General features: G+C 43.3%; 5 protein-coding genes and 3 long non-coding RNA genes across 14 annotated transcripts; 3 read left to right on the top strand and 5 right to left on the bottom strand.

Annotated features, from left to right (window-relative positions):
* Positions 1 to 33,092: 33,092 nt before the first annotated feature.
* RHOU (ras homolog family member U) lies at positions 33,093 to 44,995 on the bottom strand. Its single transcript, XM_083433934.1, has 3 exons — positions 44,428 to 44,995; positions 41,664 to 41,722; positions 33,093 to 36,696 (listed from the first exon to the last, which is right to left on the bottom strand). Exons 1-3 carry the CDS (start codon positions 44,741 to 44,743, stop codon positions 36,241 to 36,243), a joined length of 831 nt encoding a protein of 276 aa, XP_083290060.1. The 5' UTR covers positions 44,744 to 44,995; the 3' UTR covers positions 33,093 to 36,240.
* Positions 44,996 to 59,896: 14,901 nt separating this feature from the next.
* LOC310674593 lies at positions 59,897 to 61,581 on the bottom strand. The gene is made up of 3 exons (XR_014509667.1): positions 61,388 to 61,581; positions 60,612 to 61,353; positions 59,897 to 60,527 (listed from the first exon to the last, which is right to left on the bottom strand). It is a non-coding gene; the product is annotated as an uncharacterized lncRNA (long non-coding RNA).
* Positions 61,582 to 63,664: 2,083 nt separating this feature from the next.
* On the bottom strand, positions 63,665 to 70,596 carry EXOC8 (exocyst complex component 8; the record flags this gene model as incomplete). Its single annotated transcript, XM_083433901.1, has 2 exons — positions 63,665 to 66,853; positions 69,049 to 70,596. 2 exons carry the CDS (start codon positions 70,594 to 70,596, stop codon positions 66,245 to 66,247), a joined length of 2,157 nt encoding a protein of 718 aa, XP_083290027.1. The 3' UTR covers positions 63,665 to 66,244.
* Positions 70,597 to 70,827: 231 nt separating this feature from the next.
* On the top strand, positions 70,828 to 77,794 carry SPRTN (SprT-like N-terminal domain). Of its 2 annotated transcripts, XR_014509651.1 has the most exons (6): positions 70,828 to 71,231; positions 72,219 to 72,318; positions 73,169 to 73,297; positions 75,256 to 75,514; positions 75,762 to 76,691; positions 76,838 to 77,794. XR_014509651.1 is itself a non-coding variant. In XM_083433915.1 (5 exons), exons 1-5 carry the CDS (start codon positions 70,966 to 70,968, stop codon positions 76,475 to 76,477), a joined length of 1,470 nt encoding a protein of 489 aa, XP_083290041.1. In that variant the 5' UTR covers positions 70,828 to 70,965; the 3' UTR covers positions 76,478 to 77,794. The 2 variants fall into 2 exon arrangements, 1 of the variants encoding a protein (XP_083290041.1); XM_083433915.1 differs by having other exon boundaries at positions 75,762 to 77,794.
* Positions 77,795 to 82,477: 4,683 nt separating this feature from the next.
* LOC310674591 lies at positions 82,478 to 102,192 on the top strand. 2 transcript variants are annotated; one of them, XR_014509663.1, is made up of 3 exons: positions 82,478 to 82,620; positions 82,993 to 83,227; positions 101,946 to 102,192. It is a non-coding gene; the product is annotated as an uncharacterized lncRNA (long non-coding RNA). The 2 variants fall into 2 exon arrangements; XR_014509664.1 differs by lacking the exon at positions 82,478 to 82,620 and having other exon boundaries at positions 82,834 to 83,227.
* On the bottom strand, positions 86,390 to 112,671 carry EGLN1 (egl-9 family hypoxia inducible factor 1). 2 transcript variants are annotated; one of them, XM_083433925.1, is made up of 5 exons: positions 111,166 to 112,671; positions 94,716 to 94,835; positions 93,379 to 93,515; positions 91,041 to 91,108; positions 86,390 to 89,006 (listed from the first exon to the last, which is right to left on the bottom strand). In XM_083433925.1, exons 1-5 carry the CDS (start codon positions 112,150 to 112,152, stop codon positions 88,942 to 88,944), a joined length of 1,377 nt encoding a protein of 458 aa, XP_083290051.1. In that variant the 5' UTR covers positions 112,153 to 112,671; the 3' UTR covers positions 86,390 to 88,941. The 2 variants fall into 2 exon arrangements, 1 of the variants encoding a protein (XP_083290051.1); XR_014509652.1 differs by lacking the exons at positions 86,390 to 89,006; positions 91,041 to 91,108; positions 93,379 to 93,515; positions 94,716 to 94,835 and adding an exon at positions 105,777 to 107,336 and having other exon boundaries at positions 107,753 to 112,628.
* LOC310674597 lies at positions 97,725 to 100,425 on the bottom strand. The gene is made up of 2 exons (XR_014509672.1): positions 99,791 to 100,425; positions 97,725 to 99,740 (listed from the first exon to the last, which is right to left on the bottom strand). It is a non-coding gene; the product is annotated as an uncharacterized lncRNA (long non-coding RNA).
* A 7,013-nt stretch (positions 112,672 to 119,684) lies between the features above and the next one.
* Positions 119,685 to 142,512, top strand: TSNAX (translin associated factor X). Of its 4 annotated transcripts, none has more exons than XM_083433930.1 (6): positions 119,685 to 120,681; positions 122,895 to 123,002; positions 123,581 to 123,695; positions 125,498 to 125,628; positions 136,709 to 136,833; positions 140,399 to 142,512. In XM_083433930.1, exons 1-6 carry the CDS (start codon positions 120,666 to 120,668, stop codon positions 140,774 to 140,776), a joined length of 873 nt encoding a protein of 290 aa, XP_083290056.1. In that variant the 5' UTR covers positions 119,685 to 120,665; the 3' UTR covers positions 140,777 to 142,512. The 4 variants fall into 4 exon arrangements, with proteins under 4 accessions (XP_083290056.1, XP_083290059.1, XP_083290057.1 ...); XM_083433933.1 differs by having other exon boundaries at positions 119,685 to 121,128; XM_083433931.1 differs by having other exon boundaries at positions 119,685 to 121,202.
* Positions 142,513 to 143,725: the final 1,213 nt, after the last annotated feature.

Here is a 143,725-nt window from a genome sequence, read left to right as displayed (position 1 = left end):
TTTTAATGTTGTGGCATTAATCTAACAATGGTAGTTGCAGAAAGCGCCAAATCCACTTTAACTGAGCAACTTGAAGTTGTCAATTTGTGATTCAGTTCTACCTACAGAATAGTAACAGTTTGGAAGTGGTTACTCCTGGCACAGCTACATGGGAGGCATTCGATTAAGAGTCTTTCCCTCTCATCAGAGAACCATGGGAAGTGTAGCTCTGTAGCCACGGCACTCACAGAGAATTCTTTGCATTCTCAGTAAACTACAGTTCCCAGGATTCTTCAGGGGAACCAAGGAAGATGGTTTTGTACAAAGAGGGATGTGTGACTTTACAGTGCAATCCTCTACATGTCTACTAAGTAGTAAGTCTTACTGAGGTCAATGGGACTTATTCCCAGTTAAGCGGGTAGAGATTGATAGGCTCTCTCCCTTTGGCTCTTTGAGCAAACGCTTTCATTTCATTGCCATTTTTTGGCATTCACAGTTTGAGAAAGAAATAGTGAAAAGAAAGTCTTGGGCCAAAATATGGTTAGGAATGGCAACCTGCAATTCTTCAGCAAATCAGTGGAGAACCTCAATCTTGTGGACTAACTCAGATCTTCTCCACATCTTCATCTGGGTTTTGGGATGATCTTTGTTTAGGATTGCCTGCCTGGCACTTCTCAGACGTCCTTTGACCACTTGGGAGAGCTGTGACCACCCAACCTCATCCCGATAAGACCTTTATCCAGTACTTATAATGCATACCTTTGGTGTATACAGTCGCTTTTCATGTATACATTTAGCCAGGGGAGATTTACGTCAAGAGCCCAAGTCTCTCCTCTCGCTTGACCTGCCCAAATCCAAAGGAATGGCAGCAGCGTCACTACATAGCTGACCTACAGCCATGTTAGTGTAGCCGTCTCCTGGCCGTAGTCCTGCTATCTGAAGTGACTGGTACCAAGCACCACTACATAAACAATCAGGGGCAAAGGAGAAGGTGGTGGGCGGAGGTTAAATATCTCCTTCCCTTTACAAGACCACCTACAAAATGTTGCGAAGGCTCTGCAACAAAAATAATCCGTCACAGTTCCAGTGTTAGGGAAAACATAAACAAGTTAAGTGCACTGTTAAAAAGAACATCTGGGAAGACGTCACGGGCTGCCCAGTTGTTTTCACAAGTTGCTTTTCAGGCAGGAGTCTCCCTGCTGAGCTTCCTGTCTCTTCTGTCTTGCCTGTCTTGGCTATGTTTATCAAGGGCTGACATAAACACATTTAAATGGCTTTAGAAGCCCTTCTCTGCGTATTGTTAATGCGGAAAATGAAAGAAGGCCCACAGCTGATTTCAGTTTGATGCACGCAGGCATATGTGCAATCATACACGTCATTGCTCTCCCGGTTCCCAGGAGGTTTGGCGCAGAAATTTGCATGGTTTTGATGTAGATTGACTTGTATTTGGGGGGAAAGAAGAATATTGACAGCATAATGCCCATGGAAGGATGGACAGAAGATGACAGTCAGGAAGGAGGGGTTTTTTATTTGCTGAGTCGAAGGGTAACCAGGGGGCAGAAGGGAGAGTGTGGAGGAAAGTGGCAACCTGATGAGTCACCGCCAAGCCAATTTGCACAGTCCAGCCTGCACTGAGGCAGCTCAAAATCACATGGAATAGTTTACCACACAGGGAAGTGTTTATGTCCAACAGCTCTTTGCATGGATGCGGCAATTTCACTGCACCACCACAAATGCCCCAAACAAAGTATTTCCAGTGGTGAGATTAAAACAAAAACAAAAATCAGCGAAATTACATCATCGCCCCATATGTTCTTAAAAGAAACGAGGCTATGGTTGCGCATAGTGGGGTTTGGATCCGGGCTGAAGACATTCTATTTTACTTAGAGTTGACAGGTTCAAGATGGTAGCTGTGGAAGTCTCTTGCATCAAAGCCAATGAGGAATCCTGTGGCATCTTAAAGACTATCAGATCTATTGTGGCGAGAGCTTTGGGTGCACTTGAAGCCACTTTGTCCAATGCATGGAACATTAGCCTCAGCCCACAGTTTCATGGCCTTTTGCATTTCATGGCCTTTTGTCCCCTCTGTTTACGATTTTTTCTCCATATAATGTATCGTGCCAAGTTGCCTCTAGTCCATGAAAGCTTATGCCACAGTAATAGTCTTTAGGGTCCCACGAGCTTCTTTATTTACTTAAATGACTTTTGATCCAACAAATAAGAGTTACTGGATAATTGGGTGGCAGAATTTGTAAGTAAACAGAAAATGTGAGTACGTTTCCTGCAAAAAGCCATGACCAGGAAGCTGCTTGTGATTCTTCCTTTTCTAGTCAATGTCTTGATTAGATGTGACCAAAGAAAGCAGTTGCAGGGAGGGGTGGGGATAAGAGAACTAGCTTCCCCCCCCCCCTGTAGCAAGGCTCTCGTTATCCCACCCTCCACAAATTATCTTATTGAATTAGATTTAAGATTTGTATGCCGCTTTCAAAACAATGAAGTTGACTTCAACATGGCCCAGAAAGATTTTTTTACAATCAATTTTAATGAAAGTAAATAAAGAAAGAAAAGGCTCTATGTTTGCTCTGCTCTTGCTCCAGCCCCCTGCTCTGGGAAAGCTAGTTTGCATTCATCTCTCAGGCATGTGGCGGCTGCTGGAATCCTGCCTGAGATTAGCACACCTCTTGCCAGCCAGCCCGTGTGGAGCACGCGCTGCCACGTACAGGCTCCAGCTTGGGCCACTAATCCAGATTTAGGCTGGTTTGTTGGGACAGTCGGGAGGCTGGCTGCTGTGCATAAGTGACACCTGCGGCATGTCAGACAATGGCGCTGGCCCGCTCTCGTAAGGACACGCACGTGAACCCCTGCTTTCTTTCCAACCTTAATGGGTACAACAGATCAAGCAAGCGTTCAGTTGGTGCAGAGATAAAAGGTCTAAAAATCTCGTGGCTTTCCAAATAATTTTTATTTATCTATCCAGAGATATTGGGATGCTCCAGCTGGAAAGAAGCTCTGTATTCTTTGTCCGCAGCTGGTAAGGACAACGGAGCAGATGGCCAATGCTGCTGCTGCTGCTGCTGGCTGCAGTGCTGGAGGAGGAGATTGCCTTGGGAGTATTGGAGCAACTTCAAGCCCCCCTCCCCACTCTTCCTTTCCCTCCCTCCCTCCCTCTCTCTCTCTCTCTCTCTCTCTCTCTCTTTCCCCACCCCCTGTTGCTGGCTGCAGGCAAGCAGCATTTGCAGGCATGGAGTTGTTGATCTGTAACTGCTCACGCACTTCCCTGCTGAGGCAAAGCCCTGGCAGCCAATATTAACACAGTGGCACTGATTTAACACCAGTCTGGATGGAAGGACAGGGATGGAACTCAGCTGGCTGCCACACAGCGCTAGCAAGAATTTGTCCGTCGGATGTTGAGCCGCCAGCAGGAGTCTTCCAAGACCCAGAGTGGTTAAACGCCATGAGGAGCAGACGTGGAGAATGGGCCACAGAAAGTGTCTTTTAAGGGAACGTCCCAATGGCCGATTCTCCCCATGGCTGTCTTATAACTGGAGGACTGGGTGGGGAAAGGTGGAAAGAAATCAGGTTTCTTGCAAGATGTGTTGCTTTGGGCTATGCTACCTCCATACTGATTCTGCTACTAGTCCCTAGTGTGCCTTTTTGTACCTGCTGCTTTTCCATTGGGCCAGTAGGTATCAGACACATTGAATTCTCTTCTGGACACTCACCTGAGGATGCAATTTTGTAATACTTAACAGGAAGTTTAGTCCCATTGAATGCTTAACTTTGATGTAAGCATCTTTTTTAAAAATTAAATCTTTGCAGCTCTGACAAATGATTGAACTTGTAAGTATTTACAGAATTAATATAATAACCAAAGATACTATTGTGAATACACACATTTGTTTTAATATGTCTTAGAAACATTAGAAGCAAATAATCCCAGCTTTTTAAAACATGGCTATCCAATACTGTAAGGGATGAAAACTCACCAGTGGCTGTTAATGATGATGCAGTAAGGAGCCTCTCAGAGAAGCAGCTCCTTTGGCCAACAAAGGCCATTATCTCCTGACCCTGAAGGTGCTTCCCTACTATGCATAAAATATAGTAAGGCTGATACAGAGCACAATATGCACTCCTGGAATTGCCCCAGGGCCTTCTGTTTGATGACTCTAGAGACCATTATCTACACCATAAATAACAAACTTGCACGTAATCATGTGTTTCTACAAAGATTGACTCTTGTATGCTGTATCATACTGACCTTCCTCAGTACTTCTGAAATTGGGATAGATCAAGTTGGATGGCCTGGGTGTGTTAGGGGAGAAAAGGACAGAACTTGAAGCCAGCAGTTGACATTGCCTTCTGCATTGCCTTTGGAATGGCGCATATACAAGGAATGTGACTCCTTTGCTATGTACCTTTGGAGCTGAGTTGTTGCTGTTGGTATCCATCTGTCTCAGGAGAAAACGGAAGAGTGTGCCTTTGGGCGGTGAGGTCAAGGTGTTGGGCAGGTTGCAAGCTCCTGCTGTGGCTGCAGAGTCCGATGTGGGAGATACCGGTACATGTTTTGTTGCAGCTGGGGCAGATGAAGGCGTCCGCTTGTGCTTCTGCAGTTGAACGCGGCATTTCTTCCCTCTGGGCTCCTCCTCCCAGCGGTCATTCCTCCTCTGGTCACTGCTATGGATACACATCTTGACTGCCTGTCTCCAGGCACTGTGGTTGTCTGCAAGGGATTCCCACACGGTGGGGTTGATTTGGCCAACCTTTATGTCACATTTGCAGACATCTTTGCAAAGCAGAGCTGGTCTGCCAACGGGCCTGATGTCAGAAGCCAGTTCTCTGTGGAGCAGGTCCTAGGGGATCCTGCCATCTTCCATTCTGTGGACGTGACCAAGCTAGCGTAGGCGTCGTTGAGACAGGAGTGTGAACACACTGGGACTGTGAGCTTTAGCTGAGTTGGCAACAGTAAAATGCTTCGTTTATCAGTGATAATATTTTCAGAGAGTATACACTTGGAAGAGTGTAATTAAAACACTTCAGCTTTTTTATTTTGCTTGGTTGGCCACACTGAACTGCTGTTGATTTAACTCTGATATATTCAATTTATTTACTTGGATTTTGTTTCATAGCACCTTGTCATAAACAGCCAGTCCAAGATACACAACCTCACACCATCCACTGCATTTTTTACTGTACTTTTGCTTTGAACACTAGGATAAGCTGTTAACTCAGGGTGCCTCCAGACTGTCAGTATTTTGTGGAAGGGAACCACCTGCATGCTGGGACTTTAGGTTTGTGAAATCAAAGAGAGTTAAGGTGCTCTGTTGCCCTGGTGTAACAAATCCACATAAAACCAAAACAACACAGACTTTTTGCCATTTGGAAAGTGACAGAGAAATGCGTTGAAATGTGTGGGATGAACAAATGATGAACAAGGAAGACATGTACCATCAGGATGAATGCTCACTGATGCATAATCATCGCACAAACACATCAGAATATATTCTCAGTAAATTTCTGATATAGTCTAACCTTTGTGCAAGCAAATCAGGATCAATGCAAGAGGAGCCCTTACTGTTGACTATTATTTTCTGATAAATCAGCTTTGCTGTGCCTGTGCTCATCCCAGAAGAAAGAAACACAAAGGCAGGAAGACCTCTTATTAGACAGACAGATATACATATGCAGAGACTTTTTACATATTCAATAATATTTACCCATGAGAAACATAGAAGCATATGTTTTCCTGATCCAAAGAAACAAACAGAGGCTGAATCTGGGACTGAGCCACACTCCCAGTGCTGATGTAAGAATTTCCATCAGCTACAAAATAGTGCTCAGGGGCTGTCACTGGAGAAATGGCAATTTTCTACAACAGGCTCGACATTGGCTGATGCCCACAACAGCTTACAATAAATTGTGCATTTATGGTGTACTGAAAAGATCATCTGGAAAAAGACCTTGACTGAACAATAGCAGTTAGCCAAGGAAGTGTAGGCTTTAAACTGCCAGTGCCCTTATCGTGGCTGCTCAGGCAAACACTGAATCGTGGGAGGCCTTGGGCCACTTGAAGAAGCTCTGTAGCCTGATTTACATAATGCTACGTGTCTCCCTTCTCTGACCAGATCCATTTATTGCTTAATTGGGTGTTGTAAAAAAAAAAATGGTGGCCAATTAGGTTGTGTCATTATCTCCCCAGCAAAAGTCTTCTCTCTGGGTGAGTCATTCTGAATACAGCTGCTCTGAGTGGTGTGCCTTTTCCCTCCGAGGTCAAAAGTTGGAAAACACTGACCATGTGTTAATCTACATTGCTGTTTATAATTTTGCAAGAGCAAAAGAAGGGCAGGCTGGATTATTTTATCTCCCCCTTGAAGCCTCCTGAGAAGACTAGACAGGCTTTCAGGGTAAAAGTACTTTGGTCACATCCACACAATACATTTCAAGAGCATTTATAAGGTAAAAGGTAAAGGATTCCTGGACGACTGATTTGTTCTAGTTTTCTCCTCATCCTCCTCCCTTGCAAAATTAGACATTTAAGCAATGGAGATGTAAAAATACTGGGAGGGCTCTGCCCCACCTTGCCTCCCACCTAAGAAGAGCAGGCAGCAAACTCCTTGAATCCTGAAATCACCAGGCACAAACTCCTGTCTCAATATAGCATCCCTCAGTGTTTCTTCTGAGGAGCACAAATAGCAAATCCCTTTCAATAACTAAAGTTGCAATCCTATACCCAATGAACACAATGGAGTTTACTTCTGAGTAAACCTGAGCTAAATTCAGATGACACTTTCTTCCATCTTCCTGAGGTTTCCTTATCTGCTAATTTTTGCATTTTATGTGACCATTCACATGGCATAAAATCCGTTTCTGGAAATCTAGAGGAATCCAGCAGAAGTTTAGTGATCATTTCCATGTTGTTTCGGGGGGGGGGATCATTTGCAAATCTGGAAACCTATAATATTGCGGGAGTTTTCTCACAAAATGTTGGGTGGTATTTTGGCATGCTGCACAGGGAAGCAAGAGGGAACAGAAGCACGCATGCCCAGAAAGGGTGGGGGAGGAGAAACATGTCCAATGATGTTCATTGCTGTGTCATGTCATGTCCACTGGTGTGAATGAAGTTTAGCATGACATGACGATCAAAAAGCCACTGTCCCATAACACAATAGGTGCTGTGGTGTAAAAGAAAGAAAGAAAAAGAATTAGAAATTGGAACAGACGCAATAGCATTAAAATCAGTAAAACAAACACAGTAAACCCCACATCTGAATGCAACCTTTTATGGGGCTGTGCTGTAAATTACTTCTTAACACATCTTAAAAGCACAAAGGAGCCTGGCTTCTAGATCAGACCAAACACTTTTCTAAACTAGCACCCTGTTCTCCACAGCAGCCAACCAGGTACCTATGGGAAACCAACAAGCAGGGAATGAGGAAAGTAATAGCACCATCTTGCTGCTGTTCCTCAGAGGCTGATATTCTGAAACCTGCTATGAAGCATATTATTTATTTATTTGTTATTGCATATCTATCCCAACTTTCTTCCAAGGTGCTCGAAGTGGCACATGTGTTTCTCTCCCCCTCTCAGCAACCCTGTAAGGTGTGTTAGACTAAGAGATTATTGACTGGGCCAAGGTCACCTAGTGAGCTTCATGGCTGAGTTGGGATTTGAACCCACAGATCCCAGGGTGTGGGTGGGTGTGGGGGAGAGAGAGAGAGAGAACACACTTGAGTGGGGAAGCGGGATTTGGCCGTCGGAAACAATGTCCAGGTGGAAATCACTGAAATGTCCAGGAAAATATGGACAAATGGCAACCCATGTCGGAAGTGTGAATTTCCTTAAAAATTACTCAAAAACTACTACTTATTCTTCTTTTTAGATTTGCAATGCTCAATAGGAAATGCTGCATTTCTAAAGTGGTGCTGCAGATCTATGCAAAATATTGATCCCGAGTCCTTTGCTTTTTGCTTCCGTGGTTTCCATTTCAGATCATAGCCCATGGCCTTCCATCCTCATTAGAAACGCCATCCCAAGAGATGGGAGACGCACCGGCTGGCCATTGATCTAGAAGGGAAACCCAAAGGCCTACAAATGCGGTTCGTTATAAAGTGAAAGCAGAGCCCTTCTGTGGAATTCTATTTGCCACACCAGGCCGCCCAAGCTGGGCCCTGCTCTGCCAGCTGAGACTACTAGCTGAACAAAGGGAAAGGGGAGAGGGGATCTGCGTCGCAACATGTTAGTTGCTAATGAGGTATTCGCGCTGAAGAAACAAGCAGGAATTACTCATTTAGAGAATGTCATTTCAGATTAATTGCCTCAACGTTTCTCCCTCTGCTGAGCTACGTTGGTCAATATGTCAACTGGCCAAAAATATTCATTAAAAGGATAGACTAACAATAGCCTTCAGGACTGCAGCAACTTTCCTCTTGAACGGCTGCCAGGTGCTTTTCGCCAGGAGAAAAAGTTAGCAACAGCACAAGGTACAATCCCAGAGCCGCAATCAGGAACGGATTATAAAAGAGTTGGCATGCCAATTCCCATGTCTTTCTCCACATATATAAGATGAAGCTGCTGGGTATGATGAGACAACTAATCCGAAGTGTTTGTAAGTCCCATTTATTTCAATGAGCAAATTCAATATAGTTCTCTGCACCCCAGGGTCACCCTGTGAGCTTTATGGCTGCAACAGGATTCGAATCCAAGGCTCCCTGTTCCTAATTTGACACTGCTAACTACTTGACCACATTGCAACCCCATCATATCTATGTTCACTCCCAGAATTGAACACAGTATTCCAAGTGTGGTCTGACTAACACAGACTAGAGTGGTACTATTACTTCCCTTGATTTGACACTATACAGAAGTTGATGCAACCTAGACTAGCATTAGCTTTTTTTGCTGCTGCATCACACTGTTGACTCATGTTCAGCTTGTGGCCCACCAAGACCCCTAGATCCTTTTCACATGTACTCCTAGTAAGCCAGGTGTCCCCCTTCCTATATTTGTGCATCTGGTTCTTCCTGCCTAAGTTCAGAACCTTACATTTGTCCCTATTGAAATTCATTTTGTTAGCTTGTGCCCAGTTCCCCAATTTGTTATGGTTATTTTGAATTCTGATTCTGTCTTCTGCGGCATTAGCTACCCATCCCAGTTTGGTGTCATCTGTAAATTTGATGAGCATCCACTCAATTCCTTCATCCAAGTCATTTATAAAGTCTTTGAACAACAACGGGCTCAGGACAGAACCCTGTGGCACCCCACTTGTCACTTTTTTCCAGGATGATGAGGAACAATTAATGAGTAGTCTTTGGGTTTAGTCAGCCAATCAGCTAAAAAACCACCTAACAGTTAACAGTTATCTTGTTCAACCCACATTTTACCAGCTTCCTCACAAGAACATCATGGGGGCTTTGTCAAAATCCTTTCTGAAATCAATATACACTATGTCCACAGCATCTCCCTGATCCACCAAGTTTGTAATTCCATCAAAAAAAGAAATCAGATTAGTCTGGCAAGACTTATTTTTGGGGAAATCCATACAGTACTGGGTCTTAGTAATCACAGCATCCTTTTCTAAATGTACACAGACTGACTGTTGAATTATCTGTTCTAGGACCTTCCCTGATATCGATATCAAGCACATCCGTCGGTAGTCATCTGGGTCTTCCTTTCCCCCCTTTTTGAAGATGGGGACAACATTTGCCCACCTCCAGTCAGTACGGGCCTCACCTATTCTCCAAGAATTCTCAAAGATACTGTAATAGACAAAGGCTCTGAAATTACCGTTACATCCACAATCTCCTTTAGTAATCTTGGATTCAGCTCATCAGGCCCTGGATATATGAATTCTTTTAAAGTAGCTAGGGTGTTCCATTACTACCTCTTTTCCTATCTTGGGCTGCCGCTCCCTCCTTACATAATTTATTCTGTTATCAGCAGGTTGGGCATCACTTTCCTTTTGGGTGAAGACAGTGGCAAGGTAGGTTTTGGGTAGTTCCATCTTTTCTCTGTCACCCAATAGCATTTCTTTGTCTTCCCCATGCAGAAGACCTATCACTTGTTTGTTCTTCCTCTTATTTTGGACTTAGCCAAAGAAACCTTTTATTATTATTTTTAACCTCTCTTGAAAGCCTGACCTCATTCTGATCATACCTACCTTTTATTGGGCCCATCTCTGTTGGCACAGATATAAGCAAGCATTTGAGTCACACAGAGCTCTGTTATCAGAGGAAAAAGAAAGGTAGCTATTTCTCATCAGCGTAGATAGCAAATCTGGCGAACATTTTAATCACAAGCCATTACACACTGTGTTCTCTGAAAACTAGGCCCTGATCACTGAAACTATAAAGCAGGACTAAAGCCACAGTACATCTGAAATGCAGTTTTGATTGTTTTGAATGGGCTCTGAAGTCAGCTGTGCAAACACCACTCCTTCATGGGACCAAAGCCAGATTAACATGCCGTTTGAATGGCTGCATTTTACAAATCCTTCAACATGTGGGAGGAATTATAAGAACAATAACACCGGATTAATTTTGCTTTTGGCTAGCAGCGTGCAAATAGCTTTCAGACAGGCCAGTTTGAAAATGACAATTCTGTAACAATTTTTGTCTGATGATCTCAAAACGCATCACAGAGCTCAGCACAGAGAGAGGGCTCAGAGCATCCCATGGGCTCATGGTAATGTTGAAATACAAGGATGTTTAGTGGCTTGATGAAGGCCACACAAGCAGTGCTTGTTCAGCCAAGAACTATGATTTACAGGTCAGCACTGGCCTTGTTCCATCATTGCGATGTTCGCACCCCACCTTTTTTTTAAAAAAAAAGTTTATGTTTTCAAAAGTTGAAATATATAACTGGAGAGAAATTTAAGCCATAGGTGACACCAAGTTATTTCTTCATCGCAAGGGCCTGTCCTGGACTGAGTGATTTCAGGGTACCACCATCTGTTGATCTGTTTCCTTATTTTCCTACATGGAAATTGAAATATTAAGAAAACTACACTTTCTGCAGGTCTTGATCTTGGATGCTGGGCCACCCCACATTTGGCTCCCCACCCCCACCCCCCAGCATGCAGCCGCTAACAAATTACCCTGAGGGAAAGTGATCTTCAAGGCAACAAAAGGTTTCTGCTGCCCCTGTGGGTCAATCCTATCCTACCCTACCAGTACTGCTGCTTCTTTCTGGTATTAAAAAAAAATAATGTTTAAAATGTCAGCATAACCTTCCTTAATCGTCTTTCCCCTTGGCTAAATACAGCAAGTTCCTTCAGGCTTTCCACCCACACAATATGCCTATAAGCTAGACCCCCTAGCTTTTCTATGAAACCTGTATATATATATATATAATTTTTAAAGGGGCTTCCTAGGAATTGGACCATTTAGAGGAGTGACATTCAAATCAGCTTTCCATTTCCAATATCAGTAATTACTGCATCAGTAAATGGCAATTAGCCTACTAATCCCAGCCTTTGAAAGTTGAGTAAACACTTAGGCAACAGTCTGGCAAAAGCGTTAAAAATATGTGAATTTACAAACCACTCAGTCATTCTACAAATCTGAATATTTGCTAACTTGCTATTTTGCCAGCCTGACAGCTGGAGAGAAAGTCTCATAGGCAAAGTTCCATTGTTGCAAAGGTTAAAAAGATCATCTTCATCACTGTAAAGATGCCTATATTGTATCACTTGCGCACACAGCAACAGCTGCCAATATTTACATACAGGATTAAATTTTACTGGCATTTGATGTCACAAACAAACATTAAATTCACAATAGCCATGTGTCTTCTTCACAGGATTTCAACTGAAGAAGTACAACTCTCTATTGTGGAAGGTTTGTGATGCGATTCCCCCCCCTCCCCCACACCTCATTGTATGGTAATGTGTGCAAATGCTTTAGCTAAATAAGAACAACTGTGTTTGCTTTTCACAGAGAATAGCTGGCTTTGTGTTGGAACAGACACAAAGTGGCAATTGGTTCCCCGGGTCTCTTTGTAAATTAATCTACTTAAACACCCCAAAACTGCAGTTCTACAGAGGTGCTAATCTGGAATGAATAGTTTCTTGATCATTGTCCGCTTGGTCTCACCAAAGCCAATAACCCAGCCCTTCTCCGAAGAAGAAGAAGGAGGAGGAGGAGGAGGAGGAGAAGAAGAAGAAGAAGAAGAAGAAGAAGAAGAAGAAGAAGAAGAAGAAGAAGAAGAGGAACAACAACAACAACAACAACAACAACAACAACAACAACAACAACAACAAGTTGCAGCATTTGGGACATTTTAGTTTAGAGAAAAGGCAAATCAGAGGTGACATGATAGAAGCTTACAAAGTCATGCATGGAATGCAGAACACAGAGAGAGAGAAAGCTTTTTCCCCTCTCATAACACTAGAACTCATAGATATCCAATGAAGCTGAATGTTGGAAGATTCAGGATGGATAAATTAAAGTCATTTTTTAGTTAAACATTGGAACTTGCTCCCACAGGAGGATCCCACCTTAGATGGCTTTCAAAGAGGATTGGGCAAATAATAGTGTCAAAAGCCATCAACAACTACTAGCAATGACAGCTATGCTCTGCCTCTATAGTTGGAGGTGTTTGTTGGCATCCATCTGTCTTGGGAGCCAATGGAGGAGTGTGCTTTTATGGGTGAAGTCAAACCATTAGGTAGGGACACGGGTGGTGCTGTGGTCTAAGCCACTGAGCCTCTTGGGCTTGCTGATCGGAAGGTTGGCAGTTCCAATCCCCGCGATGGGGTGAGCTCCCTTTGCTCTGTCCCAGCTCCTGCCAACCTAGCAGTTCAAAAGCACGTCAAAGTGCAAGTAGATACTGTAAATAGGTACCGCTCCATCGGGAAGGTAAACGGCGTTAATGTGCGCTCTGGTTTCCACCATGGTGTTCTGTTGCGCCAGAAGTGGTTTAGTCATGCTGGTCACATGATCCAGAAAGCTGGCTGTGGACAAACGCCGGCTCCCTTGGCCTGAAAGCGAGATGAGCGTCACACCCCATAGTTGCCTTTGACTGGACTCAACCATCCAGGTGTCCTTTACCTTTACCTTTTACCAAACCATTGGAGAGTTAGAGTGCAATGGTTTGAGTTCACCCCCAAAGTCACATTCCTCCAATGCTTCTGAATAGCAGTTGCTGGAAACTGCAAGAGTGCTCCTGTGCTCAGGTCCTGTTTAAGGGTTCCCCACAGGGATCTGATTGGCCACTGTGGAACGGGATGCTGAACTTGAGGGGCCATTGGCGTGGTCCAGCAGGGCTCATCTTATGTACTTACAAAGAGCAAGTAATAACTTTATTGAATGAATTCCTGTTCAAAAATCCGCAAGCCAGCTGTCAGTTAACACTGAACTCTTCTTCAGGCTTCGGTATTCAAACCAAAAACGGGGGAAAGATGGCACATGCTCAAGCAAATGTTCACCAGAGATAAATGAGTGGCTCTTTTTGAAAGCATTTATTTAAATCGTGGTTCAAATGTGGTATATGTGAAGACATACATACGGTACATAAGATGCATTTCCCTGTGTTACTGCACAAGTGGAACTTTTTGCTAGAAGCAGATGCGAGAGGATGTGGCTTTCCAGTGGTGTTGAATTCAAGCAACTCGTTTTCCAGAATGGCTTTATAAATCTGTAAACCTGCTGTAAGTAGCAGGGCTGATCAGACATATGTGCAAACGATAATGCGCCCATGCTGATTTGTGGGATGTGAGCATCACTGATAACAGAACTATAGCTATAGTAGTTAAAGCTGCTGGGCAGAAGGAAGAAGCAACAGAAGTAGTTTACAGAAAATAAACATATACCAAATAAGAGGAATCCCTAACTAGGCTTGTACTTGCTGTAAAAAAACAAAAACAGAAAATTAGTTGTAGTTGTAGTTTGGTATTGAAAACTGATGCCCCTTTGAGTGCGTGCCTTTAGATAGTGAGGTAGTTTGCACAAAAGACAATTAATTTTGCTTCTCTGTTGATTGTTTACATTAGGCATCTAGGCATGGACTCCTGAGCTTTTTCAAGTGCATTCCCTGAGGCTTATAATTGGAGCCCAGTGGCTCTTTCAGTACAAACAGCCAACCCCAGCCTGGCCCGGCCTGGCCAAACTGCACGTCACCCATGTCAAGAGCTATTTGTGTAAAAACAGCTCTTTGCAGCAACTTTGTTGACTGAACACAGTTCCTGCTCCCTCAGGCCAGATGAGTCAACAAGAGCCACCATATCCAAATCATTGCCCTCTTAGGTGTTTTGTCACAGTTTCTATATCCCTTGAGTTTCTCTCCTCATGTGGAAAAAAAGTTATCTTCTCTGCTGCAGAAGCAGGTCTAGGAAGTGGAGCGGTTTGTCCCTTGCCTTGTGTAAGGTCCTTTGCATTTGCCCAATCAAACAGAGGTGCTTGAAACAATTGCTTCAATAAGGGATAATACTACTAGTTTTATTACTTTGTTTGTTATCTACGAGGTAATGCAGACCTTGGGCCCCACCCCTGCTGAATATGAGTGCCGTCATGTGGTGGTGCACCCCTTCCTTAAGAAGACTTCCACAGACCCAGAATAGTTGAACAACTATTGCCAAGGGCCAAATATCCCCTTTGGGGTCAAGGAGTTCGAGAAGTTGGTGGCAGTCAGTGGTCCAGCTTCATACATGCTTGGAGGAAACTGACAACCTGACTCCATTCCAGTCTGGCTTTACACGTGGCCATGGCACTGAACTGCCTCTGTCACTTCAGTTGACGACATTTGCCAGGATATAGAGGAAGTGTCACCCTCTTTGTTCTCCTTGATCTCTCAGCAGCTTTCGCGACTAAGTCTGTTGACCATAGTACCCTTCTGGAACACACTGGTCTAATGGTGGAATCCTGCACAAGTCTATTCAGCAGTGGTCCCAATAAATTAAATGGGGCTTACATCCAGGTAAGTGGATATAGGATTGCAGATTGAATAGGAATTCTAGAGTAACTTCTGAGATTGCCTTTGATTTCAGCCGCAGACATTGTTCTAATAAAAATGTAGGAAACTCCTGTCTTATCTCAGGTCTGTGTATGTTTTCAGAAGATTTTATTCCCTGCCTCCTATTTTATATTCATGAACTCTGCAAAGAAAACTCAAAAGGCTCAGCCTTTCATAAAATCTATAGACGGAAACCTTTTACGATGAAAGCAACATTAGTGGAAATTAGATTAACCAGACACAGTTCTGTCATACAGGCTGATCTGGGGTCAACACAAGGGCTCTGTTTTCCCCTCTCCAACAGCTGACATAGATAGGTCTTAAATGGTCCCTTCATTTCTGTGGCCTGAACGATACATACAAAAGTTGCATTTCGCCCAGTGTAAGAACTGAATCACACAGTGAATTCATGGGAGTTACAAGAGGGTATCCTCAGTGGAAGAAGAGGACTCTTGTATTGTTAATATTTCATGTGGCCTCTAAAACTGAGGAAATTCATGCACACTGTTTTATTTGATTAGGTTTCCTAAGCTTGTTTTTCTCCCTTTCATCTATGCATGATCAGCAGAACCACACCTGCCACCAACTTTGTCACCTTTCCGGCACCAAGCAGAGGCTTTTTTGTTCTCTAACAAAATAATAATAATTTATTGATGCTTATTCAAAGATATACAGAAATACATAACCATTACAAAGTATATTTTTATAATGCACTGAGATAAAACAGCTACTTATTCTAAAAAAAGAGCAAATTCAGAAAGAAGAAAATACAAGAAAAGGCAAAATCTAAAGAAGGAGAAATATCATACAAATATCACCTGGCATGCTGGATTGCATTTGCCATGCAAGTTATGATACCCAATGCTCTAATAACAATGTGGTGAGTAAATTGTTCAGTTCTCGATAATTGCCATCAGATTATCACAATATTGTTATTCATACAAGCTTCAGTCAAACCAGCTATAAGGCAGACCAGCATCTTATCCATGTCCCAGTTTTATGAGTTTACTATGGAGTATTTATCTGCGTCATCTCTGAGGAAGAGCAAGAGCGGCAAATCTTACCACACACACATTGGGAAGAGACGAGGAATAAGATCTGAATGTGACAGATGTTTGTCATCTTGGCAAATGATCAGTGGGGGCTCTGGCATTCCACAGGGATGAGTTCAGAATTAGCATTTGCATAAAAGTTTTCCAAAATATTATGTTAGATTGATCATTGGCTCGCTAGCATTTTAAAATGGTTTGCTAGTAAAATAAGGGGGGGTTGTTTTTGCTTTGGGTGTTGTCTTTTCCTTGGGGGAATAAAGGGCTCCTCATCACTTCACTGAAATATGTCATCCAGTGTTGGCATATTTGAATGAAAATATTCAAATATGCAGTGTGGACACAGGTGGCGCTGTGGTCTAAACCACAGAGCCTAGGACTTGCCGATCAGAAGGTTGGCGGTTCAAATCCACGCAACGGGGTGAGCTCCCATTGCTCGGTCCCTGCTCCTGCCAACCTAGCAATTCGAAAGCACGTCAAAGTGCAAGTAGATAAATAGGTACCACTGCAGCGGGAAGGTAAACGGCATTTCCGTGCGCTGCTCTGGTTCGCCAGAAGCAGCTTAGTCATGCTGGCCATATGACCCAGAAGCTGTACGCCGGCTCCCTCAGCCAATAAAGCGAGATGAGCGCCACAACCCCAGAGTTGTCCGCGACTGGTCAGGGATACCTTTACCTTTACCTTTACCTTTATATCCCCCCCTCATCTAATGCTGGCTCCAATAAACAGAAGTCCAAATAAAGAGGTCCTTATTTTCTTCCAAAATATAGTCTGACTTTGGATCCAACCAGGGCAATTCTTTTATTAAATCTACACAAGACATCTGTTATTCAGCCATGCAGATGTGTGCCAGTGTTTTCAATCTGAGAGTGGGATTGTGCCCTGCCAACCTGCCTTGGAGAATTTTATGACATCTTCACCAGTGTGGGGTCAGGCCCCAAGGAGCTTGGCTAGAAGTAGCTGCCCTCCCCAGTGGCTGCAAAGTCATTTGTCTCTGCCATACATCATAAGGTAGAAGGAGCAGCAATGAAATCCATTCAAAACATGCCTCAAAGGACTGTTTGGAAAAGGTCTTGATGATTCTCCAAAAAGTCAGAGAGAGAGAGAGAGAGAGAGAGAGAGAGAGAGAGTACTTCCACCCACCTACTCACTATTACAAGTATGCAGTGCTACCATGCATAATTTTACCCAGAGGTAAAGCCCACTGAGTTCATTGGGGCTTACTCATAAGTAAGTGGCATACACAGTCATTTCTATTCTTGTCCTTTATGGCCTGGATCAGGCTTCCTCAACTTTGGCCCTCCAGATGTTTTGAGACTACAATTCCCATCATCCCTGACCACTGGTCCTGCTAGCTAGGGATCATGGGAGTTGTAGGCCAAAAACATCTGGAGGGCCGAGGTTGAGGAAGCCTGGCCTGGATGGACCTAGGAAAACTACAGTGATGTGCTGTTTTGCAATGAGAAGAATTTAATCCTGATGTACCACAATGCATGTGGTGGACGAGCCTTAATTTGAGATTGTATATGGGTTTGAAGGCACAGTCTTCACATTTTATTTTGCTTAGACATTATATAGCACCTTTAATAATACATGTCACACTAAAAAAAATTATAACACTAAAATTCAGTGAAACAACAAAACAGATGCTAAATGAACTGGAAATGACAAACTACAAATGGGGCATTTGGATTCCCCAAACCGAGTAGGGCTTTCCCTCTGGATCACAAAATGGGAGCAAAGGGGTGAATTCCTCTACCACACTTGCTCTAATTGCAAATAAATTGCATTATTATCATTTTGAACTTGCATACTAGGTGCAAAGATGTGTAGCTTGGCCCAACCCAAGAATAGGACAGGGATTGGGGTAGGTGTGATAAATACACCCTCAAGCCCATTTCCTTCTTCCATATCAGCAGAAAGGAATGCTGTGCTGACCACAGTTGCCTCCGGCTGACCTGGGAAGAATTTTCTCTGGCCAACAGCAGTAGAAGAGGGACACCAGGCTGTATACTTTCCCAGTGGGTCAGTAACACCGCGGATTGCAAAAGACATCGGAAGCACCTGTGAGAATGACTTCTGCTCTTCATCCTAGATGAGCAGTGGCAGAGAAGTTTCTACTCAAGCACAGCAGATATAGGCGCAGGAAAAGAAATAGTTAAAAGATGCCTAATTCCTCAACATCCTTATTGCTGATCTTCTTCTTTGGCAATCACTCGTAGCCAAGTAAGATTGTCTTCCATAAACACGGTTTTAACACTGAGTCCGTAAGTGACTGTGGAGGCCAATTCTGGATCCACGCGTCCTTCCACAGTGGGGACATTGGTTTCCAGGTGGGAGTTGATCACTGTGTGAAGCGTGCCAAGCGTGCCTTCCTCTTAGCACATTTCTCCCTTGCATCCTGAGTTCGAGTGTCTTCAAAGCCCATGACAGCTTTGGTAAAGGCTGTTCTCCAACTGGAATGCTCACAGGCCAGTGTTTCCCAGTTGTCAGCATTTATACTGCATTTTTTTAGATTTGCCTTGAGACGGTCTAAACTTCTTTTGTTGACCACCAGCATTACGCTTTCCATTTTTAAGTTCGGAATAGAGTAGTTGCTTTGGAAGACGATCATCAGGCATCTGCACAACATGTCCAGTCCAATGAAGTTGATGTTGAAGAATCATTGCTTCAACACTGGTGATCTTTGCTTCTTCCAGTACACTGAAATTAGTTTGTCTGTCTTCCCAAGTGATGTGTAAACTCCCCACCAGAGTAGAAATCAAATATCAAACAGATGAAAAGCTCTTCAATCTGAGCAGACTGAAAGCAAAGAGTAAAGTTACCGTAACTTCCCTCATAGAGCTTCAGTATGCTGATGACAACGTACTGTGTGCACACTCAGAGGATGACCTCCAAACCATCCTAAATATCTTTGCAGAAGCTTACGAAAAGCTTGGACTATCACTCAACATCCAAAAAACCAAAGTGCTGCACCAACAAGTACAAAATAACCCCTCTGCAGCGCCACAAATTGTTGATACACCCCATATACTGTAGTAAGACATATTCTAATAGCAAACTCTTGAGTGCCAAAACAGCACCAGCCACATGCAAGAGGGAAGTATCAACAGACTTGGGGGAACTAAAAGGTTTGCAGAAGAACAAAAAATAAAAATCTTGGGGGGATAATCTATTGTAGGAAGGGCTAAAAAACAGACCTATCAGGACAGAACAAGCTCAGTGGGTTCAGAATGCTGGCTGATGAGTGAGGGAACCAGAAAACTGGCAGCCAGCTGTGGGGCGGGAATGGAATGGAGTGGAGTGGCTGGATACCTAAACAGAAACACTCTATGCTGCAACATTTTGTTGCAGGTCCCACTTGTCAGCCTTGTATGTTGAACTCTTTTCATAGTGTAGCCATGCTCGATACATTTGTGCATCAGTGAATAGCGGGCTGATAACTCCTTTCCCAGATTTATATTCAGGAATCCGTTTCATTCTCCAGCCATGTTAACTCAAACCCTACTGAAGCCATTAAAAAGTTTAGGTGATTGTTTGGCGTGCACATGGGATGAATTCATCCCAAGTGCCATTTGCAAAAACCACCTCAGAATAGCTATATCCGGCCCCTTCTACAGTGTACAAGATTCCTTTAGATTGCCTCGGGGTTTCCTAGTACTGTCTCTGCATCTTCAGCATAGCCAAACTATCCAGGCAAGCAAAAGGCTAATTTTGTCCTGTATCTTCAATCAATTTCACCTCAACTTGCCTGATTGCATAAGTGAGCATCCCCCACTGATTGTTCAGCGGAGAAAGCAAATGGCAAATGACATCAGGGCCTTTGTTATCCAAACTGGCTACAGCACTTGCAGAACAACCTCATCTCTCCCAGCACAATTACAGAATGGCTAATAAATGAGGCTTTTACTTAGCTAATGAGGCTGCATGGGGCCAAGAATGACCCAGCACCAACTAATCTTTATCAGATGCAGTGAAGAGGGACTGCGGGAGAGGGAAGGATATCAAATCTCTCATGCAATGCTTCTAATGGAAGTATTAAAGAGCTGCAGCCAAAAACAGAACCAACCTGTGCAGGCCTAATCTCTACCCCCACCCCTCTGTAAATTGCATTATTTATATACCTTCCTTTGAATATTGCTAAATATTTGCTAATGGCATTACAAGACAACAGAATTCGAAAAGCTTACAGCAGAAGCAGCCAGTTTTGACTGCAGCTACTGTCACCACTGACCACTGGAGCTGATGGGGGTTGTTGCCCAACAACCTCTGGCTACACCTTGTTTAGAGCAATGGTGTGTGCACATCTCCAGGTGTGATGTTTTGCAACATTGAAAATATTTGCTGAAGAGAGCAGAAAAGTCCAGCCCGGCTGCAGTGAGTGGACCATAAAGTTGCTTTCGTGTACTTGAAACAAAATGGACGAGCTCACCTCCTTTTCCAAATGAGCAAGATCAATGTGGCAATGTTATTGACTTTCCTTTTCAAGCGTCAGCTCAGTAAGTCGGTGCTGATTGTCTACAAAGGCTTGTGAGTCAATTGGATATTCTTTCAGGCAGAAATGCCAATCTGATTATAGTACTTTGGGAAACTATAAGCCTAAACTGCTCCTGAGAACAATAATACTGCAATACACAGTGCACACACAGACCAAACCTCTTGCTGCCCTGGAGATCCCGAAAGCCTAAACATTTACAGCCGGATCTTAATCCATATGACAAAGTTCTCTCAGCAAAAGTTTTTCATCTCTAGCTGTTAAACTATGCAGAAAATAACTAGGAACACAAATGGGCGTAGCCAGGATTTTTGTTGGGAGGGGGTAAACTTCATGTTGGGGGGGCAGAACCTCAATTAACTAAGTATTTTTACTGATTTACTTGATTTAGGGGGGCTGCTGCCCCCCCCCCGTACCCTTAGCTACGCCCATGTGAACATACTGTGTGATGAGCATTGTCACATAATACCTGACTGCTCTCTTTTTAAAAAGCAAAACAAAACTAAGAAGAGTAAGGTTCTGGGCCAATGGCAAAGAACTGGTTTTAAAAATGAAATTGTGTTTAAAAAATTACATTTGAAGGAGCATGTTTATACTCATATATATCTTATGTACCTAAGGAGAAAAAACAAAGCAGAGAATCATGCCTGAGATATTATTTCATTCTTAACTTCCCTACATTTCTCTCCTGTCGTGGGAACAGGATATCAAAGAATCTGGCATTCAAAATATGATGATACTTACAACCTGGAGACATGCTGTACATACGTGTCTGGTGTACAGAAAGCATGGGAGGTCTCAATGCATGACATTACACTGATTGCTTTTTTTCCTTCTTCTAACATTTCCTTTGCCTCCTTTGTGGGTCGCACATCTGGGCCTCGTTTCTGTCTGGCAACTACAATTAAGCAGGCTAGATAAATGTATTACTATATTTTAAGAAAGAACCACTCCTTCCTCTCTTTGTCACCCATTATCTTCTAGAGAAGATAATCAGAAGGTACTTCAAAGTCCTTTGAAAATGGCTGGGATTCTATCTCAATTAGAGAAAGATGTCCTGCTCCTCTCCAAGATGTCAACAATAGTTCCTTCCTGGTTAGGATTTGGTGCCTTGTTATCAGGCATGCATTGCTGGTAAAAAATACCAGGCTTCACCTCTCTGCTATCTTTCCTGACTTTTAATCCTTTTCAGCAAGAAACACACATTTTTGTTTTAATTTTTCAGTCACTCCACCTGATTGCTGCAGATTGGTACGGGAATGAGTGAGTGTGTGTTTCGTTTTGAGGAAGAGGGAAAGGTAGCATGCTGGGACTATCATTATGGAGTAGTTAGGCAAAGCAAGAAATGCATGCAGACAACATGAAAGCCTGGCAATTGGGACAAAATGCCACTTCTAATTACAAATAAATTAAACATAAGCAGGCTTTGAAACTGCAAGATGAACTGGAGAGACTAAGACCAGGGAGTCCTTCTTATGGAAGTAGTTAGGGGCTCATATGCTCTAAAAATGCATTGATACTCTTTAAAAGCACCAGAATCCACCAAAGAGTTGAAAATAAATAAGATACCGTATGAAATTTCTACACTGCTGACATATTAACCAGAGGTGTTCTTTGGAATGGGTCCCTTTGTGTCTATTTTGATTCAGAGATTTGGGCACTTGTGTAGGAATGCAAAAGCCCTGTTGTCATCTACTGCATTTTGTGACCTTTAGTCCTCAGACACCTCATGGATCAGATGAAAGCTTCTGCCACAATAAAAATATTAGTCTTCAAGATGCCACAGAATACTTTGTTATTTTGACTAGGATGCTAGTGTGAGAGACACCAATGTGTTGCTCACTGACACAAGAGTACCCACCAGTATCACCTCCTATGCATCCTATGCAAGGTCTGACTAAAAATCCCCTCAAAAATCCATGAGGGACTCTTTGTTCTTCCTGCTCAGTTCCAGCTCTTTGTACCAGCTTGGCCTCTCCTGCATTGAACCCCCACCCTCTAAACATGCTCACATTTCTTTAGATGATAAGATTGGACACCCACCTTCCCTCCCTTCTCTTCAGAGCAGAGGAGAGGTGAAAAGAGTCTCCTTGTGAATGAGCATGGCAGCGGCTGGTATTGGTGCACTTTTTTCTTTTTGCATTGATGTGGAGGGGGGTCTGATGTCAGGGAACATGTCTGCACCATTGTGTGGTCCTTTTCTTGCCCTTTTAGACACGGCAACCATTTTGAGTTATATGACACCCTGCAACAGCCATTTTGTGTTATCTCATGGCCCATAGGCCGCCATTTTGTCACTACCACCTACGGAAATTTCTCAGCATTCTAAACATGCCCATTGGCTCAAAAGGGTTGCTGACCCCTGCAGAGGTGGATTTAGGGGAGCATGACTGCTTTGGTCACATTGGGTGCAGAGCTTCAGGGTGGGTGCCTCTGGGGATGTTGTAACTGATTTAGGAGAGGTGGAAGGATCCTGAACTTTGGTGTTGCACACGGTGCCATTGAAATTCGAGACCCCAAGATCCACCACTGATCCCTGTGTTAGCGCATAATTCCCAAATTAGAGAGATGTGGTTGAGTCTGCCTAGAAGCAATGAATCTCTGCTGGAAGCCCTTATCCCTAAATCCAGATCTGAGATCTAAGTACTAATCTATTCAGTAGTAAGGGGAAGCACTCTGTACATGCTCCAAAGCACCCTCTTCTTTCATACTAATTGGCACAAAGCTGTACAAAGCACAGCAAAATGGTGTTAATGGGAGATTGGAACCACCTTATGATAAAAATCATTGGGCCTACCCACCTCCTCCTTCAGCGAGCACATCTTTCTACAAGATGATCCAGCAGAATCTCTTATACTTCACGCCTGCAATGTTAGACTTATGCTAAGCAGCCCCAAAGATTCACCTGAACAGCAATTTAAAGACAGGAATTATTTTAATCATAAGAATGTAGGATAAATAGAAACTATTTTAATCTGATTTTTTCCAACTATCTCGATCTCCTGACAACATTCTTTCACATGCCAACCAGGCACATTTAAATTAATCCATTAAACTACAGGCAGGACACAAAAAGGCTTCGAGGAGAGATGTAATAACAGTTTCAGATTCTCATTACCCAGATAGTTCACATATATAGACCAAGAAACAAATAATGGTGTGATATGATAGGATTTGAGGCTTTTTCATCACTTGATGTAGCTGTCACTGTTGATGATTTATTGTGCTTATGTGATTTAATGGAAAAAATAAATCAGTGCTGCATATTGAAGGGTCACAGAGAAGTAACTCTGATTTTTCTTCACTTGGTTTCTGAAAGTGGAAAGGGAGATCGGAACAGCCAGTTCCTCCCATTTCTGGAAGGCAGCCTGCGTTCTCCTTAACCTTGCATTCTGCTTTGGAGATGAGCTCCAGATAATGAAAAACGAGTTCTGTTCTGTTGCAATAAGATATTGTTTCTTTTTTCTCCCATCCTACCAACCTTCGTTGCCTAAACTAGCAAAACAGCAATCTCAGGCCTCATTCAAATATAATTTTTCTCAAGGGTAAAGCATGTTAACCACAGTAACATAACTAAATTAAAATTGGGTTCCATGGGGAGGGTGGGTCTTGCCTTCTCCCTCTCCATGCCCCACAGCCCCATCATTGTTCATAGCTCCATAGAAAGGCCTGCCTCCCAGTTTGAGAAGCTTAATATAGGTTTATATATAGGCTTGTTATGGGCAGCTGGACTGAGCATAGGTTATTTGAGGGGGAGCCAACACAAAGCCCTCCCATCCTGTGTACATTCATTTTGATTCACCTTTTCATAGTCTGTTTTTCAGAGAATGAGTTTGCACCTATAACATGTTGCTAGCAATAGGTTTTTAAAAAACATTTTTTGTGTTCTCCAAGGCACTCAAAAATTATATGTAGCTACCATAATGGACCCATGGGAACCACAGTATGGAAACACCTTAATTAAGACTAACCAAAATGTCATAAAGTCATGAGCAAGCTGGAAAAGTCCAAAACTGGTTTGTGAGATTGTGAGATTTTGGTCAGTATTGCCAAACTGTGACTTGCATTTTGTTGACTGAGTGTTGATATGACAAATCTACCTCTCTGCCTCTTCCCCTCCACATACAGCACATTGCATTTCTTCTGCCCCTCTCTCAACAAAAGTCATCGACCAAGGTGGCCAAGACTGTTTTGGTGTTTTGTACTGGGACCTGAGTCTGGATTCAGAAGAACCCAGATAGTTAACCTTTTCCAGCTACTTCTTGCCACCACCATCTTGAGCACCTTGCCTAAGATGGAAATAATAGCCTCGGGGGGGGGGGGGGGCGTGTACAACTTCAACACTTCTAGGTCCAGGAAGGTCCTCTTAAGGGCAGGGCCCATCACTGCAGCTACTGAAGCTTTGCAACCCCTTTTTCTCATTTCAGCCCACATATGACATTAAAATAGGCCCAGGTGAGCATGCCAAACATTTTTGAGAGCCTGCATCTTTGATGGACTTATCTACAGAATCTCCATGTTCATTCCCCATCTCATAGTCCTTCCTAGGGTAGGAAGCTCACAGGCTAGATGGACCTTTAGTCTCATCCAGAAGGGCTGTTCTTATTTCAACTAGACACCCTTAACAATCTCATCACAATGGCATACTTTTTCCAAGTTCAGAGATTATTCACATAGCTGTTGTTTTCCGTTTTGACTTTTGGCAGGCAATTAATGTTGGATATCTTAGATGGACCATTTGTTGCGAAGGGTTTAGCAAGCATCTATCTGACCTTTTGCCATGCCATCAGCACTTAAAATCGGGGATGGGAAACCTGTGGCCCTCTAGATGTTGCTGGGCTCCCAGCTCCCATCATCGCTGACTGCTGGCCATGCTGGCTGGGGCTGATGGGAGTTGGAGTCCAACAATATTTGGAGGGTCACAGGTTCCCCCTCTCTGAGTTTGCCAGAAACTCAGTGTGGAACAGGGCAGAACAGCTCCATAGGCATTTAATTCTTTCACAAGAACAAATTCTCAGTGGATCTCCATTTTGAGGTGGCAACCAAAAAGTCACAACGTGTCAAAGACAACACTACTGTGTATCAAAACTTTGACCTGTCTCTTCCTCCTCCAAAGCTAAAACTTTACAAAGCATGTGACTTTAATATAAAATTCCCCCTCAGGAATGTCCGTTCATCCATCAGAAAATGACAAAGGCTTTGGTGTTCCTGGGAAACCTTATTTACAATGGACTTACATCAATGCATTCTTATCAGCTTCAGCTCCCACTTCACCCAATATTTCAGACACGGCAGCTGAAAAGGCCTTTTGATCACACCACCGTGCACATGGACAAAGTTACCACAGGGCAAAACACAGCCAGACCTCCATAATCCATACATAGTGCTGTCCAGATGTGCGGGTGTGTGCAACAGCAGCTTATACAGCACCAAAAAAGACATCTGTTTATATCAGCTTTGTGCAACACTTGTGTTTATTCAAGCAGTGCTTACATTTTGCAAAAGGATTGTTGGCAAAATCATATTCTTAGCCTTTGGGTGAACACAGAATTTGCTGAAAGTTAATAGGCAAACAGGACTATGGGCTTCCTGTCCAGCAAGCCGGCATAACATCTCCAGAGAACAAAGCAAGGGCTGATTGCATTTCAAAGACCTGAAGGTTTCAGATTACGTGCATGGGATAAGCTGAACTGCTGGATCCTCAAAAGATGTGAGCCGTGTTCAATGTAATTCAGCAACAAGTACCTGCCGGAAATTAAAACTGCTGATTCTTCAGACATCCGCCTGTTCATATTTCCACTGGACAAGTTGCCAAGCTAAACAGCATGCCTTTTAAAGGTCTTCACTTTCCATCACATTCATGGAAAGTGTAGGAAATAGTGAGCCTCCCTGAATCAAGATTAAAAGGTCTTGGATTTTCCCAAATGTAACTTAAGACAAAGGTATGGGATAGAGAATCTGTGGCCCTCCAGATGTTTTTGGATGCCAACTCCCATCACCCCCAGCCAGCATGTCCTATTGTCAGGGATGGAGGGCCACAGGCTGTCATTTCCTAGAATAGAACTTCCCATGGAATAGTAAAACTGTTGAAGAGGAGCAGGATGGATTCTGTCCTTGCTCAAGTTCCTAATTCTAAGAATATGACAGTGGACCACTTACTCTTCATCCGTGCTGCATGTAAATGGTCCACCATGTAGAGTCAGCCACCAAGAGGGAGCAGTTTAAGTGTGAGCATGGCCTCAGCAGGATGATTGTTTGGTGCCCATCAGCTTTCAAAAAAGAAAGCGCAAATGAGACAGTTTCTTTTAATAGAAAAGCTATTTTTTAAGTTACAGGAAAGAAGTTTTGAATTACACTGACTACTTCTATGGCTTACATGCCGAGAGCAAAGACTGAAATAGATGTTGCATGCCCAAGCTGATGCATAAAGAGCTTTGCCCTCTCTGGAATAGCAAGCATTCTGGGACTCCGGAAGAGCCAGGAGACAGTGCATAGGACAAATGTTGTGTGCTCACCTATCAGCTAAGACTATATATATATATGGGAATTGTTCCTTCCCCTTGCTTTTTTGGCAGCTGGCATAAAAACAAAATGAAAGCAAAATTCTAGGTAGACATTTGTGTTCTGGCAGGTTGGCAACCCTACTTACGTGTCACCATAGAAACAACAAATCAAACTGATGTAGTCCTGGTAAAAGCAGCTTTCCTTCTTTCTTACCATTCCTTTGGCAGATGAAACAAGTACTTACAGGCAAAGTCTCTGTTCATGCAAGATTTTACAAGAAAGTAAAAGTATTTGCAACACATGGAAGATGTGTACAAAAGTGAAGGCAAAATTGAAGCAGCAGTGGCCAGGTCATTGAAGTGAGAAGGGAGGGACACTGAGAGGGAAGAAGAAGTGGTTTATAACTATGGCAGAAGTTTAAGTAAAGCAAGAGTGGGGAGAAACTGAGAAGAAAATACTGGTTTTAAACAACAGCACAGGTTGTTATGTAAGCAGGCGAGTTGAGGCACAGGAATGGGGTGAAGATGAAAGTAGGGGCATGGAAAGGTCTTTAGAACACAAGGGGATGGTGACTTCATAGTTGGACAGAGGATGAAAAGGTTGCTGAGTAGCTGCAACGTGTGTGTGGAATAAGATGCAAGAGGTAGCTTTTTGTGCAAAGAGGGGTGTACAAAAGGAGGGTGAGGCATGGGCTTGAGATGAAGATGAAAACAGAGCTGAGAAACAGAAGAGAGAAGTGACTTCAGAAATCAGATTGCGAAGGTGAAAAGTGAGCTTGGTAGTTGCATGGGGTGGAAAGGGGAAGCAAAGGCAAGGGCAGGGATGGTGCCCTCCAGATGTTTTGGACTAGAGCTCCCATCTGCCCCAGTCAGCCTGGCTGGAGCTGTTGGGAGTTGTAATTCAAAGCATATGAGCAGCTCCAGAGTGGAGAAGGGCTGATAGAGACACACATAGATGCACCCACTTGAAAGGGGCCTAAACTGCAACAGCTGAATTCTTTAAAAGCAAACATTTATCAGGATCATTCCAACATGGTCCCTTGACAGAGGGAAACATGGAAAACAGTTTCTGGTTAACATCCGTACTTAACTGTTAATTCCCAGAGACAGTGGACAAAAGGATCTGGCTAGAAGGGCAGCTAAATCTAAACGAGGGGTGAAGAACTCCAGCTATACCAGTCCTATCCCATGACCCTCTGAAGCCCTAAGTTTGGGGTTCAAAAAAATCCTAAGGGAGCTCCTCATGCCATCTATTTCCCATTACTTCCCTTAGAAACAGCCTGGCTAACTACAAATCAGATTTTTGCTTTTTAAATAAGTGTTGAATGGCATCTTTGGCCAAATCAAATCAGTCCAGAACACTGTGTTCTTGTTAACTTAGATCAGTTTCAATTGTTGCAGCCTCATGATATGGTCTTTTCCTCTTGACCCTTGCCCATTATTACTTATAAGAGTGGACCAGAGGGAGTTAACTGGGTGGGCCCAGGAAGTTGTGAAACCTTGGTGTGGGGTGGGAAGGTACTGTTAAAGAGGCGGTGGTGTGCCCTGCCCTTAAGAGGACCTTCCTGGATCCAGAAGTGTTGATGTTCTATCACCTGGGTGCTATTATTCCCTTCTTAGGCAAGGTGCTCAAGATGGTGGTGGCAATGTGGTTGGACCCTTTGGACCAACCACAATGTGGTTAACCATTTGGACCCTTCTGAGTCCAGGCTCAGGCCCCAGTATGACACCAAAACAGTCTTGACCACCTTGGTCGATGACTTTTGTTGAGAGAGGGTCAGAAGAAATGAAGTTATATTGATTCTCCTTCACCTCTCAGTGACGTTTGATCATAGTATCTTCCTGGAGCAGCTTTGTGGATTTGGAAATTGGGGGGGAATGCTCTGCAATGGTTTCACTTCTGTGCCATTGTGGGAGGGTAGCCATTGTGAAATAATTTGCAGTGTCCTGCAGGGGTCAATGTAGGCCCCCCAACACTATTTAACATCTACAGTATATGAAGCTGTTGGGGGGTGCCATAAGTACCCAATGACATGCAGCTCTGTCTGTGCCATATGAATCACCAGAGGCAGGTCAGGTCCTGGACTGTTTCCTGGACGTGCTGTGCACCAGATGAACTTGAATCCAGACAAGATGGGAGCATTGTACATAGCTGGCTCTCAGGTCCAAGAAGGGAGTAGATGACCTGTTATGGACAAGGTTGCTCTCTCCTGAAGAAATGAGGGGGTACTCCTTGATTCAGCCTTGTCACTTGAGGCTCAGGGAGGCTTGGAGTGCCTATTTCCATTTCTGGCTTGTTCACCAATTATGGACATCCGTGACCAGAGATAACTTGACTGCAGTGACCCACGTTCTGGTAACCTCTAGACTGGACTATTGTAGCAAATGCTTTGTGGGGCTTCCCTTGATGGTTTGGAAACTGCAGCCAATGCTGAATGCAGCAGCCAGGCTGGGGGAGGACACACCACACTGGTTCTTAAAGGTCAGCACCAGCTGCCGGAGTGCTTCCGAGCACAATACAAGATGTTTGCATCAACATATAAAACTCTATAAACGACTTGGGCCATCTTAAGAAGTGCCTCCTCCCACATAGATCTGACCAGATGTTATGTTCAGCAGGGGGGGCCTTGCTGGTGGTCCCACCCCCCTGTAAAGTATGTAATGATAATAATTTATTATTGATATCCCGCCCATCTGGTTGGGTTTCCCCAGCCACTCTGGGCAGCTACCAACAAAATGTTAAAAATACAGTGGACCTCAGGTTAAGTACTTAATTTGTTCCGGAGGGCCATTCTTAACCTGAAACTGTTCTTAACCTGAAGCACCACTTTAGCTAATGGGGCCTCCTGCTGCTGCCGCGCCGCCGGAACCCAATTCCTGTTCCTGAAGCAAACTTCTTAACCTGAAGCACTATTTCTGGGTTAGCGGAGTCTGTAACCTGAAGCGTATGTAACCTGAAGCATATGTAACCTGAGGTACCACTGTACAATAAAACATCAGACTTTAAAAACTTTCCTAAACAGGGCTGCCTTCACATGTCTTTTAAAGGTCAGATAGTTGTTTATTTCCTTGACATCTGATGGGAGGGCGTTCCATAGGGCAGGAGCCACCACCGAGAAGGCCCTCGGCCTGGTTCCCTGTAACCTCACTTCACGCAGTGAGGGAACTGCCAGAAGGCCCTTGGAGCTGGACCTCAGAATCCATACTGAATGATGGGGGTGGAGACATTCACTCCTTCAGGTATAAGGGGTGTAAGGCACCCTTGAGAGCTATGGGTATAGGGCAGTAAAAAGGTAAAGGTACCCCTGCCTGTACTGGCCAGTCTTGACAGACTCTAGGGTTGTGCGCCCATCTCACTCAAAGAGGCCAAGGGCCAGCGCTGTCTGAAGACACTTCCGGGTCATGTGGCCAGCGTGACATCGCTGCTCTGGCGAGCCAGAGCCGCACACGGAAACGCCGTTTACCTTCCCGCTAGTAAGCGGTCCCTATTTATCTACTTGCACCCAGGGGTGCTTTCGAACTGCTAGGTTGGCAGGCGCTGGGACCGAACAGCGGGAGCGCACCCCGCCGCGGGGATTCGAACCGCCGACCTTTCGATCAGCAAGCCCTAGGCACTGAGGCTTTAACCCACAGCGCCACCCACGTCCCTATAGGGCAGTATACCAATAAATTAAACACATATGTGGGGTTTCTCTTTAGTGGCCCCCGCATTATACAATTCCCTTCCCTCCAAAGTATTCTGGTTCCATCATGACATACTTTTTTGCACTGGCCTTTAAGGGTGCAGTCACGAGTATCACTTCTTCTGCTACATCGCTGCTGCATCTGCTTGAAGGTTTGATACAGTCTAACTGATGGCTTACTATTGTTAAATACTACATGACTCACTTGTTTTAAGTAGTGTGTAACCTGCATTGAGACTGCATCGTAAAGGATGGGTATAAACGTACATGACATCCACACATACATTGAATAAATAATTGGACCTTACCGGCTATGGAATACGTGGCAGGGGACAGAGGAGGTCTATTTGGAAGCAGACAGCTTCCCAGGACCCCAATTTGGAAGGAAAATATGTACTTCCTCTATTGCTACGCACTGGAGTGAGCCGTGTAACAGCACAGACCTATTTTAGGTTGTTAAGAAGAGCAAGCTCAATGTGGCATTTAAGCACCAACAATGAAATTGACAGCAGCCCATGAAATGCACCCCTCAGGACATGCAAGTAGCCTCACGCTGGCTGAGGGTTATGTAAGTAGAAATCATCAGACTTCCTTTGGGGTAGCTGCATGGGGAGAGGAACGCTGTCTGTAAAACAGGCAGGCCAAAGAACCATCAGAATTTATTGTCAGAGGGGAGGGGGAATGATAACGTTCCCACAGAAAGCTTGCTTTTAAGTATAGCCCACACTTTTGAAAACAAAACGTCCTAAGGCACATCAGATTATAGGCTACAGGAGACACTTCCTACTCAAACGGGAAAATTAGGTGTTTTTGTTTGTTGTTTTTTAAGAAACATTCGAGAAGAGCATGTAGCTTGCAGTACAACAGTATTAAATCATTTAATTCATATGTACCAAGTCATCACACTGTTTGGGGGAAAAGAAAAGTCAGAATGAGCTGCATTTTTAAAAAGCCATGATTTTTGCAGCCTTATGAAACTTGACTGCTTTATGGAGTGTATGGCTTGGTATGCAGCCTGAGCAGCCCCCATGTGTCAATAGTAGATAGGCAAAGTTTCCACTCCCTTTCCAGCAAGCATTGTACTCCTTTTGAGCTCCCGATAAAAATGTAATCATCCATCTTTTATTCCCATTGTACAGGGGAGCAATAAAGGCGGCAGGTGTGTGTGTGTGATATTGGCCCTTACATTCGAGTCAGTATCCACATACCCACAGATAACACCAAAGCCCTGCATACAGAAAGTTCAGAAAACCAGATGTTAACTTCTCACCATTATGAGTTTATTGTTGACCATATGCAAGCAAGTTAACATACAGTTTCTGTGCAACGGAAACTTATTTTCCAAGCTATGGCACTGCAGGAGCAAACATATTTTTATTGAATCAGGCTCATTTGACTCCAGTCAAGATTTCCACTACACTTTGAAGCTTTCAGCAGATGATGTGTATTTTATGCATTGCTCCTAGCACACCTGAGTCCCATAGATTGTGGAATGTTGGTTATGTCAAACTAAGTCAGACTCAAGAGTAGACCCAATGGAATTAAGTCCATGGATTTCAGCAAGTTCACCCTGTGATTTCGTTAGGATTTGGCCTCGATCTTACATGTAGTTCAACAAGGTGAGGAGCAACATTGTAGCCAATTTTTATCAAGGGGTTTTGCAGAACCGGAGCCTATGCCTAATGAGGCCATTAGGAAGAGACTCGGATTGATTACCATAGCTCTTTAATAAATAAATAAGAATTCCAATTATTGGATTTTCTATATCTGATTCAAACTATTTGAAACGGTAAAATGGCTGTATATGCATTGAAGGATATGTACCCGAAGAACTAAAAACAAGCTCTTTTTGTAGTCATGGATCCCAAGAGAAGTTAAGGAACATCATAGAAAGAAAGTCTGATGCCTCTTATCTCCAGCAGACTTCCTGCATTCCAGAACAATGTGGAATGGGCTGTAAGATGCCACTGGAGCAAGGAGAATCACCCAGAATCTGGCTTGGATTCCAATAAACATGGAGTTTCCCATCCATTCCTTCCCCAAGCAACCCAAAGCCCACCGTATATTGTTCGTGACAGCTCCCACCCTGCAAGAAAGGCTTTTTAGGGACCACAGAGCAAACTATCTTCTACAAACTTCCCTTAGAATCCAGGCCAAATAGTTTTTCTTCTCCTTATGTACGGACACTGTTATGTTTTCTCCTGGAGCTGGAGGGAGAATTTAGAATGGAGGAATGGCACAGAGAGTAATATGTTTAAAATTATTTTTTTAAACCTTCCTGCAAAGCCACTGCCCCGATCCAATTTGGGGAGCCCTGTAGCTATAATTTACTCAAATCTGAAAAGTTAGGCTATCTGATCAGGGCCCTCCTGCATCTTGTGTAGCTTGGCCCTCTGTAACATAGATCAGTTTGCTACACTAGAAAAGGAGAACAGTCCCAAAAGGTTGAAGCATCATTTAATGTTATTTAAACATGGCGTCAATGGAGGTAATCATAGATAAGCACGATAAGACACATGTAATGCAGACTTGGAAGAGTTTGTTTTTAAACACATTTTAAGAACAAGAAGGAACAAAATGAGCAGTCTGTCCAATTGTGAGGGGTTCCCCCGCTTACCCTTGATTTTCCCTTATTACCCTTACTCCATTTTGGTCTCTTTTCCTGGTTACTGTGACCTACTTTTTTATGAAGAGGGGACACCAAAAAGCCTAATAAGAGGCATTGAAAGGATTCAATATTTAAATCACATAAAGAGGACTCCCCCCTCTTTATTTCCCTCTGAAACTGTATGCACTGCTAGTTATGCTTTTATTACTTACAGTAATAAGTGCAGTAACAAAATGACAGACTTATTGTATGCATTGAAAATTTAAAAAATAGTGTTCTACATTCTGATGGGCCATGCAAGTCTATGGTCCCTGGGAGTGTTTTACTGGGGCTATGGGATGTATCACACCTTGCTCTGAATATAAAAGTCAAACTGGAGTGGGGGGGGGGAGTGTTGAGATAGGACGTCCCAGTGCAGAAATCTCTGTGGCCCTTGCCTCACCAACATTTGTGGTCCAATATCATCAGAGGCCTAAAGGAAGCATGCTGGGGGTGGGTCAGGGAAAAGCATAGCTTTGATGGATCTCACAAGTCCCCTGAAACTAAAGGAAACTTATGTAAGCCCTGGAAGTAGTGTCTGTGCATTCTCTCCCATCAGAAACGACAGGAGAGGAATAGTTCCCATTAAAAAAATATATCTGGAATGGCAGAAACCGTTACTTCTGCCCTCCTGCAACAAGTCCAGCAGGGCTTTGGATAACTCTGAATCTCTGCTGTCTGTCCCCACTGTCACCACCCACTGGGCAGGAGAGGGCTGAGTCTAAAGCTACTGCCAACATTGAAACAGGAAACTTATCCCAACCAGGTTAGGAAAAATGAGAGCCACTGAAAAAATAATAGGCAGCAACTTCACCTAAGGCTGGAAGAAAAATACTGGGTGCTAAACAATTGGGCAAGTACATGCCTGGGATTTCCACACTGGTATTTCTCATGTAGAAGATGCAGTGAATATAGAGGTTCTGCAGGAGCCCTGTGAGATCTGATGTGGATTCTGTTTGCAGGGCTTGCATGTGTAGACTGCATTCAGATATAATGGGAAACCATGGTTTATTGGTATAGGAACAGGGCCCCCACCTTGAACTCATGTGCTTCCACCTGCCCCCTAGCTTCCACCTGTTTATGCTAGCTTATTCTAAGCATGGAAGCCTTGGATTCACATGTTCCCTCTCCCCTTTCATGCGCCAACATCTGCTTTAGCTTTTGAATTAACCACAGTTCCCGAAGCCTGGACTCACAGAAAACTTTGGTTAGTTTAAAAACTAAAGCAGATGTTGGCACATGAAAAGGGAGGACAGGGAAACATGTAAATCCAAAGTTCATTCATGTAGCAAAAAACCATTGTTCCTCATTATGCCTGAATTAGGCCAGTTTAAACCGAAGATGATAATGGAATGAATAAGAAGCCTATTTTAAAGGCGGTGGCTGGTGGGAGGAGGAATCTTGACAATACGGAAAAGGAGACAATAACTTAAGGCTTTTGCACTCATTTTGCAAATATCAGGTTCCTAAATAGCTCAATCTCCAGAATTCAGAACATTGCATTACTTAATTAGAAGAGGAATTTCTATAGGTAGATATTGGAGCAAATAATATTCCACATTTTAGATCCATCACATTGTAATCTATTGCAAGGGCAGGCCATTTTGTTAAAATTTAAAATATACCTTTGAATTGTCTTGAAAGGGATTTGGGTTACCACCAAAAATGTGTTGCATGTCTGCTAATGTTCATTTTGTTCAAAGCAATATGGAAGACCAGAAGAACGCATGGACAAAGCATGCAGCCCAGGTAGTTACCACCACTGCTAGCCCGCATTTGTGATCATTTTAAAAAAAACATTTAAATTACTACATGAAAATTGACAGGGACAGATTTGGTATATTTTGAATCAGGACCAATTCCTATGGCCATGTATTTACCTGGAAGACTTTTCCATTGGCATCAATGGATGGATTTCCTACTGCTTACGACTGATAGCTTGTTCTAATCCCACCTCACCTTATATTGATAGGCACTGAATTCCATCATGCAGAAAGATGGCCCTATCTAAGGTACATAAATGTGCAGTACCTGACTATGTGAAAAAGACTATAATGTAATTAGTTGAGATTATCTTGTAGAAAACATCATCACAATGACTTAGACCATCAGATACATACATTTCACAGGTATTTGGTGCATCGTTTAAGGGGAGGATTACAACCTTTATAAATTGATAAAAAACCTGTCATGGGGTCTCTAGAAATAGAAAAGCAACCCAAGGCTATTCAAAATATCATCATCATTATTATTTTTTATAATTTGGCAAGCATGCACATTTACACCATGTAAAAGATCTGTAAGTCAGGGGTCTACAAATAAGATGCAGTTATGTAAGCAGCTCATTGTGTTAAGACATCCCTACACTGTGCATGAAGTAGGAATATCGTCTTAAGAAAAATATATAGGATTTACGTGCAGATTCTGCTAAATTTATCAAACTATGGATGTTTCTGGAATGCATGTTATAGTTTCTGAAGATGGCAAGACTAAAAACGGGCACGTGGGAAGCCAAATGTCATTAAGTAGCACACATTTTCTAACATCCACCTCTCAAACACTGTCCTCATATAGACTTTTCCTGGTTTCTGCGTCGCCTTGGCATCAGAGGCCTCTGTTGCGGCTCCTCCCACTTCTGCATGGAGTCAATTCCTCAGCCCAGCTTCTGGTTTCACAGAAGTGTGGGGTAGTTGTCCCTTGGCAACAGGAAACTCCACTGACTCCGGGTGGGAACCTTCCACCTAATGCACATCAACCAGCTCCCTCAGGTCCTCCTCCCACCACCTCCTCCTCCTCCTCCAAGGACAACGGATGACTTTTAGCAGCATGTAGAGCTGTGGAATTCAGTCCGTGTGCTCTGGAATAGAGAGATTCTGAGCTAATATAGCTTTGACCCGCTCCCAGTATCCAACTGCTGTTTTCAAAGCCTTTGCAAAATATACTATACAAAACAGCAATACTTTTTCCACCAGGATTTGGAGAGGTTTTTCATTTTGTCTGGAGTCCGGCTTTTCGATTTCTTTGGCTGCTGCTGAGTATCCGAGTACTGAATGCCAGCAACAATGGCTGCATCAAAGACTTCTTTGAGGTTTTTCTGAGTCAAAGCGGAGCACTCGATGTAAGAGGCGGCTTTTATTTCCTCGGCACAGAGCCTCGCGGCCTCCTCCGCCACGGGCTTTTCTTTGCATTTGTCCAGCTCAATGAGGACCTTGACGTCCTCCCGGAGGTCCGATTGTGTCCCAACGAGGATAATGGGTGCTTTGGGGCAGTGGCATCGGATTTCAGGAACCCACTTCTCGTTCACGTTCTGGAAAGAGGAAGGGCTCACCACGCTGAAGCACAGCAGGAAGATGTCTGTGTTGGTGTAGCACAGTGGCCGGAGCTTGTCAAATTCATCCTGGGCAAAAATGGGGAAAAGAAGCGTGAATGTTGAGAGACCGTTTGCTCAGCCACAAAAAGCCTTTCAAAGCTCCATGGTTCAAGGTGAGGGAGAGAGTTGCTCCAACTCCCCAACTGCTTAAGAAATCACCCCACATACCTAGGAATTCCTGCACAAACCCTACATCCTCTCTGTTGCCTCTTCCCCTTCTTTGCAACTTCTAAAAAGGGCTGCAGCTGAATTTACAGATCAGAGCTTTCAGGGAAATGCTGGGATATAGCTCTCCTGGGACTGCACCCACTGTATGATACTGCAAGGGATTGCAGGTTTGAATGCTACCCCATTTTTAAAAATCCTCATAAACCCAGCCAATCAGGGCAAAGACTAGGCTAGCCTCCACATTCCCATTGACAAGCAAAGGAGTTTTTGACATGGGACATGTCCTTTTTATGATCCACCTCCTGCATTAGGAAGTGGCAGGGTCCTATAAGGCTGTCCCAGATGATTCTGCTGAATGCATAGCCATACAGGAGTGATGATGCAATAAAAGCAGGCCACGCATCCGGCAAAAACTGACAAACAAATGGGAAACTGAATTGAGCCAAAGGAAAGGCTTTGCTGAAAAGACAGCTTTTACCCCTTTCCTAGTGGAATTCCTCAGAGATTACTATTGGGTTTTGTTTCATATAACTATTTTCATTAGTGACCCTGGAAGGGAAATGGGAGCACGTAGATGAAACTTGCAGATGGCACTAACTTAGGAGGCACTGTAAATACCAGATGGATTGATGAGAACTCATGCAGGATGAATGGGATAGCCACCTGAACTGGTGCAACACAAAGGGAATTAAATGGAATTAACACAAACCTAAGCAAAAGGAAAGAAAATTGCCACCTGGAGATTTGGCAGCTGGAAAAGAGTCATGCAGAACCTGATCTCCGGATCTTGTCTAATCACAAGATGGCTATGAGCTGCCAGCGTGAGCAGTTGTAAAAGGGAAAAGGCAGTTCTCAGATGCATGAGGCAATGCAGAGATCCAATCTGACATACTTGGCCACAATCCAGCAAAGAGTTGGGTAAATTTAAACTAGAAGTGACTTTGCCCCAAAACATGAGACAGTGAGATTTTCTAGGGACCGGAGTGAATAACAGCAGCAGCACTTCTTGAACTCTGCACCTCACCAGGTGTCAGTGGGCAGTTTTTGGGCTCCAGTGCATACCAAGAGACTGGGTTTTTGTACCTCTGCTTAAGCCCATTGATAAGATTCTCACCAATGGTTAATTAGGTTTAGCTCAGAGTAAACCAGCTACAAGGAACTACTACAGGAAAGAAATGGGGAATTTCTCCTGTAAGCAGAAACTAAAAGATCTTGACTTATTTATTTTAAGATGCTGCAGACGTCCCACAGAAAGTAGCACAGTGATATGATTTCCAACCTAACTGTTGTACCAATTTTGCAACCACAGTCTTCAAACTGATATTAGAGTAACACTTAATTTGGAGAAGTGTAAAACACTCAGGAATATTCTGGGGAAGTAAGAGTTCAAAGTTCAAAAGAGAGCGGCACAGGTATTTCTAGCTATTTGTCCTGGTCCTTTGGGCTCTGTGGTGTTAGGAAGGGCTTGCTGCCCCCTCCCCCCCAAATATGGGAACAGTGTGGATGGGTTGTTTTTTTGTTTAGGACTCCCCTAGTCAATCTCTGCATCAGGTTATCTATTAACCCTAAATTTGTAAACAGGCCGCTTCCTGCTACGGGGCTTGGAACATTGTCTGAGTAATCCCAGGCTTCCTTGCTCTACTCTCAGCTTGGGCTGAGGCTGTGGTATGAATGGATCAGGCTGGCCTGTGCCAGAACGCTTTGCATAGTCTAGAAGAGCGCCTTTTGACCTCTTTCAGCATTAAGCAATGCAGTCTATGTTCACATTCGCAGCTTGAAATACAGGGAGGTAATTCCCCCACCCCCCTGCATTTTAAGCCCCATTCACATGATTTTGTTCACACCAGAGAGAGGGCAGGGATGCCTCCACCCAACATGCACTATGTCTTTTTGTTTCCTTGCCCCCGCAACTGCCTCCCCCCCCCCCGTCCCCGGAACTCTTATTCATTAAGCTCTCTCGCTCCTGCACATGCACAATACACATGATGGCTGCTAGGGCATGTTCACATTGGCACTTACTCTGCATCCAGTTTTCTAGTTGTATGGAAGCTGGTTTGAGGAAAAGAACACATCAAGCAGCAGTTTTTGTCAATTAACTTTCAAGATCAATATGGTTTGTGTCTAATGGTCATATGAATGCAGCTTCTAAAGCCACAAGTAAGATAGCACTGCACGCAGAGTGAGTGGTAACGTGAACAGACCCTGAATATTGTTTGCTTGCTTCCTATTTCAATGTGTTTCTTATTTTGATTTGGTTTATCCGAATGGTATATTGACTGAGCAGGGGAAAGCAATGGATCTGGATAACTGAGGAATTCAGATGATCAAGACATAGTTGATGAGAGATTTCACACTAAATCCAGGCAAAGCTTGATACAGGAAGGTGCGAGGGATTTAGCACCACACTGTCATATAACGTGATCCTCTGGAAGGATTCATGATTTAATATAGCCCTTCAGAGGCCTGCTGTTCCATGTTCATATTTATTGTTGTCATCCAATTTTCATGATCTACACTTGACACACTTCTGGTAAAGAACACCCTCACGTTCACATTTCCCAATACGCTGCCTCCCTCCCCACTGAACCTCCATGCTATGTGCCCTTTTGTAGCTCTTTCTATGCAGCAAAACTGTGATTTTGCCATGGGGTATAATTTTCTGATTTGTGGATCCTGTGTGATGATCAGAGTGTTCTGGTCCTTTGCAGTTTATGGTCTGTCGCAGGGAGAGCCTAACATACCACATATGAAAAATCAGCTTTGTTATGTAGCTGTGTCTTTAAGTGTAGGGTTACAGGTAGGTAGCCGTGTTGGTCTGCCGTAGTCGAAACAAAATTTAAAAATTCCTTCCAATAGCACCTTAGAGACCAACTAAGTTTGTTATTGGTACGAGCTTTCGTGTGAAGAAGTGTGCATGCACACGAAAGCTCATACCAATAACAAACTTAGTTGGTCTCTAAGATGCTACTGGAAGGAAGTTTTTTATTTTGTTTAAGTGTAGGGTTTTGTGTATGTTTTACAAAAAATGCCAGTGGGGCTGTTCTAGATCAGGATCCTAGTGTGGGTTAGATTTTTTAAAATCCTTCATTCCCTGTCCTGATTCAGAGCCCCATAAAAAAGACTGCTGCTGTGGATTGAGGCCTCATGCCGAGAATGTTTGCAACACGCACACACATGGGGGAAAACTCCACTACACTTACTGGCAGATATGCAGCTAACCAAATCTTTTGTTAGGCCCAGAGGCTTCAAGAGCTGCAGCTGGGGGAAGCAAACCAACTCCTTGCCTGCACCCAACCTTTCCTTCTTGCTGACAGCAGGACAAGAGCACAACATCACCGGCCTCCCAAACCAATACAATTTGCCTCAGTTGTGGTAGCATTTTAATTAAAATACAGCATGCTTCCAAGGGTTTTTAATTAAGAAGAGTGAAGAGCAAACACAGTCCGAGATGCACCTCCTGTGCCAATGTTTTGTTGCCAAACTGAAACATGCATCTTAACTTGCAAGGGGTCAGAGGTTCTTACTTGGGAAAAATTTGAAGGAACACAGACATGCAGTTCTTCAAAATACATCTAAAGAAATTACGACAAGCCCCCTTCCACTTGAATACACTTCTTTTCAGGGGCACTTGCAAAAGAAGACTGAGGTTTACAGGGCAAGAGTCAGGGACACTGGGTTCATGAGCTCATTTGTTTCCCAGATTTAAGCCCCTTAGGAAGCAAGGCTGGAGCCAAAGACTCCTGTCACTTAGCTTCGGAGGCAGAGTTTGAACTGAAACATGCTGTACCGCACTGAAGCTGTGGGCCGCAGTTACAAATATTTGCACAATTAGAGCTTGTTTGCATGTCCTCATAGTAATTGTCGCATTGATGTCATTGTGTTGCTTAAAACTGGAATGCGTTCCCACAAGGAGTAGAATTGAGGAGCAGATTCAGAGTTTGAGATGAATTAGGAGGGCGAAAGAAAGCCCTAGATTATCGAGGCTCTTTTTCCATCTCTTATCTACAGCTAACAGGTCACGGGAACAATGGATCTAGGACAAAGATGTCACGAGCAATCATGGCTCCAAAAGGCCCTCCATAACAAGATGGAGAAGACAGCCACTAGGTGCCCACAGCTCATATGCTGCCCACTGATGGATTACCCAGTATCAGCCAGCAGGAAACAGGAAGTCCCCTTATGCATTGTGTGTTAGAAGCGACCACTCTATGAAAATGCACTCAGAGAGCTTGTAAAGAGAAAACTCCCATGTGTCACAGTGTGTAGCGCAGTATATTTTTGTCTTTTTGAGCCATCCATTGCAAATCAGGTAGTGGGCTGCTTGCAAATTCACATGTAAACATGTGCTTTTGTTTCACACGTGGGTGACTCATCGCCGCCCACCTTTGCACAACAGAAGAATACTCCTACCGCAAATCAAAACAGAAGTCTTTCTCCTCCCACAGTAGCCGGTCCTTCCTGTGTAGTCCTGGTACTCACATTACTCTAGCAACAAGGGAGCTGTTGCAGGGCTGCTCCTTCCCATGCCCTCAAGGTAACTGAGAAGCCACCTGGGACAAGGCCATGCTGCAGCCCTTCCCAACACAAAGCATCAAGCCTTGGGAAGCTGGGATACTCCTGGTGTGGGGAGGACCTGCATTTTGGCTCCTGCTGCCTCCCTCCCAGCCTTCTCATGTCACCCAGGAAAGCAGCCTGGGAAGAAGTGACCATGCAGAGCCCACACCACTCCACCCAAAAAGGGTCTTAGCTCTTTCTTCCTCCCCTTTCCTCCCTCTGCCCCAGGTTAGGCCACCCTTCCACTCAAGTAAGTAAGTAGTTTTACTGACCTGGCCAGCTGTGTCACAGAGCTGGAGCCTCACTGGCCGGCCATCAACGGATACAACAGCTGAAATGAAAGGGGAGGGAAGAGTCAGTGAAACTTTCATCCACTCATGAAGAACTAGGTCTTTCCTCATATTTATTTGAACTGGTTGTGATTTAAGGAGCTCAAAAGCTGCCTCAGTCCCAACTCTGAGGCCTACCCATCCCTTCAGGCTTGGTACACTCCAAATGGGCTAAGTAGCAAAATCACTGAATGATGCAAAGGAAAGAAGAGAGCTGTCCCCAAACACTCAGGCAGTTTTGTATCCCAACCACCCACCCTATTCCCTTCAACTTGCTTGAGGATTGATTTTATTGTCACTTCCCCCCCCCCCCAAAGTCCTGGCACAAAGGAGGCCCCTAACCCAACCCCTCGTTGCTTTAAAGCAGAAAAGACAATGCAAATATTGACACATCCCTTGCGAAGCTGCTGCTCTTTTTGCATCCCTTTCAGCTCTGACTAGAGGATTTGTAATTCCACCCTCAGAAAAGAACTAGCTTGATAAAGGACCACGTGTAAGCACAGGCCATTGTCACCATCGCTTCCCTGTTTAAGCACAATATGCTATTTTTTAATTGAGGGGGTGGGCTTTGCTTGGTTTAATCCCCTCCCCCAAAACGGCTGCAGATTTATTGCTTTTGTCACTTCCTTTTGCTGCATCAATTTTCAATACTGCAGAAAAACTGTACCCTTCAGGTATTTGCTTGCTGCGAAGCAAAACCGCTTACAGTTTAATGTGAGGCAGTAACGTGCTCCAGGAAGGAGTGGCTGGCTGGACTGGGCTCACATAAAGTCTCCAAACTGTACTGATGTGGAAGCAGCTGAGCACACTTAACTCCCTTTAAACTCTATGGAACTTACTCCCAAGTATACCTGCTGCAGAGGGCTGGGTTGCTCAGGTCTAAGCTGGTGCAAAGGACAGGGAGAGCACCTTTGGTGACATGAGGTTGTAAGAGCCTGTTCTTCAGAATGAGAATGTTTCACCACAAAGGACAAAGGCCACAATACAGCGGCAAACAACGAAGAAGAACCCAGCACTTCCACAGCAGGTCAGCAGTGTGTTTTCTGTTTGAAGGGCATTTGAATATCTGGACAGTGAACATACACAAACCACATATGACTGAAGCTCCGAACAGTAGGTGCGTGTTCATCGCATGTTCTCAGACATGAAAATGCCCTTCAGATGTTGGAGATGAGACACAGTCAGCACAGAAATGCACGGGGACACCTTTTTTCTGTAAAAATGTGAAGCAGCTCTAAGATTCGTATCTATCCCCAAAGGAGTTAAGCCAGGACTGATGACCCAGCAGCTTCCACTCAACACCCAGAAACCTTATTAAAAACTGGGAAGATTGACAGGGGCTATTTAATTACAACAATTCACACGGCAAACAGCAGAAAGCCATCTCTCCACGCTGTTCCCTGCCCCCCCCCCCCAATCAATGGAGATTTAAACTAATAGAAGGTGGGGGAGGGGACTGGACAAGGGCTTACTTTCCCCCCTTCTGAACCTAACTAAAGGGATAAGGATTATGAGACAGCCAAGAGGATTTGCAAGATGATAGGAAAGTGTGACGTTTTGGGAAAATAAAGAACAGAATTATCTGTGCAGGCACAGCACGCTCAGCATAGCGCCTGAGCCCTGGGTAAATCAGAGCCACAGGAGCCCTTGGCAGTAAAAGTACTTTGCCCTGAAAGATGAATATCTGCCATATAAAGGCATGTTTATATATACACCCACCCACTACAGGTTGCCCCCAATAAGAACTAGTTATAATTCAAAGGATCCTGTTTTTAGTTGTTACTAAGTTTCTAACCCTCAACGGCATGGAAAATACTGTTATAAATGGTGGAGGCTTCAAAACTCAGAAGCAAGTACATTAAGGCGTATGCATGCTTCAGCCCCATTTAACACACAGTGGAACTTAACTCCAAGTAAAGTCGCTTGTACAGAGTCCGACCATTGGTCCAGCCAGCTGCGGGTCTCCAGAATTTCAAATGTGGGTCTTTCTGGGCCTTAGAAATGCCCGAGATTGAATCAGGGACCCTCTGCATGAAAAGTCAATGTTGAACCGCTGAGTTACAATCACCCTTGACCTCGACTGTTTCGAAGTCCAGGTCAAAATTTGTAAAAACCTTTCAACCTTGCAAAAAAAGGGGGGGGCGTATTCCAGAGGACGCACAGTACGTCTGCATTTTAAACGGCGCGTGTTATATACAACTAAATACGAATAATTCGGTTTATGCAGGGCACTTCTTCCGTTCGGGCCCTTAGTTAGGGATGCGAAAGGAAAGAAAGGAGAGTTTCTTTTTCACGTTTCTCTCGGAGCTTCTTTCTCTATTAGACGATCCTCCCGAAGAAAGAAGCTTAATCTAACCCGTTTGGTTCCCTGACCGTAAGACTGATCCTTTCCCAACATATTCGGACGTGGGGGGGGGTCCCCTTTCGTCCCCTCCTTTCTACCTGCATCCACCTGGAGCTCAAAGAGCAACGCAGCTCTTCGTCGCGAACTTCCCAAGGAGGGGAGCCGCCCCTTTCTGAGTCTCAAGGCTGGAAATGGACGGCGATTGAAAGAGAAGCCAGAGTCCACGCGGCGCTCCGAGGGCGAAACGCGCCTGCCCAGCCGGATCGCATGCTGGAGGGGGCGCCTCGCAGCGACCCTGCTGCCCCGAGGGGAAGTGCTTCCTCAGCAGCCTCCGAGGGGAACCCTCTTCCGCCGCCCCCTTACCTGAGAAATTGTCGAAGGCGGTGGGGATGTACTCCGTGGGGTAGCCGTTGGTGGTGTAGCTCACCACCAGGCTGGTCTTGCCCACCGCGCCGTCTCCCACCAGCACGCACTTGATGCTGCGGCGAGGCTCGGCTCCGCCGCCGCCTCCAGACCCGCCGCCGCCGCCCGCCCCGGCCCGGCAGCGGCTCCCCAGCGCGGCCCCCAGCGCCGCTGCCCGGCTGCTGCGGACCCTCCGCGGCGGCACCGGGGGCACTTCGCAGCCGCCCGGCAGCGGCTTGCTGATGTAGCCCGTCTCGCCCTCTTGCTGCGGCGGCATCCGCCTGGCTCCCGGGCGGGAGACCCCCTCCGAGGACAGCGGAGTCACCGGGGGACGAGGGGAAGCAAGCAAGGCGCGGCGGCGCGGCCGGCCGAGGGGAGCCGTCCTAGGCAGGAGCGCCCAGCCGGCGCAGCTCCGGATCCCTGCACAGCGCTGCGGCCCGAGAGACGCGCCTCCCGGCTCCTCCGCCGCTCACTGCGCGCCGTCTCGGGGAGCCTGGCCGGGCGCTCCGCTTGCAGATGACATAATACACCAGGAGACCCGGGGAGCGAGCGAGTGAGCGAGCCGAGCAGGGCGGAGGGCAGCCGGAGGGGAGGAGCCAGGCGCTGGAGAGGCGGCCGGCAGGCGGCGCTACAGGCAGCCCAGGCGGACGCGGGAGGCCAGCCGCCGCCGCCGCAACTTGTGGACGGCGTGGAATCCGGGCTGCGTTCGAGGGCGCTTCTCATTGGACGGCCACTGTTCCTTTCGAACGCTGACGGCAGTTCGGACGACGCCTATTGGCCGGGCATGTTTCGCATAGCTCCCCCTTGCCACGCTTCGCCCAAGGCTAGCGCGCTGGCCCGCCCCTCCTTTTCTTACCTGCGAGCGGAGCCCCTTCTCCTTCCTGACCTCTTTCCCGGGAGCCCCTTCCCCGATCTTCCGTTTCTCTAGAACTCTGCTTCCCCGCGTGGCCCCCCGCTTCCCAAAGGGCAGCCGCGTTGAAGAGCGACAAAGAGCCCGGTGGCCGCGTTGAGGGTGCCATTGGGTCACTGCGTGGTATTTGCAGAACGATACTCAAGTGCTACATTTAACACGCTGGGAAGCCCACCGAGTGGGGGGCGGGGACCTCATGGTCTACGGAGCTGAGACAGCCTAAAGGGGCGATAAAGAAAGGCTGCTGCCGGCCCAGGTGTCCTTTCTCCAACCCCGCACGCTCTCTCATTGTGCATAAGCAAAACGGGTTTCTTCCCTGCGAGCCATTCCCTTCCCTTCTTATCCTTTCCCCACCCCCACTTCTCCAGGCAGAGCTGTAAAACTGTCTAATCTTATCAAAGCTCAGCCTGTTTCACAGAGGGAAAGCAAGTTTCTTAGCCAATTTATCAGTATTAATGAGACAACTATGTGAAGCTATGTGCTTCGGTGCAGCTAAAGGCACTCTTAAAACTGCTCTAGTTTTTATTCCTTCGTGTAGTTTTGCCTCCCCAGTTCTGGTTTATGACTGAGGATGCTTCCAAGGCAGGTGGACTTGGCTCTCCATGTCTGCAAATGGCTTTCCGCCCCCTATTGCAGGATCCACACAACATCACTGACAAAGAAATGCCAGCCCAACCCCCTGCCCCACAATTTAATCCTGATAGGCCTTTTCTAGGGGAAATATGATAAGTAAAGAAAAAGAAGAGCCTATTGCCAAAGATTGTTTATGATATCTCAAAGACCCATTTGCAAACTAAGCCCCTTTGGGAGAGTCTAAGAGTAGAAGAGGAATAATGCCACCTATAACAATCATTTCCCCCCCAGAATATGGGAAATATTTGTTCTGGGTGGCTTCAAAGCAAAAGAGGGAAAGCAACGTTTACTTTGCGTTCTCTCAGGAGAACACAGGCATTTCAGGACCAAATGCAAACAATACATTTGATATTTAGCAGCCTCTCTCTCTGCTGACCCTATTATATCCCCAGCCTATGCAACAACTGGTATTTGTGTGTTTTCAAACCTGCAAATGCCCTTCAGGCATTATAAAAAATGCACCCTCGGCAAAGCTGTGGAAATGGGTAGCTCTTTGCTGTAAAGTAACATGTAACATCACCTTCAGTAGTGAGAGACCCTGAGCTTTGAGGGACAAGATATTTGAGTAGCAGCTTGTCTGAGGTGACTCAGCTCTACTTTAAACTAGCTCACACCTGTACGACAGAGATGGGGAATTGCTTGCCCTCCAAATGTTGTTGGACTACAGCTCCCATTATGCCTGACCTTTGGCCACACTGGCTGGGGCTTATGGGAGTTGGAGTCCAACAACGTTGAGAGGGCCATAGGTTGTATTTGTTGTTTTACAATCCTTTCCTGATGTCGCTGCATTCTTGCCATCTGGAGGGACCATTGTGTGCAACAAAATCAGGATAAAACAAGCCCAAAACAATTGTTATATAAAAAGTTAGGTTGCTTCCACATTTTCACTATTTTCTGTTGCGATTCAGTCATGTACTAGCAAATCTAGGTTGCACGATCATAGGCTGCATGCCCACTATACCTTTTAGACAAATCTGAAGCACATTTTCTTCCCCCTTAAAGAATTCTGGGCACCATATTTTGTTAAGGGTTGCTGGGAATTATAATTCTGTGAGTGGTAAAATGCAGTACCCATAATTCTAAGGGGGGGGGGAATGAATTTTGAATGGGCTGTAAAGGTATAGAATTTCAGCAGGACGTTACAGTACATGATGCACTGAATGAAGCAGTATGTCCCCCCCCCCTAAAAAGCACTTGCAGGTGCAAACAGTATTGCAATAATGAGCACAAATAATCATGAATGCACAATAAAAAGAACATTGGAAGGGTCCCACAGGCTGCAGCAAGAGCTTTCAAGGCTTAGAGCTGTTGAAATAGTTCTGTCCCTCTAGGTGATGATATTCCCCTCACTGGGCTCCTTGCTGCTGCAGAAGCCTTTCAGTGCTGAGAGAGATAGTGCAGCATCCTCTTTTGGGGGGCAATGTCAGTTCCTCACCAGGCCTCTGCTGCAGAAGCTCTTCCTTACAACAAGAGCTGATCATTTCTGCTTGTCACGAACAACTATGCTAGAATCTTTGATGCCATTGCTGGGATATTGTACTCCTGGCATGTGCTGTCAGCAGCAAGTGACAGTCTCTCATTAATGCCATTATGATCTATTGTCATCAGAGAAAACAAATCAAAATAGAGGGGCATCACTGATGTAGAAAAGGAGCTATGATCCTGGGGGTGAAGAGATTATGACAACACTTCTTTTTTGTGTGGAATAAAAAGCAATTGCAGAGGTAAAAATAATTTAATGGAACTACTGCATTCTCTCGACAAAGGACTTGTGTGCATTTTAAAAAAAGCAAGTTTAGTACTTGGATTTCGGTACAAGCTCAGTACTTGGATTATGAAGTACAAATGTCAGACTTGTTCCTGCCTTTTCAGGATTGGGTTTTGAGAATTCACCCCTCCACTATGGCTGTGTTGAATTGTAATGTAATGTATCCTACTGAATACACTAGCCTTTTGTTGAACAGTATGATCAAGCTAGTTGTTGTGCAGAACAGAAAAAGAAAAAAGCCCTAGTGAAACAATTTGTACTGTGATGGCAAATCAAAGAGAGTTTGTTGGTGACAAGACATTCCAGTATTGCTAAATCCTTATTGGTGAATGAGAACAGCAGCATTTACTTTGTGACAATTCTTGAATGTTTTAGCTTCCGGATGAAACATGGAGAGATAGATTTGATTCAAAGACATTGATTGCAGCTAATTATTTAGTCACTATTGCCAGCAAAATGTTTTATGAAACAGATCCTAAGGCTGATTCTTGGAAATTATATGTCTCTAATGTCAATGTTGATTTATAGCACTTCATTTTTGTCTTGTTACTTTTTACTGATTCCTCACACGTCTTACATTAACGAAGCCCTTCATTTATAGGGTAAGTAGCTATCCCTCGCTGTTATTGTATCAGATCTACTACTGTATAAAATAAAATAAAAACTCGCTAAAATTAAAACCACACTTTCAGTCCTTTTATCTGAAAAAGCAAATCATTTTCTTGAAAAAGAATATGAAATTAGCTAGTGTAATCAACTTCAAATGAAACCATGGTCATCGAATCGTAGGATTGTAGAGTTAGAAGGGACCCTGAGGATAATTTAGTCCAACCCACTGCAATACAGGATATCCAGCTGTCCTGAACCTGCAACCTTGGTGTTATCAGCACCACACTCTGACAAACTAAGCTATCCAGTACGGTAATTTGAGCTATGATTCCTGCCTTGTCTTTAGTTGGGGACCTTAAACACCACTGAAATAAAACTTATAGGTGGGTCAAGCCTTGGGCAGCGGAATCCCATGGAGGTGGTGCTTCTGGTGAGATCTCGCCACCACTTCTCACTTCTCCTTTGGTGAAGGTGGGGACGCCCTCCCCTTCCTCTTCCTCTGCCACTGCCACCACCAACAGAGTAGCAAGGAGAAGAGGCTGTGCCTTCTGGGTTCCAGCAAGATCTTGGAGACATCTCACAAGATCTCGCCGGAACCTGGAAGCCACAGCCATGTGACCTCCAGTAAGCAGCCCCTTCTCATTTTGTCTCAGGAGGCCAAATGGGATGAGTCACCTCTGCTAACAGGTATTTTACCTAAGTCAATTATCCATGTTTTTTTTTTCTATATTGGTGCACAATTAGCTGTTCTTCAGTCATCGGATACTACTCCAAAGGACCTTCTCGGTAGTGGCACCCACCCTGTGGAATGTCTTCCCATCAGATGTTAATGAGATGAGTAATCATATAATATTTAGGAAAGATCTGAAGGCAGCCCTGTATAGGGAAACTTTTTAAGATTTAAGGTTTCATTATGTTTTTATATTTACTGGAAGCCACCCAAAGTGGCTGGGGCACCCAGTCAGATGGGTGGGGTACGAATAAATTATTATTATTATCATTATTAATAATAATAATCTTTGCTTTTAGAACTGATGTTTTCATAGTTCTTTTCATATTCTCAAGAGATCTGTCCCATAATTTATTTTAAGAGATTTTACTTGTAATCCTCATAGAACTCTAGCCCAATGGTTGCCATTAATTTGATTTTGAATTGATTTTAGAATGCAATTCCATTAATTGATTGTGATTTTATGTAAACTGTGTTACTTTTATTGTTGTTAGCCGCTCTGAGCCCAGCTTCGGCTGGGGAGGGCAGGATATAAAGAAAATTTTATTATTATTATTATTCATTACTTTACATCAGTTTTTTTTGTCAGCCGTTCATTGTTCCTGGCATTGTTTGGTATTCTTAATTAACAACTCAGACAAAATTTTCATTTAGTATATTTATCAACAAAACATATGATGTGTTAGAGTAGTATGCATGGCTCTTGAATCTGGCCTGTTTCCGGATGTTCCATGGAAGGGCATTCACTGCATCTTATTTCCATATTGCCACTGGACAATTGTTGTTTAACACTGGGTGGTCTTCTGAACGATGCAGTGAACAACCACTTCCTTCAAGGCAGATGGTACTTCCTGCTCCTCTAGTGAAACATTAATAATTCCCTGGACCCACCTTTTCAGCCCCCTATGGTTATCTCTAAGAAGCCAAGGTGGACAAGGGTCAAGGGTTCAGGTGGTGTGATATAGAGGGTGTCAGTGTATTGAACCAAGGGGCAGACTAAGATCTGTTTGAAATGTGACAAAAGAGAAGGAATAGGAGGCTTCTCATCTGAAATCAATGCCATGTGTTAACTCTGACAAGGAGGTGTGCAAGATGGGCCACAGCAGGTGCTTATGCACTTCCTCGTTAGGTAAGATTAATTTCAGACAAGACAGGAAAATGGGAAGAACTGAAAGCACAAATCAATTGCACACCTTGTTTCCCTTCCTCCTCAACTTTCCATCTAATCCAAAATGGTCCTGCGATGCCAGTGGCAGCCCAGGCAGAAGGTAGAAACGAACCTCCTTTCATCAGTAAAAAAAAATGGTGGCAGCAGTGTTACCCATCACCTGACTGGACATGCACCTAGAATCCTTCATGATTGAAATGATTTAATTTTTTACATTTTTTTCCTGTCTCCTAATGAACCTTTGAGGCTAAAGTCGATCCAGGGATTCTGCTAAACAGAATCCACTGTTTTAAACTGATCTGTGTTATATCTGAAATTGATCACCTGTTCTGCATCCCATATATACTGCATTCCATATATGCTGATGTAGGTCTGGTGGGTCAGTTTGCCTGGTGATCCGAGTCCCTTCCAATCCTTGGGATCCTCTACCTAGTATGGGTTAAAAGCAGATTGCTAACTAGACAATTGTAAGATAAGGCATTGGCTTGCCATTTAAGTATAGTCGTACCTCGGAAGTCGAATGAAATCCGTTCCAGAAGTCTGTTTGACTTACAAAATGTTAGGAAACCAAGGCGCAGCTTCCGATTGGCTGCAGGAGGCTCCTGCAGCCAACTGGAAGCCATGGAACTCACATCGTACATTCGGGTTCCAAAAAACGTTTGCAAACTGGAACAATCACTTCTGGGGTTGCAGTGTTCGGGAGCCAAAACGTTCAACTCACAAGGTGTTCGACTTCTGAGGTATGACTGTACCTTCATTAGTATAATGGAGCTCCATGCCCAGAGGGCAAACTACCTCCTCACCTGGCTGGTAGTTGGAAGGAAAATGGCCAGAGCAGTTGTGTGTGAGCTGAGCTGAAAGCAGGAGGCAGGCTGAGAAGATGAGAGGCATGCTTGGTTTGTGCTGAATCCAAAGCTGTGACTAATGGAGAAGCAAGATCTGTTGGTGTTGAATCCTGTGAGCCCCTCCATCTTAGGCTCAGTGTGTATATATGTGTAAACAAACCTTATATCCTAAGGACAACACAGTCTCTGTTGACCTTCGTTCCAGGAAAAGCAAACTCTGGGTGAGCACCAGGAACCCCTAGAATCTCTCACTGCTCAGAGATTGGGGTGGAATGTAGTACAACATTCAGAGAAACTTCAAGGAGGAGGGTGAACTTTGTGATAAAGCAAGGAAATGCAGTTTAAAGGGTACGTTTTATTGGGGGAAATTCATTTTGGCTCCGTGTAGTGTGTGGCTGATGAACATGGCAGACCTGCTTAAACACTCTTTGTAGACTGGGGGACGCAGGTCTCCAGGGAACATCAGTCAGAGCAAATAATGAGAAAAGCAGATATGCCATATCTCTTACCTATGATGTAATGCATACCAGCCTGATGAATGCCTCATATATGAATTCCAACTCAAGTTCCTGTTAAACTGTTATTCTTCTTCTTTGTTTTTCTGGAAGAATCCTCCTCCTGTAAGAAATAGGACCACTTGTTCCCAGTTGTTGCTACCTCTGCTTATAATAACTCTGGCATATAATAGTGAAAGGTGCATAAAGGTTCTAAAACTTCCCCCTCCTAATTGGATTACTAACGACTTGGCATATGGCAAAGCTCCTACAAAGAAGTCACTCCCACATAGGAAGTTGCATGAAACCCATATGCAGATTGTCACACAGGGTGATCTTGTGTGTGTGTGTGTGTGTTTGCTTTTTAAATCTACTAGAGACATAACAGATGCATACATTTCTGTATGCACAAGTCTTTGCTCATGTAAGAACATGTGGATTTTGGACTTTAAGAATGGGTGCGCAAAGTGTATTTTTCCATGGAACAGCAAACAGATTCCCACATCACTTACCAGTGTGTATCAGGGCACCAAACCACTTCACTCAAAGACATTGTAATACAATGAATAAACAGCTGAGTTAACGCTTTTGACACTTCGATTCAAAACTACCTCTGCCATGAACATATTGAGCCCAAGGCAGTAACAGTGACTTATTACCATACAGGGCTGGTATGAAATGAAATATTCCAATGTTATTTTTTCAAATGAAGCGTCCAAAAACATAACGGGCCGTTTATGCTAAGCAAGGACACACAACACCCTTGGCTTCTTTGAAAGGGATTTGATTCAATGCACAGGAAGTGGAGATTTTGCACATCTTATAGCTAACAAGTCTAACTTTGAAGTGTAAAATATAGTGGAGGGGATGTTTTTTGTTTCTTTCAAAACTATATATATTCTGTTATATTAGAGGGAGTGCTGTGGCAGGCATAAGTTTCTCCAGTTGCTGTGGTGCAAGGGCAATGCAGGGGTCAGGAGAAGAGGGAAGTCTCGCAGATGATGGTCCACATTCATGGGCGTAGCCAGGATTTTTGTTAGAGGGGCAGGCAGTGGCAGAGCATATGCCTGCACATGCCTGCACTGCCCAGGGTGGGTGCGCTCCTGAGGGGGGGCTTGGCACAGTGGGTGCCCTCCCAGGCACGGGATAGCCGCTCAGGTGCCCAGAGCTGGGGCCACAGTGAGCCGCCCATGGCGGACATTCGGCGTGCCGCACGCCCGCGACTCCCAAACCTCCTCCAAGCTGTCAAAATAAAGGGGGAAGGGGGGAATGCTGCCGGCAAAGCAGTGCAGCTCCCCCCTTACCCCGATGGCTCGGAGTAAGCTTGGGAGTTGCTGGCGGGCAGTGTGCCAAATGTCACCCACCTCAGTGAGGGCACCCGTGGCGGTATGCCCCCCTTCCTACGCCCCTGGAGGCAGACCTTTTGTTGGGGGGGGGGTCAGAACCTCAGTTAGCTATGCATTTTTATTGATTGTTATTGATTTAGGGGTGGCAGCTGTCCCTCCCTGCCCCCCCCCCAGCTGCACCCATGTCCACATTTGCTGGCACATCTCTGATGTTTGGACATTCTTAACCAGAATCTGAGACTTTCAACATTTACATCTGCGGACATTCACCAAATTCCAGACATTCACTGTAATGCAGCACATACCTGGACCCAGACAACAGTATGAACAAATCATTAACACTAACGTAGAGCCCGTCGAAGTGAAAATATTATCTCCAATGTTGTTTGAATTAAATGTGCATTAAATGTGAGCTGCGTATTCGTCTTGATTAATGTTTCGTTCATCTTGCCAGGATTCTGTCCTCCACCTGAGCAGCAGTTAACACCCCTCCTCACCCGCCCCCAAAAAGTCAGTGGAAATCTTTCCAAGTCCAGAATCCATTTAATATGAAAAGAGTCATTTTTAAGTCGCACAAAAGAGCCAGTTATGAGGTAGCTGCCTATGTTCAGATGCTTCCTTCCAGGCAAGAATGGATGGAGACGTTTGCTGGGGTGACCGTCTGATCACTCTAGCATCCTCCTGGAAAAGGCAGCTAAATAACTGGGAAGAAAAGGCTTAGCACAAGCTTCTGCAAACAGCAATTTAATTGCAGAAGGCATTAAGGAAAATTCAGCAGAGAACCGCGAAAAGAGCACTAATATTTTCACATAAGCTGGCTGCTTAAAGAGCACCATAAAACGGCTTCAAAAAGTCAGAGTGACTGTTTATTTTATTTTACTCAGTGGTGCTATGCTTGCATGAATAACCCCTGGTTTATTGCATTCCACTACCAGCACAGAAAATGTGGGCTATTAAAGTGGTTCAGAATACAGCTGTGATAATTACCCCACCATCTAGCCCGATTTCCTAGGAAATGGGACTCAAGGGAAACATGGAACTCAGCATAAGTATAGTAGGAAGCCTTTGTGATTTCTTGAGCTCTCCATACCCTTGGCCCAGAAAAGCATCTTGTCCCAGTTATATCCATGATCGGCATTTATTTTGTTCAGGTACATTACACTGTCAAAATTCATGACAGTTAACACAGTGAAGAGAGATGGATCCTGCATTTTTTTTTTGGGACACCTCCCAGAAAATACCGATCGAGGGATGGCTTAAATAACCTGCACTAAAGAATGATTGTCCGCAGTGCTCTGTTATTGATGGAGGAAACTCTTGTGCAGATACATGGACATACAACAGTCCCCAGATAAATAAATCTCAATTATATGCAGTGTGGGAATTTTACATTCCTGGTTACTTGGGTGCCTCCAGATGGAGGCTTCATATTGCAAACAGAGAAATGTAACCAGCCCTTAGTTACTGTGTACCACAATAGCCAAAAAAGATGCTTGTGATCTTTGGAGAAGGTGATGTCTATTTCTCTCTCTCTCTCTCTCTCTCTCTCTCTCTCTGTGTGTGTGTGTGTGTGTGTGAAAATATATATCAATACTGAGGTCTTGCACAAAAGTGATTATCTGCTGTTTAATTCAGATAGATTTGGGATGGCATAATCCAAAATAAGGAATGGCCCTCCACTGCAATAGGCCCAGCAATTAACATTATGATGAAGAGATATTGTGAAAGACCTGTGTATTAAAAATTAAAAGAAAAAGGCCCTAGTGAATACTAAAGTTACAGTCTCCAGGGAGCTAAACCATATGGTACCGCTATATACGGGAACTCAGGAATCTGCTTTATACTGAGTTGGACCACTGGTCCAAGAGTATTGTCTACACTGACTGCCAGTGGCTTCCTATGTTTCTATGCAGACGACATTCTTAGCTCATCTGGAGACTGAGCCTGGGACCTTCTGCAGGAAAAGCAGCTGCTCTACCACTTCATCTCAAGGAATATGCTACACCCATCCGTCAGGTGAGGCTAGATGCAGTGCTGCAGTCTGTTTCTTCTATGGCCTCTTCTCTCACCTGACGCTTTCGCTTGCTCCAGTACTGGCACACAAAGGCTGCTGTACACACAGCTTCCCCAAGTGTGCTCCTATGCTGGAAAGAAAGACTGTGTTGGCACTTGATCGCAGTTTATCTCTGTGCTAAACTAGGTAAACTGCAGGAATGTGAGACCAGCTGAAGATCAAAGCCCATTTAAAGAAGGAAAATTCTATGCACTCATTGATAAGTTTTTTTGTGATGTTTGTTGCAAGCAACTATCTGCTCACGTAGTTAAAATGTTGACAGGGAAACAGGAAAAGAGACCTGCAATGATATAACAACATTGCCCTGGCTGATTATCCTTCCCCAATTAATCACCAGGCTTAAGTTTTAATCACCCTTTCCTTCATTATTGCCTACCGCTGCTGCTCACACACTTACCAGGAGCAGAGCACAAAGAATGACTGGTTCTTATTGGGCTGATATTTAATGTTGTCTGCTTGCCCAAACAGCTTCAATTTCTATTCTGCCACGCATGCAACTTACTGAAACCTAATTAAGCGTCAGAGATCAAACAGTGAGATATTTCCTGGCTATCTGCTATTAATATACTTCTCAGAGGTGATAAAACTGGCTGTAGCTGCAGCCTGCATTCCAATTTAAATCGCCACAAATCCACTGGCCATAAGTGAATGTCCTGGACCAGGATCCACAGATATTTTAGATATTAACCAGGGAAAGCTGGTTTGATGTGGATATTCTTAAAGACACTAATCTTACTTACCAAGAACAGTGAACAGAATGTGACCTGCTTTGCTTCAGAGTCAATCCATTTTAAGATCAAGCTGTAAATGGAGGTTTTGGGAACAAACTCAGTCAATCAAAAGCACATTATTTTTCAAAAAATAATAATGAATGAATGAAAGCTAGCAGCCTTATCCATGTTTCACCCATGGTCCTCTAAAAGCATTTGGTAATGTTGAAAGCACGTGTTGTCCAATCACAGAACATTTCAGGATTTTGGCCTCTGCCATTGGCCCTTGAGTTGTGATTTGAAGTTTGGAAGTTTAGACAGCCAATCACACTGGGAGCAGGACTCTTTTTACCTAGTTGGGCACTTGGCAGGATGGCGTTACAGATTAAGGAGAAGTTTCAGCTAATATATAAGTACAGCTCAGAATTCTCTTTTGACATTTGTGTTGGCATTCTCAGTCAACAGAAACAACCAGTACATATTTGAATCTGAAAGAGACCACATTAAAGTTCTGATGCATTTATTTTCTTCCCACAGCAAAGTAAGAACAAACTCTTTCTTTTCTCCTTCCATTTTTAAATTTTATCTTATTTGTTTATACACACACACTCACCTCACATCATCATCAAATCACCACTCTCAAAGCAGGTTGCAAAAAGAATATATTTTATTTTACATAGCAAGAATACATAAACCAAACACAGAACAGATATTCAAAATCAAAACGTATCAAACAGGGTCATAGTACCCAGAAGTAATACTTTAGATTAGAACAACTCACCAGTACCTATTACTTTTCTCAATGTGGGGTCCATAGAACTGCAAGCACTCACAGACAAAAGATGACCGTGCCCCTATAAGTTCACAGCCAGCCAAAGACGCCACCTTGTGGCAAAGAGCAGCCATAGTGCTGTGGACTTTTGTGACTCTCACCAGAGGTTTTCAACCAGTGTGCCGTGGCACCCTGGGGTGCCTTGAATCACTGGTAGAGGAAGAGGCGGGCGGAGGGAGCACACCACCCCCAGCACCACGATCCCAGTGGGGTGCCATCACGGCTGCCCCCTCCCCCCACGTGTGCTGGGCGCCACACTCCCTGGACACACGCCACGCTCCCACCTGCTCTCTGCCCCCGGTGCCGGAGCAGGAAGCTCTGCCACTGCCTTGAATGATGGTCAGGGGTGCCAAGGGCAACACCGGCCTCTGTCCCTCTTTCCTTCCTGCTAGCCAGTCCACCAGCCCTTGCTGTTGGGAATGGGCAGACAAGTCCCAGGCCCCTGTGGGGCAGTGTGAGGAGGCCCCTCTCTTTGGAGCAGGGAGGGGGCAGCTCAGAGACCAGGGGTGGCAGCAGTGGCTGCCCAGAAGACTCCCAGGGAGAGGGTAGAGGAGAAGAGGTTGAGGGAACACTTCACAAGGTTTGATAAAATGGTGAGAGGCTGCCCGCTCTGCAGGCAAGGGGTGGCATAACTGGGCTCCGGAGCCCTACAGGGGTGCTGCAGAAAGAATGTACAGTGGACGCTCAGGTTGCAAATGTGATCCATGCAGGAGGCACGTTCGCAACCCACAGCATTCGCAACCTGCAGCGCTGTGTCTGTGCATGCGCAGATCGCAATTTGGCGCTTCTCTGCATGTGCAAAGCATGATTTAGTGCCTCTGCGCATGCACAAGCACCGAAACCCAGAAGTAACCCATTCTGGTACTTCCGGGTTTGGCGTGGTGCATAACCCGAAAACACATAACCTGAAGCGTCTGTAACCTGAGGTATGACTGTAGTTGGTCAAGGGAGCCATGGATTCAAAAAGGTTGAAAACCTCTCTTCTAACCTGAAGGCAGCCTATATTGCCACTCAGCAAGGGCTTGAAAAATCTTGGTGTTTTTTCTGTGTGCAAATACCTGGTGGGTGGGTTGCATTTGGCTCGGAGAATGCAAAGCTGTGTTGGCTTCATTCAAAGGAGCTGATGCAAATTCTAATGCCTGCTTGAAGCAAATTAAAGAATTCCTAGCGGTACCACTCAAAAATAGGAGCCAAAGTGCCTTTTTCGCTTCCTGTGGATAGCAGGTGGGCAGGGTGGCGCTGGAATATTGTTCTTGCAAGGCTGCTCCATTTCCAATGGACAATGCTGCCTCCTGCTGCACAGACTGCACTGTTGCATTTGTTACTGCCAGTCTTGCACCAATGTCTCGAGTCAGGGAGGTGACAACAATGCTGGGGAAATGGGGGACACTCTGCTGTGCAGTCTAAAATAAGGAGCACTTCTGTTGTTTTAGGGAATGGACCAATCCTTTAAAACAGATGCTCTATAAATAGGACAGCTCATGTCTAGCCAAACCTTATAGTCCCAGCTTGCATATATAATTTTATCCTTACCAGGTGGCATATTCTCATGTGATTACACACACACTGTATTTTGCTAGTTGCTTGCAGTCTTCACTTATGCTGGCTTGGGGGTTTTTCAGAAAGGAAAAAAGTACAAAGCTAATCACTTCATGTTTAAACACAAGGAAAGGTAATTTGGAACATTGTTCCAGTTGCAATGGGCTTAAGGCTGAAATCCTAAATTTCTTGGGAGTAAGTCTGTTGAATAGCAGTGGGACAGATTTCCAAGTGAATATATAGAATTGTACTGTAAGTGCATCAGACTGAAATGTATTCAATTCCATCCACCTCATGCCATTTTTCTGTTGTTGCTTAAACAATTACTGTATTTTGCAGCTTGATAGTATTTTCCTTCCACCAATGGGTTGCTAGTATCTAAATATCTTAAATAATAGTGATTAAGACTCCTCATATTTCTCACACTTTGTGTACACATTCATAAATTGACCAAATTCCACCCACATTTTCTTATTTAAACACAATACCCATATATACATTGTCTAGCAATACAGCTCTGTTTATTATCATTTCCACCCACCCACCATATTTAGCAATGTATAAAAGCAGAACCTGGGACGCGGGTGGCGCTGTGGGTTAAAGCCTCAGCGCCTAGGGCTTGCCGATAGAAAGGTCGGCGGTTCAAATCCCTGCGGCGGGGTGCGCTCCCGTTGTTCGGTCCCAGCGCCTGCCAACCTAGCAGTTCGAAAGCACCCTCGGGGGCAAGTAGATAAATAGGGACCGCTTACTAGCGGGAAGGTAAACGGCGTTTCCGTGTGCGGCTCTGGCTCGCCAGAGCAGCGATGTCACGCTGGCCACGTGACCCGGAAGTGTCTCCGGACAGCACTGGCCCCCGGCCTCTTAAGTGAGATGGGCGCACAACCCTAGAGTCTGTCAAGACTGGCCCGTACGGGCAGGGGTACTTTTTTAAAAAGCTTAACTACAGAAATGTGTGCTGATTTCACAAATGCACTACTCCTGTGCACAAGTGCTGGTGGTGGGGAATCCAGCTGCTGTTACAACAGGAATTACAAGGTAGTCTACACCCTGTAGCCAGAAGCAGAACCCCCTGGGCGTTTAGACCTGAGAGTAAGAGTGGCCTAAAAGCTTCATGGAGGTCCAGATGCTTAAATTTACTCCCTCTGGCCTATTGCAGCTAACAAGTTTTCTTCTTTGGCAGGCTGGAAGTACCGGCCCTATCATTAGGCAGAACAAAGCTGTTGCCTCAGATGGTATCCACTTAGGGCTGTGGGAGACATCTATTCCCTGGTCATTCCTCCTGAGCACACACCCCTCCCACCCCGTGTGTGGACTTGTTGTCTTGCATTGAAGGATGCAGTTTCGTTGCCATTGTTGATGCAAGATTCAGTTGTCTTTCAAGCCAGCTTCTGTCTGTGGAATTGAGGGAGGCGTCTTGTCCTTCATCCAGTGGCATAGGTAGCCATGTGGGCACCCAGGGCAGTGCAAGGAGGCAGCGGTGCAGTGCGGGGCACACAGGAATCCCAGTGCCCGAGCCCCATTCTGCTCCGGTACCCTGCAGGCCTGTGTTGTTTATTCAAGCAGCGTGGAGCCTGTAGGGAGTCCACCCGCCACCTTCCCCTCAGCTGGAGAGTGGCTGAGGAGGAAGCGGAAGGCAGATTCCAGCCCTGCGCTGGTCAAAAAGCAGCGCAAAGCCTGCAGGCGCCTCAGCCACCGCATCGCTCCCGGGAGAGACACGTGGCTTGGGCTCGGTAAGTGCTGCCCCCCCCCCCGTGGTATGGCGCCCAGTGCCCCCTGCCCCTGCACACTATGCCTCTGCCTTCATCTCAGCAAAATGTAGTGGACCAGCCCTAGTGGGTGGTCTTTGACATTTCCTACTTGGCCAGCGGTTGGGTCTGTCTGTCTTTTTGTCTCTCTGACACACACAGCCTTCACCCCAATATTCTTCAACTGGTCAGAGAGAATAAAGGAAAGGAACCTCAGAAACATGGTGACATAATATCTACGAATCTTTTATGACTTGGGGAATATTGGGGAGGGAAAATGTGAGTGCTATTAATGCCCAGGGCTGAAGATGCTTTTCCTCCACCTCTTCAAGGTAAGATCTTCACCCCCGAGACCATTTTCTCTAACACATCCTTTGTAGAACCTCTGGCAAAACAGTGCTTTTTATAGCCCACTGTGACACAGACTATTTACTACCGAGGAGGAGTAATTTAAACCATCTAGTTCATCTCATTTCTAGCAAAAGCTGAGCCCTTGAGAATCAAATTATTCCTAACCAGCCCTTGGCTCCAGCAAACCTCCTTCACATCACACCTTCAAAAGCTGCAGGGAACAATGTGCTAGGGATCTTGAACATTGCCTGGTTTTATAGGCATACCAATGTTGCTTTAAATATTTTTCCTTTTAATGCTAGTATACCTTGATGGGACAGGAGTGCCTGGCGTGCTCTGGTCCATGGGGTCACGAAGAGTCGAACATGACTAAACAACAGCAACAACAAACCTTGATGGGATTTGGGTTTGAGGAGGCAACATCATTTAAAGCAGCTTCTGGGGATCAGAATTGCTGATTTGAGATCAGGCGAATTATTATTTTCTTCATGTATTTATAGAAAGACCATTTGTTTTAAAATCATCCACACAATTAGTCCATCACCAGCTGAACCAAATTAGGGGCAGATATGAAACAAAAAATAATTGATCATCAGTATCAGAGATAGCTGAGTTTCAACATGTATGGCTTTTGCATGGTGAACATGAAATAAGACCAATTTTGTTGGAAGGCAGGAAAAAACTGGTTAAAGAAACAGCAATATTCCTCTCCATTTATAACTCAGGGATGAAGCTCCCCGCCTTTATTCCAAAGCTGTCAGAAATATTAGAATTAATGCCCTGCAGCAAAACACTCAATAACCATCTCTCCTCAGAGAAGGCAAATACATGGCACTTTCCAATTAACTGCTCCTCTAAGCAATTATACTGATCAAATAAATGAATAAGTGACGGGCATGTAAATGGTAGACACAGCTAATTTCATTCATCTGGAGGTTATAGCACTACTTCTATAAGCACTTAATGTGTTCTTTCAAGCTTCAATGAGAAACATAAATACAATTAATATAGTCCAACAAGAAGAACTTGGGTGCACACAATATGGCTGCCCTCATTATCAAGTGAATATTGCAATAATGAAGGCTTCTGGCCTCCAGCTTGTTGAATCATGCTGGTGCTGGGGCTTTTTTGCCCTAGTTGTGTATATGCATGTTCAGCATATTGGACATCAGCGTTCCCCAAACCACCTCACAGATTATTGACTAGCTCTGCTTATAGGGAGCTTATGACTCCCTGGTTGCCACAGTTCCAATGGCTACCAGTTTGTTTGCAGAAACAATTCAAAGTGCTGGATATGACCTATAAAGCCCTACATGGGTAGGCAAACTAAGGCCCGGGGGCCAGATCCAGTCCAATCACCTCCTAAAAATTGCTGACTCCTGGCTTAGATTCAAGTGATCTGAAAGATCATATTCCCTTATACAAACCTGCCCAAGCTTTGAGAACTTCAGGGGAGGCCCTTCTCATGGTTCTGCCACCCTCACAGGGATGCTTGATAGGGATGCAAGAGAAGACATTCTTGGTGAACTCCCTCCCTATATAAGCTGGACTGGCTCCCTCCTCGCTGTGTTTCAGACTTTATTGCTCTGTCAGGCTTTAGGAAACTGACTGCTTTTAATGGAAGGACTGGTGCCGGGCTGTTTTATTGTACAGTGGTACCTCCGGTTGTGCACGGGATCCATTCCAGAGATCCAGTTGGATCCCAAGGTGCCACTTCTGCGCATGCGCGCGGCACGGTTTATCACTTCTGCACAAGCACACGCAGCGCAATACTTCCTGGTTTGCCACACACATATCCCAAAGGATACGTAACCAGAGGTGAACATAAGTAGAGGTATCACTGTATTTGTATTGTCTGTCTGTCTGCCTATCTATAATTTTAATTCTATCAATGTTTAGTTCTTTTAAAATGACTTCTTCTTTGTTTCTAGCTGTTCTTATTTTTATCTGTAAGCCACTTTGACTTCTTGTCAGTGGAAAAGGCGGGTTATAAATAAATATATATTAATAATAATTTAAGAACATAAGGATTCGCAAGCTTGAGCCACACCAAAGTCTAGCTGAGCAATCTATCTCCAATTCAGTCTTTGGACACTCACATACAGGAACAACCTGCTATGAGAACGTCTGTGGATGCATTAAGGCAAGCAGGTATTTGACAGGAGAGCTTATCTACAGCTGTTGAGTGTGTAAAGATATGAGGAAAGTAAGGGCCTGAAAGGAAGTGTATTATGCTCAGTCGCACACGGTCCTGAAGACCACAATGCCATTCTTAAGTTCATCCCCAGCATCACCTATTCAGGGGTATACTGCTTCTGATCCCGGGGGCTCTATTTAGCCATTATGTCTGATTGCAATTAGTAAACATAGCTTTACAAAAGGAATAGACACTTTCATAGGATCATTGCGCTTTATGAACCAAAATTCTATTCATGTCATCCTGTGTCTCCGCACAGCAAACATGCATGGAGAGAGCATGGGCAGTAGGCTGTGCAATATGCAGAATCCCATGCCATTTCCCCCGCTCCTAATTATAGCATGGAAGTCACAGCACAAACGGTGTTTATGTGGCATACCATTGATCACTGGAGCAGATCAGGAACTAGGGTAATTGGTGTAACTCTGCACAATTTTTAAAATATGGGTTTTGTTTAATAACTAAGGCAGACTTGGATGACCTTGCTTTCTTACCAAATACACACACATCCATGTGCTCAATACTCCATATCAGGGCTTACTTGACACAATGCTGCAGAGTTCTGACCTCTGTCATCAGCAAAGGAAGACCATTGTGGCAAGAGGGAAACCAACCTGGTCCCACCTACTGGCCAAAGACAGAGCAGCTGCAGGTGACTTTCTTCCCCTCTCCCTGCCAGAAAGAACACTGTGCTCCCACTGATGAATGACTGTGGGATGCAAAAGCAAGAGGAAAGGGCACTCTGGCCCCATCCATCAGCCAGAGGAGCAAGATCCATTGATTGCTATTCAAGCAAGAACACAATGAACATTAGATTGAACCTGGCCCCAATGCATATGAATGCTTGTGGTTCAAAACTTTGGTCTGGCCTTGAAGAACTGATCTCCCTCCTCTGCCTTTCCCCATCCTTGTGTCTCTTTGAAGTTTGTAAGCTAGATGAGGCATGTAAGCTATGGCCAGCTTCTCTTTCTGTCTCTCTTGATGAGAGGTGTTTTGAGAGACACTTAATTACCTGAAAAGTGGGATGAAAACACAGCAAACAAATAAACATAACTACTTTGTTATATATGCAGCTGCCTTGTCTTGAGACATACCATTGCTCCACCTAGACCATTACAGTCTACTATGACTGGAGTAGTTCTCTAAGGTCCCAAGCAGAGGTCTTTTTCTAGCCTTCCTACCCCAGAGTCTAATGCTCGTTGTTCATACACATACAGAGGCTTAAGAAGACAAAACACAATTTGAAAGATTGTTAGGGCACACTTTTTTAATCCAGTCATTTGTGTTAATATACAAATACAGTCTGCATGTTTAGGCATTATTCTCATTCATAAATAATTTGGCCTCCATACATTCACAGGCATGATACAAACAGAATTGTAAGTTACTAAGCACCAGGACTATTTGTTATTCGTCAGAAACCCAGAATTGCTCTAAAACATAGTTCAGTGGGCCCCTCTTCAGCAGTCTACTGAACACCCAATGAGGAGTTTCTCTGTTAATTAAATGGCAGCTTCTTCAATCTGCTGGATGAACAGTCCTGAGGGGGATTTTCTTGTGTGTATTTTTTAAAAAATCATACATACAATGACTGGAGATTGCAAAGCTGTTTTGTGTGTCACACACACAGAAAGAGAGAGCAAATAATTATACCGACTATCCTTTGGCATAACTGCCCATATACCATGAATGCATATTAAACAATACGTTCAAGCGAGGATGGGAAATGCGTGGCCCTCCAGAAGATGTTGGACTCCCAAATCACATCAGGCCCAGCCAGCATGACCAATGGATTGTGGGAGTTGTAGTTCAACAACTTCCAGAGGGCCATGTATTTCACATCCCCACACTAAGCATCTTCTACACCACACTCTTTTAGTGATCAAAGGAAGATGAATTGCACTACATGAGTCACACTCAGCTGAGCCCCGTTGCCATCCAGCCACTGTCAGCGAGAGGCAAAATTAATCATTTGCAAGATGTGACTTGCCCCACAACACTATGCATTGCGCCACCCTTCTCCAACCAGATGCCCTCAAGATGTTTTGGACTAAACTCACATCTGTTCTGGCCACCACGGCCATGCTGGCTGAGGCTGATGGGAGCTACAGTCTAAAATATCTGGAGGGCACAGAGCTGCATCATATCAAGCAACTATTTGGACCAAACATTTCTACAGTGCTGGGCAAGGAAGTAATTTTTTCATATTACTTTTTTTTGGGGGGGGCAACTATCGGTACTCTCACAATTATGCTTCCTTTATCATTTTTATGGTGAAACCAGTTCTCAAGACCAGAGGGAACAGATCTCCAAAGGCCACAATTGTGAATTAAGGCCTTTAATACTTTTCAGCATACAATCCAGACGTTTTATTTTACATCTTTTTAAAGAACATTAGCTCTTTCTTCTTATAGTCCATGGAAAAATGTCCCCTGGTGTCATTAACTATGGTTCAGTGTCAATTATGCAATCCCAGTGTACAACATGGTGGGGATTTCACAATATGTTAGGCAGTATTAAATTTGCAGACATAACACCTACCTATGCTTGAAAAGAATAAAAACCTAAAACCCTCTACCTACATTATACACAATCATACTGTGTGCAGAGCTACAGATGAGCCTGCTAGGAATAGGCCTTGGTTACAGTTCCTACAGGTTTTCATGGTCTACTGCACACGTGCCTCTACTCCCAAACCCTAATTTTCACTTATGGTAACTCAAAAGCTCCTTGCTATTTATACAAGGTCACTTCTCACCCCTGGTGTACCCTTCATCACTTGATCACAAATGGGTAGTTTTTCATATCATGAATTCTCCAGAGGTTCCCTTTATCAGGCTGATTTGGCAACATGTAAAACTATTCTCTGTTTTATTTGTTTTCAAGTCATTATTCTTGTTGATCACATAAGCAGTTATCAACCTAGATTCAATGATACACCTTTCCTTCAATTAACACATCTGGTGGCAAGCCCCCCCACAAAATGTATAGAGGGCCATAATGGAATTGTGTGCATGTTTTTGACACAGCACTTCCTACAGCTAATTTAACAATGCAGGTTTGGGTGGTTTTTTTTAGAAATATGAACAACAGATTTGGCCCTATGGCTGCTAAGGAGCTGTGACAAAACTGCAAAAAACAATCCCCAAGTGGAACAACAGTCCGTGTAGCAACTGCACATTCAATCCAATTCTCACCTGCCACAAATGAGACAGGATTTGACTTCGACGGCATTTGTATTTGACCACCATCATTTACGTTTACAGATTTATCATTACCAAGAATCAGTAATGCACACAGGAACTGCTACACGTAAGACTGTGAATTCCATGCTCCTGCCAAGTTTTAATTTTCAGAAGAATTTTAAGCCACAAATTTTTGAAAAGAAGCATTTGCTGTAGTTTTTACAACCTTTTTTCAAGTTATCAAAGAGGGAAGTATGCAAATTTGCTTTTTGTTTCTCAAACTGATTCTTCTTTTTCTGAAGGTCAATATAATAGAAGCACTAGGTGTATCTCATCATTTATACTTCTGTAAAATACTTATCAGAAGCTATTCTTGATCATACTAATTATATTTAAATAGTTCATTAGCCTTTGGACCAAAACACACTTTGACACTAGATGAGCTCCTTTATCTAAATGCCACAACCAGACCATGAGGAAAATATACTAGATGTGGCTCGTCTACTAAAGTACTTGCTTGAATTCTTCTCCCTTTGTCTTTTTTTTTTAGGGCATAATTAGTTAAAGGGAATGTTAATGTATGTTTGAAAATGTGCACATGTATACATGACATGTTATACTAAAAGAATGAGAGAATACATTTCACACTACAGAGGTAGTACTTTCAGGATTAACACGCACCGGTTTCGAAGTATTCCTCAGATCTTGCAGCTGCTTAGCCGGTTTCCCTACTCCTTCCTCAAACCTCTTCTCCACAACAGGAAGGACAATTTCATGAAGGAAAGATGCATTCTGCCTGATGAATGCTTTCTTCTCAGGGTCCTGTTCACAGCGTAAACTGTAATCAACATGCTGGATGGCCACAAGGATTATCTCCACCAGACTTTCCAGCAGAACCATATGCAGCTCTGGGAAGTACAGTTTGAGAGCTTCCTCCAAGAAGGTCATGGTCTGTTTGGTGAAAGCCACAACAGTATAGCTAAGATTTACCCAGCAGTCATCACCAGTGTACTGATCAAAATTGGTCACACCACAGCTCTTCATCTCCTCTCTAAGTTTTCCTAAAGCTTCAGGGGTCATCAAGTTCATTCTCCTCCACATCTCTTCAGAGTTACGATGTTTTGTAGCCTCCATTATGATATCTTTGTAGCTCTGCAAAGCCCCTTTGATATCCTTCACTAGCAGGGTATGAATGATGAAGGTCAGATCCAAGCCAATATCACTGAGCTGCTTGCAGTGTTCCTTTGCCACCTTCAATAACAAGTTACATGATTAATTTTACTACACCTTTAAGCAGTTGCACAACAGAGACACTCTAAAAGATAAGATAACTATCACCCCATTATGAACACCACGAAAAACACGACATACATTCAGGGTTCGAAATGAGCAGGGCGCCAGGCACATTTTGTACCTTAAAGATTTTCCATCTGAGAGCACCTCAAAAAGTCAGGGTGTCATTTTTTGCGCCTGACTGACACACGAGGATTACTGAAATATATGTGCTTTGAAGCCTCAAAGTGTATGTTAAAGATAGACAATATGTTAAGGAGTTTAACAATAAAGAGTATAGTGTTTTGAAAACTGAAGTATGGTACCAATATTTTTATTGTAAACACCAAATTAAACATGTCATTTCTGCTAAAAATGTGATATTAACAATGTGTCACTTATGTGAATTGTGTACTAATTCGTGGTTATCAAAATATTAAATAAAACATGTTGCTGACCGCCCGCCCCCCCCCCGCCCAGTGGCAACTAGACATTCTGTTTTGGTGCCCACAATCCAGGTCCCAGAAGGCATTTGGCTCCTAGATTTTCTATCCGAGTTTCTAACACTATATACATTATGGAGAAGATGTGACCCAGCATTAATCCTTACCATTCTGGCCCTCAGAAAAAGGCAGTCTGTATCCCAGAGTGGGAAACATTTGTTATCCAGAGGGTTGCATCCCCTTGTGAAGAACCTTTTGGGGGGTGTCATATGCCGGTGATGTGCATGACAAGAGACAAAAGGGCCCGAGCAATGGCTGTGACCCTTACTTTTGTATAGTAAGCTGCAACCCAACAACACAAAACTTGGCGATTCTACACATCTCTCCATCCAGGCAAGCAGGAGGCATTGTCAATACAGTCATACCTTGGGTTACAGATACTTCAGGTTGTGTGTTTTCGGATTGCACACCATGCCGAACTCGGAAGTACCGGAACGGGTTACTTCTGGGTTCCAGTGCTTTGCACATGCACAGAAGTGTGACCTGTGTGTGCACAGACGCGGCGCTGCGGGTTGCAAACACTGCAGGTTGCAAACGTGCCTCCCGCATGGATCACGTTCGCAACCTGAGCATCCACTGTAATACATTTCTACCAGGCAAAAGCATTTAAGGAGGATGTGGAGCAGAGCAGGTAAGGAGTATGGCCTGCAAAAGGGATATGGCTTAAAGAGAGTCCAGAGACATCTGGAGGTCACAAGCAGACCCTGGACAACAGGTTCACTACCCTTGCTGTATCACATTGGACAGAGCAGCAGGTAACACAAGGTTATCCAGGCTGTCTCTTTCCTGGCAGGATAGGATCAGCCACAACAGTCTCCTTCACCTAGATAAAGCAAAGACATGAGATCACCTTTTCCCACTAATCAGGGCAGCTCACTGGAGGAGCGGGTTGCGGAGCAATTCTGTCCAGGCAAACTTCTTCAAACTTGGGTAAAAGTAATTGCTCAGAACACATTTATTTATTTACTGCATCTCTGTTCCACCTTTTTCTCTAAGGAGCTCAAGGTGGCATACATGGTTTCCCCCCTCCTTTAATCCCCCACAGCAGCCTGCCCACTACTGTTCCTAGTGTATTTGGGACTGCCACATGATTAGGGCAGGAAGCGGGTGTGGGCACCTACACTCCTCACTGTTTTTGCTGGCTGTAGGAAGGAGGCACCTTGGATATCCAGTACAGACTGCCTTTTCCTGAAAAACAAGTAACAACTCCGGAAGGTCTCAATGCCCAAATATAGCAAAATATACTTTGATCAGATAGACAAAATCTGTAAAGTCATGCCACACGATTCGCCCTTTCTTTTCTTCCTAATCTTAAAGTGGAAGGGCTCCTTTACGCTGGAAGAGCAAGAAATGCTTGTGTTGCTCTCCTTTAGAATTAAGCAAAAAGCACTCTAACATTATAAGGGAGAGAAGCTCCGAGTGATGGGGAATGTGGAGTACAGGATAATCAATGCAGCTACTGCAATAAATTATTTACACAGCTTCTTTACAAACAGAACACCCTGTTTCAGGACTGGGAATTGGACTAAATGACTCACTGATTTCCTCCTTGCCCTATATTCTATGACATTATCTGGAAAACTGAAGTAGTTATAAGAATGAAATTGTGGTCATCCAGTGCAAGTGTGACAGCATAATACACCCACATTTGGGCCTATATTTTCCTCATACCTTCACACACTCGGCAGCAGTGGATAAGCTCTCCTTACTGTCAAACACCTGCTTGCTAAATGCATCCACAAACATCCTCATAGCAGATCGGGCCCAGACAACAAAGGCAGAATAACATCCACTGTTGCCTGCAAAGTCTGTCTCGAACTCCCTTGCAGTCTCTAACAGGCTGGTGAAGAAGACATGGCAGAGCTTGTGAATATACAGCAGAGTGGCACCTTCAATGCGCAACTGGCGGATGGCCGTGTGTACTGCAGCTTCCCTGTTCCTCAAGAAAAGTTCACATGCTTTCGTTGATTGACCCAAGCGGATGAGCTGAGAAACAGCTCGGCGGGTAGCTCTAGGCCCACCCCGTAGAGACCTATCTGGAGAAAGTTCAAACACAAGCACATCCGTGAGCTGTCGGACTCTTTCGTCCACTTTTGTTCGTAGTTCCCTGACTGGCTGGGTCACAGGCTTATCTCCCAGGTACTCATTCAGTTTATCTAGCAAATCAACTGCCCCTTCAAAGTCTCTCTGAGCGATGCAGACATCCAGATCCTCAGGCAGCTCCTGAATCCATTCTAGGGACAAATCCACCACTTCTTCTTCTGGTGTTGCCTCCTCTTCATCCTCCTCCTCAAAAGGATTGGTGGCTTCTGGAGGGGAGGGGGGAGGGGCCCGCACTGGGGCCTCCTGCTCCAGCCGCAGCTTCTCACTGAGGACCCGATTCCTCTTGGTCTCCTCCAACACTTCCAGCCACTCTTTCTTGATCTTGGCGTTCTCCGCTTGGAAGATACGGCTCTCGGGGAACATGAGCAGCTTGAACATGTCCTTCATGGGCGGGTTGTCCTTGACGTTGACCACCGCCAGCCCATCCAGCGGGTAAAGGGCATCGTACCGGTACGCGCCACGCCGGTTGGGGAGCCACGCCGCCACGAGCAGGCAGTCGTTCATGAGGAAGGCATGTACCCTCTGGACCTGCACCATGTGGTCGGCATCATACTCCACGAGGTCCCCGTTGTAGACCAAGTACTTGCCGGGGCTCTCGGGCAGCAGGTCGCGGCAGCCCTCCACCTTCTCCAGGAGGGTGGTGAGGGTGCGCTGGCGGCCCTCGTCGCTGGCAGCGTTGTCTTTGGCCGAGAGGGCTAGGAAGGGGTTGGTGTGGGGGTCGGCGGCGGCCCGCCGGGCGCCCCCCAGGGCCGGGTCGTCTCGGTCGGCGGCGCTGGCCTGCTGCAGAAGGGCCTGCGTGACGGCCTCCATGATGCCCTTCTGCTCGGTGAGGATGTGGCTCAGCTGGTACATCTCGCTCTCCAGGTAGCTGATCTCGCGCGCCGTCTCGATGAACTGCCGGTAGTTCTGGTAGACGTTGCGCTTGAGGCTCTGCGCCGTCTCCTCGCTCAGCGCCTGGATGCGCTGCCGGTGCTCCTGCAAGTCCCGGTCGCCGTCCGACTGCTGAGACAGCTGCTTCACGTACTCCTCCGCCGCGTAGCTGCCGGACTCCAGCTGCCGCCTCAGACGGCTCCCGCCGCCGCCGCCCGCAGCCCCCTCGCCCACAGACAGCGCCATGTCCGAACCCGGAGCAACGAGAGAGCGGAGCGAGGGGCAGAGAGGAAGCAGGCCAGCGCCAAACGCCTAGCCGCCAGAGCGCCTGCGCCGGACGCTGACGACCTCGCGAGCGCGACGGAAGAGAGAGGGCGTGGAGCGGCCGGCGCAACGGCGAACCAGACCCAGCGAGTAGAGCTACACACGGGGAGGCACTTCCGGGCTTAGCGGGGCCCCGCGCAAGCGCGTAAGGAAACCAGAGTGGATGGGGATGGATGGAGGGGGAGGAGGGAGGCGCGCCTCTGGGCTCCTCCTAGGGCAAGTTGTTTGGCGCATGCGCCCGAGTTTGAAGAGTTCGCCACCGCCGGCTGGCTGACATCCTGCCTGGGCGAGATGGACGGCGACTTCTTGCTGGCCCTCCGGCTGCAGGCGGAGTGGGAGGCAGAGGACGGGGAAGCTCAGGGGGCCAAGGCGGTGGCCGCCGCCTCCCCTGCCGCCTCGCCCGGTTCCCCGGCGCGGCCGCTCTCCGTCGTGGACAGCGCCTGGGAGCTGCTGGACCCGAGCCCCGACGTGCGAGGCCTCTTCCTGCAGTTCAACGAGACCCTCTTCTGGGGCCGCCTGGCAGCCGTGGAAGTGAAGTGGAGCCCGCGCATGACGCTGTACGGGGAAGGCGCTGCGGGACGAGGGAGAGGCGGCTCTGAATCGCCCTGAATGTTGCCCTTAAGGCTGTTACTCGCTCTGGGACCTGGGGGGGGGGGGGAGGTGGTAACAAATGATAAAAAAATCATGATAATAATAGTGGTTTTTTGTTTGCAAAAAATGTTTAGAGGTACTCTCATTTTGACTCAAGAGACTTTGATCTAGTTTTGGTCTTGTTCCAGGTGGCATGAGCCCTGTATTCACAAGCACACAGTCAGAAAACAGCTTCTCTGTACAGTGGTACTTCAGGTTAAGTACTTAATTCGTTCCGGAGGTCCGTACTTAACCTGAAACTGTTATTAACCTGAAGCACCACTTTAGCTAATGGGGCCTCCAGCTGCTGCCGCGCTGCCGGAGCCCGATTTCTGTTCTCATCCTGAAGCAAAGTTCTTAACCTGAAGCACTATTTCTGGGTTAGCGGAGTCTGTAACCTGAAGCGTATGTAACCTGAAGCATATGTAACCTGAGGTACCACTGTATTTGTATACTGTGTGTGGGCTCCTGGTGCTTGTTTACAACTTGAGGAGCATGTTGTATTCTGTCTTTTATCTGACCTTTGTGAGAGATGCAGTTCTTAAAGGAGAGGGCGAGTTGTGACCCCCCAGATATTGCTGTATCCTGACAATTCTCCATGCTGAATGAAACTGGAATCCAACAATATGTGGAGGGCCGCAGGTTTCCTGCAGTGCATGGTATCACAAATTAAAAAATCAATAACTTGTTATGTCTCCTAGCATACTTGCTGCAGTGTGATAACATTATTTGTAAACTAAATATTCTAACCCGAATTGTAACAGAATTGGAGAAAGTGCCTGCTTTCTTACCTCTCAGGAGGTCTAGTCCAGCCACTAGCAGTGGGCACCTAATGTTTAATAAAAGTACCTAATGCTTAGCAAGTATTGTTTGTGTCTCAGTAAACAATTTGCCTTTTTTATTTGTATTTCTAGGTGTGCTGGAGTTTGCTGCTATGAAGGCCGTGGTGGAATGTGCTCCATCCGGCTCAGTGAACCACTTTTGAAGTTGCGACCAAGAAAGGATCTTGTAGAGGTATTCCTGTTTTGTATATAGATATGAACCCAAACATGTGCATTTCTTGCAGCTGATGTGTACATTCCCAAAGTCAAATGTATCTTGTAGTTTTGGAAAAAAACATGTTTACCAGTGCTGTAAATAGCTATCTTATATTGCAGCTACTTCTGCAAAGACAGGAGAAGCAAGCAGCTCCTTGCTGCTTGCAGAGACTTCTCCATCCTCTCATGTCCTTTAGTGGTATTTTTTACCCATTATTTCCACTTATAATGTGAATGTCTCCTTGAAATATTGTGTTTATTTCTCACAAAATATTTCTATGTGATACCAGCATAGGGTGCAGTAATATAAATTAAAATCAACCGATACAATTAGAAGCCTAAAAATAAAAGGAACAGATAAAATCACACCAAAAGATAAAATCACAGCAATCAATCAAAATCTAACTGTGTGGTCGACCCCCGCTCCCCCTGAAATGTCTGGTGGAATAGGTGTGTTTTCAGCTGATCCCCAAAACTGTTCTGTGTTTCAAGGGGGAGAGTATTAAGCCCTCTTTGCTGCATAACAGGTGCCCCTCAGATGCATACTGTAACAACCAGAGAGGCAGCAGCTGCTGATCTTAACACATGGAAGTATTGGTGTGGGAGGAAACAGCCCTTCAAATGTCTGTGTCCCAAATTATGGTTTTATGAAGCTGGGATCATGTCTGACTTATCCCAGAGAATGGAAAACTGGAAGCGAGAAGATTTTAAGGTTTATTTTTTAATTAACTACCATTTCTTATCATAGCGAACTTAACAGTAAGTAATCAAATGTTTTATGTTAGGACATAGCAATTTAAGTAATCATGTAATAATTTTAATTTCAGACCCTGTTACATGAAATGATTCATGCCTTGTTATTTGTCACTAATAATGACAAAGATCATGAATCCCATGGCCCGGAATTCTGCAAACACATGCATCGGATAAACCGCCTAACTGGAGCCAATATTACAGTAAGCATTCTGTGTAACAAACACTAGTTTGTAGATTTGTAAAACTGATTTTGGAATATAAAATGAATCTTTTAAATGTTTAGATTTAAAAGATACTGCGACAAACAAGCACACTAGAGTCAGTGGTTACTTTGACATCAGTAAGTTTTGCAATGTAAAATCAAATATATCAAGCTAATCACCAGATTTCTTCTGATTTTGATAAGGTGTTAACTGCACTTTTTGGCCATAATCCAGAAAACTTGAATTAGCATAGAGAATCTCTGGTGTGTACTCTGGCTTGGTCCAGACATTGCAGCCATATCATGGTTTAGCTGTCAGGAGCTTCTCCAGGCTCTCCCCTTCTGTATCACTAATGAATAGTGATCCTTCTCCCACTTCCTGCTTTGTTGTAACTAAAGTGCAGTGTCACAGGCGGAAGGCCACACTCCAGAGTTGCACTCTGGGAAAGGCGTTTGGAAGCCGCCCTGAACATCTTGGTTAAAGCAACTTTTAATATAAGAGAATATGTTTTCTCCATCGTACAATACCCTTCCAAGACTGTGCCTTTTCTTGTACAATAAAAATCAACACTGCTGCCCTCTTCCCCAGTTAAGTCCCTTATGGTGCTGTGGTGTTGCTTGGGCTTCCCTGTGAGGCAGTGCTCTCTCGCTGCTCCCCTGGCATTGCAGGCTGCCAGAGACTCCTGCACCTTACAGCCATTCTGTCCTCCACAGCCACTCCCAAACAGTGTTAGAAACTGAGATATGAAAGCTAGGACATGTATTTTTTCCTCAGTAGCCCACCATTCCGTCTCTTCTCCCCCTAACTACCCCAGCTTTCTCCACGTTCCAATTCCCCTGACAAAAGTAGCCAAGAGTGAGATTTTTACTTACCCTCAGGCAAACAAGCCTTATTAAATATATCAAATCCAAAACAGAAAAATTTGTTAAACCGCCCCCCCCTTACTAAGCCCCATGAATCATTTGCCACAGCAGCCTTCCCCAGCCTGGTGCCCTCCAAATGTTTTGGACAACACTACTTAGTACGTCTGGCTGGGATTAGTGAGAGATGTAGTCTGAAACATTTGGAGGGCACCAGGTTTTGGAAGGCCTCTATGGTGCGATGTGTGAGTTGGGAAAATTGTGGTTATTGTTAATCATAACTTTCAAATAAAAAACAACAACTATGGTTTGGAATGGGTTTAAGATTCTAATTTGGATGCAAATGTTGTTAACAATAGCCATCGTTCGACTGCTTCAGACATTACAGCAAACTCTGAATATCGCAAGACAAGAAATGAGCATGTGTCTCTGTAGAACTGAACATAGGTAAAGGTAAAGGTACCCCTGCCCGTACGGGCCAGTCTTGACAGACTCTAGGGTTGTGCGCCCATCTCACTCAAGAGGCCGGGGGCCAGCGCTGTCCGGAGACACTTCCGGGTCACGTGGCCAGCATGACATTGCTGCTCTGGAGAGCCAGAGCTGCACACGGAAACGCTGTTTACCTTCCCGCTAGTAAGCGGTCCCTATTTATCTACTTGCACCCGGGAGTGCTTTCGAACTGCTAGGTTGGCAGGCGCTGGGACTGAAACAACGGGAGCGCACCCCGCCACGGGGATTCAAACCGCCGACCTTTCGATCGGCAAGCCCTAGGCGCTGAGGCTTTTACCCACAGCGCCACCCGCGTCCCTAGAACTGAACATATAAGCCCCTGAATACCTCCAGTTGCCAAACCATGGTTTGGCCTTGATATTTGAAACAGACCACAGAATTCTGGTGTTAGTAGATACCGTTTGATTTTCTTCTGTGTTTGGGGCCAGCTCCAATATCCATGTGGAACTCTTGCCTGTAGTGACTTGGGAAGCCCTGGTTGGCCTGATTCCATCAATCTTCACGGTGGGCTGTGAGTTAATCTGGTGTCACCGCAAAATGGAAATGAATGTTCTGCATTAAGAAAAACTTGTTGATTATGTTTAGATCTATCATGAGTTTCATGATGAAGTGGATTCCTATCGCCAGCACTGGTGGCGATGCAATGGTCCATGTCAGAATAAAAAGCCGTATTTTGGCTATGTGAAGCGTGCAATGAATAGAGCACCATCTGCAAATGACTTCTGGTGGGCTGAGCACCAACAGACGTGTGGAGGTACATATACCAAGGTCAAGGAGCCAGAGAACTACACCAAGAAAGGCAAAGAGAAGGTCCCACAATCAAAATTCCTGGCTGATGGCAAAGGTACTTGAATATCATTTAGTTATTACCAGCAGAGGATGATGATGTTATTACCAGCATCGTAACTGTTTTTCATCAGTTAATATTGCAGGGTGGTTTATAGCATAAACCGAAGAGTACATAACTAAAAGTGTTAAGCGGGGGAAAAGATTTTTCTGATGAATGATCGCTCCTAGAGATGTAATAGAGTACTGCTGGTGAATGTTTTCCAAATATGTGATTGTTCTGTGTATTTCTGACGTATTTGCAGGAAACGCTAACGGAGGCAATATGCAGAACCTAATTCCTTTTAGTGGAAAAGGATATATCCTTGGAGGAAAAAGCACTCTGTCACCATCAGAGAGGACCACAAGTCCAAGCAACGATAAGAACAGATTGCTGCTCAGTTCGCAACATCATTCACCTTCTGGGCTGATAAGATCGAATCCTCAAAATGCAAGCATATCCTCACCATTTCCTTCTGAAGGTGATAAGAATAGCTTTGCTTCCTATGTTACACTCCCTAAAATATCAGTTGCTAACAAAAAAGCGTACACTAATGTTAATGGCTCGCCCATTAAACATGTTTCTTTTAATGGAGGAAGATCAAAGTCAAGCCCTATAAATGTTACATGGGACTTACCCTCGAAGACGACACCAGTAAAAAGCATTTCTGGACCATCTACTTCAACTCCAAAACCCCATAGTTCATCTCATAGAAATAGCAGCACACCCAGTGGTGGACCAACAAAACGGGCAAAAATGGAAGACACTGCTGCCTTTGAAAAATACTTTATACAAAAAACAGATCCAGAGTTGACCAGCCCTTCTTTGAAGAGAAAGCATGAACCAATAGCTTCAGAAAGGCCAGCTACTTCTGCCAGGGATGAGAACAGAAAAGTTTCCTGCCCTGTCTGCAGTTCTGAAGTTTTGGAAGCTAAAATTAATGAACATCTAGATTCCTGTCTCCAAGATACCTTAACATGATTCTGACATTAAGACAGTACTTTGCTCAGGGGTTATCAATCTTGAGTGTTTCATGTGTATTTATTGTCTTCCATATTTTGGTGGGAGTGGGGAGGGGACTTATGACATCCTCTTCTATGTGAAGGAAGTTTTCTTCAGCTTGGAATAGTGCTAGTAATGCCACCAACTTTCAGCACATATTTATAGCCATGAGAGAAACAAATTCTGTTCTAAAGCAGGCATAGGCAAACTTAGCCCTCCAGATGTTTTTGGACTACAGCTCCCATCATCCCTGACCACTGGTCCTGTTAGCTAGGGATGATGGGAGTTGTAGTCCCAAAAACATCTGGAGGGCCAAGTTTGCCTATGCCTGTTCTAAAGAAAGAAACATGCATGGTTTTTAACTGACTTATTTTTAAAAGCCTATTCACTCGTTCAGAATACCTGTTTGTTTTATCTCAAAAACTACTTTCAAGCCTGTTTTGCAGATTACTGTTTTGTTTTTGAGCCATTTAATATCAACGGAATACAAAATGTGTGAATTCATATACTTTCACCTTTGCTTACATTTGAATCAGACTTAATTTCCTGGAAGCGAGACATTTTATTATAATAAATAGAGATGGTTAAAGCTGCACTCATGAGAAGTTTTCACAGAGCTTTAAAATGTTCTAGGAGGGAGGGTTAAGTCTCCAGATTGTGGCACTGTCCCTAAAACTGTTCATTGGCCCATCTCATTGCTATATATGCTGCTAATGTGTCTGAAGATTATGGGAAATGTTTTGTGAGAGAAGATGGGATAGATGAAGTAGGACAAATACCTTCATATATTTGCGGAGCCATATGTGACATAATGGTTTATATCCTCAGGCTGTCTGAAACAGATGAGATACATCTAATTCTGGAATGGATTGAGATCTCACAAGTCTCACTTTTTAAGTGATATAGAAGAGCAGCTTGCTGTTCAAAAGCCTCCACTTCCTAGAGTTCAGTTTTATTCTAATAATTTATACATTCAGCAGGAAAAATGGCCTGTTCTAATGTTGATAGAGATCTGGGATGTATTATCCCTTTGCTTGATGCCATTCTGGTTATGTTCATTTCTGAGCCCCAGGTGTCAACATGATTGCTTGTTGACAATTGGGATGTTCCATTTTTACCCCCCAATGGTTGAATTTGGTCAGATATCTAGAATTCTTTTCACAAGCCAGAAGGTCTCCTTTTCAACTATTAGGTACACGTGTGCCTGTAAATGAAGCTTTCAATTACGTTGTATCTTGTGTTGAGCATTTGACAGCCAACTGATAAATTTTTAATAAAAATAACTTTTCAGAAACAGCACTTGAAATTCAGGGTTCTGTTCTATAAAAGTGGGCTAGAAATTCCAAAATCTGCCAATTCTAAAGGTGCTGGAAAATTCAGTGCAGGTTAATGGAATTCAGTATTGTTTAATGTATTATTTTCACTGTGTTTAAAGAGAATTAACACCACATTGTTATTGTGGTGATTCAGACTATATATTCAACTGGTAACAAGTATCCTGCAGATGTAGACCACACTGTTTCAGTGATTTGATGTGAGGTTCTGTGATAGACTTTTTCTTAATCAGTAAAGTAACAAGAGACATCTGATCTCGGTGATCAGCATGGTCAAGGATCTGTCCATGTGCCTGCAAATACCCCGCCACTGACTGGAGCTACTGAAACTGAGTACTAGTGGCAAGGAGGAGAAGGAGCAGCAGCTACCATCTTATTGCTGCTCAGCCAGCAGTTATTTCACCAGGCTGTTCTGTTATGCCTCTTGTCATTGCCAAAGATACTGAGAAGTGGCCTTCAACAATGAGGAGAAGCAGCAGCAAATACATTGATGAAATGGCTCCTGGATAGGTGAGTGACAGCTGAGGAGAGGAGAAGGTCCAGGAGCTACTGCCAGTGAGCGGGTGAGGATCTGTGGTCTTGGCCCCACTTTTAGGGGATATGTTGCCTGAGTGTCTTCAAGTCATCAGACCCAGTACTAACCAAAAGTTAGTAAAGGATTCCCTCACTGAACTAATCAGCGCTTTACAGTTGAGAAGCCTTGTACTGTTATCAGGGCAATTAAAAACAACAAAAAAGCCGCAGTGCAATCTCCAAGTTTTGAGGGAAATACTCCAAAATACCTCATTTAAAATTGCTATGTCCTGTTAGGGTTCCTGTGTTCCAGTTACTTAATTGTGGAGCATAGCAAAAACCTGTCCTTCTCAAGGAATGCAAGCAAATGCAAGTTTAATTTTTGTGCACTTTATAGTAAACTAAACATGGGTGATGGTTGCAACTAGTTGTGTGTGTTTTTTACCAAAACATCTGTTAATATATAAGAGCAATAGAGGAGGGTTCACCCTTCATTTATCCCACATGCCAAATAGGCAACTATCTTTAAAAGTACTGTTCTGTGGCTATCCTTCGCAATACTGACTGTGCAAATCAAAATATTAAGCAGAACTTAAAGCAGGCACTTCTTGTTTAACACGTTATGCAAGAAACACTCAAGATTTGTAGTCTGAGAGCATATGAGACTTGTCACGAGATATTAGTGAGTACTGTGCAATTTTGTGCATTCAGACTGAGCTATAGAAATCCACAATTCTCTGATTAAAAGCACTAATCCAGCGGTTGCAAACATGGCAAGAATGGATCTAAAGGCTAGCATCTCCAGTTCTAATCCTTGCAAGATCTAGGCTGCTTGCACATTTTTTTTAAAAAAAGATGGTTTGTCTAATGCAGAGGTTTCCAAACTTTCATGTTGGTGACATGCTTTTTAGATGTGCATCATTTCACGACACAGTAATTCAGTTTTACTAGCAAACCAGAGGTTAATAAACCCCTCTCCAGCCTAGGTAGGAGCTTTGGGACCGTTCATATGGCAGACCTACACACTGCAGCCAACACACTAATGTGTTGCGACACACAGTTTGGAAAGCTCTGGTCTAATGAATGGTTAAGGAGAGTTAAGAAGCATGGAACTCTGGAGGGACAATAGTTATACAGAAGTAAGAAAGTATGAGCACAATGCCTGATATCTCCTACTAAATTGGTAAACCTTATCAAGAATAGGCAATACTTGGAGGCAGTGTGGTGTGTTCTTTCTCTCTTTTTTAAGCCAGTGACTGGCTGGAAAATTTGCTTTTACAAAAGTGGGATTGAGGAAGATACCCTGTTGTGTGTTCAGGACCATACTGTGGGGATGCAGTATCAGGAATGTCTAGTCTCCCAGAACAGGTAATGAAAGAAGTACTCAAGAAAAAGGAGAATTGTTTTATTTCTTTACAATATATGCCACCTTTTTGCCTGACAGTAGGCCTCCTAACAGTCCAGTAAGCAAATTCATCATAAGAGATTAATGGTGTAGGGGTTAAGAGCGATAGACTCGTAATCTGGGGAACCGGGTTCGATTCCCCTCTCCTCCACATGCAGCTGCTGGGTGACCTTGGGCCAGTCACACTTCTCTGAAGTCTCTCAGCCCCACTCACCTCACAGAGTGTTTGCTGTGGGGAAGGAAGGGAAAGGAGAATGTTAGCCGTTTTGAGACTCATTTGGGTAGTGATAAAGTGGGATATCAGATCCAAACTCCTCTTCTAATAAACACGTCTTTTTAAAAAAGGCATTTGCTAATGGGAAATCTCCACTCTCCAAACCTTACATGTTGCTGTTTTAGTAGGGCTAGAGTGAAACAAGGGTAGAGTATTATTTATCTAGTTTTGCTGTTATGCAGCATTGCTCAACACTTCTGACTTCCTTAAACTGCCACTAGATGGTACTCTACCCAGGGTAGAGCTTAAATTTGAAAATGAACTTTACAAAAAGAGACTTTCCCATTAGTACTGTATACAAAACTTCGAATGTGTGAACATGTGCACATGCAGAAACATGTAGGTTAGAAAATTCAAGGAAATAAAACGTTAAAAGCAAGGTATTGAGCCAGTAACTGATGCATCTAAACATGATGCATCCACTACTCAAAGAGGCAGTGTGGGAGTTCTTCAGACTGCCCTGTACCCATGTAGCCCATGTGACTGCATAAGATCGCGTTTCCTTCCTATATGTCAGGAGTGGGCTGCCTGAGAACCTGGGCCTAATTCAGACCTGAGGCAAGAGTGATCTGTCCCTGTCCTGGCATCCTGCCGGGCAAGGAGGAACAGAGATGGATAGGGGAGAAATAAAAGTGGGTGGTCGTGCTCATAACTAGCATGTGGCCCCTGACAGGGGGACCTCCAAGGAAAGGTGGCCCTTCAGAGAGGGAGGGAATTGCCTGCGCCTAGGCTATAAAAAGCTCCCTTGACTACACTGATTCCCTCTCACCTGGGAGAGCTGTCTCAACAGGCACCATATCTTGAGCTGTGTGTTTTGTTTTTAATCTGAATATGCAGATTGTTGGGAGTGTCCTTGTTTGACTCTTGTACAGCCTCCAAAAGTCAAGCTATTTGCTAGGCACTGAAACAGCTAGCTTCTCAGCCTTTGGGGATGTTTTAGATGAACGTACATACTGCACTTGTGTCGGGATGATTTGGCTATCAGAAATAGATCTTATTTGTCAGGAACAGAGCTCTTTTTTCTGTGCAAATGGGAGGAAAACTACCTGACAACTTTCTTAAGTAGAAATAAACAGTACGAGAGACTCTGGACCCTCAGGCCTAGGGTCCATCTGGTTGAACATTCTGTTCTCTCATCCAAAATGAGTTACTACACAATATAATTCCCATTCACCATTTATATAAGAAATATTTCAAAGATCTGATAAAAATTACCAAAGCAACTACTAAATTACTAAAATGAAAATGCATAAAACCTATCCATATACTGTATATGTCTGTATGTTTGTCTGTCTGTCTGTCTGTCTGTCTCTCTCTCTCTCTCTCTCTCTCTGTGTGTGTGTGTGTGTGTGTGTGTTATTGAAAGAAGGAGAGATAAAACACCATTTTGACAGAATGCAGAATTGCAACTCCAGGAAATCAGAAAAGCAGTATTCATATATTATGCAGGTATAAAGCAGCCTTCCTTAGTTTATGCAACATATGCAAGGACAGGATTGTGAGAGTGAGGGCTGAAAAGATTATGGAGATGATACTGATTAAAAGCATGAGACTCTTAATCTCAGGGTTGTGGGTTCGAGCCCCAGGTTGAGGGAAAGAGTTCTGCATTGCAAGGGATTGGACTGGATGACCCTTGTGGTTCCTCCCAACACTACATTTCTACAATACTTCAGTCACCTTGTTATCTGGGAAGCAGTCGAAACTGGTTATCCCCCGTGAAAACAATATGAGATTATATGTACATTGTGCTACTTGACTGGATATGACTCTCAGAGTAAAAGGTGTCTATAAGAGTCTCTTTCTTAAGATCCCATTCTATCTGTCAAAATGGCTACTATTAGGTTGCACCATTTCACGCTTGTGTCTCATGTATGGAGCATCCTACATGGAGTCCTGGCCAGGAAGCTCCTTCTCATTATTCTGTTTTGCGCTTCTGATCTCTAGCCTTGACTCTGGCTTCCTGTGCCAGAGTCAAAAACTCTCTTATGTGTGTCAAACCAGAAGAACTTGCTGGCAATTCCATTACCCAGGAAGGTTTGGGTGGTACTGGTGGTGTATGGGCAGAGCCTTCTCTGTGGTAACTTCCTGCCTGTGAAGTGACTTCTCCTCTCAAGTGGAGGATTATTCTTTCATCAACATTTGAAGAAGCATCTCATTAACCCAAGCCTTGGGGAGGGATTGACCTTTTAACCATTCCCCCCCCTTTTTTTTTTACACATCCTTTTACTGCTGTGGATGTTCAGTCTTTTATCATTGTAGCATTTTATAGTGTCTGTGTTAAGATATTATGTGACATATTTGTTGCCCTGAAAACGTATGATGAAGGGAATAAAATAAAATAAAATAGGTAACCACAACATGATTCTCTTCCATTAGGTGAGGGATAGAGGTCTGGTTTAACTATTAGCTAGACTCTCCAGTTTCCATGCTCAACCACAAAACTCACTGGGTGATTTCCAACCAGTCACTCTATTTTAGCCTTACCTTCACCATTAAGTTGTCATTATGAGGATGAGGTTGGGGAAAGAAGTATCCATGTATGGAGGCTGCTCTGAGCCCCTTGGAAGGATGACATCATTAATGCCAAGCCAAAACAGTAAGAGAAAAATATTTGAAGAAACTTGAATACTTTTGTTAATGTTGAATCATTTGAGGACTTTAGGATTTTTGAGATGTCCCTTCCAACTCTACAATTCTATGACACTACTTAGGCCTTTGCTTCTATTAGGCTAAGACCCCTCATACTCGTAACCTAGACAGCCCAAAAACCTGCTTTATGGAGGCGGATATGCAAGACAGTCTCCCTGGCCAGCTTTGGGGTTTCTCCTCCCTTAAGATATAGGCTTGGTGGTCTGTGGTGACAGTTAACAGAACAGGGAGTCAGGTGGGCCAGCAGTGAACATGATCTGTGATAACTCCTTTCAGTTGTTGTCGCCCACCGTATTCTTTCTCTTTTTTTAATCAACAGAAAGAAGGGAAAGGAAAATGAAAAATTACCCACCACAGGATATGATGAACACGACAGAAACTGACCCAGGGCAACTCATACTAAGAACATTCCAGAACCAGGCCTGGGCAAATGAGACAGTTGGCATGGCCTTTCTAGAAAATCCATTCACAAGGAAGCGTTTTCATTTTCGTAGATTCAGACTCTCCCTGAATGCATCAGCGGGAAATGCGGAAACCAGTTTATTTTCCCCAAGGTAAGCTGATTTGCATGCCAGAATAGTAAGACTGGCACGGCGTGTTCAGATTCTACAGCAACTTTCCCTCCAATAGCTGAAAGGCAGGGAGAAACTTGGCAAGCGCTGCTTTTTCCCATCACTGAAGTGCTGTGATCTTCCACACCCGGGAAACCTCTCCCTGCCAGCCTCAGACTTCTTGGAAGAATGCAAATGTTACATAAGCACCATAAGCACTAGGCAGGCTTCAGGTTTATGGGGGCTACTAGACTCCCAAGGCCTATGAACCAGAACCAGGTCCCATCAAGTATCTGGGGAGAGAAACAAAGATAAAACAGGAGTTCTGAGCTCAGTCAAGTAGCTTCTGCATCCCATGAGCCTTTCACTCAATGACTTGCGTAACATACTCCTTGCTCAGGGCCAGTTGGCCTATAAGGCAGGTGAGGCGACTGCCTTGGGGCGGCAGATCCAACCTCCAAGGAACGCATTGCCTGCTGCTGCTGCTGTTGTGGTGGTGCCAGCAACAGCTACAGCTGCTCCTTGGCTCCTCTGAAGCCGCCATTTGCTGCCTCCATAGCAGCCTCTTGGTGAGGAGGAGCCTCATTGGCCTCTTCCCACCTGGTTCCCCATCTTGATCCTTATCCAACTCTCCCCCCCCCGCCCCAGTTCCTGATGTAGATCTTCCCAGCAGGGTGGGAGACGCCATTTTGTGGTTTGCCTAAGGTGCCAACATGTCTTGGACTGCTCCCGTTCTCACTTTCCTATTTTCCAGCTACAAGTGCCACTGCTAAGTGTACGCAAAACTGTAGCACCTATGTGGAAGAGACTGGTGTTACGTTTTGCTTAGGGAAATCCCTGGGGTTTGCAGAAGCACAATGAATCCTTTTTTTTTTTCGGGGGAGGGACTCCGAAAACAGTTTGAATAGGACTGAGCATGCCAGTGGCGGCATCATCCCTGACCACTGGTCCTGTTAGCTAGGGATGATGGGAGTTGTGGTCCCAAAACATCTGGAGGACCAGGTTTGGCCATGCTTGGTTTACATAGTTTGGAGTAAGAAACCCTTGCTGGTCTGCTTTACGTTATCCAGCAATCTATCTCCTGCCTACAATTACTGTACAGGTTGCTACATGACACTGTGCTACAAAGATCTGGGGAGACAGGGAAAGAGCCCTGTGGCATGGTGACAGCCTATCCAAGGCTGAAACAAGAAAGATGGCTTTGAAGAGCAATATGCTTGCTAATCCCCAAGAGACCAATGGAGCTGGCAGGGGAGAGTGGTTAAGATAAAAAGGCCATGAGGAAGACCAAAGCTGCAGACACACATTGCCTAAACACAGGGTGGTGTGTGTGTGTGTGTGTGCACATGTGTGAGGAAGCAGATAGTAGGAATAAATGGGCGAGATAGAAACAGTCCTATCTTTTTAACCCTCATATGCTGCAAGGAACAGATAAGGGTATCCTGAGAATGTATCTCCAAATATGGAAATTATACAACTGGGGAGCCACGATCAAGAAGGCCCTAACCAGAAATCACTATGGGGTGTGCTGAGGTTAAGGACAGTAGTAACGGTAGGGTCTTCCCCCACAGATGTTAAGAGCATGGGCTGGCACATAAGGGGAGAGGTGCTCCTTCAAGTATCCAGGTCACAAGGGATTAGTGAGATGGGGTTATTTTGGCATTTCCCTTTGCGTGGCGCATGGGCATTTGGACAGGAAAATTCTAGAACCGGCTGACATAATAAAGGCTAACACATTGCCTTGGTCCAGATCATATCTACCTGTTAGTTCTTGGAGAACTCAAATATGAAACTGCAGTGCTCTTCAGATTATGCTGTACTGAGACAGAGGCTCAAAGAACTTGTGTATTGCATTCACACAACAAAGCTTTTCTTTATATTACTGTAGCTCCTCACATTCCCCTGAAAACCCTGTTCCTGACACATAGGAGATTCTTTGAAACAGCATGCAGTGCAGCTGGGTGGTGAAACCGACACTCCTCCATGAGAGAGCGTATGTGTCTTCTGCTCATTTAAAAGGCACTTGGTAGCCAAGCATTTATTATTACTGAAAGGAAAGCTGCTTGAAGACAGGTTTTACTGTATTTTTCGCTCTATAAGACACACCAGACCACAAGACGCACCTAGTTTTTGGAGGAGGAAAACAAGAAAAAAATTATTCTGAATCTCAGAAACCAGAACAGCAAGAGGGATCGCTGCGCAGTGAAAACAGCAATCTCTCTTGCTGTTCTGGCTTCTAGGATAGCTGCGCAGCCTGCATTCGCTCCATAAGATGCACACACATTTCCCCTTACTTTTTAGGAGGGAAAAAATGAGTCTTATAGAGCAAAAAATATGGTAATTTACGACTTTTTAAATAATGTCTTACTGATGTTTTATTATCAATAGAGATTACCAAATGATAAAAAATAACATGAGTGGGAGATGCTTTAGCAAATAGACAAACATCAAGAAAAATTGTTATGAAGAGTGTCCAAATACAGTAAAGGACAAAAAAAATTTTTAAAAAAATTGCAGAAGTGTCAGAGAACCAGGTTTTACTTAAGGGTGGTTCATATCACCCCACAGAAAACAGCAGTGACAGGGCACAGCAGGTAGCTGTTAAAAGCAGGTCCACATAATACTTTCTGACAAGTAAATGTTTTCCTTTGCTTCTAATCATGAGAAGGCAACCACGCAACGTGCACAGTTTATGCTGTGTGACAAAAACTCATTAGCACAGGGAGAAGTTTCCTGCAACGTGGTACCACAGTGATTGAAGTCTTAAAACAATGCATCTGACACGCTAAACTCAATCTATGGACATGCTCTAAATGCTTACCTAAACACCTAAAATTCAAGATGGTTATTTCCAGAAGGAAAAACACCTAGGTAGCCTTTCCACGTGATCAGAAAATAAAATGCTTGTATTGGTAATGCCAAGTTAGTACCAGGCTACAATTGACAGTCTTGTGTCCCCCCCCCCCCACCTTCTCCTTTAAAAACAATCACAGCTAGATAATTAAAAACAGGGTTTATAAATGAAACTAACAGGAGACCCTTGACTGCAGCTGCAATGTCACTGACTGCTAAAAACAGACAGACACACCCCATATCAGTTTACTAATTAGTTGCTGTGTAGGAGGCTTTAAAAATATTACATAATTACAAATAACCACCACATTGTTTCAAGAACCTTTATACATCTTTTAATTAGATTAGCTTTACAAGCAACTTGAGAGCTCTTTCAGTAATGAACACTGCTTTTCAAAAGTTACATGACTTTATAGGAAATCTGCAAATTAATTCTGAATTTCTTTGCCTGCTAGATAAAAGTCTTGTGTTTTACAGCTGGCTAATGTCATGAAATAAAAATAGCATTATGAAGCTTTATCTTTAACCAGGACTAAACACATATACAGGCCATAAGACAGTTTAAAAATAGTCTGAAACAGGTTCCTGCTTGGTAACGCCCAAGGCTGAAGATTTAACTGACGTGAACAGCTTCTAAATGGACATTAGAAGACCCAGTTTGGTGACCTTTTGTAAAATAACCAACTGAGAGATTTAAGCACATTTTAAATCTTCCCAACAAGCACAAATGTAAGATGTTGATACTTTGAATAGAGGGACAAACAAACAAAAAATGTAAAGGCTTATTATGTTGTCCATGTCTAACACATTTAACATAATACAAAAGCAGTTAAAAGTTAGAAATGGTGTTTCTTAGGCCTAAAACAGTGCATTGCACTGCAGACCAGACAGTAGAGAAAATTTGCACTCCTTGGTCAGGCTTGCAGAGGCACTTACAGTAGACATGTTTTCTTCGGATTTACCAGGATTAAGAGAAAAACCAAACTGTTAAAAGTTTTGACAGCTAATCGTTTTAAAGTGGGTGGGGGAAACAAAAAAAACCCCAAAGACTTTTGCCAGGTGTTCCCTTAGTATGCCATCACAATACTGAATTTCCCACCTTTTGTCAGTTGTCACTAAACGTAATCCTTTTTTTCATGTTTTACATGAATAGTAAGCTTTTTTTTTTTAATAAAAATTACTGAGCTTTCCATAGAAAAGGTCTCTAATACAAGTACAAACTATACAGATGCTGAAATAGGCAAAGTTGTACATACAGAAATATTTCTGTACACTCACATTGTTTTGGTTAAGTGAGGGAATCAAGGGATAAAATATGGAGCCTTTAAATGGGGAGGCTCGTGTATGTAAGGCTGCTAGAACTCAGAAGCTTCCCTCCAGGGGGTTACTTTTGAGCACAAACCAATCCCTTCAAAATAAAACATTTCAAAATATCTGGTTGAATTAATTTTATTCTCTATTGCTTCCTCACTTAAAAGTAATTCAGTTTTTCCTTGTCAAAAACATTTTTGTATTGATCAGAGGCCAATGTTATTTTGGGGAGAAAAATTCTCAGCAGTAGGAAAATATTTACATATTAAGCCTGCAGTGATGCACTTCAGTCTTAATGCATTAAATATACCCCTTGATAGTATATAAGGGGATCAAGGGACCCAACTGCAAATAAGGATACTACTGCTTTGGGGGGAAATCTCTGAAGTTTCATGACCTTACAAAAAAACGTAGCAGAAAGTAAGCCTTTGAAAACAAGTCAAGATTGAGATCTCCCATTAAAGTAGTAGAAAGGATGTTGGTACACCTAAAAGCCTAGGAAAGCCCTTATGTTCTAGGGATTTGATACTTATGGGCAGAGTCCACCTGGCACTTCATCTGCACAAGCCCCACTGGAAAAAGCAGGAGCTGCACATGTGTACTGCTGTGTTCTTGAATGATTTTCATTCACATTGAATGGCTCTCATAGATGAAGTTCCCAGCGGAACTGCAGCCACAGTTCTCAACATGAAAAAGACAGTACGGATAACGTCAAGTCCACTTAGTGCTAGCCAGTCACTTAGAAAACCCAAATGACACAGATACAGAAAGCTTGCTCTCTGGATACAACATATAAAACCACAAATTTAAGGAAGTAATTGACAGCAAGATAGGCATCTGTTTCAGGTTGTTTTTTTTTTAAAAAAAGTTTCAGAGAACACAAACACAATACAGCAGCAATCTTTAAAAAAAATTCAAATTAGTGTAAGATATGAAAATAAAACAATTGGGTTCTTAAATGGGAATTAAAGTGCTCCTTTTCAGACTTAAGTGTAAAGACAGAGTGATCATCAGTTACTGGCAATTCTTATTTAAATTAGGTTTTACATGGTAGGAGAACAGTGTGAACAGCAATTTACAAAAATAGTTAAATGCCATTTTGGAGAAAAATGTTTGCTTTGCTCGATGTTGATCAGCTGTACCTGGTTATACAAAAAGTATTTAAAATTCAAAACTTTTACCACATTTTTTTAAAAAAGGGGGGATGATAAATAGCATTGAACTGGATGATTGAATGGCAAAATATGAAGGATGGAAAACTTCTATGTAGGGCACTTCATGTGTAAGCTGTTTTTTTCTCAATGCTTATCGTCACATAAGCAGTTAACAGGACTAGAGTCACAATCATGTAGTACAATGCATAAGCTATTAGAAATCCATTTGATGAAACACTGAAACCCATAATTCATTTGTTTATTCCAAACGTTGATTTGGCGTTGATTTTCCTTTATCTCATTATTCACATTCAAAAGTTAATAGACAGCGCCTAGGACTGTTGTGGGGAGGGGGAGATGGACCAGGACGCAGCACAGGGAATTACTAGATCAAAGGCTTTATAGAAGGTCTTTCCCATTTGAATCAGGAGGCTTGTTAAGTTCAGTCTCCACACCTTTTTCACCTGTAAGACAAAGGGGGAGTTATTAAAAAACACAGAAATACTATACCATTACAAGTTAGATATGTAAGGTGGCCAATCACATTCTCTTGCGCATGCGTGCGTGCGCGCGCACACACACAGGCCACACCATCTCCCTAACTCACACACTCCACATATACACAACTACACATGCATGCATCTCTCACTCACGCATACATACCTTCCTGCCTCTCGCACACAGACAAACACATACCACACAGAGATCTCTCCCTCTCTGGCCAAGTGCACCTCTCCCTCACCCCACAGACCTCATGTATAGATTTTCTTCTCTCTCACATGCACACAAGCAACATATAGATCAATCACCCCCATATATCTCTCCCTCACTCTCACAAATCATACATACAGCTCTCAATTTCATGCATACATGCACTACTGGAGCACACACACCCCCCGCCTCAATTCAGAGAAGCACCTCTCTGGAGCACAACAGTATACCCAAAGCAAAACCACAAGGCTCCTGGAAGTATGGCAAAATCTGCCCCAATGGATGCTCAACCTTTCTGGTGCCAGTCAAATTGATCTGAAGGTAAAGGTAAAGGACCCCTGACAGTAAAGTCCAGTTGCGAATGACTCTGGGGTTGCGGCGCTCATCTCGCTTTACTGGCCGAGGGAGCCAACGTTTGTCCGCAGACAGTTTTTCTGGGTCATGTGGCCAGCAAGACTAAGCAGCTTCTGGCAAAACCAGAGCAGTGCATGGAAACGCCATTTAGCTTCCTGCCGGAGCAGTACCTATTTATCTACTTGCACTTTGATGTGCTTTTGAACTGCTAGGTTGGCAGGAGCTGGGACTGAGCAATGGGAGCTCACCCTGTCGCGGGGATTTGAACCGCCAACCTTCAGATCAGCAAGCCCTAGGCTCAGTGGTTTAGACCTCAGCGTCACCCGCATCCCTCAAATTGATTTAGGAGAATGCAACACTCTATTAAGCATCTCAATATATACACCTTTCCTTTCTCCACATTTTTACATGACAAAAATCCAACAGATCTGTTCTTCAGTTCATTTCTTCTAGATTTTAATTCAACACAATCTTAAACACAACCTCAGACTGTATCATTTGTGCATCCAATTCAAATAATAAGGGAATGTTTAAAAACAGTAATAGTGTTTGCTGCACATTCATGGAAATCCATTCCCCTAATGCATCAAATGTTTTAATAATTTTCTAGAAGCTTTCTTGGTTGGGGTGACTTAACCTTATGATTAAGCAGGACTGAAATAGTTTCTTCAGTATGCATAATATTTCAGTTGGGTGTTTTGCCCCTGTGTGGCCTTTGAAACTCGTTGCTAGCTCTGAGCCACTATGGGTGGGGCAAGAAATAAGATGAAATTAAGGCTCTTTCCATTTCAAGATACTCAAGATAGTGGTACCTCGGGTTACAGACACTTCAGGTTACAGACTCCACTAACCCAGAAATAGTACCTCTGGTAAAGAACTTTGCTTCAGGATGAGAACAGAAATTGTGTGGTGGCAGCAGGAGGCCCCATTAGCTAAAGTGGTACCTCAGGTTAAGAACAGTTTGAGGTTAAGAACAGACCTCCAGAACAAACAGACCTCCAGAACAAATTAAGTTCTTAACCCTAGGTACCACTGTATAGGTCTTACTGAAGTTCATTATTAATTACAGCTACAATAGCACTGTACAGTAATGCCTTCGCGAACGTCCGCCTTGTCTAGCGTCCATTCCAGCAAACCCAGAAGTACTGGATTGGGTTACTTCTGGGTTTGCCGCTTGCGCATGCACAGAAGTGCTAAATTGTGCTTTGCGCATGCGCAGAAGTGCAAACCACTCTGTGTGCATGCACAGACACGGCACTTTGCCCTGCATCCTTTTCGGCTAGTGGCCGGGGCGCCAGAACAGATCCCAGCCACAAAACGAGGTACAACTGTACTCAGAAGCTGCTGTTGTCACTTACTTTTACAGCCACGCACACTAAAATACAGCTGATTTTAGAGAGAACACAAACATAAAAAACAGGGAAATCAATTACCTGTTAAGTATTTTACTTTAGCACGGGCTCTTTCATCTGCATCAAAATACCACACTGTTATTGCGTACCTTTAAAAGATAAAAAGAATGAAATAGTAACACACTATGTTAAAAACAACAACACATTTTAACACCCTCTTAGATCCCTCCAATTACATGACAGACCCGTATACCTGAGCCACCTAAACAGCAGTGTACACTGTCAACTTATTCTGTGTATTTGTAACGTGATAATTTGCAGATCTTAATACAATCGGTAACTTACTACTTTGAGCTGAAAATTATAATTTCCGAAACAACTCAATTCTTGGCAGACTACTGGCTCAGGCAATTCATATTAACCACAGGAAAAAGGATCTTTACCAAGCAAGCAAGCCTCATTGCATTGTAGATTGGGTGTTAAGCTTGGCAGAGGGAGCCCTATTGGTTGTTCCACCACCCTTAGAAGCTCTGGCCCAGCCGAGGGCATTCTCTGTGGAAGCCCTTAAGTGGTGGAACTCCTTCCCCACAGAGGTGCATCTGGCATATTAGTTATACAGTTTGTGGTGAATGCTGAAGACACACCTCTTTACCCTGGCCTTTGACACCAGATTAGTATTTTTAGGACCCACCTTATTTCTGTGATTGTTAAGTTGCTTTAAACTGCTTTGAATTGTGTTTTTAAGTGTTGTAACCTGCCCTGGGACCTTAGGGAGAAGGGCAGGTAAATAACAGCACTAATAATAAATTGGTGGCACTGACAAGTAGGAAACATCCAACTCTAATCATCTTCAGCTTTATTGGAAAAAAATGGTCCTTCAGACTTTACCCAACTAAACAGATGTCTCCTTCCAATGAAAAGCAAATTGATTCTTAAGAAAACAACAGGGCCCCTGCAGGATCAGAGCAAAGGTTCATCTGGGCCAGAGTTCACACTGGCCAACCAGATGCCTATGAAAGGCCCAAAAGCAGGACATGAGTGCAATAGCATTCCGATGCTTGTGATCCCCAGCAACGTTCCTTGATTTTAGATAGCTTCCTTGTTTTATAACTTTAAGGTTGCAATTCTATACAAACTTGCTTGCCAGCAAGTACTAAATTTTACTAAACTCAATGGGACTTCCAAGTAAGCATGCCTAGAATCAGACTGTAACTCAAAGCTGTTGCTTAAAAAACAAACCAACAAGAATATATACTTCTAATATATTTTATACCAGCAAACTCTCCTTCAATTTTCACAACATATGAAGAAGTAGGAAGTAAGAAATGAAGTCTGCAACCCTAAGAGCATAGGTCTAGCACTTTAGAGAAGCGCAGGGCAGGTTAGGTCAGAAAGGACAGTCTAAGAAACTTGGAAGTTTCGCTTTATCTACCTGCTCTTTCCCTTGGAGACACATTAAACTAAGTTGCATCTCTACACCTCCAAGAACTGCTCCCTTTCACTTCAACAGAATGTTAATTACAAGGTTTATAAATTTAACATTTGTACAGTACCAAAAAAGTGAACTCCATTCACTCAGGAAACAAACTTCTAATCTAATGCAGTGTATGTACGTAAAGCCTTATTTCAAGAGACATTTACAAAATTATTTATTCTACTGATACTCAGATGTACATGCACTTGTTTAAAAGCCTAATCTCCATATTTATCAATACGTAAACATCACCTTTACTCTAAGCAGCTCAAGGTGGCATACATGGATCAGGCTGGCTCAAGGTCACCAAATGAGCTTCAAGGCCAAGTAAAGATTTGAAGCCTGGTTTCCCAGGCCCTAGTCCAACTTTCTAACTACTACATTAAATTGACTCTTATAAACACAGCTATTTTTATCCCTTTTTTAGTCTTCCCAAATAATAGCTCTCACACACCTGTTAACAATTCGTGACTGGCCTCAGTGATCAACTCCTATGCCTTCATCTGCTTTATATGACACGTAAATTCAATTTTTTTTAAACCTGTGAAACAAACTGACATGTCTACTCCCCATATATAGGCCTTCAGCCTAAATGTACTGCGGTCCAAAAAATATCGGGGAGAAAAAACCCGACAACTTATAACAATGCATGACGCCATTGATAAGACAATGACTTTTTTCCATTTAACTAACCTGCTATAAATCATGACAAACCTGAGCTTTTGTTGATCCATAACTAATGGTAACGTAGCATGCCACTAATCAATGCAAGTTAAAACTCTCAAAATTTGTCAAGCATAAGTCATACATTCTGAATAACTGAGGCTCCATTTATACTAGTCACTTTCCTGGGACAGATGAATCCAATTTTTGTAGATTTCCAATTCCTTCTCATTTCTGTCGTAAACTTACTAAAGTCTGCCGGTATATATTCATTCATCTTACCTTGTAGCAAATGCAGGCTGCACTTCATGAGGGTTGCGGCGGTCAGACCAGAAAAACAGCAATCTATCAAACTTAGGTTCAATGTCAGCAAACTGGGCTTTGCCTTCAGGAAATATTCGAAGAATACCTCCACTTACCTTAAAAGACATAAACAGTGCTTCACAATCAAAGATGCTATCAGCAATTTCAATGTACCAAGAGCACCTACATATAGCTTCCTTTTAACTCAACTATTTCTAGAATAATTAAAGCAGACAGTAAGATTTCCTTCTCACAGTGATCCAAATAAAAGTAAGTTGCACTAATGAAACTCCTTTTTGATGTTCATAAGTTGGCTCTATAAAATGAACTAGCACAGACTGAAAAATCATTCGAACAATCAAAATGTCTCCGATTTTTGTAACATACATTAATGAATGTGTTTTAGTGTATATTTAGATAATCAATATTAATAAAATGGAACTTTTGCAAAACCAAAAATTACTGTTTTATGAGAAACAAAATCTCTGTGCTCATATTGTTAACTGCATACAAATTCTGAATGAGTGGTCCACAGAATGAATATAAACAGCACCTTTAAAAATATTGAATAGTGTAGGAACTCCTCCACTGGGTTAAATTAAAGACCCCATCTAGTCCAGTATCCTGTTTTCACAGGAAGTAGAACCAGGGTACAACAAGCACTCTCCCTGGATTTCTGACAAGCAACTAGCTTAGTTGAGTTTCAATTGGGGCAATTTCCAGCCACTAGTCTAACCAATTTCTATACTTTGCCCAACATTCTCATAGCTCCTTGAAGTTAAATATGAACAATGAGGAGTCAGCACCACAACTAATGGCTATCAAATTTCTGAAGAAGGAAATAAATTCTAGTCTTTCTCCAAAGACGACCAGGGAGATCAGTGAATATATGATCTATAATTTATTTTCAATATAGCAAATAAATATATTCTTAACAAAGTTGAAAGCGTCTCATAGCCTTAGTATTAAAGAAGGCAATTCCTCACATTTACACATGAACTGGAAGAGTTGTTTCACGTTTAACATTAGCATCAAAGCTACACAGAAGTTTACTGCCATAAAAACAATAAGCGGGATCCAAAGAGCTACTTGAGGTGCATTTAAAACTTTCAGCATGCCTAGTGTGATTTCTTAGGAAAGTATGTTTTTAGAGCCTAGCTGGAGTGGAAGGGAGACCAAACACTAGGTGAGGTGCCCTGGATATAGGATCGGATACAACTTCAAAGCATATGTTTACTAGGTGAACAAAATATTGCTTTAAAAGGCATGACATGTTATTCAAACATGTAAAAAAACCCTCTCTAAAATAGAATTACCTTGGCATCCCAGTCTTTATTAAGGTAATATATACATGTGACACATCTTCCATCTCCATTTGGATTATCAACATGGCGCACATATCCTGTTCCATTGCCTGGATAACAAGCCACCATTGCCTGTAATAAAAATAGAACAAAACTAGCATAAGAACAGATTGTTGGCTACAATAGTATGCTTCTTTCAAGCCAAACTTCAGGGAGAGGACTTCGAGGGTGCCAGGAAAGGCCTCTCTGAGAACATGCACCTGCAAGAACCACATTCACAACTCCTGCTTTGTGCAATTAAACCTCATGTCATGCCTAATGATTAGCATTCCAAAGCCCTGGGAAGGGGAAAGGAAGCTCTAGAATGGGTCAGCAAGGTTTACCTCGCCTGGGCCGGTTCACTCCAGCGGAGATCCGTCCATGGGCTCCATGAGCATGTGATTTCCGGTGTCTGCATCTGCAGAGACACGATTTCCGGCACCACGGAAGTGAGTCCCTGCGTTGCGCTGGTTTAGCACAGCGTGCGGGGACTCGCCGAGTGGGCGGCTCAGTTCGGAGGCGGCTTGGGGGCCAGTTAAATGACCCCCGTGGGCCGCTTGTGGCCCATGGGCCTTAGGTTGCAGACCCCTGCTCTAGAAAGTGGTTATAAATTAGCAACCCATTCCCCATTCATTTAAAACTGGCAGGCTGATTCCACTACCCGTTTATTTAGAGGGGGAAGGTGCTGAAATACCTCACCCTTTGAAAATCCAGAGACCATAAAGGAAAACACGTTTTACACACTTCTGTTGTTTTTGTTTTCTGTTATGTCCCAAATACACAAAAGAGTTAAGGAGTCATTGTAGGGATAAACCTGGAGATAAGTGCACCTTCTTACCGTTTCAGAAATGGTTGACCATCATGTTTACTAGAATACAAGATCAAATGAACAGTCAACAAAGCCTAGGGGTCAGTAAATATCTTGCTTTACAGTCATGTAGAATGCATGTAGCCCTGTTAGATTTAAGTAATTTTGCTGTAGTTAATACACTGTTGCATACAAAACACTAGCCCTTTTCTACTGTATTCCCCCCCCCCCCCATATCCAATTCTTTGTGATAAGAATTAAATTTCCCACTAGATTTAAAATAGGTGGGGTGAATTATGAAATACTTTTATTTCCACTCTTTTTTGCTAGCTATAACAAAACAAGCTGAAAAGGTTAAAGATTAATAACAAGGAAACAGCTTGAAAGTAGATGGGCAAGAATTCACTACATGCTAAAGAGGAAGTGCTGGAATGAGCAGCTGCTACAAAAAGACTATTTAAAAAAATCTAGAAGAGACAGGTGATTATAGGAGCAAGCACAGGATGTATTAAACTCAAATCCAAAGGAAACTAGTACAATAGTAATTGAAGAATACACCGCAAGATGTAAACTAGAAGAGCTTGCCTGACTTTCAAAACTAGACCCATACCTTAAATAATGTTATTTAAATAATCAATATCTGGGAGTAAAAACAAGAGACCAAGCAATTTTAGCAGGTTAAGATGCACTACTATCGTATTTTGCTCACTGCAAATATAAATGTGATGTGAATTTAGAATATCAGAACACAAATATAAACTTATTTTAAAGATACTAACTTTAAGACAGGAATTCTATACACATGTACTTGGAAAGAAGTCCTAGTGAAACCAAGAGGGCTTACTCCAAGTAAACCTGCAGACCACAGGAGACACTTAATAAAATTTTAGCCTTGCTTAACATCCTATTGGATATAAGTCCATAGACTCTGGCCCTGATAAAATTATCAAATCCTCAAGTTTCATTGACGGCATCATTACAAGCAAGACACATGATTGGGACTACCAAAGGATTTTTCAACTAAATTATCAACTGAATTTCCCACCACCCAGCTTCATTGGATGACCTTGGTTCTAGTGTTATGAGAGAAACTTCTCTATCCACTTTCTCAACACTACGAAAATGTATCTTTTGGAGATAAGGCAAGAAGAACTGCATGGTTTTTCCAAGTGTGATCCCAATACAGATTTCTGTAAAGGCCCCAGTAAAACTGGCAAATGTTATTTTCAGTCTTGCCTATAATGATCCTTAGCCCAGAATCTATAGGTCAGAGCTTTTCAAACTTTTCATGCTGGTGACACCCTTTTTAGACATGCATCATTTCACGACACAGTAATTCAGTTTTACTAGCAAGCCGGAGGTTAAACTATCCCCTTTCCAGTCCCGGGAGAGGTGCAGGGAGTATTTGCGCAACACACCTACACTCTGCAGCTGACACACTAACGTGTCGCGACACAGTTTGGAAAGCTCTGCAAATCCACTGCCCTCTTCACCACAACCCCTATCTTTCTCAGTTAAAGCTAGCTCATGTCAGGGTAAGCAGGAATACCCAGCGCCAGTCCAGAGGTGGAACACTGTCTGCAGTGACATTCTCTGCCCCCGCATGCTTCTTACTGCCTGGGCTGAGTGCTCCTGAGCTCCTTCGTGGTTCCTCAACCTGCAAGAGCCTGCTTACTTGCCTCTCTGATTCTCAGGACCTGAACAGTAAGTCAGCAGGCTGCTACACCCTTCTCTCCCCAACGTGCTGCAAGCCTAGCCATCACAGATGCACTGCTGAATAAACAAACAAGATGTTATACAGACCTTTAGCTCAAAAGTGAAGAAACAGTGCTTCAATTCAAGTAAGCACAACTGAAGCCTTTAACACCCACCTAGAGAGGCTGGCTGAGAGGGAGAGGCATTCTCTACAATGGTGTCCTCTCCCTTTTCCTTCCTCCAACAGGCAGGCTGTTTATCTTTTGTAATACTGTACAATGGTTTTTGCCTTCAGGTAGGCTCCTAGTCCAATCTCTGTCCAATGCTTCCCAGGCACAGGGCCTGAACAAATCCAAAATACAGATATCATTCCAAATATTGGTTTTATTATATGAGCTCATTCTAATTCAGTCTGGTTCCACTGGATGCCGTAAGTTTACCCATATTCTGAACCCCTTTTTTTCTAGATCTTTTCAGCGTTTATTTGTTGATTTATTGTGTAATTGTGAGCTTTTGAAATTTAAAAAAATTAATATATATAAACATTTTAAAAACTTTGTATGAAACCAAAGACTCTTCAGATGGTGTTCCTGTTTGGGAGAGGAAACTCTTCAAATATTCTTTCCTCTTTTAGTTCTGTTTTTTTTTTTTTAATTATTCTTATTCTGGTTCAGTTTGATTTCCTGCTATCAAGCTGATTCATTGACATTTCTACCAGAATACTTAAGAAGCAATCCTATGGATGCTAAGGCTGCAATTCTATAAATGTTCACCTGGCAATAAAAACCCCTGAACTCACTTCTGAGTACACATGCATAGGATCACACTATTACAAGCCTCATTGAACTCTGTTGGACCTGCTTTCAATAAATGTGCCTAGGATAGGGCTATTAGTATACTTGATGACCCTAAAACCTTCTAGATGACATAGAGTAACTAAACACTTTAAAGCAACTAAACACTTTAAAGTATCTGTCGGAAGCTGAACAGGCAAAAGGGTTTAGTGAGAAGGAAGAAGCTGGGGCAGAAAGCAGTCCTGATGTAGAGGCTGGAGGTGGGGGGCAGGAGACAGGGGTGAGACAGGCTGCTGAAGAATCCAGGGAGTCTCCCTCTCCTGCAGTGTCCAGCTTCCTACACCTGGTCAACCAGAACATGCAGAGAAATGAAAAGAGCAGAGGAGAGATTAGGTGTGCACAAACACAATCTTCAATTGCTTGGGAAAAACCCTGCAAAGGAGGGGACTTAGGCAGCTGTGGAAAAGTGGGGACCTTCAGTCTTCGCAGCTGCCTCCATGGGGCAAGACCTACTGAGAAGAGTAGCTGAGATCACTAGGCTTTCACTGTTTTTGGTTTCTTTGAATAAGGAGTTAACTTCACTGACACCAGTGTTTTTTATTGCTGACCTACACCTGACTCCGGCTCCTGATATATGCAAACCTTAAACTGTAGTCCAATTTAACCATGGTTTGCTGAAACAAATCAGCTTCATAAACCATGGTTTGTAGCTGGCATTTCTCAACACAGAATTGTTAGGATAAATCATACTTTCTAGTCTTGTCTGAAGAGGGCAGTGGATTTGTCTTCTATCAAACAGCAGTTAATAGAAAATTTTAGTGAAAGCTTCCAGTCTCCTCCATGCAACCATGCAAGGGAAGAGGAGGGGGTAAGAAAGCAAGGCATCTCATTCCTGTCATGATAAACCATTATGATGCCCAAACTGGCTTATACTGTTCACATGCTCCTAATGTGTCAAAATTAGTTTGCTTTTAAAATTTGAGAAACACATTTATAGAGCAGACTATTATCTGATAATTCACGCTTTCCCCGATCTTTGACTTTCAGCTGCTTATAAAATTGGGATTTTCAATTTGCACAACTGAATAAAATACTATATACAAAAGTATTCCACTTCCTTTAAAATCCACATTTTGTACCACACACCCTTTATGTCAAAATAAGCAGGTTTCCTTCCCTGTAGAGAACAGCTACAAGGCCTTTTCCTGTCAGACACTGAACAAGCATAGTAGTGGCTTAAACAATATGACATTTCACCAGCTGTGTGAGGCTAAGACAGTAAACTTACTTCATGAATTTTCTGCAAAACAATTGCATTTTCTATTCAATATTACAAGTTAATAATTATTTTCAGTAATATTATGAATTGTAAAGCCCTTGCCATTGTTTCTGTGATTTAAATTGTGTGACTTTTTATTATTATCAACCAATTTGCAAGGAAGATTGACTCAAAGAATATTGTGACACAAAAATAAAAGGACTCAAGACTTAATAAAACCTGCGTTAGATGCATAAATAGTTGTCTTCATGCTTCTAGGACCCTTGCAGTTCTGATAGCAGGTATCACCCCTAGTTCACAGAAGACACCTGCTGCAGTAGAAGCGGCTTACGGCCCTCACCAAATACAGAATTAAGCCCATTTTAAGAACTTTGTTGCCACGGCAAGGGAGTGGGAGAGAAAGCAAGACTCTTTTTATCAGCCTGCCTGGCTCAACTGACATCTAGAGCCTTCACTCTTGGACTCCATCAACGGCAAGCCACTCTGTATGGGACAGCGAGAGACAAAGTGGCCCTGGTTTTTTTTTTTTCCTCCCTATTTGGGTCTCTCTTTCTGTGAACACCATAATACTGTGTTATACTTTGCTTACTTTGGGATATGTTGCATTAACAAATGCAGAAAGGGCCTATAGAAATTTAAATAGGAAACCCTCTTTAAATATTTCCAGAACCCCCCCCCCCCCCGGCATGGCTTCTAATTATTGGTTAACATGCAGGATAGCACCTCTCTTGCCCCAGAGACTATATTTTTGACAGCTTTAAAAATAGGGCAAGTACTAATTAAGCTCTCCTACGAACTGTGGCATTGGAAGACAGAGAACACAATGTTCTGGATTCTATCCAACAGTGGGAATCAAAATACTCATACTTTCCTCTCCTCTCCCTTGATTTACTCCTTCAGGAAGAGGAAGTCTTATTTGTGGTCATTACAAATCAAATTAATAGCAGTGTTTTCAAATAGTAGAGCTTTTTCAGACTTTCAATATATTATAAATTCCCTCAAAAATACTAGGAAGGGTTTAAAAACTAGACTTTAAGTATAACAAAAAAAGCCTAAGATTTGAAAAATCCATGCTGCGTTAAAAGGGGTATGAAGGATTAGCCTCTACTCTAAGTGCTCTATTTTCTGCCAAAATATGTGTCAACTGGACGCAAGTCAGTCTTTGGATGAGAGAACATGTGCTCAGTGTTTGCCTCCATAGAGAACGTTTCGGATGATAACCAACATTTTGTGATTGGACTTCCACTTGTGCAATGAGACCTGCTCTTCCTCCCCCAGCTGTCCCCCCTCAACAGCCCAATTTGCTCAAGCGTTTTCTGAACCTATGGCGCAGATTTTGGAAGCACCGGGGGCTGCAGGGGTGAGGTGAGAAAAAGAAGGCCCTTGCATGAGTGGAAACCTTTAGCACACAGGAGTGGATGATAATCTAGGAGAGAAGAACAAGACAAAGTGAACAAGACAGTTGAAAAGCCAAAACAGTTTGGCATATAGTACAGTAAAAATCCTTTGTTAAACTGCTTCCTTATTTGGGATCATGAACAAGCATCTGTTTGTACAACACAGCTTCTTCTTCCCTCCACGGCCCCTGGGACAGATTTTGGGGGTGCACAAAGGAGGGGAGAAAGAGGAGAAAACGGAAGACCTGTTGTGCAAAAAGAATTTCCTTGTGCAAGAAGGGAGACATTCCTGGATGTCACCCATTCTGAATACTTTGGGGGTAATTCTCGCTAACCCTCAATTACATTTCAATCCCTCTCACAAACATAAGTTTTATTTTCCATGAGAAGCACAAAGGTGACATGAAAAAAAAATACAGTGTCAAGGGCAAGGCAATGTATAAAGTAAAACAACTAATTTCCTTGTGCTCATGGAAGGGCTTTTGATCCAGCAGATACATCAACTAACAGAAGAGTGGAGGCAATTATTGCCGATTTCCTTTCCCCCTGCAGCACCTACTTCCAACCTGTTCTCCCAACTCTAGTTGGGGGTGGGGGCAGGGCACTGACAGTGTAAGGCAGGGGTCAGCAAACCTTTTCAGCAGGGGGGCGGTCCACGTCCCTCAGACCTTGTGGTGGGCTGGACTATATTTTTATGGGGGGGGGGGGGAATGAACCAATTCCTATGCCCCACAAATAACCCAGAAATGCATTTTAAATAAAAGCACACATTCTACTCATGTAAAAACATGCTGATTCCCCAACCATCCGCAGGCCGGATTTAGAAGGCAATTGGGCTGGATCCGGCCCCCTGGCCTTGGTTTGCCTACCCATGGTGTAAGGGAAAGAACCAGCAAAAATAGTGCCCCCTCCTCTTCCTTTAGCAGATGCCTCCACTAAATCAAAAGCACTTCGAGAACTCAAGGATATGCACATATAGTTTATAAGGTCCTGAAAATTAACATCTGCTTAGTATTGTAGACCGATCTGTGCTCTGAGATTACCTATGATCTCTGCATAATAAAGCTGCTCATTTTTTACTGTAGTGAAAACTATCTTCTTTTCACACCGGCAGTTTCATGAGTAGATTTGTCCGCCCATAATGCTACTCCTGTTGGGATCCTGGTTATTTAGGAAAAAGAACCAACCATGTAGTATTTGTAATTTTTTGTTTCAATTTATACTATTCAGGGTCTGTCAACATCACTGGTGAAGGGAAAAGAAAAAATATCCAATGGCAAGTCATTGATTCTAAAATTGGATTTGATGAACGGAGTGGAAGTTTTGCCCTACCTGTCTATGGAAGTCCACAGAAGCCCCTTTTCATTCAAAAAAGAGGTGGCTCCTCAACTGAGCTAGGAATGCTCTAACATGGTCTGCTCTTTGTAGTTAGGGAACCCCTATAAGCTTGTGCCACAATAAATCCATCAAGCCTTTATAGTGCCATAATTTTGTCACAATTAAACTGCACAAATACCTTCTAAACTGTAACACAACTGTGGTTTGTATTCAACAAAATCAGAATATATCCACTGAAATAAGGGGATCTAAGTTAGTCACATTCATTGATTTCACTTCGTTTATTCTGAATATGGCTAACAGTGGCCACAACTCTGAATCTTTTTCAGCACTTTGACAAATATAGGATCCAGGTCCTGAATGCCCTCCGAAGAAAGGTCTTCTACTGTTTCAGTTAAACAGAGAAGTACAATGGAACCTCAGGTTAAGTACTTAATTCGTTCCGGAGGTCTGTTCTTAACCTGAAGCACCACTTTAGCTAATGGGGCCTCCTGCTGCTGCCGCACGGCTGGAGCACAATTTCCGTTCTCATCCTGAAGCAAAGTTCTTAACCCAAAGTACTATTTCTGGGTTAGCGGAGTCTGTAACCTGAAGCGTATGTAACCTGAAGCATATGTAACCTGAGGTACCACTGTATACATTTGGGGGAAGGGGAAACTCACACCTTTATTTGTTGTTTTTTTGGCTGGCTTTTTACTAACTAAACATCTGCCAAATATGGGCTATTTCAAATCAACAGTTACCATATAGAAAAGAGCACTAGATTTAGATGGGCCTATGCTTAAAGTTTATACAAACTTCAAAGCTGTAAGTCAGCAGTCCATGTTGTATTTATGTTTTCAATACAATTAATCTTAAATCCTAAAACACTCAGGCTAGATCCCATTTATAGACTCACTGAGGAATGTCAACAAAGGGCATGCAAAACTAATGGAAGACTGGTGGAGCAGAGTGCCCAAGCAGCAATCTCTGTGGTTGAGCATAGTCTAAACACTGCCAACAATTGTCAAGTTTTATCCCACTATACAACACTGAATCTATATATATGGCTGGTCTCCAAGATTAAATAAGGCTTTAAGCAAGAACAAAAGATGTATCTTTTAGCTGGCAGGCTAACACTATCATTTTCCTTTAAACCACATTCTCGTATCCCAACTGTTTGAACTTCAGAAAACATTTCTGATTAAAGCCAGGTTAGCAGTGTACAAGCAAAACCAAAGCTCCTCTATGGTTTCCTCTGCCAACATTCTTCATTCTTAAGACAGCAACATTCCTTATGTTCCATTTCTGGCTTTTATCAAATCAAGGCTATGCAATGGAGGGCAATTCCTGCATCCTTTTTAACAAAAAGAGGTTGATAATGAAGCAAATTACTGACAAATAATCACAGGAACTACTTTGCTATTCTTATCATCTATGGTCTGAGAAACAAACATTAATTTTAGGCACCATTGTCATTTTCTAATGTTATATTTATTACGCATTATGTAACTTATGAAGAATTAGTGCACAATTTGGCTGTTTTCCCTTCCATATTTCCTTTTGAAGCATGCGTACATTTAGATTTCAAGTCTGCAGATAGAGATGGTACTGTTTTATGTTGTTTATATAAAGTTTTAGATGCTTTACAAATAATAATCTAATTCTTTTTATAAGAATTACTCAGCACTGTCACTCAATTAGAGTTTCATTTCCAATCTCTCTCTCTCTCTCTCTCTCTCTCTCTCTCTCTCTCTCTCAAATAAATATGATTTTACTTTCTGAATGAGAGCTCAAGTTTGAAACGGAATAAAAAACAGTGCTTATATGTCTACATTTTATCAGCAGAGTGGCATAACTTGTTCCCAGAACAAGGGATGAAGAGCGGTTGTTCTACAAAGTTCAAACCACCAATGAAGTGTTCTAGGGAGCAGTGATGTGAGGTGGAATTTTTTTCAAGTGCTTTCTTTTTTCTGTGGAAATAAGTTAATTACTAACAATAATTGGATATCAATTGCAAATACAATTAGACAATCTTCACTATTTCCAGGCTGCGGAATCACTATATAATGTAATTATAAATTAATTTTGTATACCATCCTATACCCATAGATCTCAGGGCAGTTCACAACATAAAATCACAATATAAAAAACAGAAATACATTATAAAAACAAAGATAATAATCCTCCCTTCCACAACATATTTTAAAAGGGCACCTGATGTCAATCAGCCAAAGGCCTGGTTAAAGAGGAAGATTTTGACCTGGTGCCTAAAGGTGTTTAATGAAGGTGCTAGCTTTCTTTGGGCTGTTCTATGGGCTGCTAAAATTTATTAGCATATCAATAGCCCGTTGCTCGGTCCCTGCTCCTGCCAACCTAGCAGTTCAAAAGCACGTCAAAGTGCAAGTAGATAATAGATACCGCTCCAGCAGGAAGGTAAACAGCATTTCCGTGCGCTGCTCTGGTTCACCAGAAGCGGCTTAGTCAAGCTGGCCACATGACCCGGAAGCTGTACGCTGGCTCCCTTGGCCAATAAAGCGAGATGAGTGCCACAACCCCAGAGTCGGTCATGACTGGACCTAATAGTCAGGGGTCCCTTTACCTTTACCTTAAGGATGGACATGCCTGGGTATAATGAGGAAAATCATAGAGATTTCAGAGGTCTCTTCCCAAGGTGAACTATGTTGTCAATAACCAAACCCCTTGGTCAGACAGCAGGCCCCAAAGAATATATGCATTGCAATTAAAAATCTATGTAATGTATTATCTCCCCCACACATTTCTAGTCAATTACATGTTGTATATTGATACAAAAAATTAACATGGGTACTTTTAAAAGTTTTGTTTACTAAATTTAAGTAAAATAAGTAAAACCACCTTGAGAAATGTGGGGTGATGCGTGTCTGAGGAGAGTGCATTCTCTGTGGCAGCCCTTAAGTTGCAGAATTATCTTCCCACAGAGGTACATCTGGAACATTTATTATACAACTTTCATTATAGGCTGAATATACATCTCTCTACTATGGCCTTTGACACATGAGAGATATTTTTAGGACCCATCCTGCTCTTCTGATTGTAAATTGTCTTAAATGATTTACCATAAATCTTTTTATTTTTACATTGTTGTAATCAACCCTTCAATCTTATGGTGATGGGAAAGTAAGAAATCAAAATCAAATCAAGTAGTAGTAGTAGTAGTAGTAGCAGCAGCAGTAGCAAAATATTAATTAACCTCAGCCACTATTTTAGACTAATCCTCATCTCTACAGCCCCAAGTCCACACCTGCAGCAAACTAGTCAACCAATATCAATATTAGCTAACATTTTATTTAGCAAGTTATATGAACTTTTATGGGACGCGGGTGGCGCTGTGGGTAAAAGCCTCAGCGCTTAGGGCTTGCCGATCGAAAGGTCGGCGGTTCGAATCCCCACGGCGGGGTGCGCTCCCGCTGTTCGGTCCCAGCGCCTGCCAACCTAGCAGTTCGAAAGCACCCCCGGTGCAAGTAGATAAATAGGGACCGCTTACTAGCGGGAAGGTAAACAGCGTTTCCGTGTGCGGCTCTGGCTCGCCAGAGCAGTGATGTCACACTGGCCACGTGACCCGGAAGTGTCTCCGGACAGCGCTGGCCCCCGGCCTCTTGAGTGAGATGGGCGCACAACCCTAGAGTCTGTCAAGACTGGCCCGTACGGGCAGGGGTACCTTTACCTTTACCTTATGAACTTTTATTAGCTCAAGCTGTTCTTATCAACTTGTGAGGTTTCTGTTTTGTTTGTTTTTCTTTACAAGGCTAAATGACAACTTCCTTCACAACCGACCAATAGGATTTTAATTTCAATTAACAAGCTTTAGTTAAGATTCCTGCCTTGTAGGGGGTGGACTCGATGACCTAGGGTCCCTTCCAACTCTAGAATTCTAAGCAATAATAACATATTTAATGATTTTTTTATTTTAATTTTACTTTGGGGTAAATATTAACCAACTAGTGGAGAAATGGAGACAATAATGCAAACAAAGCTCTAGTACAAACTGATACTTTCATTACACTGAAAGTCAACCACATTTACTAGAATGCTAATTAAAGAAAACATGCAGTAATTCAAATTCGACACTGTTCAATATCTGGACCACAGTACTACCCACTGAAGTTACATGCCCTGACAATTAAAAAGCTTTCCAAGCCAAAAAAAACCCCAAACCTGTGGTCTAACCTCATCAGCAATGGCCTGTTACAGAACTGGGCTCAGAGTAGCCCGCTTGCAAAAAGGTCTTTTAACCTTCTTTAAAATTCTGATCTATAACCTAACAAATCAAACTGGGTACAGGAAAACATTTTTTAATTCCTTTCAAGACCATTTAGTTTTATTGGCTTTATACCTATTTAACTAAAACAAGGAGGTGTTTCCTGTGTATATCTAAAACAGAGGTTAGGAAGTGACAATAAATGACAGAGTCAACACAATTAAACTGCATGCTCACAGCAAGATGTGATAAATGCAGGTAGCCACAGTGATCCAGAACAAATAACTCCAGAAGTAGTACAAGGGTAATATTTTGGTTTGGCGCAAGTAAAACGCCTTACATAGCATCAGATCATCTAGCTCAGTATTGTTTACACCACCCTCTCCTACCTGGTGACCTTCAGTTATTTTGGATTACAATTCCAATCAGCACCAGCCAGCATAGTCAATGGACTGGGATAATGGGAGTTATAGTTCAAAACACCTGGAGAGCACCTCGGTTAGAGAAAGCTGGCTTACACTGACTAACAGCAGCTCTTCAGGGTTAAAGGTGGAAGTCTTTTCAAGCCCTAGTTTGAGAAATTGTACCTGGGAACTTCTGCATTCAAAGCATGTGCTTTACCACTGAACCATGTATTCTCTTGGCCCATATACTAAGCAAACCCAGAATGTGTTGACTTGCCTTTTGTCAGTGCCATGTTCATCTGAACACACAGACTAGTTGCATTGGTCTATTAGACTTGAAAATCTACAACTTCCAAATATCCAAGAGGTGCAGCACACTGTTAGGAACAGGATTGGCAACTACAATTTTTGGGCTGAAAGCTAAGCCTCACCAAAACGTGGAGCCTTGTATAGGACGAAGAGAAATGGTGGTAATGGCAGCTGTTCCAAGTGGAAAAGTCAACGGGTGACAAGTGCCTGAAAGTTTTAAAATGGCTCTTACTGGTTTGTATTCTTTTATTATTTTTAAAAGGACATCTTTATTTCACTTCCCCAGACACAAATCAGGTATCTGCTCATTATGAATAGTCAAATACCCTTTAAGGCAGGCATAGGCATACTCTGGCCCTCCAGATGTTTGGGACTACAATTCCCATCACCCCTAGCTAACAGGACCAGTGGTCAGGGATGATGGGAATTGTAGTCCCAAACATCTGGAGGGCCGGAGTTTGACCATGCCTGCTTTAAGGTAGCATAATGCTATACAGAAATAATATTGTCAGAGGAAATATTCAAAAATGGAATTTCTGCACAATAGTGTCCTGAAAAGATGTTCACAAGCAGTTAAGCACTGTTGTATTAGAAAAATTTCTAACTGATTTTAAGTTAAAGCTATTTTAATGACCACCTATATTTTACTAATCCTGGGGCCTGTAAATAGCCATACACCTTCAAAAGAAAATTTTTACTAATACCAGTCTTCTTTGGGGGTTTTAAATTTCATGCTTGACTTATCTACTTGACATATTTGCTTTCACTTCTGCGGACTTGTCTGCAAGACTGGACTAACCTAAATCTGAATCTTTTTACATATCCACTGCCCCAATATTAAACATGTTAACACAGGTCTCTCTCATTTGTGACACTAAGCACACTTTTATTAAATCTGTTTAAGATACACCTGTTTCATTTCCCTACACACATATTAACCTACAGTACTTTTAAGAAGTTATCTGCCTCTCTGCTCCATATTATATTTAAATGCTTGGTATGCCTTTAAAGGAAGTACAGTAAAGTCTGCTTAATAAGCTGTATTTTTTTGGCAAACCTTTTTGCAGAGGAAGTTTTACACTGTATATGTTAAGCACCTTCTTATCTAGCACTTTGTGGATGGCTACCTCAGCAGCTCCCATGTGCTTAAGCCTGGGTACTTGTATAGCTCAAGTCTCACAATTTAGGAGAGCGCATTAACAGTTCAATCCTATACATGTCAATTCAGAATTAAGTCCCACTGAGTTCAATTGGACTTACTCCCAAGGAAGGGGGTTATGATGTTTCACATTATCTCCAATCAGTGTTTGAAATTCCCATTGTTTTGCGACAGGGAATTTCATTAACGTAAGCAGTTTCTGAGTTCTGGGTGCAGTACAGCACCTAAGATTTCAGATTAAAACTGCAAAGTGGAAGGAAAGGAGGACCTTTTTCTGTCTCTCCACTTCCAGCTACTCTTTGAAGGCTGGAGAAGAGACCTTCTTAAGAATATTAGGGAGGTGGGCAAGAGAAGAACTAGACCATGTGAAAAATGAACACAATATTTTAGCTGTAGTTCATTCATTTTCAGCTTTGTATTCTTGTTATTAAAAAATGTGCCTAGACATTCCATTGTTGAGCCCATAACTTAGGTTTAATACGCCATTTAGCTCCTAGCTTTCATATCTGTTTCTAACACTGTTTGCAACATTATTTATTTACTGCTAACAGCCTGCTAGATATTGTATCAAAATATAAATATAATGTGGTCCCTGTACAGAGATTTATAAGTTAAATTAAAGGGGCAAGTCTATGGTAACTGTCAACAGAATATAGAATCAGCATTTAAACAGATTATGCAGGCCACAAAGGCACAGCTAATCATATCAGAAGACTAAAGGTGAAACTGTATCAGAATGTTTAGAATAGAGATATTTCAGAATATTGCTTCATTAACTGAAGGGCTCCACAATTCACAACAAGAAATCTGAGATGATCCTTTGCCCCTCTACAGCCCCAAGATGTAGCAGGCATACTTGTGACATTGAATGGATTTATAGAGCCTTTGTCTCTTAATGATATTCTGATGATTTAAGAAGTTCAGCTCCCTGTAATGTCTAGGTATGTTGCTATCTTATATCAATGTTCACATTTGAAATTAGTCATGCTGAGTTTCATGCCAAACACTGTTGCACAAATAGTTTCCACTAATATTTAGTAAAGGTACAATTCTGCTAATTTTTTGTAATTTAATTAAAGCCTAGTATATCATATTGTCTCATACTGAACATGCAGGTACAACTGTTAAATGACAGTTTTATTTGCATGTTCTTTATAACAGTGGTAGATGGGATCAGAACATCTTCCTAGATAGTATATATTCTCAAGGTTAAGTTGTTGGCTTTTTAGTAAACATGAATTCTGATTAAAATGGTTCCCCTTAAAGGGCTTTGCTACATGCTGCTGAGAGAGCAGAACTATCAGGCACATGCACTAGTTTCAGATATCAGTTCTCACCCAACCTTATCATATCGGTTACAGGTCAGAAAAAAGCAACTGTGAAGTAGTCCTAGATACTATTGGCAGTTGTACCACCTCCAGCTAGGTTGACAGAACCACAGAAGAGAAATTTTATTTGATAATATCCAGTCACAATACTGTTCATGTGATGATGTGTGATGGTGACAGCACTTATATGAGGAAACACATAGTTCTTAACAATAGCTTTATTTTGTGACTATTTTGATTTTAATTCTTATCACAATACCTAGCTTTAAAAATGAAATATTACTGTGCTAGTAAAATTACATAATCCCTAAACTCCAAAATCCATAGCTGGCCAAGTGTCACAAAACTGCAGTAAGCTTTTGGTTTCTCCAGAATTCACCATCAGGCAAGATGTTATACAACTCAGGGGGTGGGGTCAAGGAAAAACGTTATTTCTTGCCTAATTAAGAATTCTGGAGAATCCAAAAGCTTGCCACAATTTTGTGACATTCTGGATAGTCCTCAGAAAGGTACTTGACCAACTGTGGATTTTGGAGTTTTTTCCCTTATGGATCAACATGGCTAAGTTTGCTTTTTAGGACTACTGTTGGTGCTGAGCACTAAAGTTTTGATGGAGTATCGGCAGTAGTGTTACATTATTATAGAGTGTTGAATTGCTCCTGGCATCTGAAACTTTGATATGATGGCCAACATATCCTATTTTAAATGCTGATAGTGTATAAATATTATCACACCTCTGCTACACATACCTTGATAAATAGGGGGAGAGGCACTGAACCTCCAGGAACATCAACAATGTGTGAGGTTGGTTAATTTCAAAGCTAATTAATCAGGGACAGGAGATACACACCCAGTTTTGAACATGGCACAATCAAAACTGATTCAGTAGTGTCACAAATCCAGCAATACGCCACACTACTATATCATCTTTTTGTGACTTATTCTCCTGGACTACTGGACTCTGTGAAACTTTTATCATTTTCAAGAGTTTTTAGTGCTTAAAAAAACACCTGACTATAATACCTCCACTTGTTGCAAGGCAGAAGCGAATAGCCTAAAAGTTAGCAGTAGAGCTACTACAGTTAGCAGTCAGGCTCTCAAGCTGACTATAAATACAGTAAGTCTTTGCTGGGACTGATGGACAGAGTGTAGTAGCTCTTTATGAATGGAAGGATCCTACACTACTTCTTCCCTGACCACACCCATCTGATTTGACTAGTAAAGCAGTGTCAAGTTACTGTGGTCCCCTTACAATCACAGCTACAAGCCAGTGTAGCACGATCACAACAGTATTAATTATATGCTTAGGGAATCAACGCAGTAATATTATATATTCTCAGCATTCCTCCCTTGTGGACCTGAAAACGTGATATGGATAGGGCTGCTCGAGTTGTAGGCAAAAACAAGTTTTGCCAGCAAATCCAGCTAAGTTTAACATTAACTATGCATTAGGATAGCAACCTTCAAGAATGTGGGAACCCTTCGCTGACTCTAGCCCTCGCCATTGTCACTCACCAACCATTTGAGAATCTTGCCTTTTAAGCTGCTCTGAAATATAATATTCCTGAAAATAAGCGTGACTAGGGAATTCAATAAAGAGGAAGGGGGAGCCATCACCGGCCAGTGAAAGTCGTGAACTTGCCGCAGGTGGAAGGTTTAGAGACGGTGAGAGGGAGGAGGGGGTGTCACTCACTTTCGTCCTGCCGTTGATTTTGTAGTTGCCCAGCTTGCCGTTGCAGTGGCGAATGAGATCGTCCATACTGTTCATGAGCTTCCCGATGGTCATGCAGCCGGGCTCCTTGCCTTCCACCCAGGTGATTTTGTCGCCGCGGATGTCCCGAGAGGAGTCGCTCTTCTGGCTGACCAGCTGCCCGTCCGTGAAGTGCCCGGTGTGGTGCAGGGCGCGCACCTCCTGCTCGATCTGCCCGCCCAGCTCCTTGCCGAGGAATTCGTCCACCACGCAGATGCCGTGCTTGTTCATGCAGGGCACGATGTACTCCAGCGCCAGCCGCTGCGGCACCAGGGACTTCATCTGCCCGTTGGGGCGCAGCGACTCCTCCGCGCTCAAGTTGGACTTATCCCGGTAGAGGAGCGCCGCCTTCCCGGCTCCGGGAGCCGCCGCGGCCGCTTCCTTGCCCTCCTCCCCTTCCTGCCCTCGGCTCTCTGGCGCCACTTTGGCAACGTGGTTGTTCGTTACCGCCGCGGCCGCCTTCTTCTCTTCCGAGGTAGAGTCCGGCTGCGGCTTGGCCGGGAGCGCCGTTACCTTCTTGGGGGCGGCGGCCGCCCCGTCTCCTTCTCCTCCTGCGGAGGGCTGGGGGGAGCGAGCGTGGCCGTGGCCTTGGTGTCGCTCGCCGCCGCCGCTCCGGGGCTGAGCAACGCCCCCTCCAGCCGCCGCTGCCGCGCTGGGCTCGCTCCCCCGGCAGATGAGCTTGTGCTTCTTCCAGTCCTGGCGCTGGTGCTCTTTGCTACAGTAGAAGGAGCTGCGGCAGCGCCCGCAACGCAGCAGGTTTTCCATCTTCCCGCACAGCTCGCAGTACTGCCGGTCCCGCTCGCTGCTGGCGCTGCAGCCGCCGCCGCCACCGACACTGTTACTGTCGCCGCCGCCGCCGCCTTGTCCGGCCCCGCCGCTGTTGCCGTTGCTGCCGCCGCCGCCGCCACTCCCACCGCTGTCATTGGCCATGTTGCCGCGTCCCCCTCCTCGGTCGCCCCTGCTTCTCCTCGAACGGCCTTGGGAAGGAGAAGGAGGCGAGCGGCTCACTTCATCATGGCCGACCCCAGTCAGCGCTGCGGCCCCCGGCTGCCTCGCCCGCCTCCCGCTCCGCTCCTGGTGGGCGGAGGACAGTCAGCCACCAAAGCCCAGCGCCGCCGCCGCCGCCGCCCTCTTGCCCGCCGCCGCCTCCTCCGAGGCTCGCTTCTGTCACCGCCTCATAGCGGCGGCGAGCCTCGGTGGCGGGGCAGGAAAGCAGCCCCTCTCCCGCCGAGACTGCCCGGCCCTTTCCTGCCCGGCCTCAGCCTGCAGCGCTGAGGGGGGGGAAAGCCGCCGCCGAGTGCCGGCGCGAGCCCCTCGGCCTGCCTGCCTGCGCGCCTGCCTCCCTCCTCACTCGCTCGCTCGCTCTGGCTGGAGTCGAGCGCGGAGGAGGAGGAGTTTGCGCCGCCACTCACGGGCTGCGCTCTGCACGTACGCCACTTCCAGTCAGCCAGCGCGAGAGGGGAGGGGGCCGAGAAGGCTGCCTCGCGCGCGCGCCTGCCTGCCTCCGAAGCGGGCGGGCGGGGCGGGGCGGCAAAAGTGAAAGGGGGCCGCCGCCGCTGCTTCCTGCTCCTCAGCAGAGGTGGGCTGGGAAGGCCTCGCCACGCGCGGTTGGCGGGACCCTACCCTCAATTCCCCTCTTTCCTGTGTGAGGAGGGCCGGGGGGGAGCGGCCACATGGCCGTCGCTCAGAAGGGGTCCTTTCGCTGTTGGGCTGAACGGGTCTACTGCTTTATAGTTACTTATTCGAAGCTCGAGGTCCACCAGCCAGAGCTAGCTGGAAAACGGGGAGAGGGGAGGAATAAGTACGTTTCGTATTACTCGAGAGCAGTATACGCTCGAGTAAACTGTTCAGCATATGCTGCTCAGCAGCTGGAGGAGTGAGCTCAAAGTTATTTCACACGCACAGTGAATCACACCTCAAGCTTTCCTGTTATTCCTGTCTAATTCAACACCCAGAAGACCTGCTCGTTGTTTCTTGTTACCGCAAACCTTTGGAAGTCTTGCTGATCTACTGCAATGATTCTATGGTTCTAACCCGGCTGGAGAGCTAACAAAAATGCATCCAGAACTACCTTCTGCCAAGAGAACCTGATGCCCCTTGCGTCAGTGGTGCCCTTTGTATTGCACCACATGGAATTGAAAGTGGAGTTTCCTTAATTCCAGAGGTTGGGGGCACACTCCCTGGCACAGATGGGTCAACAGTGTAGTAGCCTTGGTTTTGAAAAAGATGGATCAGCTTTACTTACAGAGCAGTCTAATGTATCCATCAGGTGGCATGGCCACTACCCATCTACCAGTGCAAAAAAGCTGCATCCAAACACCACTGAGGGGTAGAGGCTAGAGAGTGGGGAAGCAGCCCCCAGCAAGCCTGGCTACCATGTGCAAGGGGCCACCAGGGAGGTGTCCAAGCATTTCAAGTGGATTCATTAGAGCTGAGAGTTGCTTTCCATCCAGAGGATCCTTTTCCAGCTGTGGTTGGGCTCCACATGGCCTTGAGCTGAGGCACGTTTCTGGGCCCTGCTGCCACCCTGGGACTTCCCCAGGTTGCAGGTCGCTCTGACAACTCCCACAGCAACTTGCCACATCCAGCATGCCTGGTGTATCAGACACAGAGCTGCTTGCGATGCTGGGGTGCTCACTTTGCAGGGAGGCACATGGTGTTTAACCCCTGAATGCCCACTTTCCATGGACCTGTGTCTTCCTCAGCTCAGCAGAAGGCCTTATATTACTGTGCAGCTCTACTGGGCACCATTTCTGTTAGCATATGTGCTAGATCAACACATTTGCCATCAGGAAAAGTTGCACTGTGCATCCCCCAATACCTGTGGCCCCTTCCCTGTCTGACAGTGAGTGCCTTTGGTCCCTTTTTTGGGCAGGAAGGCAATTGAGGAGCTATGCTGCTCTTGACATCCTGCCCCAGCAATGATGAGGAATGCAAAAAGGGAACTCACTGCCATTTTGCCTACCCCCTGCTTTGAGCCTCCACCCCCCGCCTTTGCCATATACATTTTATCTGTCCTGAATTGTCCAACATTCAGCTTCACTGGCTGTCCATGAGTTCTAGTGTTATGAGAGAGAGGAAAAAGAATATCTCTATCCACCTTTCTACACCATGCATAGTCTTACACACTTCTACATGTCACCTCTTACTCATCTTCCCTCTAAACTAAAGAGCCCCAGATGTTGTAACCTATCCTCATAGGGGAGACACTCTCCATGGACCCCACTCCCCACCCTTTGTGAGTCCACCTCAAAACTACTCTTCTTCCTCATCATTGCCACCCCTGCTTGCTTGCCAGGCAGAGAGTTAATGAGCAAGCAGGCAGTGGCACCTATTGCTCCTCCTCACCACCACCACCACCAGGGCCTGGGCCAGAGTGACAGACACAAGCAGGTTGCAATGGCTGAAGAAGAAGAGCAGGTGCAGGGGGCTCTTGTCGATGAGCCCCTGCTGGGGTGTGGGTCCTTGGCAAATGCCAAAGTATGCTGACCTTTGATGCCAGTTGTCTCCAGGAAGGGAACGAAAGGAGGAAAAGGGGGAGGAGGGAAAGGTAACTGTGTTTTTGGTGCCATGGGAAGAGGTTGCTTTTCAAAAAGGCTACATGCACCTATTTAGAAAAGTGGACAACACCTTTATCAAAAACATTTTAAAGTGTGTATCACAGAGAATTGTAATTTTTGGCATTTGTGGTGTCAATAGGTGCCTGTGATAATCACATAGCTGCCTTATACCCTCCATCAGTACAAATATTATTAATGCTACTAGTGTGGGATCGGGGTCATGCCAGCAACAACAGGTTGTGGCCTGAGTACAGTAGTACCTCGGTTGACGAACTTAATCCATTCTGGAAGTCCATTCTTAAACCAAAACAGTTCTTAAATTGAGGCATGCTTTTCCTAATGAGGCCTCCAGCCGCCAGTGCCCTTCCATCGCTTGGATTCCGTTCTTAGACTTGAGGTAAAGTTCTAAAACCAAGACGCTAATTCCGGTTTTGCATAGTTTGTAAACCAAATCGTTCTTAAACCGGACTGTTCTTAAACCGAGGTACCACTGTACTGGCAATTTTAAAAGCGAGTTGCTTTTAAACCTATTTTCAGTTTTATTGTATGGTTGTAAATGTGAGATTCATGAATTATCATCATCAATGACAACATCCATATCTACTCTGAAAAGATGACACTTGAGTCACCCATAACGAAATAATTATAGGCACAGTAATCTTTGCTAGCCATAGGTAATACTATATTGAATAGGCAGTGGGTGTTTGGATATTATATGACTGCTAGATTCTTTTTAAATACCACAATACAAATAGTTACTTTAAAAAAAATCTGATTCAGGGGACTACATATCACAGAATGATAACAGGATCCAAAAGCTGAAGAGAGCATCTTCAGCAGTAGCCTGTTTTTCAGCATTAAGTAATCATAACATGACCTCACTTTACATTGTGATGTTTAATACAGTTGCCTCATATGCCATGTTGCTGGCTCACTTTGTGAAAAACAATGTTAAATAATTAATCATTAATCTAAATCTGGTTTCTATCTCTAGTTTCCTCCTAAACTATAGTGATTGTTGCCCTGATAAGGGTTTTCATTTCTGTTTCTCTTGTTGAGTGAATTACTGACAATAAAGGGCTGGAAGCAATATTCCTCACCCCAGCTTTTTCTTTTCTTTGCATTTTTGAAAAGGAAAGGAAAAGGACAAGAAACAAGAGAGGAACTTGGTGCACTCATCTGTTGGATTAAATGCAAATTCTTGCATCTGATAAAACTGGATGTTGTAACAAGCTCCATAATTCACCTTAGAGATGCTCCTAATCCTTTAACAGCTGCACGATACATGGATAATTCAACAGGTGGAGTTTGTGCTGGTGTGTAGGTGCAGTTGTGAGGAAAGCACTGTTTGTTGAATTTGTGTGCCATACAGCTGTTAAGGTACAGACGTCCTAAACGGGGATGGGGAACCTCAGACCCCAGGGCCAAATGTGCCCCTTCAGAACCCTCTAAATGTGGCCCTCAGGGCTCAGTACCCCTCTCCTGATACCTCCCCTCTCCCTAGGCCACATCCCTTAGCAGCCATGCTTTGAACCCTCATTGAGTATATTTGTCTGGCTGGAATGTGTCCTTGAACTCTGATCATACTTCTTGTTTGCTTGGATGGGGAATACAGAGAAGTGTGTGAAGCTGCATAGAAACTCGCCTACTGCACAAAGATAAAATTCACCTTTGATTTTGGTTCCACCCACTACCAGCATGAGGAAAGTTGCTGTGAGGGGAATATGGAGGTAGCAGAATAAATGCTAACTCCTCAGAACTGTCTTTTGGCTTAGGTGTGAAGAAGAAGGGCTGGATTTTGTATGCACTCGCACTTCGGTGTCATTAGCACATCTCCTGGTACCTAGTATCTTTAGAAAACATACCAGAATTCACTGTAGGTTAGTTGGAATGTGTGCAGAGGAGGTTTGGGGATTAGAAGTTAAATCATTAAGAATAAACCTTTCAACATATTTCCACAGGATTCTGCATGTTGGACTTGCTCACTTCGAGGAACTGTGACACAGAGTCTTTCAAAACACAGTCTTGCTATGGAGAAAGTGAAAGAACAAAGAAAGGGGAAAAGTTATGTGCAATATAGAAGCTCTCCTGTCTTGTGATAACCAGATTAGACTGAGATTGGGAAAATACAGCAGATAGTGGAAATCATAAAAGTTGGAGCGCAAATAGGACCTGCCTTGTGATAAGAAAAGGGGACCATTGCAGCAGCATAGTCAAACCAGTCGTGACTTCCTAATGGGTTTCCAGCAGCATTCAGGATCCCCATAAGCCCCTAGAGATGTCTGCCATTTCCCCTTATCCATGGGACCCAAGTCATCTGCCTCATTTCAGTAGCCTTATTTTATTTTGTCCTGAAAGTCCTAATGATCAAAGAGGGAAGGTTTGGAAGTTCTTAAGATGTGTGAATTTTATATTATTGCCTTGATAATACATAATCTATTAGTAATGCACCCTCACCCTGCTGCAAACGAATGGGCTTGGTCTTTTCACAACAGGCTAGGGAATTATTTCATTTTATTAGAGCGGGTATGCTTTCTGGATGATAATTTTATTCCTAATGGGAGATCATTTGCTGAATTATGGATGTTGCTTAAACTAAAAGTGGCACTGGAGATTGCACTTAACTAGGGCAGGATGCAACTTCTTCCTTGTGATTGGCATGTGCTGGGATCATCACTGACTCACACACACAGGGACTTTTCCTTCTCACCACAACTTCCTCATGGCTCAGAGCAAAGCCAAAATACATAGACAGCTTTGGAGCTAGCATACAGAGTTCTGGCTGAACTGAACACCCAATAACTTTGTTTTTAGCATCAGGTATTTCGACTGCCTTTAAACATGAAAGACCCACTTAGCTATCATGGATAATAGATAGATAGATAGATAGATAGATAGATGATAGATAGATCTCAGGGAAGGGAAACCTCCAGGTCTGGCAACCAAATGCAGCCCCCTGGGCTTCTCTGTCTCACCCTCTGGGCTTTCTGTGCACCACACCTGTCACCAACCTCCTTTTGCATTCTCCTTCAGTGGTTTTTTTTACCTGACTGGAATGTATCCCTGGACTCCCAACACTCAGAAAAAGCTGATTGCTTGCCTGCATGGAGGCTAGAGAGGGATGTATTAAGTGTGTGTAGAAACTAGCTTACTGTACAAAGGAAAAATTCCCATTTAATCTTTCATCCACCTTTATCTCTGGTTTTGCTCACCACTAGCATGTGGCCAGTGAAAGACTGACTAAGAATGGAAGGCTCCTCACCCTTGAGATATTCAGTAACACTGCTTTACAATATACCATTTATTCTGTCAGCCATAAATTCAGCTACCTGAACAATTTTTGTTTTGTAATTGTCAGAGAAACCTGGTACATTCTTAGAAATAAAATTAAAACCTTAGCTGGAATTATGCTAAAAAACACAAAAAAGTGGCTAAATGATGAAATTAACGTATGATTAAAAGAAAAGAGTCAAAGAATGTACATTTATTTAAAGCCATGGAATTTATTATTGTGAGTTGGAATGTGAAATATTGTCATTTTATTGTGTGCAGCAACTTTTTAAAATTTTTCTTTTGACTACCTGTGGGTTGCTTATGAACAAAATTACTGCAATCCTGTGCATACTTCTTCATAAGCTCCCTTAAACCCCTAAACTTGCCAACTTCTTGATCAGCCCTTGCTCTGTATCTTTAAAAACAGCAGGATCTGATAATGCTCATAACTATGCTGTTGAAAACTTCACCTGCTGATTTCTGCTGGTAAGTTGCTGCTATAGGCACAGGAGTAGATCAGGCTGTTTCCTGGCCAGTGCAACCCTACATGGGATTTACAACTTGATCTGAAACACCCTTCTCCAGTAGACAAAGTTAAGCTGCTTCTCCCCTATTGACACTTTTCCTGGGTAGGGAATCATTTCAGGTCAGAGCCAGCCAACAGAGTGTAAGAGAACAAGATGAGAAGGACAAACGGGGTGAAGAACTGTGTATTCTCTGCCTCCACCACTCATTCCTACAGCTAATAATAGTATCCCTGGTAAGAGGAGAAGTTGGAAGTAGTAAGTCACAATTATTAATGGGTAAATCTGTTAATTTTGATATCTTCATTTCTCATTTTTCCTATTTTAAGTTCTCCACATTTCCACATCAGTTTGTGATTTTTTTTCCATGACAATTCATCAGCATTTTAGTATGAATTTCTCCTGATATACACAACATTGTATTTAATTTTGCCTAATATAAAGCAATTAGCCTAATGTTCCCAAATACAACATATTTATATGTTCACATTAGTACATGCATTTATGTACAAATTACTGGTTGGAGAACTACACAGTAAAATTAAGTTAAGTGCAAATTTTGAAGGACGACTGTGTATTGGTCAGTGTATTATTTTGGAAAGTGTGGATTAGGTAGGTTTGCCTTTTGAAATGTGAACTGAATCTAATTTCTCCCCCAACTCTAGTCACAATAATAGAAACACAATGCCAAGGAGGGGGGTTCTGGTAGGAAACTCACTCAACTCCCTTAAAAGATTTCAAGGAGGAGGGCCAGAAAGTAAGTCTGCCTGAAGTCCGGCAGCAATGCTAGGTGAAACATAGGCTATTCAGGTATTTTCTTAGGCAGCATGTCGTAAAAGTCATAGAATCATAGTCGGAAGCAACTTCATGCGTCATCTAATCCAACACAGAAATCCTCATCCCTGGGTGAGCTTGAACCACCAACGTTCTGGTTAACATCCAGACATGCTTTTAAAAATTGCTGGCTAATTGTCAGCTATTGCAACCTAATTCTACATATGTTTTCTTTGAAGTAAGCATGCCTAGGAATTTTTACAGCCGTTATGATTAGAACATTTACTAACTTTAATAACATCCATAGGAATTAAATAAAGAATTGCTCGACTTGAGCATGCTGTCAGTCAGTGCTCCCTCAGTAATGGTGCAGCAGCAGGCACTAGTCACCAACCTCTTCTGCCTCCCCAAAATCCCACAAGGGTATCTGTGATGCTTTGGTGTGGGTGAGCCCTGAGATGGCTTGTATGGACTTCTAAGCAGCAGTGTCTAGGGTGCAATGCGTTGGTGTAACTGCATTTCCAGTTGTTCCTTCAGACTTCAAGGAACGCTTCCTGTGCTGATTTGTCTACCCAGTAACCCCTGATGCGGAATTCCTGCATCCCGGGACATTCTAAGATGCAAATGATGTTTTCATGGGAAATGCTTGGCCTCGTTTGGCGGAGCTATGTAAAGCGGGATTGGCTCCGTACACCTGAGGTCGTAATCATGAAATCAACAGATTTGTTGGTCTTCAAGGTTGCCACAAGCCTCTGTAGTTTTTACGAAGAGGGGCTAGGAGGAACTCGCGCTTCCCGCCTTAAAGTTTTCTTACCTCTATGGCTCAGAGAGGCCCCTTCGACACGTTATCACGAAAACTACATTCCCCACAATGCCTTGCTCGGCCAGAGGGCTTGAAGCGGCTGCAGAGCGCGCGGGATGTGGCTCCGCATCGAATGCCTGCTTCGGAAAGTCTTTTTCCTTACCCGAAAAAATAGTTAAAGATGTGGCGGCGTCTAGGCCGGCTCCCACCCTCTGCTCTGAGGCGGTGGGAGACTATGCCGAAGACGTGGCGGGCTCGGCGCGCCATGAAATTAAACTCTGCTGTCAGGAATTCGAGAAGGACGCCGAAAGAAGGCGGCGGTGGGGGGGAGGAAGAGGAGGGCGGCGAGAAGAGAGCGGGAAGGTCTTGGCAAACTGAGGAAACGGAGCGGCGGCCGAGCGACCCGCCCTCAAGTGGGAGCTGCAGCGTCCGTTGCGGTTGCTGCGCGTGGCGCCCTCAGAGTTCGAAAGGGGCGGAGCGGAGGCCTCCCGGGGCGCGAGCGCGGGCGACATGAGCGGCAGAGAAGGTGCCGGCAGCGGCGGGCTGAGGGGGAAAGAGGGACGGGCCTCCCTCGTCGAGAGAGGCTCAGGCGGCCCTCGATCCGCGCCTGCCCCGCGCCCCAGTCAGCTTATTTTGAACTTTCGCTCCCGTTGTCCTTATTCCTCTTCCCTTCGCCCATTTAGCCCCCAAATGCCAGTGTATTATTCCATTCCTATCCCGCCTTTCCCCCGAGGAGCTTGGCTGCGAGGCGGTGGTCGCCCGGCGCCTGTTGAGCTTTATGGTCAAGTGGGGACTTGGAGCGCCCGCGGCCCCCAGTAACAGGCCGACGCTCTTAACCTTGTTGTGTTCGGATAGTCTCCCTCTCTCTTCCTCTCCCCCCCTCCCCGTCTTCCAGCATCGCCTCTTTTGGAAAGGCTCTTGCACCTGTGACAGCTGGTTGAGAGGCAGAAATGCAAGACCCAGCGCAGAAAAGGTGGTGAGGGAGAAGCAAAAAACCAAGTAACGAGTATCTGTTACAAGTATGGTCTAAGAATCCTGCAAGAAAAGGTGGCCGCTTCACTGCGTCAAGCAGTATAGTTGCCCGTGCTGTTTTGTGACAGTACAAGTTCACACTTGAATGTCCTTTTGTGACCCTGTGCAACCCTCCAGGTTACTTGAGGTTATGCCTACATTATCCTATCATATGCTAGTTGGATGAGCATTACCCATTACCTTTGGAGTGTTTACTACTTTAGGAATATATATAGGAATGTCTATTGCACTTCTAAAAAGTGCAGACTTGCTAGTTGCTCATTCATTATATTTTGCAAAGCTAGTGGTAGACTACATGTCAAACTGGTGGTGTGTTGAAAATGATAACAGCAGTGCAGCTGTTGCCAAAGCCAGGGTCCAGCTCTGTTTTTCTATAGGAAAGGGAAAGGAAATTGTGCTACAGGCACTGGCCTGGGACTTAAGGAGGTATGGTAAAGGTAAACAACCCCTGGATGGTTAAGTCTAGTCAAAGGCAACTATGGGGTTGCGGCACTCATCTTGCTTCAGGCCGAGGGAGCTGGTGTTTGTCCACAGACAGCTTTCCAGGTCATGTGGCCAGCATGACTGAGGTGCTTCTGGCACAACAGAACACTGATGGAAGCCAGAATGCACAGAAACACTGTTTACCTTCCTGCCACAGCACTACCTATTTATCTACATGCACTGGTGTGGTTTTGAACTGCTAGGTTGGCAGAAACTGGCACAGAGCAACAGGAGCTCACCCCATTGCATGGATTCGAACCACTGACCTTCCAATTAGCAAGCCCAAGAGGTTCTGGTTTAGACCACAGCATCACCTGCTTCCTTGGGGACTTATGGAATGTGGTGCTAAGCATAACATATTTTTTTTTGTTCAATTGTGTAGCAACACCCTTGGGGGTTTCTTTTACATAATATAAGAAACACTTGCTGGACCAGACCACTGGCTTTTCTAGCTCAGTCTCCTGGTCTTACGGTGGTCAACCAGATACTTTTTGGAAGCTCGCAAGCAGGGCCTGAATGCAAGTGTACTCTCTCCATTTGTGATTCCCAGCAACTGGCAGTACTCAGAGGCAGCCTCGTATGAAAGGGCACAGTGCTTTACAGTACAAGGAAAACTACTGGCTGCAGTTCAGTCCTAGGCCTGATATTGGGAAATAAATCCCATTGAGTTTAGTGAGATTTAATCCCTGAGAGACATATGTAGGATACATTATTCAAGTAAGAGATCAGAAAACCAATATTCCAGTAAAAAGTACTAGGCACCTATTTGCTGTTATATTGATAATCAAAACAAAGCCTTGTATCGTTAAGAACCATTGGCTTGTTTGAGGCACTCAGTAATTCTTGATAATGTTCACATCTAAAAAAATACCATGAGACCCATCTTTTTCAGGCCAGTAGCCTGAATTTAACATTGTATGCAAACTAATGAACTGAAGTGCAGAGTTTAGCATTGGCAGTACATATAACAGTTTTTTGTTTTGTTTTTTTAAGTACAAGAATGAGCTCTCAAACTGTCTACCTAGAGCTGGGAAGAAGGTTGCATTTAGAGTTCTATTAGGCTTTGACATTACTCTGCCCCAGAAGCTAGCTCTTGTGATCAACACTTCAGGGCAAGGTTGATGGCGAGCATAATTTTGACAAGCCAAAATTTGTGAACCTTTGTTTCTTGAGATTACAATTTGATGATGTTTATCTCTCATTTCTTTTCTTTCATATTCCTAGGAACAGGTGAGTTCCGAAAAAGAAAGCATGACAATTTCCCTCATGGTCATCGCAGAGAAGAAAAAGACAGCATTAATCCTCCTTCAGCTATGACTTTGTCCTTCAAAGGTAGGCAGTTGCATAAAGGCCTGTGGACTGGTTTGCATATGCAAATTGGCTGCTTTACTGCATTTCCTCTTATGTACAGTATTGAGGTCTAAGGGCTCTAGTGGAAACAGTCTGAATATATTTTCACAGTTGGTAGCTGTAAAAATTGCTATTGTGATTGTAGATATGGCTTCAAACTCTTCCTGTGTATTGTCAGATTCGTGCTGAACGCTCACTTCCACACTTCCACACACTTGAGAAACTGCACTGAGAAAAGAAGCAGCTGATTTGCATCTGTGATTTTTTTTAAAAAAAATATGTGTGTCAGAATTGATATGAGTCCAATGAAATCAATATTGGTAAAATAGTTTGCTCTGTCAAAGACAAGAGTTAAGCTCTTAGTTATTATTGGTTCCACAGAAGATTTCCAAGCTTAGTTTGAATACTAATGTGAATGCTATTCTGTGTAACTAGCTCACACCTAAATATTTACCTATTAGAAATGTTGCTACTTTTTCTGGCTTGCTGGTGGATGCTCCTTTGTGATACTTTCAACATATGCTTGACTGACGTGCTTCTCTGCCTTTTGTTCTCTTTAGCGTTCCAGGTGGAACTTGATACAAAACATGATAAATATGAGAGGCTTGTGAAACTTAGTCGTGATATAACTATTGAAAGTAAAAGGGTCATATTCTTACTGCATAGGATTACCAGGTGAGTAATTAATGTAGCTTTTTAATGTTCTTGATGCTTGCTCTGTAGGATAACCAGATGCAAACGAGGAAAGGGTTCCTGTTTCTTTAACAGCTGTGTAAAAGTTGGAGTTGGGACACATGCGCCTTTTTGTCCAGGAGTGCGGAAAGTGGGACCCATTAAATTTGCCACTGTTAAAAATTCAGGAGTCCTATTTTCTATTGTCTACTGTCTTGCAGTGTTGAACATCTAATTTCTTTGCTGTGTTTAAACATGCACTGTAACTTTCCATAAACTTACTTTATTTTGCTAGCTCACTGTAACAAAACCAAGTGGGAAATTAATTTGTACTGCAAGTCCAGGGACAATCAAATCAAATGAAAAACAGTGAGCCTAGGGCCTGCATTATCCCAGTACTGTATATCTTTAAAGAAAAGCTAAAGCTGACTGTCAGTGCTGCAGAGGCATATGTTTTATCTAGCTGCATTTGTGCAACACTGTTTGGTAATCCTTTTAAGGTCCCACCACCAAAAGAGGTTTGGCTGATGGGAGCCTGGAGTAGGGCCTTTTCTGTGGCAGTGCCCCAATTACAGAATTCCCTCCCTAAGGGGATTAGGCTGGTCTCATCCCTGAGGACATTCAGTGGACTGCAAAATATTTTTCTTCTCTACTGTGCCTCCTTAGGGCCATTTGTGATCCTTCAAGTAAACATATCAAAGAGTATGCATGGTAGAAAATGGTTTATGAGAATCTGTTACATAAAGAGGTTATCTCATTACATGTTACAGCAGGCTTTGCCTGGATCAGGAGTGAGAAGCCTCCAAGTTTCAGTTCCCAACAGTTCCAGCAAGGGTAGCAAGTGACCAGGAGTGGTGGAAGTTGTAGTCCAGCAACATCTGGAGGGCCTCTGGTTCTCTGCATTTGGCCTTGAGAAAGCTTTTTATTTTTCTATCATCCTAGTCTATCTTGTGGCAGTGCTTCTGTGAATAACAGTAGTTGTTGACAGCTTTAACAGCACTGTCTGGACTAGCTTAGCGCTGTTAGACAATGAGTTGATTATAGTGGAAGTGAGCATCAGTTATTTGGCCACATTGCTGTACTAGTAATCACAGCTGATGCAGCGGCATGGATGATAGTATTGAGAAGTGTAGATGAATAAGAGCTTGTGTGAATATTTGATACTTCACCATATTGGTTGATGTTTCTCATTGAGTTGTAATAACAGATCTTCTATTCCTTTAAAAAAACAAAACTCCACATCCGTCAGCTGAGTTTGTTGAAATATCAGCTGGTTCCAGTCCATAAAAATTATGCTACAGTATACAAAGAATTTATATTTGTAATTTGTTACAATTATTTATGTTACAATTGAGAGCTAGAAAAAATGTACTTCTGTTTACTCTGCAGTTGGCCAGCTATGCTGTCCTCCCCAATAGCCTCCCCACCCTGTGTTTTGTGCCAGTTAGTCAGTCTTTGTGGCCACTGGGCATGAATAGTCTGCATTGCCTTATTCCATCCCCTTTACGGTTTTTTCTTTCCCCCCTTTCTTTTGTACTTCTGCAAACCTTGGGGTACCCTGAGGTTCCTTTCCTCTTGTGTATGGATATTGCTGTTTCTGCTTCATAAGTGATATCATCTGCTGCTTAACTTCAGGAATAGAAGGAATTTTGTAACATCTCTTGTTATTGTATTTCTGATACTGGATGGATTCATTCAGTTTTTTTCTGATGGCAGAGGATTAAGCTTAATTGAGCACATTATACCCTTTGCCTCTTTGCTGCAGATACAGTATTACCACGTAATAATTCATTTTGTGTTGACAGTGCTCCTAATGGGGAGGAAATATTAATGGAATCTGAGACCAAATTAGATCTCGTGAGACAGAAGATAAAACAAGTAGCGCAAGAATTGATGGGAGAAGATATGTATCAGTTTCACAGAGCCATCTCTCCAGGTATGTACTGTATAAGAAATAAGGTACTGAATTAGTTGGGTCTGTTTTTATTTCATCACCTGACTTGTGAACATTGGGTCTCTTCAGAATGGCTTATGTTGGAAGAGGATTGGGATACCTCAGGCCCAAGAATCAGATGTGGAACTTCAGGCCTCTATAACTGGCCTTCAGAAGTCTCTCTGGACCACACCCCTTCCTAGGCTATGCCCCTTCTCACCAGGCTGCCCCTCTCACTGTCCCTGCTTTGTGCCTGCCTCTATTACTTTTGCTTGACTGGAATGTGATCTTGAACTATGATGATGTCTCTTGCTTGCCTGCATGGAGGGAGGCGTGTGTGCATGGAAACCTTGACCTTTGCATGGCTGGAATGTAGTCTACTGTATAAAGCTAAGATTCATTTGTTGCTCTGGCCACTTTTGTCTTAGGCCACGTCCATCTGTGGCATGTGGCTCCTAGAAGGTTTTCTACAGAGGGCACACACCCCACCCCTGTATTGGAATATTTGGATTTGTAAGTTCATTGCGAGACTAAGAAAAGATATACAGAATTCAAGTGGAACTTTTTCTGTGTAATTTGAAACAAGTTCAGTTGGATCAATAATGCTTTCTTTTTGTGGGTGGTTGCCAACATTGGCTGATTCAGAACTTGCATGTGTATAAGAGTTTTATGTGAACATTCTTGGGATTTCTAGTGGGAGGGATGTCTGAAGTGCAAATGAATTTAAAAAAAACCCTGAACATGCACACATCTTGTGTATTCAAGATTAGTTTTGTATTTTTATTTTTGTAGACTCTCAATTTATAGGTGTTCAACCAATACTAACCCAGTTGGTCACCCAAGCATCAGTAAAGTACCAATATTTTTGTTGCTTGATTGGTGAATAAAGGTGTAGTTGGTTGCCGTGTGTATATTGATGACACTTAACTGTAAACCTTCACACAATTTCTTCTACTGGCTTTAGGAAGATGTTAAATACTAAATATAAATACAGTGGTACCTTGGGTTACATATGCTTCAGGTTACAGATGCTTCAGATTACAGACTCCGCTAACCCAGAAATAGTACCTCGGGTTAAGAACTTTGCTTCAGGATGAGAACAGAAATCGTGGTCTGGCAGCGCGGCAGCAGCAGGAGGCCCCATTAGCTAAAGTGGTGCTTCAGGTTAAGAACAGTTTCAGGTTAAGAATGGACCTCCAGAATGAATCATTTCCCATTATTACTCTCTGTGAATGTTCAGATAAAGATGATTATAACCATTGTAATACAATACCTGGAATCTTCACAAGGATATTTAAGTGATCCTATAGAAGTTGGTTATTTTTCTATATTGGAACCTACTGAGACGTCAAATAGAAAACACTTCCTTGTCAAGCTCCAGATGAAGATCATCCACCCCATGAACCAGGAACATATGGAAGTTTGCATTGTACATAGAGTCCTAGAGTAGCAGAGCAACAACATGTTTAATTGCCTTCCTCAAGAAATAGATGTTAGGGGACGAGAAAGTGTTAGTTCTCAAAAACACCAAATGCTGAGGATTAGTTTTACCTTGCTGCTTCATATGCTTAGGGCAATCTTTCACTACTGATCCAACTGGTTAATTTTAATATTTAAGAAGATACTGAAAAGCCATCTATTTATTCATGCTTCTCATTAATGGTACCTCCTTAAGCATTGGCGTTTTTCTGTTCCCTTGGGAAGCTTCTGTAATACCCATCAATTTCTCTTTCTTCTTATCAGCCAGGATATGCAAGAATTAATAAATCATATGATTATACATGGGATGCAGGTGGCGCTGTGGGTAAAACCTCAGTGCGTAGGACTTGCTGATCGTATGGTCGGCGATTCAAATCCCCGCGGCGGGGTGAGCTCCCGTCGTTCGGTCCCAGCTCCTGCCCACCTAGCAGTTCGAAAGCACTCTTAAGTGCAAGTAGATAAATAGGGACCGCTTTATAGTGGGAAGGTAAACGGCATTTCCGTGTGCTGCGCTGGTGCTGGCTCGCCAGCTGCAGCTTCGTCACGCTGGCCACATGACCCGGAAGTGTCTTCGGACGGCGCCGGCTCACGGCCTCTAGAGCGAGATGAGCACGCAACCCTAGAGTCGGACATGACTGGCCCGTACGGGCAGGGGTACCTTTACCTTTATGATTATACACATATTTTAAAACAACATGTCACATCTAAGAAACTGAGAAGGTTATCCAAGCAAATGTGACAAGACCTCTATCTTGGACTCTGGCTTTCAAGTCAGTTTGAATGTAAAATAGCTGTAAAGTTTTATCACAACTTGGTCCAGGTGGGTAATGGGTAAATCTCAAAATAGAAAAACTGGGGACAGAGCAATCCATTCAACACACTCAGACCAACTGCATGTGAATTATTGTGTCATCATAATTTTACTTACCAGCATACAACAGCACCATTCAAAAATTAAGAGATATGACTGCACTGGAAGACTTACAGTCTAATAAATTAAGATATGAGAGAAAGTGAATTCAGATGAAAGAGAGTTACTGTGCCAATTGTCAGTAGGTATAAGAAGGGACCATGAATGAGAAACATGAATGAATAGATGGGTTTTCAGTATCTTCTTAAATATGAAAAGAAACCAGTTGGATCAATAGTGAAAGATTGCCCCAAGCATATGAAGCAGCAAGGTAAAATGAAAGAAGCTGAGAAATAGTACCTGATAATGTGGCTTAGCCTTAACATAATACAGTGGTACCTTGGGTTACAGACACTTCAGGTTACAGACTCCACTAACCCAGAAATAGTACTTCGGGTTAAGAACTTTGTTTCAGGATGAGAACAGAAATCATGCTGCGGTGGCAGTGGGAGGCCCCATTAGCTAAAGTGGTGTCTCAGGTTAAGAACAGTTTCAGGTTAAGAATGGACCTCTGGAACGAATTAAGTTCTTAACCTGAGGTACCACTGTACTAGTAAGTTAAGAGCAAAAAGAAAGAGGATGAAGCAATAGCAAGGACTAAGTTTGTGAAGACGTTGGATCATGAAGAAGTGAATGGCAGAAATTCATGCTTATTGCCTGGATGCCTAGCTGAGGAGAAATATTTTGCTGCTACTCTTACCAAAATATAATTACCAAATAGGCTGCATTTGCTTTCTCTATGCAACAGCTGTTTCCCCTTCTCATTCAAAGACTTGGAACTAAATCAAGGAAGGATCTGCCAGAGAACATTAAGAAGCTATAGATAAATAATGCCAATCTCATCCCAGGTTCTCCTTCTGAGAAATTAATGATATCCTAAGGATTTATATATGCTTTGGAGATAAAATCAGTGGCAGAGTTCTGTCATTATTGTTATGTGAGATATAAATACAATAAGACAATTACAGTATCGGAATGTAAACATTCACTTTTCATAATAGCAAAATGTTTTCTCTTTGTCATTTTAGTACTGCGTTCTATTCCTTACTCCAGGCATAGGCAAACTCAGCCCTCCAGATGTTTTGGGACTACAGCTCTCATCACCCCTAGCTAACACGACCAGTTATCATGGATTATGGGAATTGTAGTCCCAAAACATCTGGCGGGCTGAGTTTGCCTATGCCTGCCTTACTCAGTTCAAAAATCCGTATGCAAAAACATAAATTTGAATATATTGTCAAGCATGGCATTAGTGTTCTACTAAGTAAAAAAGAAACCAAATATTTATATCTAAAAAACCCAGTCTGTACAATTAACATTTGACTTCCTACAAATGTTGTCCATCGGCCTAAAACCAGACATGAAATATCCTTTTCTTTTTCTTCCCTTATACATCTCTTTAAAATAGTTCCAGGGGGCCCAATCAGCCTTCCTGTGGAAAATGTTTAAATTAATTTTTATTTTATTGAGTTACAGTAGCGGCTCCATTTAAACAAACAAACCTGCTGGGGGATGTGCATGTATTTGGTGTAATAATTGTAAATCTATAAATAGACATATGATCCTTGGGAGTATTGTTTGCCATTTGTAGTTATGAAATGCTTTTTTTGGGGTTACTCCAAGCCGTTGTTCTTTTGACTTAAAGATAAAACAATTCTGGCAGAGCACTAAAAGAAGTTTTCTGCTTTCCCTCATTAAGAATAGTGCTAATGGCACGCAGAGCATTTCCCCAAAGGATACTTGTATGAGCTCAAACGCTGAGTGTAGTACTAATAATTGAACAATAACAAAAAGGATGCCTGTTTTCTACACGTTTCTTAACAGTACAGATTGTCCCAAGGGATGACTATGCAAGCAAACAGAGAGATACTGAAATAACTAGTTTAAAACAACAACAATAGAGAGCTACTCATGCATCTGGTTAGGAATAGTGTTCTTTTGTGATAACTTTTGAAGTCAAAGCACTTGTACTATAGAATCCCTGTCTCTTAGTTTATAGCATATTTGAAACATCCCTTTTTGACAGTATGAATAATATGTATTGAAGAAGTGTTAGGAAAGCAGAAAATTGATGCTGGCTTCCAGGTGTAAAATAGCAATAAATACCTTCCTTGTTCCAGTTGTACTGTGACTTCTGGGCCTCTTTTTTAAAAATACGTTTTTAATTTTGGGGTGTAGTGAATTTTGTGTTTATGTTAATGATTTTACATTTTTATTCATTTCTATAGCTTTTACTTATTTATTGTAAGACACGCAGATAGCTTTGTTTCGGGATGGCATACAAATAAAAATAAAGAAAGACATTAAATTCGATGTCCTGCATTCAAACGAGATCTATTGTAACCAAAACTTTCTTAATGTATGATAAGCTGCACATTGGAATAGATAATGCATGAAAAGACTCATGGCTATGACTAGGGCTATGTTAATAACTGAGAAATTGTTGGTGAGTAAAGACGAGACTCATCCATTGTAGGTATATTTACTTCCATTACTCATCCCTCCTCCCCTTGGCCCACTCTGACAATGAGAATGGTACCTATCTATAATGTAGTTCAGAAAGGGGTGTTGCGGTGACTCCAGGGATGAAGGCCTTGCCAGTTAACTGCTTAAACTGCCTGCTTGTCACTAAGATGCTAAGCAGTCACAGGGCTGCAGTGATTGAGCTAAACAATTATTAAGACAAAGTAGGCAAAAAAATCTAGGATAGGAGTAATGAGTCTGAAAGTGGAAATGCTCTAGAGCAGAGATTGCAAACTTTTTTTGGCTTGAGGGCTGCATTGAGGGTTGGCCCAGCCCTCCAAGGCTTGCATGCCAGTGAAGGGCATGGCTAAACTTGCCAATACACACTTGAATACACACATAAACACACACTCAGACAATCCTCTTGCTCTTCTGATGATCAGCTGAGGAATGGGAGCAGAGGGGTTTCTGATTTATTGGAAGAGCAGAAAGAGTGGTTTTCTTCCACATCCTCGCACTGAGCTAGGAGGACAAGAACCTCCCTGCTAGAAGGAAGGGGCACTCCTTCCTGTTTCCTGAGTGCTATAGGAGAAGAGAGCTTTGCAAAGTAAGTTTAGGGCAAGAGGACTTTTGGAGAGTTGCCAGGCCACTTGAAACAAACTCTTGAATTTGCCACCCTTGTTCTAAAAGAACATGGGGAAGAGGAGATGCCATCAGGTATGAGTAAGAGAAGAGAAAACTAGGAGAGAGAATATATGAGAGCTGCAGAAATGAGGTAGACTGAAGTTTCACATATGTTTGAAATAATAAGGCAAATATTTACTGTATTTGTTTCCTAGACTTCAAATTTATACTGATTTCTAGGAACTATAGCATGGAGTGGGCAACCTGCAGTCCTAGGACCATGTGTGACCTGCAGCCTGTTTTCAAAAGCCCTCTGCAAGTAATCAGCTTAGATCTCTACCTATCTCCTAGCAGCCTCCTTTTTTGGTTGGGGAGGAAATGTGAGAAAGAGGGGGGTGAGTGATAGAGAGAGAAAGAAATTGATGACCCCACCCACCCTGACAGATTCCTGAGGGAATGCGGCCCTCAACAGAAAAAAATTATTGCCCCTGCTGTAAAGTAACTAGAACAAAAACGAGACTGTATATTGTATGCAGGTTTTCATAGCAGTATGCATACAGTGCAGCAGTAACCCAGAAATAACTAGTAATGTAATAAGTGATACAATGTAAATTACAAATTATTTCCCAGGCTCACTGGGGAATAAAATATCTTAAATTCATGAAGAGGGAGAATTCCTTGAAAAGGTCCATTGGATTGCTGTGTAAAATTAAGACCACTGAATAACAAAGAAACAGGATGTAGCGAAAAATTTAAATAAGCTCTTCTTCTTGCTGTTTCTGACAACAGAGATGAGATTCCAAATGTGGAAATGCAGTTTCCTCATTGGACTACTGAAGAAACTAATGTCATCATTATTAAGGACTTCTACACAGATTACTTAAAAGTAATTCCCCCCTGTATCAATTAGCATTGCTCTGGGATAGTTGTGCATTTTCCCTTGTTATGTTACAGGTGGGCTATCTTGGTAGATTCCAATTTGCTTCTCTCAAATTATTTGGGGTTTTGGCCATTCTGATATCATTTCTTTTAAAATACTAAATAATCTTTTAATGGACTGCCATCAGATCTACTTCATTTTCCTTGGGTCAAGTAGTGAGATATTGAGCAAACTAACATACATGCAAGCAAGCATCTCTATAATAAATTAAACATACTTTTGCAATTTAGTTGAGACCTATGCTGCTCAGGAGCATGATCTAACCAGTGTCTTTTTTGCACTGGATTTCTAGCAGCTGTGATATTTGAAACATAAAGCATTATTTTAAAGGAACACTTAATATAACTAAAATTAATAATATGTATATCTATCTTTAAAGCACTAGCTTTAATCTACTTTGAAACGTGGCATTTGTTCAGGTAAGCTGTGTAATTGCAATGAGATCAAGGGAGTAAATTGCACAGGGTATGCGGGGGGGGGGGGGCAACTTTGCCAGATTTTAAATATTGGATCCTTATTCTGGGACTTGTTTGTAGGACTCTTAGGGCCTCCTTTTTGGTACATATTTCTGCTAAAGTTCTTGCCACCCTATGAAGGTCTTAGATAAGTTAGCAGAGCCATGTGACATATACTGGGTTTCCTATACTTCCTGCTCCAACTATTTCATTGTTTGGGGAAGGGCCATAGTTCAGTAGTAGATCATTTGCTTTCCATGCAGAAGGTCCCAGTTTCATTTCCCAGCATCTCTAGGTAGGGCTGGGGAAAATGCCTTGTCTAAAACCCTGGAGGGTTGCTGAAAGTCATTGTAAACATACTGAGCTAAATATACTAATGGTCGGACTAGCATAAGGCAGCTTCCTATGTTGCAGTGTTCTTCCCAAAATGGACAAGTTTAATTTGTCTATTTTCAATCATATGTGAATGCTGTATTTCATTATTGAGAAAACTGAATGCAGATTAATTTTGGAGGGAAGTCTTTGAAAAAAATACACTGTCCTAATCAAGAAAAGGGAGAATATAAAATTCTGAAGACCTTGTTTTTCTTGAAAGTTGTACTGTTGTCCCTGCTGGTTGCTCCTTGTCATCTTTATCATGGATAAGCTGTTGGAAGCATTAAGAACCCTGCACTTTTGTAATATGTATATAGAGTAGAATTTAAAAAGCTATTTGAGAGAACAGAAAAGAGGCGCAGAAGACTATAGGAGTACCATCAACTTGAACTGGTGACCAGATGGATCTTGAAAGTTCGCACTTTTGAGACGGAATGTCAACGTTTCTTTACTATTCTTTTAGTCTGTTTTAATATCTGAGGAAGTGCTGGCAGATGCAATCATGGATTTTTAATTGGCCTTCCCAATGTTCACTCAGGGAAAACAAACTACACAAAGGCAGCCTTATAAACTATTCTCTTACTGGCAGCATGATCCTTAAGTAATCCTTTTCTTGGAAACGACCCAAAACTGAGAGCAGGAGGAGGAAGGTATTGTTGGATGGAATAGTGAAATGGGATGGATTTTTTTTCACCGTTGGGATTATTTGCTGAAAGTAGCGGATGTCCTTCCATTAAGTTACAATATAATATATTTAAACATCCTTTTACCTGCTTATTAAAAACACCTTATGTCAAGGTCTTAGGTCATTCTAAATGTCATTTTCAAGCTGCTTTTTGTGGAGGACTTCTAAAAGGCACGTATTTCATGTCTAGTTTATTTGATTATAATGAGGAAAACATAGTTCAGTAGTCATTAGGGTAAGTCTAGAACAGCTGTTAGTATCCTGACTTTATTTTGAAGGACTCAATGAAGATACCGTATTTTTCCATATATAACACGCCCCCGTGTATAAGACGACTCCCATTTTTGGGGACTCCAAATTAAGAAAATGGGGGGAGATGGCCCAGAGTTGTTCAGTTTTTTTGGGTGGGGGGATTGCCCAGAGCTTCATGAGGCAGTTGGAAGTTGGATTGTTTCAGACTGTGTGCTAATCTACAATTAGTTAAAAATACAGTGGTACCTTGGTCCTCAAACTTAAACTGTTCCGGAAGTCAGTTCCAAAACCAAGGCACGCTTTCCCATAGAAAGTAATGCAAAACGGATTAATCCTTTCCAGATTTTTAAAAGCAACCCCTAAAACAGCAATTTAACATGAATTTTGCTCTCTAATGAGGCTATTGATCCATAAAATGAAAGCAATAATCAATGTATTCTACTATAAATAAATAAGACAGTATTGTAGATGATAAAAATAAAAATAATTATTTTTTCTTACCTGCATTTCTTACCATTGTTTGGATGGGGGGCTTTTATCCATTTCCACAGTCACACAATCAATCAATCAGTAGCTGAAATGGGTTCCACACAGTCACAAAAACAAATTAACCAAAAAAGCCTCAAAAATAAAAATGCAAAATAGCAAAAGCGCCAAACTTAATCCATTCCAGAAGCCCGTTTGACTTCTGAAATGTTCAAAAACCAAGGGGCAGCTTCTGATTGGTGTAGGCGCCCTGGAAACAATAGCTGACAGCTGCATTGGATGTTCAGCTTCCGAAAAAAATCCAAAAACCAGAACACTTTTGGGTTTGGGCCATTTGGGAACCAAGGCGTTTGAGAACCAAGGTGCCTTTGTATAGCAAAAGCTTTTGATCTCCTCCTCCTTACAGGCATGCCAGCAAGGAACTGGGGCTTGTTCTTGTAATGTTATATCCAAACAAGGCCTTTCATTTCAGAGTGTGAGATGAATAGGCAAACATTTCTGAAAGGTGGGGGGTCTGCTTATTGGACTTGGGGAAGGTTGCACAAGCGCCCTTGGCCACTCAGAGAGCCCTCCTGTAACCTATCCAGAAGGAGGCACAAGGTCTCTGGGAGCTTCCCAGGGCCCTACCGAGACCTTCCCAGGACCTGGTAAGTAAGGAAAAGCTGTTGGGTGCATGGGTAGGGGGGAAAATAAGTAAATGGAGAGAGGCCACCAGTGGGTTTCCCTGGTTCTCCATTTATTTATTTTCCCCACAGCTGCATAAGGTTGCAATCATGTATGTAAAGTGAGTGTATGGAAAATGGTCAAGACGAAACCCGTTTTGATATTACTAAAAATAGCGAGTACTTCAGCTCAGCCATATACAGCTCCTGACCCACAATCAAACTGCCTTTTTGGTTTAATGTGTCAACTAGAGTTTGTGAGAAAAGAGGCTGGCAACTTTGGCAATGGTAAAGAGGTGCTGAGTGTAGAAGGAGAGGGCAATGAGAAAGATGTAATCTGCAGCTGAGTGACGTATAGGGACACTGGGAGTTTGCAAGTGACAGGATCATTCATCTTTCAGATGCCTTACCCCAAAATGTAGCTATTTCCAAGGCATTGTTTTGAAGAGAAATTCACTGATAAGGTTTACTGCTGGTAGCTGCCCAGTATTTATTGCCCTCAGTTATTCATGAGATCCTGAAGTTGAGGTTGTTTCTTCTCTGCCCTGTTCTAAGTAAAATAGTCTGTTAAGTCCAAAAGGGATGAAGGCATTTCAAAAGATTTACCACAGCCTGTTTTTCAGTCATCTCCACTATTAAATGCCGTGGTAATGCATTTTCCAAACATACCAGTATATAAAGGGTATGTGTATTCTTCTACTTTCATGAAGCATAGAGTTTTCGTTGTGTGCTAGGTACACACCTGGCTAGTCACAGAATTCATGTCATTAACTGAGAATAAAGTTTTAAAAAGATCTACATTTTGCCTTGTGAGTAGAAAGCAACAAATTCTCTTTGAGTCTTCAAGAATTTGAAGAAAAACCATGCCACAGTTACAAAGGACAGAAAATGTCATTAAAATGGCAAAGAAGCCTGCAGTAGAAAAGGTGTATAGCAGCTTTCAGAAGGAAACAGTCTGGTGAGGGTTCAGTCTGAGAACATGAAATAATCAAATTGATTAACTAGTGGAAGAAACAGACTTACTGATGTGTTGTACAATATTTTATACATTTATCATAGTCAAAGTGTGCCAAGCAGTTGTAACAAAAACATGAATCCCCATAGTTATAAGCAGCATAATTATTTATAGACAAATACAGTTGTACCTTGGTTCTCAAACGCCTTGGTGCTTGTACGTTTTGGCTCCTGAATGCCACAAACTCGGAAATGAGTTTTCCAGTTTGCGAACGTTTTTTGGAAGCCAAATGTCCGACGCGGCTTACGCGGCTTCTGATTGAGTGCAAGAAGCTTCTGCAGCCAATTGGAAGATGCACCTTGGTTTTCGAACATTTTTGGAAGTTGAACAGACTTCCAGAACGAATTATATTCGAGAACCAAGGTACGACTGTACTACAATCCAGCACACAGTTAACCACATCATAGTAATTTTAGGGCCTGATCCTACCCATTTAAACCTGGCACAAGTGACATGAATATTCCCCTTCAACTTGTAAATTGCAGATAAGGAATTGCAGCATGCATGGTGCTATGATGAATCTTCCATTTGCTGTACAGGGACAATAATATTTCAGTGTAAGATATGGATCCCTTTGTGCTTTTTTATTTATGAAATGTTCATCCACATTTCTGTTCTTGGCTGCATAATTGACACACTCTTTGTAGGAACCCTTAGAATATTACTGAAATAATTTTCATAGTAATTATGGATGATGGTGAAATGTCATTTGTTTTATTTTCCCCCACTTTAACCAGGTCTTCAGGAATATGTGGAAGCTGTCTCATTCCAGTATTTTATCAAAACTCGGTCATTAGTTAGTATAGAGGAGATCAATAGGCAACTGATATTTTCAGAAGAAGATAAAGAGGAAGAAGCAAAGGTAGTAAAATACTTGTTGGCTTTCTAATGAGCTAAAACCCATTGTGTTTAACAGAAACTGTCCATTACTTGGCATTTCTATCTTATTTAGTGTATTTTAATATGTAATCTTGGAGGGTTTTTCCCCTTCTTTCTCTCTTTCTCTCCCTCTCCCCCCCCCCCCCCGCTAATGAAATTATTGGAAAATTACTGATGAACAATTCAGTCCCTACAATCCTACAACATGGATGTTGGCCTAGGCAGCTGTTAAGCCTTCAGATTATTGCAACTTTCATCTTTAAAAATAGCAATTTGGTACCCCCAGAGCAGTTGGCTGCTGCAGGGAAGCAGGATGGTGAACTAGAAGGCCCATTGGTCTGCTCTAGCAAGGCTGTTCTTAAGGGAAGGTATCTTAATGTTTTCCAGCGCTTTCACTTATTAACATCTTTTGGAAATGCCATGAAATAGTATTATAAGTTACACATTTTCAAAGGAAATTCCAGTAAATTTTGCAGGTCTCCGATACATTATACCTACATTTAAGATACATGAATTAGAACTGATTTTGATTCCTGAGGACTTGCATTAAAAAATATAGCTTTACAGCCTGAGCAATTAGCTGCATAATGTCTTGCTTGTTTGCAGCAAGTAGCTGTATACTGTCTTTGAAAAGCTGGAACTGAGTCATAGGTGAAAGATAAGCACGCCGAGTCATCTCAGACCCTGATGTTTTAACATCTTGGTTATCCTTAACTCTAACCATACATCATAATGTTTGTACAGTTTGAGCTGTTGACATGGGAAATTACATGACTCCTACAAGAACAAGTGGCATACCCAGTTTTGCTATTACAGATGACTCATGGAGAGTATTTAGACAGAAGTCAAGTGTTTTACTTTTTGTAGGTCCAGGTGTCTTCTGAAAAATAAGACTCCGGATACTTGCAGCTCAGTATAGTAACGTACAAAAGTTGATAATTTATTACTTTAGGACAGGAAAACCCCAATTATTTTCATATATTATACCAATCCTTCCAAATAAAATATAGTAGGGAATAGTCAGAAACTGTGGTTTAAATTAGAACATTATGATTAGTGGAGATGAAGCATTGGCTATTTATAGTAAACACATAGGGCTGTATCCATAATTTACTGTACAGGGCAGTGAGCCTTTCCCACCCTATCCTGCCTACTACAACGCCCTGAAAAGCCCTTTTCTGGCAGCCAGTGGACCTTCAGTTAAGACCTGGGTTGCAGGAGGAAGGAATTAGAGATAATTGTGCAGAAACAGCTAGTAGAGTAGGATCTCTACTCATGTAAACTGCCTCCCCCAATTTTCAGCAGTTGCCACAATCACAGCATTTTTGAAGCCCACAGTCCCCCTAGAAAGAAGCTTATCTAGGGTTATATATAACCAGGCACCCCCAAACTCGGCCCTCCAGATGTTTTGGGACTACAACTCCCATCATCCCTAGTTAACAGGACCAGTGGTCAGGGATGATGGGAATTGTAGTCCCAAAACATCTGGAGGGCCGAATTTGGGGATGCCTGCTATAACTCTTGGATAGAATCCCTTACTCGCATATTAGGAAATTCCTATTATTTAAGTCTGAAACAGCATGGCTTTAGCTTCATGAAATTTGTTTTCCCCTTGTAAACTCCCTAGATGTTTCAGGGCCTTCCTCTTTCCCTTTTAACCCTATGACAAAAAGAAACAGAATGAATTATGCAAAAGAAATAAATGCAGGTATGCAGTTGCATAATTTATGCAAGAAGTAAATTTTGGCATTTTCTGGGCTGAGCACACACAGCAAAGCAGGCTCAGGCTCTCATTCCATCATTTCTGTTGGTGTTACAATGTTACTCACCCTAAATTATGAACCTTGAAATTATGAACCTTGTCTGACTCTTTGTGACCCCATGGACCAGAGCACGCCAGGCACGCCTGTCTTCCACTGCCTCCCGCAGTTTGGTCAGAAATAAGCTTCAGTAAATTGTTGCTACTGGAAACCCTCAGTGCACTGTTTCCTTGTGTGTGAAGCTGCACCATCATTTCTTTCCTTAAACCAAGTATTCTCTTGCTTTCTTTTTCACTTCTTCACCAACCCCTTCACCTCTGGGGTTTAATGCCACACTAAATGTTCATGGTGTTTTTTGTGAAGGCCCATCTGCATTTGGTAGTTGTCTGTGTGCTGTAGGATTTTTGACTAGAAGGGGCATATCTATCCCATGTGTCAAGGCTGGAGACTGTTGGTTCTATTAAATACCTTTTTTCAGATATTCCTTTGAATTGCCAGGATTCCTGGAACTTGAATGGGTTTGTGTATTTTTTTTGCTTGAAACTGACGAAGTGTGGTATTCAACAAAGTTTCACTCAGGTTAGTCCCACTGAAATTAATGAACACTATTAAGTTAGCGGGACGCGGGTGGCGCTGTGGATAAAAGCCTCAGCACCTAGGGCTTGCCGATCGAAAGGTCGGCGGTTCGAATCCCTGGGGCGGGGTGCGCTCCCGTTGCTCGGTCCCAGCACCTGCCAACCTAGCAGTTCGAAAGCACCCCCGGGTGCAAGTAGATAAATAGGGACCGCTTACTGGCGGGAAGGTAAACGGCGTTTCCGTGTGCTGCGCTGGCTCGCCAGATGCGGCTTTGTCACGCTGGCCACGTGACCCGGAAGTGTCTCCGGACAGCGCTGGCCCCCGGCCTCTTGAGTGAGATGGGCGCACAACCCTAGAGTCTGTCAAGACTGGCCCGTACGGGCAGGGGTACCTTTACCTTTACCTATTAAGTTAGCCTGCTAATTTTAATTGTCTACTCTGGGTAAACTTTGCTGGATACCACCCAAGTCATTTGCATTGCACCTGCCTAAGTAACATTGGCCGTCCTCTTTAATCAGCAAGTTGATCCTCTTGGACCATTTGTGCCTCAGTTTTCGCCATGGTAGTGAGTGGGAATCTGTAAAATACGTTTTTGTTAATTAGAGGAATTGTAGACCTTAAAGCAAACATTTGCGTGCACACCCAGTAGACGTGCATGCACTGCAAATGAAGACATTGTTGTCCACAAACAAAAAATAAAAGAAAGTGGATTATCTAATTTGGATGGGAAACTACTGAGAGCTCTATGTGAGTGAATGATATAAGTATAATAGTATCATTTAAGAAGAACTCAAACAACCCAAGTATCTGAATGTAGAATAGGTATAGTTGCCGGCTGTGGAGTGGGGGCACTTCTGTAACTTAAATGCCACATGACAGGCAAAAATTTAGTAGGTGAAGCTTTTCCTGGCCTGAAGCTGAAGCCATGTTATTATTGAAGACACAGGACACCTGCTGGGGAAAATAGTAGAGAACCACATTATGGTTAAGCTGTTAATAATTGGGCACAACATAGGGATTAATACCTGCCTAGCTGCAAATAAATAACGGGAGACATACATTAACCATATCCATGTGTTGACTGGTTCAAAAGAAAGACCATGTTCTTTCCAGAATTATTTTTATATAACTAGTTGTTTCTCTGAATTATCTTTAACAAGTTGCAATTTCACTGGTTTCTAAATTATCCATTGTATTCTGTTTTGTTGCTAGCCGTCTTCTGATTGTCACAACAAGCAACATAACACTTCAAGCCTGAAGGTGACTCCTGTAGATTACCTCCTGGGAGTGGCTGATCTGACTGGAGAGCTGATGCGGATGTGCATTAACAGTGTTGGCAATGGGGACATAGATACCCCATTTGAGCTGAGCCAGTTCCTGCGCCAGATCTATGATGGCTTTTCCTATATTGGTAACACTGGACCATATGAAGTTTCTAAAAAACTCTATACCTTGAAACAGAGTTTGGCCAAAGTGGAAAATGCCTGCTACACATTAAAAGTCAGGGGGTCTGAGATACCAAAACATATGTTAGCTGATGTGTTCTCCAGCAAAACTGAAATAATTGACCAAGAAGATGGGCTTTCCTAAACTACTTAGAAACTTCATGGCAAAAAAAAAAAAAAATGAGAGGGGAACTGTAGAATTGTAAGAAAGTATTTCGTTACTTTTGATTTGTTTATTAGAAGTATCTTTTTCTTTTTAATTTCTTATGTTTTGGGATAGAAGAAGAACCAGAATAATTTGTATATATATAAAAAATGTTCTTAGATAGTGACTTTACAAGCCCACTAGGCTCATTGGTCAGTGCGAAATCTACTTTGTAATGCTATTTATTCTCACAAATGGCACTGTTTATAGTCTAAATTTTATTGTTATAGACCCACTTCAATCTCCCTTTGTAATTGAGAGGTATTGGGGAAGGGTCATAGTGCATACACTCAATGTTGTAACATTTTTTTCTCATTTCTGTTTGAGTTTCACTTCCTGAATAGTGACGACTGAGAGGGGGGAAAAGTATTATAATCAACACGTCAAATTCCAAGGGACTTAAAAGAAATAGAGAATGTTTGAATGATAAATGTACCTTGGAGAAACTAATTAACTAAGGTTATGCAATATTTTTGGGCCCTTACTCACCTCTTTGAACATCCTGCCTTAATGCTATCTTTCTGTTGCTGAAAATGATGCCAAGCAAAACAAGCCTGGAAAAGCTGTAATAATTTATCATGCTTGTTTGTAACAGAAGCAAGTTCTGACAGTTCTGAGTAATATTAATACATACACACTGTTAATGTAAACTTCCAATTCCAATACCTTACTGTTCAGTTGTCAATGCCGTGTTTTTAAAAATGAAGTTTTCACTAGGCTAATACTTTGCAAATTACTACTTATCTTTGCTAACTGTATTGCTGAACAATGATACAATGATGCTTCTTGACAGTTTGTCATCTAACATGCGTTGGTGCTTATGACCAGCTCATGATTCTTATTACTGCTTCACATATTACCAAACTACCAGGATCATATCTGTGCAGGAAATAGAGCAATTTCCATATATAGGTTGTAATGCTTGTTCATATATGAGGAAGTGGTTGTTGGCAGCAGCTTGTCAGTGTATGTATGCACAACAATTTACACACACACATTCCTCATCCCATTCTGATATACTATGTGTAAGACATGTACCCAGGCCTGTGTGTCATTTGTGCTCTTCATCAGAGGTGTTTGACACCAGTGGTAGGTGAGAACCACAACTCACTGGTTCCAAGTTCAGATGTTGTTGATCTCTCTGCTTGATTATGTACTTTGGCTTGAATCCTCACTTCCTCTCTTTGAATAGAACAGTTCCATTAATGGAACAGGGCTTTCCTGCTCCCCACTTTCCACTACAACACCCCACGTTCTCTCGAAATCCATTCCTGTGGAACCTTTGGAAATGGTGTGGGATATGCTGTTTGGAAGGAAAAGCCAGTAGAAATCACCACCCCTTGTGCAAATGGAAGAGCAACTTAGAATCCAAGCCATTGTGTTGGGGGAAGAGATGGTAAATAAAATTTATATACAAAAAAATACTTTGAAGTAGTAGAAGAACCAGGTCCATTAATGACACAAATCCCTGCCTTTGCTTCTGTATGGCAAATGGTCTGTTGGCATGGCATAGTTTCAGAAGTATAATATAAGAGCAAATATTTGTCATTGGTAATTATCACAGGTTTCTCCAGTCCGTAATAAGAGTTTAAAATGTAATGTACCCCCCCCCATTATTGAATGTTATGAGTGTTGGTGTTTCTATATTTTTTTCCACAATAAACTAATGAAAATAACCTTCTGGTAAAGAATGTTAGCCATTTACCATCCATTTATCTTTGCCAATATGGTTAATCCTCTTGTGTGTTCACATCAAGCCTTTAATCAAGGGAGTGGTTTGCTGTGACATTTGCCATATTGCAGCAGTCACTTTACTGCTGAAAAATAAAACAAAGAACACTGTCAGGTACCTGTTTTGAGTTTATAGCCTCAAGAGTTATTCTGAGCACTCATGGCTTCAGCTTAAGTTTCCAAGATCACAGGAGTTATCTTATTTGCAGTTTGCTTTTCCTGAGAAGTGTGACAACGTAGTGTTAGAGTCACAAAGAGCTTTCAGTTTGAGATGGCACTTAAAGAGAAACTTGTTTTGTTTGATCTGATAACTATTTGGATTGCTGACCACTATTGCATCTGTATTTAAAACTGACTGGAGACAACTAAGGGCCCAGTACTCTTTAAGTACTGTCTCACGGCAAATCTTAAAAAAAAGGTAGTATAAACACTGACAACAGGGAAACACTGGCCTGTGAGTGCTCCAGTTGGAGAACAGCCTTTACCAAAGGTGTCATGGGCTTTGAAGACACTCAAACTCAGGATACAAGGAAAAAATGTGCTAAGAGGAAGGCACGCTTGGCAAATCCATACCGTGATCAACTCCCACCCGGAAACCAATGTCCCCACTGTGGAAGGACGTGTGGATCCAGAATTGGCCTCCACAGTCACTTACAGACTCATTGTTAAAACTGTGTTTATGGAAGACAATCTTGATTGCCAAAGAAGAAGTATCTAAGATTTCGCCAATGAGCCAAATTTACATAGAGAAGTATAAGGAAAAAGGATGAAATCCCCCTGTACTGCTATCCTGATCCAGTTTGGAGGGTCCTCTGGCTGTAGTCTTTTCAAACAAAAAATAAAGAGATGGGAAGTCAAGTCATGGCTCATCAGCACCTCATGATTGACCTTCCAAAGAAAGCTGCAAAAAGTTAAGTGCATTTGCATGAATACTGTGAATATTTGGGAAAGTGACATTTATCCACTAAAACAATCAATGGCAGGATGCCCATTTCTTAGCCTAAGTCTGGTGTCGGTCATATGCTTGGTATTGGGCCAAAAAGGAGGCATAGTTAAAACAGATGTTCTGCTAAGACATGGTGCTCGCTTAGTTTAGGAGCTATCAGTGAAGCTGAAGTGAGTAACACATATATATTGTAGCCTTACTACCACCTATGG

This window comes from Podarcis tiliguerta (assembly GCF_965153285.1).
Source record: "Podarcis tiliguerta genome assembly, chromosome: 3".
NCBI lineage: Eukaryota > Metazoa > Chordata > Lepidosauria > Squamata > Lacertidae > Podarcis > Podarcis tiliguerta.
Note: the sequence above shows the minus strand (reverse complement) of the source record. Positions and strands in the feature narration are given on the sequence as shown.

Bases quoted from the DNA above. Each gene is read 5' to 3' on its own strand.
- TSNAX (XM_083433930.1), top strand. The intron at 123,696-125,497 runs GTGAGTAATTAA...TTGTGTTGACAG, and splicing joins TTACTGCATAGGATTACCAG to TGCTCCTAATGGGGAGGAAA. The intron at 136,834-140,398 runs GTAGTAAAATAC...TTTTGTTGCTAG, and splicing joins ATAAAGAGGAAGAAGCAAAG to CCGTCTTCTGATTGTCACAA.
- RHOU (XM_083433934.1), bottom strand. From the start codon at position 44,743: ATGCCGCCGCAGCAAGAGGGCGAGACGGGCTACATCAGCAAGCCGCTG. The intron at 41,723-44,427 runs GTAAGGGGGCGG...CTTTCATTTCAG, and splicing joins CGCCTTCGACAATTTCTCAG to CTGTTGTATCCGTTGATGGC. The intron at 36,697-41,663 runs GTCAGTAAAACT...ATTTTTGCCCAG, and splicing joins TCTGTGACACAGCTGGCCAG to GATGAATTTGACAAGCTCCG.
- EGLN1 (XM_083433925.1), bottom strand. From the start codon at position 112,152: ATGGCCAATGACAGCGGTGGGAGTGGCGGCGGCGGCGGCAGCAACGGC. The intron at 94,836-111,165 runs GTGAGTGACACC...TTTTTATTACAG, and splicing joins AAATCAACGGCAGGACGAAA to GCAATGGTGGCTTGTTATCC. The intron at 91,109-93,378 runs GTAAGATGAATG...TATCTTTTAAAG, and splicing joins CAGCCTGCATTTGCTACAAG to GTACGCAATAACAGTGTGGT.
- SPRTN (XM_083433915.1), top strand. From the start codon at position 70,966: ATGGACGGCGACTTCTTGCTGGCCCTCCGGCTGCAGGCGGAGTGGGAG. The intron at 71,232-72,218 runs GTACGGGGAAGG...TTGTATTTCTAG, and splicing joins TGGAGCCCGCGCATGACGCT to GTGTGCTGGAGTTTGCTGCT. The intron at 72,319-73,168 runs GTATTCCTGTTT...TTTTAATTTCAG, and splicing joins CAAGAAAGGATCTTGTAGAG to ACCCTGTTACATGAAATGAT.